Raw genomic sequence first — 144,179 nt, 5'->3', positions numbered from 1 at the left:
TGAGGGGGAGGTGCGGGCAGCCTTGACACATTCTGCAAAATGTGTTGCTTGATCCGAAGGTTCCTACTGGTTGCAAGGAGCAGACATCACCTGGAAGGATTTTAGTGTTTTTCTAGATATCAGGAGATGCAAGACTTGAGCACATAAAATCTCTTAAAAATATCTGACTATCTGAAGACCTGTTCTTCCAGTTCTCCCAGAGCATAGAGGGCTTCACTCCTGATCTTCACCCTGAGCATCGCTCAGGGGGTGCAGGGTGGGCAGGTGCAGCGGCTCATGTTTTAATCCATGTAGGTAGGGGCTGATGACAAGTGCCAAACTTCAGTTCACATAAATATAGATTATATATATATATATCATATACAGTATATATTTTATGTATAAATTATGTGTATATCTCCATATATCAATGCTTCAGTTCACATAAATATAGATTATATATATCATATACATTATATATTTTACATATAAATTCTATATATATAGCTCCATATATCAATGCTGCATTGAATAGTCAAAGACTAAGGCATTGCTACACTTCCCATTGTGGAAAATGGTTTGATAGAGACACAGAGTGAGGTGAGAACTGGTAACACGGAGGTCCAACCCACCTAAGGGTTGGAAAATCATCTCTAAGGGGACAAAGGGGGAATGGAGTGTTCTCAGCAGGGGAAGAGCATGTAAAAAATCCTGGGACAGCACAGGGCCAGGCACAGTCAAGAACGGAAGGAAGGCCAGTGCCGATGGAGATGAGAGAGCAAAGGGGAGAAGAACACGATGCTCCTGGTGAGAAATAGATTTGTTAAGATAGGATGCTTGTGAGAGATGCAAGCGGGCAGGCACGGAAGCTCTGCCCCAAGGATCCAGTGGGCTATAGTTTTAGCCTCCAAGGGGAGTGGGGATTGGAAAAACCCGCCTCTTCCTTTCTGGCAGTGGTAGCTCCTCCTTGGTATCTGGTAAGGTGTGTATTCAAGTCAGCAGAAGGGCGGTCCTCAAACTCCTGCCCTTGGTCTGAATCTGAAGGCAGGCCTCACCCCACCCCCTACCCAATGCCCTGAAGCAATTCTCATGCCTCCACTAGTCAAGCAAGCCTGCCCTGTGCTGATGGCTTTCTTGAGCAGTTATTAACTTACAGTGATCTCCCAATGTCCCCGAAGTTTCCCTCTTTATCTGTGGTCCCTTATTGGGACTTCTGCAACTGCCTGTGCCTACTCCATCCCTATCAGGTGTATGAGTTAGGAAACTATGACAGTCATTCAGGGCAGAAGTCATGTGTCTTGCATTAGCTGGAGACAATGGGCATGGGATACGTGGACATATTTAAGAGATATTTCGTTGGTAGAATCCCTGGAGCTTGGTTGGGTTCCGTCAAAAGAGAAAGGTATTTTAACATTGACTCCAGAGTTCCCCTGTGGCTCAGTGGTTAATGAATCCGACTAGAAACCGTGAGGTTGTGGGTTCGACCCCTGGTCTCGCTCAGTGGGTTGAGGATCTGGTGTTGTGGTGAGCTGTGGTGAAGGTTGCCATCACGGCTTGGATCCCCTGTTGCTGTGGCTGTGGTATAGACCAGCAGCTACAGCTCCGATTCGACCCCTAGCCTGGGAACTCCATATGCTGCAGGTGCGGTCCTAAAAAGACAAATACATAAATAATAAATAAATAAATAAACTTGATTTCAAAGTTTGTTCCTCAGAGAAAACATGACTGTTGACTGAGTTGGGGTAGACAAGAAGAATGCATCATGAGTTCAACTTTGGACACGGTGAATTTGTGATTCTCCTGAGTCCCCATGCAGAGCTGCTGAACAGACAGACGATGTGTGGCATGCATCCAGGAGGCTCCTGCCAAAAGCTCCCAGGCCGGTATTATCCAGAGCAGCCACAGAAGGTAGTCTCTAAGCTCTGTTCTCTACCTTCAGGTATCCACAATTCCATGGCCATTACTAAAACTTTTTTATTTTTATTTTTTTTAAATGGCCACACCTGCAGCATACAGAAGTTCCTGGGCCAGGGCTCAAATGGGACCTGCAGCTTCAGCCTACATCATAGCCATGGCAATGCCAGATGCAAGCTGCATTTGCGACTTAACTCTGCAGCTTGCATCCATGCCAGCTCCTCAGCCCACTGAGGCCAGGGATCACACAGAGACAATGTTGGGTCCTTCACCCGCTCATCCATTTTTGAAAAGTAATTCTCTATAGAATTCCTTCGAGGAAGGTCATGCTTTTGGCCTGTGACTTTGATGTCAGGTGTTAATGGTACCCAGACTGCAAGGGAGACATAAAAAAACCAAATCAAAGGAAAAGGAGGAAAGGTTTCCTTCCCCTTGGGACATCCTTAAGTTCTTATTTCAGGAAGAAAAGAGGGGTATGTGTTAATGTTTCTCAATGTTCAATAAGTCTTTAAAATTCCATCGACAGTTTAGCAACAAGGAGAGACTTTCTCACATTTTTCTAGCACATTTCAGAAGGTGATGATCAACCAGACTTCTCAGAAGTCAAGAAAGGCCTCTTTCATTTTTTGAAACGCCTGGTATACCAAAAATAAATACCAAAACAGAGATACAAAAATTATGCCATAATTTAAATGTTTACATTAAAGAATTTAACGCCCTTAAAGAACACATAATGCATATAATCAAGTCATTCATGAGGCAATTGAGAGATTTATAAACAGCGTTAGCATAGTTCAATACAGGCATTGTGAGCTGATAACAGGTATGAAAATACAACTTTTTAAAAAACTTGAGGAGTTCCCATCATGGCTCAGTGGTTAACCAATCTGACTAGGAACTATGAGGTTGTGGGTTTGATCCCTGGCCTCGCTCAGCGGGTTAAGGATCCGGCATTGCCTTGAGCTGTTGTGTAGGCTGCAGACGAGGCTCAGATCCCGCGTTGCTGTGGCTCTGGCGAAGGCTGGAGCCTACAGCTCTGATTCGACCCCTAGCCTGGGAACCTCCATATGCTGAGGGTGCCAGCCCTAGAAAAGGTAAAAAGGCAAAAATACAAAAAAAAAAAAAAACCTTGAAAACAGTTTTGCACAATGTATAGTGAACAAGTGCCAGATATAATATATAAATATAAAAATTTCACGTATAATATTTGACACATTAGTGGAGAAACAGAAGGATTTGTAACCCCGGTGTGAAAGGAGACTATGCAAATTTGGGATGTTTGTGGGAAATCCAGGAAGGCTGGCATAAGATTAGTAAATTACACACTAATTGGTGAATATGCCAGAGGGCCATGAAATGATCATCTTTCCCTGTCTTATCTTCAGAGTCAGGGAGGAAATTCATCACACCTCATCAGTTTCACGGGATTATAAATGTCTGGACTTCCATCAATTGTCCAAACCAGGTTACATTCCCCTAGAAGACAGGTGTCTTTTTAGCAGGCTTCACAGGCTATGTTTCGCCAGGACACTAAAGGAAGCATAGTCCTCCTTTTGCCATGTTTCTAAATTGTGGATACTTTTTCTTAGCAGGATACAAGTTTTGAATTGCACCATGGACATCTTCTGCCTCCAGTCCTATCCCCACGCATCTGTGATGGGTTATCCTTTGTGCCTGGGAGGCAAACAGCCCATCCTGCTCCCCTGCAGCTGCATCCTAGTTTTGACATTCAACCCCACAGAGACCAGTCAGCTGGGCCAAGCTCCGTACTGAAAAAAAAATATCCTCACACAGTTGAATTGTGCACGCCAAGTTGCGAACTGCAGACTCAGCAAGAAGAGTTTTTGTTTAAAAGCCCTGTTGTATAGAGTTCCCGTTGTGACTCAGCAGTAACAAACCCAACTGGTATCCATGAGTATGCAGGTTCAATCCCTGCCCTTGCTCAGTGGGTTAAGGATCCAGCACGGCCTTGAACTGTGGTGTAGGTTGCAGACACGGCCCAGATCCCGCACTGCTGTGGCTGTGGTGTAGGCCAGCAGCTGCAGCTCCCATTCAACCCCTAGCCTGGGAACCTCCATATGCTGCGGGTGCGACCCTAAAAAATATAAAACGTAAAAAATAAATAAAATTCCTCATTTTCCCGAGTTCTGTTGACTCTGAAAAATGTATGCTAGCATAGTTGTAGTATATATATCCTTAATTTTTTAACATTTAATTTTATCGGAGTATAGTCAATTTACAATGCTGTATTAGTTTCAGGGGTACAGCAAAGCGAATCAGTCACATATGAATGTATCCATTCTTTTTGCCCATGTGGGTTACTACAAACTCGTTTCTGTGCTCTACAGCAGGCTCCCGTTAATCATCTATTTTATACAGTCATATGCCTATGTTCTTTGCTCTCTCCCAATTCTGACTTTTCAAATCAATTCTAAATTGACTTCAAAAACAAATTGTGGGAAAATTACAAGGAAAGTTGAGAACATGACATTGAAAACTTATAAATACTCACTCCCCATCAATCACTAATCTCTTCCAATTCAGCCTCCATCCCCCAAAATACCCAAGGATCCAGAAACTGATGTATCCCAGAGTTCTATGCAGATACTATTTTGAACTCTAGTTTAGTAAACAAAAAAGTGCTGAGAACCAAGATCTGTCACCTGCATTTTCGGAGGAAGGCTGATTAAGGCAGCAAGACAACTGTACCTGCCATACCAACAGTGGTCACCAGCCTCACCTGGAAGGACTGGGACATTCTGGTGGGATTTGTCATTGGACCTAAGTTTTATGTTTCAGTTTAATTCCTATTTGATTGGACTTCGAGATAATCCCGGGAATTTAGTCAAGTGCTTGTGGAACTGTAACTGGGTAATAATAATAGTCTATGGGTGCCACGGAGCTTTATTTTCCCTTTCCCTTTCTCTCAAGACGGTCCTCACCTTGTTTTATTCATCCTTACATCTCCAGCACTTGTCCAAGTGAATGTCACGCACAGGGAAGATACTCAAAAAATGCTTGTTAAGCGACGGGCTGCGAACACTGGGTGCAGTGTCTGGCATGGCGCCTCCTTTGCCACCAGCGCCAACTGCAAACTGTGCACACTGAGTGCAGGAGTGAGGAGAACAGCTACGTGGTGCCTGGAACCAACATCCAGTACCTTTTCTTAGAAAACCTCAGAGTACGTAAACGAGTCAGAGTGACAGAAAGCCAGGAAAGCGTGTATCTTCTTGTGTATTTCATTTCCTAATGTTAGTGCTCTAAGGGTAGAGGTGGTGTGGACCGAACCGTTTGTGCCCAGTCCTCCAAATTCATACGTTGAAGTTTAATGGTATCTGGATGACCTTGGGAGGCAGTTAGGTCACAAGGCCAGAGCCTTCAAGAAGGGGATTGGTGGAGAGTTCCCGTCGTGGTTCAGTGGTAACGAGCCTAACTAGTATCCATGAGGATGCGGGTTTGATCTCTCGCCTCACTCTGTGGGTTAAGGATCTGGCATTGCCGTGAGCTGTGGTGTAGGTCACAGACGTGGCTCAGATCCTGCGTTGCTGTGGCTGTGGTGTAGGCCTGCAGCTACAGCTCCAATTTGACCCCTAATCTGGAAAGTTCCATATGCCTCAGGTGCAGCCCTAAAAAGCAAAAAAAAAAAAAGAAAAAAAAGAAAAGAAAAAAAATAGAATGGGATTAGTGCCCCTTTAAGAGATACCAGAGAATTGATCTCTCTCCTATAAGGACATAGGCGGACACAGTAAGAAGGCGACCGTTAGCAGATGAGGAGCTGGGCCCTTACTAGTCACCAAATCTGCTCACATCTTGATCTTGGACCTCCCAGCCTCCAAATTGTAAGAAATAAACCTCTGTTGTTTAAGCCACCCCAGTACATGGTATTCCTGTTACAGCAACCTGAACAGACTAAAATAAGAGACCACGCTTACAGATTTGGAAGACTTTGTCAATCATGAAATAATCTCCCTTCTCCCTTAAAAAGGAAAAACTTGAAATTCCTGTGGTGGCTCAGTGGGTTAAGAACCTGACACAGTATCCATGAGGATGTGGCTTGTATCCCTGGCCTCTCTCAGGGTTAAGGATCTGATGTGGCTGCAAGCTGCAGTGTAGGTTGCAGAAGCAGCTCAGATCCTGAGTTGTTGTTGAAACTGACAGCACGAATGGCCTCAACCTAGCCAGAACACAAACTGGGACTTGAACCAAGGCATAACCCAAATCGGGACTTGAACACACGTCAGGACTCGAACCCAGCCTAAACCCAGATTGGGACTTGAACCAACGGTTTTAAATTAGAATCACTCACCCAGTGTCTGGACTCACTGAGATTCAGTTTCTTTCTTTCTTTTTTTTTTTTTTGGGTCTTTTTGCCTTTTCTAGGGCCGCTCCCCCGCCTCCCCCAGCACATGGAGGTTCCCAGGCTAGGGGTCTAATTGGAGCTGTAGCCGCCGGCCTTCCCCACAGCCACAGCAACGTGGGACCCAAGCCGCGTCTGCGACCTACACCACAGCTCATGGCAACGCCGGATCCTTAACCTACTGAGCAAGGCCAGGGATTGAACCCGCAACCTCATGGTTCCTAGTTGGATTCGTTAACCACTGTGCCACGACAGGAACTCCCAGGTTCAGGTTCTTTATGCCTCTGCGCAGAAGGAATTCAGTGAGAGACAAAGTGACAGGCAAGAAACAGATTTATTAAGATAGGATGCTTGTGAGAGATGCAAGCGGGCAGGCACGGAAGCTCTGCCCCAAGGATCCAGTGGGCTATAGTTTTAGCCTCCAAGGGGAGTGGGGATTGGAAAAACCCGCCTCTTCCTTTCTGGCAGTGGTAGCTCCTCCTTGGTATCTGGTAAGGTGTGTATTCAAGTCAGCAGAAGGGCGGTCCTCAAACTCCTGCCCTTGGTCTGAATCTGAAGGCAGGCCTCACCCCACCCCCTACCCAATGCCCTGAAGCAATTCTCATGCCTCCACTAGTCAAGCAAGCCTGCCCTGTGCTGATGGCTTTCTTGAGCAGTTATTAACTTACAGTGATCTCCCAATGTCCCCGAAGTTTCCCTCTTTATCTGTGGTCCCTTATTGGGTCTTCTACAACTGCCTGTGCCTACTCCATCCCTATCATGTGGCTGTGGTGGTGGCTGGCAGGTGAAGCTCCCATTTGACCCCTAGCCTGGGAACTTCCATATGCTGCAGGTGCGGCTCTAAAAAGACAAAAAGAAAGAAGGAAGGAGGTAAGGGAGGAAGGAAGAAGGAACGAAAGAAAGAAAAGGAGAAAAAAAAGGGAGAAAGGCCATTGAAGGCCTTTGCTGAAGGCTCACCCAGGAGGCTTGAGAGAGAGGTGCCTCTCGCTTAGCAGTTTGGTGCCTTAGGTAGGATTTAATATCCTTGTCAAGTTCTGATCCTAAGACCGAGGCCTTCGTTTTACTTCTTTAGAAACTTTGGTGGCTGGGGAGGAGAGGTAGCCACGTCCCCAACTTTCACCCAAGCCCAAACGTTAGCTGCAGGCACTTAAAAATTGAAAAGTGAACAAGACGACCTGGTTGCCATTTAATTGAACTGCAGTTGATGGACAATGTTGTGTCAGTTGCAGGTGTACAGCAAAGGGATAGACATACAGGTATGTTCTTTTTCAGATTCTTTCCCCTTATAGATAATTACTAAATCCTGAGTACAGTTCCTGCTGGTTTCTATTCTTGTATTTTTTTCCTATCAGCTCTTCATGAACCCTGAAAATAAGAAGGATCAATAAGAAAGGGAAAAAACCTGCAATGAACTCAAAGCTTTTTTGTTTTTTGCTGAAGAAATACAATCAGTAGGTATCATTTTTTGCGCTCTGAGCAGAGCTAGCACGGAGGGCCCTGATGGAGGGAGAAAAGCATTAAGAGACTCAGCATAATTAACCATTAGAATTCACGAATGAAAACTATCAGGGTGCTTGGCTAATTCTGAAGATTTAAAATTAGGCTTCATTCCTAGAACCAGACACACAGGGGTGGTTTTTTTGAAAAGGCATTTAGGGGTGTCTGAACCTCTCCTTTTGTCTACAGGATGATCTTCGGGTTCTGGTATGTTCTCTGTAAACCTTTCTCTCTCCACGGCTGACAGGGATCCCATCCTAGTTCCCATGACTAGTACTTTTTGGAGAAAGGAGCTTGGAAAGTCAGAGATTCCTAACACTCAGAGTTTCCTTTGTTTATTTGCTCATTCGTTCAACAAATACTGACTGAGAACCTAAGATGTGCCAGGCACTATTGTCAGTGCTGGAAGTAGAAATGTAGACAAGGTGGAAAAAACTCTCTGCTCTTAGGAACTCACATTCTAGAGCAGGAGTATAGGCAAAAAATATATGTGTGTGTGTATATATATATATATATATATATATATATTTTTTTTTGTGAAAGGGCCAGAGAGTAAATATTTTAGGGTTTGCCAGCCACATGATTTCTATCTCAACTACTCAGCTCTGCTGGGTTTTGTTTTTTGTTTTTTTTTTTTTTCTTTTTTGGCTGCCCTGAAGCATATGGAACTCCTGGGCCAGGGATCAGCTCTCAGCCACAGTTGGGAGCCACGCTGCCCTGAAGCATATGGAGCTCCTGGGCCAGGGGTCAGCTCTCAACTACAGTTGGGAGCCACGCTGCACCTGCAGCAACACCAGATCCTTTAGCCCACTGAGCCGGGCCAGGGATCGAACCTGTGTTCTGGTGCTGCAGAGCTGTCACCGAGCCCAGTGTGCCACAACAGGAACTCCTCAGCTCTGCTGTTAGAGCATGAAAGCACACATAGGCAAGACACAAATGAATCCTGTAGCTGTGTTTCAAAATAACTTTATTTACAAAAATAGCGGGTTGGATTGGCCCATGGGCGGTCGTGTGCTGACCTCTTTTCCAGACATTCCTAGTCAAGCTGACCTTCCCTTTGGGTTTGTTTTTTTTTTTTTACCCCATTTTCAGTTTTAGTAGCCCATGATGCTCCCCACTCATTTTCTTTTCTTTCTTTATTTCTAGGGCCGCAACCTCAGCACATGGAGGTTCTCAGACTAGGGGTCTAATTGGAGCTGCAGCTGCCAGCCTACACCACAGCCACAGCAAAGCAGGATCCAAGCCGTGTCTGCAACCTGTAACACAGCTCATGGAAACGCTGGATCCTTAACCCACTGAGCAAGGCCAGGGATCGAACCCACAACCTCATGGTTCCTAGTCGGATTCGTTAACCACTGAGCCATGGTGGGAACTCCCCCACTCATTTTCTCCACTGCCTTTACCTTGTTTCCAGGAGTCACCATTCTCTGCATTGGAACAGAGCAGAGGTCTGCTCCCTGCTGTGAGAATTCACGGATGCTCCCCACGTTCCTACAGTTGAGAACACCAGGCAAATCCATCCATGTGTGATTAGAGGCTGGGTTCTCTGTCATCAGCCCCTGCCCCCTGCTAGACATTGTGACACTGAGTTTATGGAGCCCCCTGGGGCCAGTGGAAGTATTTGACTATCCCTTTTATCTCTTGCCTTTTGTCTACCAGTCTGAACTTTGTCCTAGGACTTCAAATTTTTCAGGGGCCACTAAGCCCACTAAGTGTCTGCAGTTCCACTTTCGGGATCTAGTCTAGATCCCATCTATCTAATCTATTGCACTGCAATGAACCAGAACAAAAAAAATCAGCCTTGTCTCCAAGACTATCAATTCTTTTAATTCGCTTGGCTTTCCTATTGGTTGTTTGGTTGCTTTGCAATGGATAAAGAGAGGCAACAAGAAAAGTTTGTGCCTGTTGTGTTGGGTGTCCGAGTGTGATGGGAGACAGCAGTAACAGACTTGTTAAGATGTCATGTAGGAATACCCATTGTGGCACAGCAAAGACGAATCCAACTGGTATCCATGGGGACACAGGTTTGATCCCTGACCTCACTCAGTGGGTTAAGGATCAGGTGATATTTAGGGAACAGGAGGAGGAAAAGTCATGGTCAGAGACAGAAAAGAAAATAAGAACTGAACCTAAGGAAATGACAATGTGGAAAGGAGGCGGGTCAGCAATATTCAACCCAATCAAGATGTCAAGGAGGATGAGGTCTGGAAGAAAAAGCAATGTCCACAGTTAGAGCTGCTTCTGACTCCTCCACCCATGAGAAGGAAGGGAAAACTATGTTTCCATAAGCTGATAACACAGGATGCAAAGGCAAAAATCCAAGCAAATCATCTTTTTTTTTTTTTGACCTTAATGTAGCATAGTTGACATGCAATGTTGTGTTAGTTCCAGGAGTACAGCAAAGTGAATCAGTTATATGTATACATATAGCCCCTCTTTTTCCCTATAGGTTATTACAGAATATTGGGTAGAGTACCCTCTGCTGTACAGTAGGTCCCTGTTACTTATTTATTTTCTACATAGTGGTGTGTACATATGACTCCCAACCTCCTAACTTATCCCTTCACCCCACATTTCCCATTTGGGAACCATGAATTTGCCCAACCATCTTTTTTGGCACTCTGCAGAAGAGAAAAATAAGAGGCAAAGTTATTGAATGCAAACTTCAAAGTTATTTAATTCAAACGAGCACAGCAGGCACACGTTTCTTCAGTCAACAAACACAGGTGTGGAAAACAAATGTAATTTTTCTTTGTTTTCCTACAACTGAACGAGGCTTCTGTCTTGAGTTTCCTTTCTATTTAAAAGCATTGTCTAAAATAGTCCATGTGAAATGATGCAGCCGCCATGGAGAACAATAAAGTGGCTCCTTGAAAGATTAAAGATAGCATCACCATATGATCCAGCAATTCCACTTCTGGGTAGGTACCCAAAAGAATGGAAAGCAAGAACTCAAAGGAGGTATTTGTACACCCAAGTTTATGGCAGCCTTTATTCACAATAACCAAGATGTGGAAGAAATTCAAGTTTTCATGGGGGAATGAATAAACAAAATGTGATATGCCCATGTAGTACAATAGTATTCAGCATTAAAAAAAAAGAAGGAACTCCTAACACATTCTACGACATCAAGGATGAATCTTGATGACATCATGCTGGGTGAAATGAGCCAGACACGAAAGAACAAATACTATGTGTACCATTTACATGAGCCACCTAATCCGACTTCTAGAGACATAAAGTTGAGGGGCTGGAGAGAGGGAGGAATGGGGATTTAATGTTTAATGACTATAAGGCTTCTGCTTTGCAAGATGAAAAGTGATTTTGTGGTTAAAAAAAAAAAGACAAAAAGACTTCTTGGGATGATAACACAACATGAATGCATTTAATGCTTCCGAACTATACACTTAAAAGTGGTTAAGACGGTAAATATTGTGTATTTGACCTCAATTTTTAAAAAGAGGCAATAGGCAGGAAAATAATTTTTGTAAGCTTAATTTAAAATCTTCCCCAAAAAGACAGCCCCCTAGTGTTATTCTCACTATTAATTTTTTATTTATTTTTAATTTTATCATTATTATTTACTAATTTTTTGCTTTTCATGGTGTACCATGGCATATGGAAGTTTCCAGGCTAGGGGTCGAATAGGAGCTACAGCTGCCGGCCTACACCACAGCCACAGCAACTCGGGATCCGAGCCATGTCTTCAACCTACGCCACAGCTCACGACCACACAGGATCCTTAACCACTGAGCGAGGCCAGGGATTGAACCCGCCTCCTGATGGATATTAGTGGAATTTGTTTCCTCTGCGCCACAACAGGAACTCTGTTATTTTCACCTTTTTAGACTTAAGCTCAGGCAATAGAGGACTTTCTTGTCCTTCTCTATGGGCTCACTGGACAGCATGGGATGGGAAGGGGGAAAGGATGCAGAAGTGGTCTGTGATAAACTGTGCTCTTTGGGCATCTGCTGAGAGGTATCACCCAATGACCTTGTCCCTCTCAGACCACCAAGGGTCGCCAGCCAGAGGGTCCCTGCCAGCTTCTGCTGTAGGACGGCTTGCTGTGACCAAGATTTCCCTTTAGGTCCGTCAGTGTTTAATGGACACTCGTCCCTCTCAGACCACCAAGGGTCGCCAGCCAGAGGGTCCCTGCCAGCTTCTGCTGTAGGACGGCTTGCTGTGACCAAGATTTCCCTTTAGGTCCGTCAGTGTTTAATGGACACTCTGGTTGTTTCCAGTATTGAAGATCATGAGTAGTATTTGTATGAACATCTTCATATGTGTTTGTGGTGAACATATGATTGCATTCCTGTTGGGCATATACCTAAAACAGAAGCTATTCAGCCATGGGGTTTGCATATGTGCAGATTTAGCAAATACTGCTACACAGTCTTCCAACCGGTTTACAAGAGCGATGATTGTTCCACCAGCTCTTGATGGGTTTTGTGCTTTTCCTTTTAATCATTCTGGTGGGTGTGTTGAAGTAGTGCATTGTGGGATTATTTTTGCCTTTTCCCGATGGCGAATGAAGTTGAGTATCTTTTCATGTGTGTGTTCACCACTTGGATACCTTCTGCTGTGAATGTCTGTTCAAGTCTTTTGTCCTTCTTTCTATTGGTATTCTTGCTTTTTTATTGATTAGTAGGATTGGCATATAAATATTATATACAGTAATACATAATTATAGTTTATGTTATATAAGTGCACATAAAATATATATGTATATAGTTGACCCTTGAACAGCACAAGGATTACGGACGCTGATCCTCTAAGTAATCAAAAATCCTATATGATTTATAATTCGCCCTCTGCTTCCATGGCTCCTCTGTATTTGTGTTTCCACATTCACCAATTTAACCAAGGATCTACCACTGAAAAAAATCTACTTATGAGTGAACCAAAGCAGCTAAAACCAGTGTTGTTCAAGGGTCAACTGTGTATATATGAGTGATTATACACACATATATGTGTATAATCCCTCTATTATGCACAGGAATCCCTTGACATATGTGCTATATAATTCCATTCCATAATTTGCTTTTGTTTTTGTTGAGGGCCACACCCATGGCATATGGAGAGTCCCAGGCTAAGGGGTCCAATTGGAGCTACAGCTGCCAGCCTATGCCACAGCCACAGCAACACCAGATCCGAGCCGCATCTGCAACCTACACCACAGCTCAGGGCAATGCCAGATCCTTAACCCACTGAGCAAGGCCAGGGATCAAACCCGCAACTTCATGATTCCCAATCGGATTCATTTCCCCTGTGCCACAATGGGAACTCCTGTAACTTGCTTTTTCACTCTATTAACAGTATCTTTTCAAACCCAAAAGTACATATTATTAATGTGATCCATTATATCTTTTTTTTCTTTATGACTAGTGCATTTTGTTCTATGTTTAAGAAATATTTGCCTGTATTCTAAAATCTTTATTGTTTTACCATTCATGTTTTCTCAGTCCATCTGGAATTGATTTTTGCGTGTGGAGTGCAACAGAAGTCAAGATTTATTTATTTTTTCCATGTGGATAGTCAATTGACTCAACATAATTAATTAAAAGATTATCCTTTCCTCAATGTATTGCAATGTCAATGTCATGAGCCAGGAGACTGTGAATGTGTAGGCCTGTTTTATGAGTCCTCTCTTTCGTTATATTGGTCAGTATGTCTATCCTTGAGTCTATAGCATGCTGTCTTAATTATTACAGTTTTATAGTAGTTCTTGGTGTTTGCTAATGGAGGTCCTCCAGTTTGTTGTTGCTCTTGTTAAAAAATACACACACCCAGAATTCCCTGGTAACCAATGGTTAAAGATTTAGTGTTTTCATCACTTTAGCTTGGGTTCATTGGTGTGGCTCAGGTTCGATCTCTGGCCTGGGAACTTCTACATGCCACCGTCACGGCCAAAAAAAAGATACATGTACCCTAGCGTTCACAGCAGCATTTTTTACGATAGCCAAGACATGGAAGCAACATAAATGTCCATCAACAGAGGAGCAGATAAAGAAGATGGAGTATAAGTATATACAATGGAATATTACTCAACCTTAAAAAAGAATGTAATAGGAGTTCCTCTTGTGATGCAGTGGAAATAAATCTGGCTAGGAACCATGAGGTTGCGAGTTCAATCCCTGGCCTCACTCAGTGGGTAAGGATCTGGTGTTGCCATGAGCTGTGGTGTATGTCACAGACACGGCTCAGATCCCGAGTGGCTGTGGCTGTGGCTGTGGTATAGGCCAGCAGCTACAGCTCCGATTCGACCCCTAGGCTGGGAACCTCTGTACGCTGCTGGTGTAGCCCTAAAAAAAAAAAAGACAAAAGACCAAAAACAAAAAAAAAAAGAATGAAATAACGCTATTTGCACCAATATGGATGAACCTTGAGATTATCATATTAAGTAAGCCAGAGAAAGACAAATATCATGACATCGCTTATATGTGGAATCTAAAAAAAATATACAAGTAAACTTATTTCCAAAGCAGAAAAAGACTCACACACATTGAAAACAAATTTGAGGTTATCAAGGGGAAAGGAAGGTGGGGGTGAAGGGACAAATCAGGAGTTTGGAATTAACATATACTCAGTACTATATATAAAATAGATAATCAGCAATAGATAGAGAGTACTGTATAGTATGTGGAACTATACTCAATATTTTGAGTAACCTATAAGGGAAAATAACCTGAAAAACAATATGTGTGTGTGTGTGTGTATATGAATCTCTGTACTGTACACATGAATCTAACATGATATTTAAATTAACTATAATTAAAAAAACTACCAATTTAAAAAAGAGTGCTTTGATTATTCTTGCCCTTCTGCATTTCCATATTCATTTTTGAATCAGTTTTTTAATTTACACATGCAAACGCACACACACACACACACACACACACGAACACACTCTCCTGGGGTTTTTGACAGGGATTGTATTGAATCTGTAGATAAATTAGGGAGAAATTGTCATGTTTACAATAATGAGTCTTCCAATACATGGAATATTAATTCCATTTATTAGATCTTTAATTTCCCTCAATAATGTTTTGTAATTTACAGACAATTCTTCACTAAATTATTATATATATTCTTAAGCATTTTTATGCTTTCATAATTTTCTACTTTATAATTATCTTGCTAAATGCAACCATTAATTTTAATAGTATGTAGATTGTTTCGTCTTAATTTTTTATTTGCTTCTTTTTAGTTTACAGATTTCTTAAAAAATATTGACCTTGTATTCAGTCATCTTGCTAAGTTCCATTGTTAATTCTAATTATTTGCAAATTCTTTTGAATTTTCTATGTCTACAATAACAATATCTTTGAATGATGGCAGTAGTTTTTCTCTCTAATTCTTACATATTTTATTTAATTTTCTTGCCTTATTGTACTTGCTAGAATCACCAATATAAGTTGAATTGAAGCTTAAAGTGCATGCACATCTGTGTCTCATTCGCAATCTCAGGGGCAAAGTTTTTAACATTTCACCATAACTGTGTTGATTTTGTAAGAAAAAAAAAACAAAACTTTTTTTTGGTTAAAGAAATAGTCTCCTAGGGAGTTCCTATTGTGGCTCAGCAGTAACAGACCCAACTATTATCCATGAAGATGCGGGTTCCATCCCTGGCCTCGCTTTGAGCTGTGGTGTAAGTCAAAGACAGGGTTCTGATCCTGTGTTCCTGTGGCTGTGGCATAGGTCTGCAATTGCAGCCCTGATTCAACTCCCTAGCCTGGGAACTTCCATATACTGCAGGAGATGCGGCCCCAGAAAGAAAGACAGAAAGACAGGATGGAAGGAAGGAAGGAAGGAAGGAATAGTTTCCTAATTCTAGTTTGCTAAGAGAACTTTTTAAATAATGGATGTTGGATTTTCTTCAATGCTTTGTATTTCTCAATAAGAAATGTGAAATAATTTTTCCTATTTCTGTTAATGTGAAAATTACATTAACTGATTTTTTTGGATGCTAAGTTCCACCTATGTATTAATATAGTTGATTTGCAAGTATTTCATGTACTTTATATCTAGATCATGAGGAATATTGACTGGTAATATTCCTTTGTATTGTGTCCTTAAAGTTTGGTATCAAAATTAAGCTGTCCTCTGAAAACAAGTTTGGATGTGTTCCATTTTTTCTTTACTCTGAAAGAGTTGATGTAATACTTATATTATTTCTTCATTAAATATTGGGAAAATTTACTGGTGAATAACCTGGGGCTGGAGTTTTCTTTCTGGGTTAACTCAGTTTATGCAACAACTGAAAACATTCAGATTTTCTGTTTCCTCTTAATTCATATTTGGCAACTGTAGTTTTTTGCCATGGTCCATGGCATCTAAATTTTCAAATTTATTGGTATAAAATTGTTTATAATGTCTTATGATCTTTTTATTTTTTTTATTATTATTTATTTATTTATTTATTTTTTGTCTTTTTGTCTTTGTTGTTGTTGTTGTTGCTATTTCTTGGGCCGCTCCCGCAGCATATAGAGGTTCCCAGGCTAGGGGTCGAATCGGAGCTGTAGCCGCCGGCCTACGCCAGAGCCACAGCAACGCGGGATCCGAGCCGCGTCTGCAACCTACACCACAGCTCACGGCAACGCCGGATCGTTAACCCACTGAGCAAGGGCAGGGACCGAACCCGCAACCTCATGGTTCCTAGTCGGATTCGTTAACCACTGCGTCACGATGGGGAATACTTATGATCTTTTTAATATCTGTTGGACAAATACTGATATCCTCATTTTATTGCTGTTAGTATCAATTTGTTTTTCCTTTTTTCTTTTATCAATGTTGCTAGGAGTTTACCAATTTTATCAGTCTTTTCAAAGAACCAGCTTTGGCTCTGTTGATTTTCTTTATTGAATGTTTGATAACCATTTCGTGATTTCTGTTTTTAATTATTTCTTTCCTTCTAGTTTCTTTGAGTTTCTTTTGCTATTCTTTTCATAGCTTTTTGAAGTGAAGACTTGCATTATATATTTTAAACCTTTATGCATTTATTGTTTTCTTAGAAATGTTGGTAAATATTTCATGCAACTTGAAAACAAAATGTGTATTGTTGCCATCAGGTCCAGGATTCTGTATGTATCAATTAAGTCATATTTGTTAGTTATGTGGTTAAGATCTTCTGTATCATTATTGACTTTTTTTTGTATGCTTGTTTTCTGAGAATGTATGAGAAGAATTTGTTAAAATCTCCTAGCATCATTATAGATTTGTCTAATCTCTCATTTTAACTGTGTCAATTTTTGCTCTTTATGTCTCAAAGCCATATTATTGAGTGCTTACAAAGTTAGAATTATTTTATTTTTCCAATGGATTGACCTATTTATCATTGTGAAATAACTTGCTTTGTTTCTAGAAATGCCTCTTGCCTTAAATCCTCCATACCATTCAGTTTATCAGTCTTACCTGTCTGCATCTAATATCCTTTTAAACATATTTATTGAATTCTTAATTTCAGATGTTGAATTTTTCAGTTCAAGAGTTTTAATTTGGTTCTTTTTTAAGGATACTAAATCTCTGGTGAAGTTTCATTTGTTTCCTTTAATTTCTTTGAAGACTTTAATTATAATTATTTTAAAGTCCTTGTCTGCTAAGTTCAGTATCTAAATTACTCAGGAGACTATTTGTAATTTCTTTATGTTTACTCCTTGGTATTTTATTTTATTTTGTTGCTTTGTGCATTGAGGGTTTTCTTTGTCTTTTTGTCGTTTTAGGGCTGCACCCACGGCATATGGAGGTTCCCAGGCTGGGGGTCTAATCAGTGTTATCATTTTTGCTTCAATTATTACGTGTGATTCAAGAAACTTATAAAAAGTAGAATAGTCCCTATTTTTACCCATTCTGATGTTCTTCCATGCTTTCTTAAGTTCCAAATCTTCTATTATCATCCTTCCCTTTTTATTTAGAGAAATTTCTTTATCCACTTTCTTTCTGCATCTGCAGAATATTGTACCCATTTTTCTGGTCTCTACTGTATCAAATGAGAAACTGCTATTCTTCAAATCAGTATTTCCCTAGAAGTAATGTGACATTTCTCTCTGGTTGCTTTCAAGTTTTCTTTCCTTTCTTTCTCTCTTTCTTTCTTTCCTCTCTTTCTTTCTTTCTCTCTCTTTCTTTCCTTTCTTTCTCTTTCTCTCTTTCTTTCTTTGTTCCTATGTCTGCAAGTGGTGCCAGGTTGGAGGTGTCTATAGTGTCCTATCAAGGATACATGGGGCACAAGAAGGAAATCCAAGGAAGTCACCACTACATTTCTCCTTATATCCCAAGGATCTCAGGCACTCCACTGCCTTCCTTCACCTTTTAGAAACTTTGTATCCTTGTTTGTTGTTTTACATGCAGAGTCTTTTAGTTGTAAGGGAAAGGACAAGGGAGGAGTGGGGGAAGTGAGTACTGTAAATCAGTGCAACAGGGAGCTGGGGATCCTAGGTGAGTCCTGTACAGGGAGGGGCAGAGGCTGCTGACCTCCAGCCATGTGCCTATTGAGGATGTGGCCCCAGCTTATCCAGAGCATCTCATTTTTCAAGAAAAAGACAGAGATCTCCATTTATATAAAATCTGATTTATTTTCTGACAACCTTAGTTTATATCATATGAAAGTTGCTTTTATAGATCAAAAACAGTCAAATAATAATTCTATATGGTGCGGTAGGATGACCTAATTCTAATTCCATACAATGTGGTAGGTATCACCCCTAAGATATCCCTGGAACCTGTGAGCACTATCTTATACAGATCTTTGCTAATGTGATGAAGTTAAGGACCTTGGCATGAGAGATGATCCTGGGTTGTGAGGTGGGCTCTAAGTGTCCCCATGAATGAATGTCCTTATGATGGGAGCGGTGGGGGAGAGAGATTTCACGTAGAAGGGGAAAGGGCAATGGAACTGCTGAGACTGGATGATGCAGCCACCAGTCAAGGAAGGCTGGTAACCACCAGAAGCTGGCACATTCGAGGAACATAACCGCAGCTAGAGCCTCTGGAATGAGCACAGTCCTACTGACATCTTGATGTCAGCCCAGTGAAACTGACTTGGGATTTCCAGCTCCCAGAAGTGTAAGAACCAAGTTTGTGCCACTTTGTTGCAGCAGGTGCAGGAGAAAAAAAACCTAATACATTAGTTAATGCAATACAATATGGGTTAATACAATGGGTAACTTTTTAAATCTACACACACACACACACATACACACACGTATGTGTGTATAAAAGCATTTTGTAGGTCAAATAAAGCACATCTACAAGGTAGGTCTGTTCCTCTGACAACTGATTTTGGTATACAGGAGACTGTTTTATTTATGCTCTGTTCTTTTTTTTTTTTTTTTTAATGGCTGCATCTGACACATATAGAAGTTTCTGGGCTAGAGGTCAAATCACAGCTTGCAGCAGCACTGGATCCTTAACCCACTTTGTGAGGCCAAGGATCAAACCCAAGTCCTCATGGATCCTACATCAAGTCTTTAATTCACTGAGCCACAAGGGGAATTCCTATGCTCTGTTTCTTATTCATCTTTTTCTTATTTATGGTGACTGGCATTGTGATCTATGCCATCACCAAATACTTTTTTTAATCACTGCCAATGGAAGGCAAAGGCTTTTTCAAATATATTCCTGGGGTTCCCCTCGTGGCACAGTGGTTAATGAACCCGACTAGGAACCATGAAGTTGCAGATTCGATCCCTGGCCTCGCTCAGTGGGTTAAGGATCTTGCATTGCTGTGAGCTATGATATAGGTCACAGATGCGGCTCGGATCCTGAGTTGCTGTGGCTCTGGTGTAGGAATATATATATATATTCTTTAAGACCTTTGTATTTTCTAGAATCCCCATGCAGGGATTTAATAGCTCTGAGTTTCCTTTTCCTTTAATGGAATTCATTGAGAGAAGAGTGACCTCAAATTGAATTGGATTCAATTCATTAAGTGCTGGCTACTAAGAGATATCGGATCAGGAGGGAGCGGAAATTGTAATATCATTCAAAGCAAGGCAGTGAAATATCTCCAAAGCCTGTTAACTGAACAGTGTAAGCATGTGAGTTGACAAGTTTTTGCGGCTGCTCTTGCTAGACTTTCGTTCTAGACCTGGTCTCTGGCACTAGCTTCTGGGAGTTTCAGCTCTATGAGCTCAGCTTTTGGATTGCATGAGGGTCCATGTTTGTATCCCTAAAAGGAATTCTTTTCCTGGGCTGGCTTGTGTACTGCTGTTGATTGCGACCAGAACTAGTTGAGTGGCTCCTACAGGAGACAGCTCAGTCGGTTTCTTTCCACTGTGGACTGCTACAGCACTACTCAAAGAGCCAGTCCAACTGGAGACAAAAAGCTTAGACCAGAACGTGAATCAAGACACTGCTTCCTTCATCAAGAAAGTCTCGTTGAGAATTTCAGCTGGACCCAGACTTCTGCTTAATGATGTAATGGCTGTACATTCCCTTGCAAGCTCTTTGTCTTATGAACAGCAACCAACAGTGTAAGGACTGGCAGCTGGTCCACAGACCTTGCTTAAGGTAGCATTGGCCTAGAGCTTCACCCAGGAGAGGAAATTCTAAGGGCATGATCTGCTCTTCTGCTTCCTCACAGAAGCCACAACAGAACTGGAGAAAGGAAAAGTTTTGCATCAGAACGATGCTTCCAGTCTGCAGCAAATATCCCATTTTCTTTTTAATCATAAGGGAGTAATTTTTCTCCACTTAACCATCAGTGTTGCCCTTTGAAGTCAGACCTTGTGCTAAGTCCAATTTGCATGGAATGATCCTCTAGGAAACTTTCTAAATCACTTACAGGATGGGCCTGTTTCTAATGCTGAACCGCCTTGGACACTGAAGTGAATTACATGCACTTATTTGGTACACTTGCCAGAGGAAAACTTTAAAAAATAATTGAAGATCAGATTAACAAGATGTGAAGCAGAAACATGACACGGCTTTGCTGTACTCCCTCCTCCTGGGATGGTGGGGGGGCCGTGGGGTGGTGAGGGGAACAAATATGTCTGGGAATAGTTCTAAAATTGGGACATTTCTTTAAGGTTAAAGGAAGGAGCCTTCAATCTGCTTGGCAACTCTGCTGAAGTCTTTTCACAACAGTGTGCTGTCAGGCGCCTCAAGGCATCTGCTAGAGACAGGAGGACTTTCTCTCTCTCTCTCTTTTTTTGGGGGGGATCCCAATGAAAACAGGGATGGAAATGGTAGGGAGTTAATTAAAAAGTGTGTAGGTGACACCTTCCAGGGTTCATAACACTGCATTGGGCATGTACATGTGAACAAAGAGATTAAATTCATTATAGAGATTAGAGGTAAGGAGAAAACGTAAATACCAGAAAAAGAAAACTAAACCACCAAATGAGACAGGAACTGTATCAATACCAAAAATATGTTTTCTTCCAACCCTGAAAATAGACGTGCCGACTCCTCTAGGAAACATGTATTTTAAACTGTTGGAAAACATAAAAGCAAACCTAAAAGTAATAAGGGGGCCATGTGTTAGAAATGAAGCCTTCTAATTGTAAGCATTTCGGTGTTATTATTGAGCAGCTCTGGGCTTCCAAATGTTTCATCAAAATCTCCATTATTAATTAAAGTGACATGTGTGCCATCAAGTAGGTTCAAGGGAAACATCCCAACTCTCAATGCAGACCCGAAAAGAGGGGAACCTTCTGTGTCCCCTGCCAGTTCTGATTCATGCCACACCGGGATTCCCTGTTCCCCATTTACCTACGTACATTTTTTCGTACGTAGAAAAAAAAAATGTACAACCCCCAAATCGAGAGTTATGTTTAATTCTGCAGGCATTCTGAGGCATTCAAGCCCCAGACGGGACTCTCAGATCACGGCGAAGGACTGCTCCAGAGAAGTAAAGAAGGGAGCCAGGATGTATAGGAGTTTTTGCAACAAAGGTCGGTTAGAATATCAAAAGATCACTGTTAATTAAGATCATAGGAGTTCTCATTGTGGTGCAGCAGAAACAAATCCGACTAGGAACCATGAGATTGCAGGTTCGATCCCTGGCCTTGCACAGTGGGTTAAGGATCTGGCGTTGCTGTGAGCTGTGGTGTAGGTCATAGATGCAGCTCGGATCCTTCGTTGCTGTGGCTGTGGTGTAGGCCAGCAGCTGTAGCTTTGATTAGACCCCTAGCCTGGGAACCTCCATATACCGCGGGTGTGGCCCTAAAAAGCAAAAAAAGAAAAGAAAAGGAAAAAAAAAGATCATGGACATGGACAGCAGACTTGTGTTTGCCAAGGGGGAGGGGGAGAGAAGGGGACAGACCAGGAGTTTGGGGTTGATAGATGCAAACCGTTACATTTAGAACAGATAAGCAATGGGGTCCTACTGTACAGCATAGAGAACAGTGTCCAGTCTCTTGGCTTAGAACGTGATGGAAGATAGTATGAAAAAAAATGAAAAAGAATGTATATGTATGCATGGCTAGGTCGCTTTGCTGTACAGTGGAAACTGAAGTGACTTTGTAAATCAACTATACTGTAATAAAAAAAAATTTTTTTTTGTCTTTTTTTTTGTCTTTTTGTCTTTTTTGTTGTTGTAGTTGTTTTTGTTGTTGCTGTTGCTATTTCTTGGGCCGCTCCCGCGGCATATGCAGGTTCCCAGGCTAGGGGTTGAATCGGAGCTGTAGCCACCGGCCTACTCCAGAGCCACAGCAACGCTGGATCCGAGCTGCGTCTGCAACCTACACCACAGCTCACGGCAACGCCGGATCCTTAACCCACTGAGCAAGGGCAGGGACCGGACCCGCAACCTCATGGTTCCTAGTCGGATTCATTAACATCTGCGCCACGACGGGAACTCCTTTTTTGTCTTTTTTTGCTATTTCTTGGGCCACTCCTGCGGTTCCCAGGCTAGGGGTCCAATCAGAGCTGTAGCCACCTGGCCTACGCCAGAGCCACAGCAACGTGGGATCCGAGCCGCGTCTGCGGCCTACACCACAGCTCACGGCAACGCCGGATCCTTAACCCACTGAGCAAGGGCAGGGACCGAACCCGCAACCTCATGGTTCCTAGTCGGATCCGTTAACCACTGCACCACGACGGGAACTCCAAAAAAATTTTTTTAAAAGATAAGTGTTAAGGGAGTTCCCGTTGAGGCACAGCTGAAACAAACCCGACTAGTATCCATGAGGATGCAAGTTCAATCCCTGACCTCGCCCAGTGGGTCGGGGATCTGGCATTGCTATTGTAGGAGAAACTGTCCTAATAAAATGTAGAAAGGAGAGACCCCAGCCATGATGACTAAGCAAAGTCTAGCCAACTGCCCCAACCAGTCCTCCCCCATGCATCTGCTTCCGCATCTACTACCTTGCCTGACGTCACTCCAGTCCAACTAGTCAGGCTTGGACCCGGAAGCAGTAGCCCATAAAAGCCTCGTGAAACCCTTCTTACGGGCTCAGACTCTGGAGATCAATCTCCTCTGAGCCCGCCGGCGTAATAAACCTGAGTTCTCCAACTCTCCGAGTGCTCGCTTGGTTTCTCGCCGGGTAAAAGAGCTGATCCCCTGCAGCCGCAAAGCTGCCGGAGCTGGTACGCTACAGCCACGGGGCTGTCGCCAGAGCTGATACGCTGCAGCGCAGGGCTGCTGGGTATCTGCCGTAACACTATGAGCTGCAGTGTAGGTCACAGACATGCCTCAGATCCTGTGTTGCTGTGGCTGTGGTGTAGGCCAGCAGCTGCAGCTTGGAGTCAACCCCTCGCCTGGTAACATCCATAGGCAGTGGGTGCAGCCCTAAAAGAGAAAAAAAGGATTACTGTTCAATAAAGAAAACCAGATATCTCAAGTTAAGGAATGTGGCATTTTGCTATGTATGGGAAGATGCAAGAGTCTGGGCTCATTGAAATCATTCATTTGATGTGCACCTCTGCTATCTGGGGCCTGTGTCCTGTGTTTTCTCATCCTGAATCTCCCCGGGGTGCACTGTCTGGGGTGGGGGTGTGGCTGCAGCAGGTGACTACTAGATGGCAGGCATCCTGTTTCCATCCTGAGTTCCCTCAGGGCTCCCCCATGAGGAGGCTGTAATATGATGGCTTGATGGATGCAACATCCTTTGCTTACTGATAAGGTAGGCGATATTTTTCATTCACACACGGTAGCTGTCTTCCTCAGAGGATGATAGGTGATGAGCCTCAAAAATAAAATATCCCTGTATTTATGCATTTAATACATTTTTACAAAGACTGATCTTTGCTACACAATATTTTGGATGCTGAAGATACTAGAGTAAACAGATGATGCAGGTCCAAGGTCAAGGGGCGCTTTCATTGTGGTGTGACTGTACTGGTGCCAAGTGGAAAAGAGGACACACCCTTCTAAGGAGGGCTGCTTCTCCCCTCTTTGACCAGCTCTGGGATTTTCAGACTCCTGATGTCATTGCAATCGGGGACCACCTGGTTCAGATTTGATTCTGTAATGTTACCTACAAATGTCACTTACCATCACTGCATTTTTTTTTTTTTCAGACATAATGCAATCATTCTCAGTGTGGCAGACCAGGCAGCAGAGTATCTGCCCAGGCTGTGCTTAAAGGGTTCTATCCAGAACTTGGGAGTACCCGATGTGGCTCAGCAGGTTAAGAACGTGGCTAGTATCCGTGAGGATGCAGATTTGATTCCTGGTGGGTTAGGGACCTGGCGTTGTCATAAGCTACAGCATAGGTCACAGAGGCAGCTCAGATCCCACGTTGCTGTGGCTGGAGTGCAGGCTACCAGCTGCAGCTATGATTCGACCCCTAGCCTGGGAACTTCCATATGCTGCGAGAATGGCCTTAAAAAAAAAAGAACTTGATATTACTCTGATACCCATTCCTTTGTTTGCAGTTTGCTTCTCTTCCTCCTTTTTTTTTTCTCTATATGCCTTTATCCTTGGTGTTCTGCAATATCAGAATGATGCTGCTCCTGAGTTTGAATTTTTTATCATTTTTTTGGGCCGGGTTGAATCTCTCTAACAAGACCTGTGTCTTTTTTTTTTTTAGGCCAACACCTGAGGTAAATGGAAGTTTCCAGTCTAGGGGTCCGATCAGTGCTGCAGCTGCTGGCCTACACCACAGCCACAGCAACTCAGGATCAGAACTGAGTCTGCAACCTACACCATAACTCTTGGTGACACTGAACCCTTAACTCACTGAGCGAGGCCAGGGATCGAACCCTCATCTTCATGGATACTAGTTGGGTTCATCACCACTGAGCCACAATGGGAAATTCTAGAATTCTGTCTTGGAGGTCAAGTTTTTTTTCTGTTATGACGTATTTAACAGATGTCTCCCCTCTGTGTGTGTTTTCTTCAACCTGTATAATTCCTAAGCGTCTAAAGTTAGACTTTGTTTTTTCTGGTCTGATTCTCTAAATTTACATTTTTTTCTCTCATATTTTTACATCATTGGCTTTGGATTGATCTTCTTGGAGAGGGTCCAAACTTGATATTTCAAGATTTTCACTAAGTTTTTAATTAAATTTAATTTGATTTTAGAGAGCATCTTGTTCTTTGTTCCATTCTGCTAGCATCCCATTTGCTGTATTGGCAAATATGAGGGCAAGCGAGTTTGCAGGAACAAATGGGCAATGAGCCAGGATTAAGGCAAAGTGAATGAGGCAAGAAATGCTCTCCTCCAGGACCCAGCTTAAGGTGACACCAAAATCTCAGCCATCAAGACAAATAATTTCCTAATTTAGTATTTTCTCAAAATCAGTGTAAAAATGCATGACCAACAAAATACAAACTTTTAAAATACAGTGCCAACCACAGTGATATGCCAAGACACGTGGCAACTAATGTCAAAGGGAAGCACCAATAATACTGATCCTCTATTTAAAGTTTCGACATTGGGTCCATCAGGGGTTTTTTGCATTAATTTTTATTTTTTAATTCTCACATTATTTAACACCATGACCACCTGGTTTTTCAGCATCTTTTAAGGCTTACGATAATTACTTCTCTTGGCTCATTTGCTTCACCCTGACCCCAGCCCTGTGTGAATGCAAATGGATAATGAAAGCTCCCCTTTCACACACCAGCTGATTTGGAATATGATTCAGTAGAAACTGACAGCTCCAATGGCCTGAACCTATAGCTGGAACCCAGACTGGGGCTTGAACCCACAATTTTAAAATTAGAATCACTCACCCAGTGTCTGGACTTAGTGAGGTTCAGGTTCTTTATGCCTCTGCACCGAAGGAATTTAGCAAGAGACAAAGTCATAGGCAAGAAATAGATTTATGAAGCTAAGACACATGTGAGAGATGCAAGCAGGCAGGCAAAGAGGCTCTGTCCCCAGGATCTGGTGGGCTACAGTTTTATCACCCAAGGAAGTCGGGATGGGAAAAGGTCCCCTCTTCCTCTTTCTTCCAATAGTAGCCCCTCTTTGGTATCCGGGCTACTACTATACCAAGTAGGATATAGAGGCTACTACTACTCTAAGTCCTAGTGCTTATTCAAATCAGCAGCAGGGCGGTCCTCAAACTCCTGCCCTTGGTCTGAACCTGAACACAGACCTCACCCCAGGCCCCACCCAACACCCGGAGGCGATTCTCACGCCTCCACCAGTCAAGCAAGCCTGCCTCGCTCTGATGGCTTCATCTTGAGTAGTTGTTAACTTACAGTGATCTCCCAAAGTCCCCCAGGTTTCCCTCTCTATCTACGGTCCTTTACTGGGACTCCTGCAACTACCTGTGCTTACTCCAGCCCTATCACAGCCGTAAAAAGGGATGATGTACTGACACACTTTCCTACATGAATGAACTTTGATAACATTCTTATAAGTAAATCAGATCTAAAGGCCACATGTTATGATTCCATTTATCTTTTTTTTTTTTTTTTTAGGGCCACACCCACAGCATATGAAAGTTCCCAGGCTAGGGGTCAAATCAGAGCTGTAGCTGCTGGCTTACACCACAGCCACCGCAAAGTGGGATCCAAGCCGCATCTCTGACCTACACCACAGCTCATGGCAGTGATGGATCGTGAACCCACTGATTGAACCCAGGAATGGAACCTGCGTCCTCATGGATACTAGTCAGGCTCATTACCGCTGAGCCATGACAGGAACTCCCTATGATGCCACTTATATGAAACACGCAGAACAAGCAAATCCATGGAGATAGAAAGTGGACTAGTGGTTGCCTGGGACTAAGGAGAGGAGGAATGGAGAGTAAACTACTTGTGGGTACAAGGTTTCCTTTAAAGGTAGTTAGAATGCTATCTTGCTAGCATTCTAGAAAGATAGTTATGGTTGCACAATAGTGTCGATGTACTAAATATCACTAGTAGTAAATTTGATGTTATTTGCATTTTGTAACAAAAAGAGAAAGAGCAAAGAGAGGTAAGTGGAAACAAGCTTTCTACATTTCAATTGAAGTGCTTAAATACCTATACGGTATATGTGTATATTGTAAAACACAGGAAAATTACCAAGAGAACTATACAGAATAAGATACTCAAAACAGTATAGTGTTCAGTATAAAGACAATTTAAAAACAAGAATTTCAGTATAAAGACATAATCAAATAACCGCACTGTATTTAATCACTCCATACCCCATAGGATAACCTGGAATAAATTCTAAATGTATCCAAAATAAAATGGACTACATGTACTGTCTTTGAGAGTTCCGTATGGACTTTTCGGGGCTGTTTTTCCATTCCTGTGATTCTGGGATTTGCCATTTCATAGCGTGGTCTTCCCATAAAACTGTGGGCCTTTTGGCTTCTACCTAAGAAGGTAAATCTAAGGAAAACTCATCTCCATAAATTCAACTATTCTCCCCATTGTATGGACAGTTTCCTTTTTGCAATTAAACAAGTCCCATCGCCTCTTACATGGCTTTGATGGGACTAATTTCCTCTAATGCCCCTTAGAAATTTACCACCCGGAATAGCCTATGGATCAACAGAATCACTATCCCCTGGGAGCCTGCCGGAAATGCAACATCTTGGGCCCCTCCTCCGTCTTGGGGAATTGGAATTTGCAGTTTAACCAGACCTCCAGGCCATTTGCATGCGTGCTGCTGATTGAGAAGTCTGCCCTATGGAGACAATTCCTATACTTGAGGTACCCCTGGGGGGGACAGCCAGGTGGCAGAGGGAAGGGAAATCTGTTCATGGGTCTATTTCCATGAAATTCTTTTACGCTCTCAAAGATGAGAGTTACACATGGATGCCTTGATATGCTTGTGGTGAAAGGTGAGCAGGCCGTGGGAATTCATCCACCAGCCGTCCATATGGCATGTTCAGGAGAAAGCATGACTCTGAGCCCATCCAAGGGAGACTGACAGGAATTTGGCTTGGGAAAGCTCCAGACCAAAAGGAGATGGGCACAGTTGGAAGAAAACATGTTTCCTTTAGAGAAGAAATATCCAGGTATCCAGGTACAACCACAGGAGAGGGGGAACCTGGGCTGCATACTGCCGTACTTGACAAAAAGGACAAATTAGAAAAACAATCAGCATCTTCCCCTTAAAAAACCCCTGGAGGAAAGGGGAGTTGATGTGCATTTCTGGGAATAAGACACTAAGAGAAGAAGAAGAGATATATGTAGATAGGACTGAGTCACTATGCAGGACAGCAGAGATGGATCTAACACCGTAAATCAACTATACCCTAATCAAAACCAATTTTGATTAAAAAAAAAAAAAAAAGACGCTATTGGGGCTGAAACTTTTTCTGAGTGTTTGGAGGTAGACCCAGAGAACCAGCCCTGGAACCTCTTTCAGGAAGGGAAAGAAACAAGAGATGCTCTCTAAGGATGAGAGTGGTTGAAAGAATGAGAAAGAAAATCCCAGTGGTTAAATCTGTCTTATCCCTTTCCTTTGTGTTTAGAAAGGAAGGGGTAAACTGGATCAAGCTGAGAAAGTTGTTTGTTAGTTTGTTGGGCTGGTTGGTTTGTGTCTGCTTACAAAATATTCATTGTAAAAATTTGGAAGCGATAACTCAGGAAACTAAAAATTATCTCTCCTTCCATTACTCAGGTTATATTTTAGTATGTATCTATTTAGTCCTTTTCTTTTCATTTTTTTCATTATTTGAAAGTTTCATTTTTTTTTTAAGAGTTCCCTGGTGGCCTAGAAGTTAAGGCTCTGGCATTGTCACTGCTGTGGCATGGGTTCAATCCCTGGCCCAGGAACTTCTGCCTGCTTCAGGTGTGGCCGAAAAAAAAAAAGTTTGTTTTTATTTTTGTTTTTGGTAATTGCACAATATAGAGATGCAAACATGAAAAAGTTCTAACAGTGTACAACTAGGTAGGATAAAAAAATAAGAGCCCTTCTTCCCTCTCCTTCTCCCCACCCCATCTCCATCCCAGTTCCCCTAACAAAGGAGAGCTATTTTTTTTTTTTTTTTTTTGCCATTTCTTGAGCATATGGAGGTTCCCAGGTTAGGGGTCTAATCAGAGCTGTAGCTGCCAGCCTATGCCAGAGCCACAGCAACGCAGGATCCGAGCCGCGTCTGCGACCTACACCACAGCTCACGGCAACGCCGGATCTTTAACCCACTGAGCAAGGCCAGGGGTCGAACCCGCAACCTCATGGTTCCTAGTCGGATTTGTTAACCACTGAGCCACGACGGAAACTCCTGTTTTTTTAAAAAGTTCTTGGGAATTCCTGTCATGGCTCAGTAATGAACCCAACTAGTATCCATGAGGATGTGGGTTCGATCCCTGGCCTTGTTCACTGGGTTAAGCATTCGGCAATGCCGTGAACTGTGGTGGTGTTTGCAGACGCGGCTCAGATCTTGTGTTGCTGTGGCTGTGGTGTAGACTGGCAGCTACAGTTCCAATTTGACCCCTCGTCTGGGAACTTCTATATGCGGCAAGTGCTGACCTTAAAAATTCAAAAAACAAAAAAGTTTTTCTCCCTGTATTTGCATTCTTATAGACACATACACTAAAACATATTGTCTGCAGTAGTTTGTTTGCTGCATATGTGGACTCATACTCTTTTCATATTGTTCTGCATCTTGCTTTCATTCTTGGAACCATATGTTTTGAAGAGTGTTTTCACGCTGGCATACAGAGAGCTCTCCCACTCATTAAACTGCTGCATGGTCTGCCATTATATGGGATATATTCATATCATGATTATTTAATCATTCTCCTACTGATGGCTAGTTTAATTATCCCCCTTTTTCTATATTATAACTAATATGGAGATGCCATGCACACACATGCTTCTCTACACATGTGCCAGTATTCGAGTAGAATTAAGTCCCTAAAAGAAGAATTCCTGGTACAGTCTCTGCATTTACATTTTTAATAATTCTTGGCAACTTGCCCTCAGTCTAGGACAATTAATAATCGCATCAACAGTGATTAAGAGTATTCATTTCCCACACCCTTTCCTACATTTCCGAAAATATTGCCAATCTAGTGGGCTAAAACCAATCTTTCACTGGTTCTATAATTTGCCTGTGCTCTGTTATGAATGAGGTTGCCCAGAATTTTCTCATACATGTGTGGTCTTTTTCAGTTCTACAAATTGCTCCTTTGTTCCAATGCTCTTTTTCTAGTGAGCTCTTTGTCTTTTGTGTGCGGATCTGTAGGTGCTCTTTATATATTATAAATTATCTTGTCCTGATTTTTTTTTTTTTGATTCTTAGGGCGGCACCCACGCATATGGAGGTTCCCAGGCTAAGGGTCGAATCGGAGCTACAACCGCTGGCCTCCACCACAGCTCACAGCCACGCCAGATCCCTACTCCACGGAACGAGGCCAGGAATGGAACCCGCATCCTCATAGATACTAGTTGGATTCGTTTCCATTGCACCACAATGTAAACTCCTTATCCAGACATTTTTTTAACCTTAATATATAATATTTCTACAAGCCCAAATAGTAGAAATTGGTGGAATCATAGCCTCTTGGAGGTCCACACTGGAAAGGCCATTTCATTCCCTGGAGTTCGGTAAAGCAATGAATGCAAAAGAGTACCTTGACTCCATGCGAATTCATTGCTGACCATTGATGTTCCTGTGATGCATTTATTAGGCTGCTGCTGGACACAGATTTCTTTTGCTGAGACCTGGCTAGCACACAGATGCCATGGTAGGCTGTATATAAAGGTCAGGAAGACTATGCCTTCCTATGATAATGTGTTTGTTGTTACCTTAGCTCCTTTTTCAAAGATGATCAGAAAGAGTTTACAGAAATGTTTTAAATAAAATAGAATTTAAGAAGAGATAAAGGGAAGAAATTGAAGACTCATAAATGAGTCCCCAAAGGGTCTGCACAAATGCTAGAAGTTTAGTCTAAAAAACCTTGAACCATTGTAAAGAGAAACATGATCAGAGGGAGATTTATGTACTTGTACAATAAAAACAAACTGTTTCCTCAGGTAAAGCATGTTTTTTCCTAACACTGAAGGCTCCTAAGAAAATACTTTGGGATGGGAAGTATACTATCTTTAACATAAATTCCTAAGAGAGTTTTGCTTTTCTTTTTTTAATTTATTTTTATTTTTTTAGGGCCGCACCCACGCATATGGAATTTCCCAGGTTAGGGGTCCAATCGGAGCTACAGCTGCTGGCCTGCACCACAGCCACAGCAAAGTGGGATCCAAACTGTGTCTGTGACCTACACCACAGCTCACGGAAACCCCAGGATCCCTGACCCACTGAGCGATGCCAAGGATTGGACTCGAATCCTCACGGATACTAGTCAGAATGGTTCCCACTGCACCACAACTGGAACTCCAAGAGAGTTTTGTTTTTGCTTTTTAGGGCCGTACCTGAAGCATATGGAAGTTCCCAGGCTAGGGGTCAAATGGGAGCCATAGCTGCCTCCCTACACCACAGCTACAGCAATGACAACCTGAGCCACGTCTGCGCCCTACACCACAGCCCCCAACAACGCCGGATCCTTTAACCCACTGAGCGATGCCAGGGATCCAACCTGCATCCTCATGGATACTAGTCGGATTCATCTCCACTGAGGCATGACAGGAACTCCCTCCAAGAGAGTTTTGTATTTTCTCTCCACACCAGATAAAGTTGAAACAACAGAAAAGTCAAAAGTCAGGTAAAACTTAAAAAAAAAGACTGTCCTTTTAAAAAATTGAAAAGACAAAAAGCATGTTTGAAATTTTCTGCAGTAAAACATGAACAGCAGAATAAGTAACAGGCAGGTGAGTGCAGATATACAGGTCTCACAGCAGACTGTACCCCCTGAGAGTAGGAATAAATAAAATGGATGATTTAGGGGAGAAAAGACATTATTTACAAAAATATTCATTATTGGATGACTCTCAAGGATATTTTCTGCAAACCCTTTTTTTTAGGGCACATCCATGGCATTGGGAGGTTCCCAGGTTAGGGGTGGAATCGGAGCTGCAGCTGCCAGCCTACACCACAGACACAGCAATGCCAGATCCAAGCCATGTCTGTGACCTACACCACAGCTCACGGCAAGGCCAGCTCCATTAACCCACTGAGTGAGGCTAGGGATTGAACCTGCATCCCCATGGATACCAGTTGTGTTCGTAGACTCCTGAGCCACAATGGGAACTCCTTCTGCAAACACATTATGTTTTCAAACATAATTGTGCACTTATGTTGTTGAGATGGAGACACTCATGCAAAGATGAGCCATGGGTACCAGTTGGTGGTGAGATACACAGAGGTTACCACCTGATGTGGTTTATCAAACAGGCTCACTAGTGGGGAAAGACACTGGAATACAGTTTCTTTTTCTTGCATGTTGAACGCGCAGGGAGGGGCACTGAGCTGACTGGTCAGCTCCCATCATACTGATCCATGGGCCTTAGTGTAAAGACCAGAGCTTCTCAACATCAATCAGGAGCAGTAGATGAGGGGGTGATACTAGCCTCTCTCTCTTCTTCCATCCAGGGGCCCAGAGTGACTTTTTCTCATCCATCAGGCAGGCTGGGATCCTCTGAAATGCAATGAGATGCCCCAGAAACTGGGCTGGGGCCACCTCAGTGCCAGGAACTGAGGCGGGCTTTCCTGCCATCCTAGCGGTAAGATCAAAAACTTGGATGCTGGCTTGGAGGGACCATAAGCCAGTCGGACCCCATGCTTTACTTCATCTTGAGGTGATAAGGGTCTTGCTGAGTGGGTCTCAAAGTGGGGTCCCTGGAGCAGTAGCAGGAATGTCACCTGGGTACATGTGAGAAATGCAAATTCTCAGGCTCCACCCTAGACATATGACATCAGGAAACTCTGGGGATGGGGCCACCCCAGGGATCTGTATTTTAACCAGACTTCCAGGTGATTCTGCCTCACGCTCAAGTTTGAGCACCTTGGGTGTAACTTGGGGAAGGAAAAGTTGCTTTCCTGTGACCCAGTCCCCCTCACTTAAGTTTTTCGTGGGGATAGGCATGAGCTAAAAATAGTGTTCCTCTGTCTCTGTGTAGTTCATCACCTGTGGTTACATCTGCTTCTCAGGCATAATCCACAGACAAGTGAGTTCTCTAGAAACATGATGTGGGGACCATAATATTATCTAATAGTGATCTTACCCTGCTTTTCCACAAAATTCGTACATCATCTGTCTCTAACACAGTCAAGTTGGAATATTTATAGCCTAAAGAAGCTAGCCACAGCATAGTTCTAAAAAAAAAATCTGAAATTTGCATCAGTAAATGGTGTAAAAAGCTTGTATGTTGCTGGGGGGAAGGGGGGAAGGAAAAAGAAAAGACAGAAGAAAAGGGCAGAGAACTTTCAAAATGAGATGTTGGATTTAGTCAAGCTTGTGAAAGACAGAAATCCAGGCTGCTCGTTCAGCTCAAAATAGTAAGACTGCTCCCATCCAGCAAGGACTGAAGGAAGCATTTCAATCCGTGTTTTACATATGTAGATGAATCATGAGAGCACGCGTCTCCTAGGTACCTGGAATTGGTACTTAACTAGACAGGGCTGTGGCCAAGTTCTCAGCAGACCAGGGTCAATCAAGCAATGACAGACAAAATTCCTCTCTTTGATGTTCAAGGGTCTGACCCCATGGATGAATCTGCCATGTCAAAGCAAATGCTTCAGAAAACAGCTGCAAGTAGCATTATTTCATTCTTTTTCTCCTTCCTCCTCCTCCTCATCCTTCTTCTTTTGCAGCCATTTGCAGCAACATGGATGGACCCAGAGATTATTAAACTAAGTGAGGTCAGACAGAGAAAGACAATTATCCCTTATATGTGGAATCTAAAAAAAAAAAAAAAAGATACAAATGAACTTATATACAAATAAATAGAAATAGACCTATAGACATAGAAAACAAGCTTATGGTTACCAAAGGGAAAACTGTGGCGAGGGGGTGAAATAAATTAGGAGTTTGGAATTAACATAGACATACTCCTATATATATAAAATAGATAACCAACAAGAACCCACGGCATAGCACAGGGAACTATACTCAATACGTTGTAATAACCATAAGGGAAAAGAATCTGAAAGAGAATATATATGTGGTTATATAACGGAATAACCTTGCTATACCCCTGAAAACAATACGCCATTGTAAATCAACTCTAATAAAAACAAGTAAAGAAAGCAAGCAAGCAGCTACAAAAAGCTCCCAGCATAATGCTTCTACCAACTAAAAGAGTGACTGGTTGCCTCAGGATCTTTATCGCTAAAGAGAAAGCCGGTGGTGGATGGAGTCAGGAAGTCACATAAAAGAAAATTCAGGCTCGTGATTTATTTATTTCTATCATGCAGTTGCCAGTGCTATTAAAATAATGTCAAGGACATAATGATGAATTTAATAAGATATTGATGGTGAATCTGACAATGGGTTGGTGCCTAAAGTAATGAAACATCAGGGTAAAAAGTGCATCATGTGCTTCACTGCGTCGTTAAAGGGACTCCAGGCGAACAGAGAAGCTGCCCTGAGACTTCCCTCAATGCACTAAATGGCTACTCTTCAACTAAAAGCTCTCCAGCTCTCATCTCGGGATGATAGGTCAGGATAGAAACTTGTGTGTCCAACAGAAAAGAGAGAGAGCGCCCCAACAGGTCTAAACTAAATCAAGCCTGTTACCTCCAAAGCTGACACATCTTTAACCAAGTCAGGCTTGTTATTTGCACTCTCTTTTTTTTTTTTCAGGGCAGCACTCTGACGCATATGGATGTTCCCTAGACTAGGGGTTGCATCAGAGCTGCAGCTGCCAGCCTGCACCACAGCCACAGCAACACCAGATCCGACCTGCGTCTGTAACCTACACCACAGCTCATAGCAACGCGGGATCTTAACCCACTGACCCAGGCCAGGGATGGACCTTGAATCCTCATGGACAGGGGATGGATTCATTTCCATTGCACCACAATGGGAACTCCCTAATCGTGAATCTTTGGTAATAATCTATATGTGAAAAGAATCTGAAAACAAATGGATGTGTGTGCCTGTATTGCTGAATCACGTTGGTGTACAGCAGAAATGATTGCAACCATGCCAATCAATTCTACATGAATAAAACTTTAAAAAATGAAAAAAATAAACTCGTAATTCACAAACCAAGCAGCTATTTCATGACGGGCCATTAAATCCCCCAATTTACTCAATTCCTAACTAAATCTCCAAGTGAGGTTTTGTCATTTATTTCCAGGCTTTGCTCAATGTCGTCAACGGCTAATCAGATTTTTTAAAGTCATTTTTGACATCTGAGTTACCTCTAAGTTCAGGGCAACTCTCAGGGATTTCTCTACAATGTAATTCCGTTATTTTTCATTCCTTCACCCTGAGCTATGAGAAAAAACAAATTGGAGTTTAAAACGTTGTCCCGAAACACAGCTTCTTTCAAGTTGCCTTTTGATCTTTGCTTTTTGAGAGATCTCAGAGTGGATTTGATAGACTGGTTCTCTGTAGTCAGAAAATTACATGAGCAATCATCAAGTTGCTGTATTTCTTTGGGCTGTGCACCCAAGAGAGAAGTGTGATGACATCAGAAAAGAGAAATGAGCCAGAAGAGAGAAGAGAAAGAAGGAATGAGGCAGGGAGAAAGAAAGAAAAAAAGATATTAAAATGAAAGGAAAAGAGAGACAAGGAAGAAAAGAAAGAAGGCAAGAAAAGAAAAACAGAAAGATAGACTGATTTGCATAACTTATTTATTTATGTATTTATGTATTTATTTATTTATTTGCTTTTTAGGGATGCACCCGGGGCATATGGAGGTTCCCAGGCTAGGGGTTGAAATCGGAGCTACAGCTGCCGGCCTATACCACAGTCACAGCAATGCCAGATCCAAGCTGCATCTGTGACCTACACCAGAGCTCAAAGCAATGCCAGATCCTTAACCCACTGAGGCAGACCGGGGATGGAACCCGAATCCCCATGGATCCTAGTCGGGTTTGTTACCACGATGAGAACTCCTGTGTAACTACTTTAAATGGAGATAAGAAATCTAAATGTTCCACAATTTATTATCCCATTGACCTACCCCACCAATCATTCAGCTTATAGCTTATTTTGATCATGAGGTCAAAATGAATGAAATACATTTCATTCTGAGTTTAGAATCTAGATCTTGAATTTAGGATCATGCCATAGTTCAAATGGAGGCTGGGGTGACCTATAACTTTCCATTATTTCCAAAGGTAGCTGATAATGCCAGTGGCACATCAAGAAGATCCACTACCATGACACAGAGCTTCTCATCGTTTCCATCACTATACTTGAAGGGGGCTCGAAATGAAAACAATCTTGTTAAAGCTTTTGAATTATGATGAAGGGTTTGCACTGGGCAATATACTTGATTTTCATTAGTCACAGTAATTATGTCCTATGAAGTTGCCTCAAATATATAATTAGCTGATACTGAACCATTGTCTCTCAAGGGAAACATAAGAGTTAAGTTCCAGCAAGCTTATGGCCACACCATTTTGATCAACCTATCAATACATGATCTTATTTTATGTCTCTTTATTTAAAGCACCTTACCATATATGTCTCTGTGTGTGTGTGTGTGTGTGTGTGTGTGTGTGTGTGTGAGACAGAGAGAGAGAGATTCATTAACATTGAACTTATGGTCAATGGCAACATAACTCACTCCTGAATGAAATTATCAACACATGTACTTTCTCCATAAGGCACATCAAACATGTCTTGTGCTAGACAGCATGGCACACTGTTTGGGGACCATTTTAAAGAATGAAAAACACCAACAAGAGGCATAACAATGCCAAAATTTCAAAAAGAGACACAGGTTTATGGTAGGAAACCAGAAAGAAGAAAGAAGTGCCACCCCATTCAAACCCAGCTAGAAATACGTGTTGCTGGGTGACTCAAATCTTTCACTGCTCTGCACATGTCTGCACATGACTCCAGGAGAATTGATTTTAAAATTACAAATAGGAGTTCCTGTTGTGGCTCAGTAGTAATGAACCTGACTAGCATCCATGAGCACAGGGGTTCTATCCCTGGCCCCGCTCATTGGGTGAAGGATTCTGTGTTGCTGTGGCTGTGACATACCCAGCAGCTCTAGCTCCGATTTGACCCCTAGCCTCGGAAATTCCATATGTCGTCCGTGGGCCCTAAACAGACAATAAATAAAATAAAATAAAATAAAATAAAATAAAATAAAATAAAATAAAATAAAATAAAATAAAATCACAGAAAAAATTTAAAGAGTAGGCAAATTTGAAAATCAGTTGTATTTGGTCTTTCATTCAATTTTGCCACAACCTTTCAACTTTTATTCTGCCTTGGCTGTTTGATTTGAATAAGTCTATTTGCTGGTCAATTTCTTTGGCTATTAAAGGAGAAAATCATTCTTCTATCTTCTAGATATCTAGAATTGTGCTTTGGTTCTTGCATTATTTTTCTTGAGTAAAATAAAATAAAGTAAAATATGGAGGAGACTGCATTAGCAAAAAATGAAAACACATGGAAAGCAGCAAAATTTGGAAGATAACTAGGTTGGAAACTGAATAGGCATTGCATCTTACAATGGCTTCCCAAACTTTGCCTCACTTAATCTTCATGTTCTCCTTAGTACTGAGTATTTTATGAAAGTTGCAGGAGGCCAAGAGTTGCATCCATGGGCAGACAGCTCACAAGTCATAGGACCAAGACTTCAACCTAGGTCTTTAGATTGTTGCTTCCATCCACCCCTTCTATGGATAGAATTAAAAGAGGAGGCATGGCCGTTCATAAAGTTTTCATTAAAATGTGCAAAATGATATTTCTTATGCTTACTTACAAAGCCCATGCTAGATCTTTGAATGACACCCCCACAGGGATATACTAAGGTCATTCTCACAAGGCAAAGTGTGTGGCAGTGTAGAGTCATTGAGGACAGTCTAAGGCACTGCATTTAGGGAGGAATGATTCTAGCTCCAGTTATAAAGTGGATTGCATTGGCTTGAGAGGAACATAACTTGAGAAAAGCTTCCTGAAATCATTCTAAACTATATTCTGACACTACCAGGCCCCAAAGATGGGGAGTTAAAGGGTGAACAAGACACACTGGAAACCAATTACTCTGACCAAAGTGGGTAGTTGAGAAGCACCAGTGGATCTTGCTCAGTAAAATGTGAGCTGAGTTTGCTGCATCTGATTTTCTAAGATGGAAGTTCTTGTTTTTATGTGAAGTCTCCATGTCAGAGACAGTTGGTGCTCATCACAAATGCATGAGCTCGGAGTTCCCATCATGGCTCAGTGGTTAACAAATCCGACTAGGAACCATGAGGTTGTGGGTTCGATCCCTGGCCTCACTCAGTGGGTTAAGGATCTGGCGTTGCCGTGAGCTGTGGTGTGGGTCCCAGACGTGGCTCAGATCCCACATTGCTGTGGCTCTGGCGTAGGCCAGCAGCAACTCCAATTAGACCCCTAGCCTGGGAACCTCCATATGCCACAGGAGCGGCCCTAGAAAAGGCAAAAAGACAAAGAGACAAAAAAAAGAAAAGTCCATGAGCTCTTCTATACTTTCCAGCCTCTATCATAGTCCAATTAGAGTCATGTGACTGATTCCAGCCAATGGTCCATGAATTGTTGGTGTCTTTACAGGTCTCTCTCCATTTCCCTCTCTGTCTCTCTCTCTCTATCTATCTCTCCTATTTGTTTCTCTCTCCAGGAATATGGCTTGTGCCTTAGACTGATATTATTCTTGATAAATTCCCTCCAGGATATCCCAGATGCCTTTACATTAAAAGTACCATACTTTTTTCCTTCTGAAATTTAGATTGGCCATTAGGATATACAGTAAAGATGGAGCCTTGTGCCTCAGCATCCATTCTTGCCTTCTTCTACACTTCTTTGGTACTAGACTTTATTCATGCACCTAGATGTTCAGAATAAAAGATTGCTATGCATGGCTCTGTGACTAAGCCATTTTGGAGGTGTGCCTGGTGTTGCCCCATTTCTCTTCATCCTTCCAGGTGGAAGAGACATCATGAAGAACCACATTGGACCCTGTAGATGTGCAGGAGGAAGTGCCTACCTGACACTGTGGAGCTACCACATCAGTCTTGGATGGCTTTTATTCAGGCTGAGAAAAATTAAACTTCTAATTTGTATAAGATGCACTCTTATCTTGGGTCTTTGTTACAGTAATCATCCTATATCCTAGACAATCTGGACCTTTAGATGCTACATCTACTGCTGCAACTCCTATCAAAACCCTTGGGAAGCAACGTTAAAGATGGAATGCCAAAGCCATGAAGAGTGATGGACTTTGAAGACAGAGAGAAACAACACAGAATCCCATCTGGCCACTCCCTAGCTGTGTCTCAAAGGCCGAGATCATCAATATCTCTGAGCCTCGTGTGCTTTGCTTCAAATTTGAGGAGGGATAATACATCATTGGGTTGTTGTAAAGGTTAAGTGAGACAATGTATATAAAGTTCTTGGCAGTCCATGAATATTCAACTAATGGCTCTTGAACAAGGGCACACTAAGAAATTAGGATAGCAGGATGGTGGGAAAGAGAGTGGGAATGGCTTCCTCTGTCTGCCTTGCTGGAAACCTGGATGAACTGTGAATGCCATGAAGAGGCCACAGGCTGCCAGGGGGAAGGGAAGCAGCCAGTTTGTTCTGCAAATCCCTAATCACATCCCATCATTCACTGCTATCCCTCTGAACCTAAAACACCATCCATGGCTGACAGGCATCTGGACCTGCTACACTGTGCTTGTTCATCCAACCTCATCACAACCTCACTCTTCTCTGCCTTGGGCTGCAGCTGTTGACGGGGCAAGAAGCTCCTGGAAAGATGGGCTGTAACTCCCTCAAGCTGAGTCACTGCTGACAGCCCCCTAACCCTGCCAAACTCCAGAGTCTACTGGAACATTCTGAATCCAGCTGCAGGTCCAGATGTGCACATTGACCAGAAGCCAGGCTATTCCAAAAGCTCGGGGGATGCTCAGCTCCCAGGCCTGGTGGATGGCGGTGGGGGAGCGGGGGGGGGGGGGCAAGGCTTGGGATGCCATTCTGAGGATCAAGCAGCTGGGCACATGAGACAGGGAGTCCCACTGGAAAAAGAAACCCTTCTCTTTATGGCTTCCCTCTTAGCCAATAACATTTCACCTTCAGACTAGCTGCCTCACCTGGGGATTGTGTGGGCTGCCACGGTGACATGTGGACAGTCAGCAGCCACCTTGATGATGAGAATCAGGTGCCTTCAGAAGGACTCTCACATCATAGGCTTCCCTTGGTTGCCATGTGCCTGAAACTGGCCAGGAGAGGCTTGAACCTTCTTGGTTGAGCCATTGGCCTGGGAAGAGTCAGAGAGCCTTTTATTTTATTTATTTATTTATTTATTATTTTTTTATTTTTTTATTTTTTTTGCTTTTAACCCAGTCTATCCTTTTTTTTTTTTTTTTTTAATTTTCCCACTGTACAGCAAGGGGATCAAGTTATCCTTACATGTATACTTTACAATTACATTTTTTTCCCCACCCTTTGTTCTGTTGCAACATGAGTATCTAGACAAAGTTCTCAATGCTACTCAGCAGAATCTCCTTGTAAATCTATTCTAAGTTGTATCTGATAAGCCCAAGCTCCCGATCCCTCCCACTCCCTCCCCCTCCCATCAGGCAGCCACAAGTCTCTTCTCCAAGTCCATGATTTTCTTTTCTGAGGAGATGTTCGTTTGTGCTGGATATTAGATTCCAGTTAGAAGTGATATCATATGGTATTTGTCTTTGTCTTTCTGGCTCATTTCACTCAGGATGAGATTCTCTAGCTCCATCCATGTTGCTGCAAATGGCACTATGTCATTCTTTTTTATGGCTGAGTAGTATTCCATTGTGTATATATACCACATCTTCCGAATCCAATCATCTGTGGATGGACATTTGGGTTGTTTCCATGTCCTGGCTATTGTGAATAGTGCTGCAATGAACATGCAGGTGCATGCAGAGAGCCTTTTAGGAAGAAAATAAAACTGGTGGAGGAAAAAGTCACTTCAACTGCTACCCATCCCGATTAGCATAGACAAAGGGATCCTTCCCATGTTTACCTCTTCTCTTGAGCACTCTTTTAAGGTAAAGGACAGACCAAGGGAAAGAGTTTGGGTCCAGCATCCCTCAGGCCACCTCAGCTCCGCCGTCCAGGCCCCCTGCTACCCCTAACACACACCTTTCCCTTACCTCCCCGCTACAATGTTCTCTTCTCTCCATAACACTCAGCCCAGGAGCTCCTGTCATGGCTCAGCGGAAACGAATCTGACTAGCATCCATGAGGACACAGGTTTGATCCCTGGCCTCGCTCAGTGGGTTAAGGATCCAGCATTGCCATGAGCTGTGGTATAGGTCACAGACGTGGCTCGGATCCTGCATTGCTGTGGCTATCGTGCTGGTTGGCAGTTATAGCTCCAATTTGACCCATAGCCTGGGAACCTCCATGTGCCACAGGTGCAGCCCTAAAAAGACAACAACAACAACAAAACCTCAGCCTTGGTACTGCCTTAGCAAGTTGGAATCTGTGTTGATTCATGTACCAACACTCTCAGCCTCCTCGAGGGCTGGTCCTCGGATTCCAATGAGCTTGTCCTGGGAACCTGCCTCCAAACACAACCACGCCAGCTTCTAACACAAACCAGAAAGTGACCTTGGGAACAGAGTCATGCCACACGGGAGGCTGTCTGCTGGTGAAAATAGACAAACATCTACGACAGGGTGGGAAAAGCACTGAGCAGCACCGAGACGGCAAGGGGGGCGAAGTTAGCAAAGTTAAGGGACGGAGTCAAGACTTTTGAAAGATTGTATTTCTACCCCATAGCAGTGTCCCCTCTGCTAAGAAAAGAAGGAAGAATTCAGCAGGGTAAGCAGTGTCCCCTCTGCTAAGAAAAGAAGGAAGAATTCAGCAGGGTGAGTGAAGCGAAGAGAGGCGGCTCAGAGCAGACGGATTTCACCAGCGTGTTCGGGGCCATGGGCCTCACCCAGACTCGGTCATGCCCAGAAAACCAGAGGCGAGGCCATTTGATGAGGAAAGAGAGGAGCATCTGAGTCTGCAAGAGGGTGTTTCATTTCATGTGGCCGCCCAGGAGGAAGGGATGAAAAATCTAACTTTAAGTAAATGGTCATGCTTATTGTGTTTTTGATTAACGACCCACCTGGTCTCAAGTCTAGCTCTCGCCTAAGAAAAAGCACAAGGAAAAGTAAATCTTCAGGGGAAAGGACGTGACAGAAACCATGTGCGCAGAGTCTCCTGGTGGGTTCTTGGTTTTGAGACGCACAAAGCCCTCGTGGGCTCTCTGAGTTTCCTGCCTTTGGCCATCTCTGTGTGTCCAGAATGGCTTTCTCTCTGAGGTCCTCCACTGCATGTAGGCAGACATTCTGCGTGTCCTCTTTCCTGATGCACTTTTTGGGTGGTGTCAACAGTCTTGCGAAATTTCAGAGGGAGCTCTCTCTCTCTCTTTTTTTACGGCCGCATCTGCGGCATATGGAAGTTCCCAGGCTAGGGGTCGAATTGGAGCCACAAGTGCCGGCCTAAGCCGCAGCCACAGGAATGCCAGAGTCACATGTGTGACCCATGCCGCAGCTTGTGGCAATGCCAGATGCATAATCCACTGAGCGAGGCCAGGGATTGAACCTGCATCCTCATGAATACTAGTTGGGTTCTTAATCCACTGAGCCACAACGGAAACTCCTCAGAGGGAGCTCCTTTATGCACAGGTTTGTGGTGTATGAAATGCAGAAGTGAGCAGAGTTTCCTACGGAACCGTCAGTCTGCACAGACCACTTTGGATCTAGCTCGGGGTGAGGAAAGGGAAGGGGGGAGCCTCATGCACCCCCAGGAGGTAAGGGGAGGGTCCCTGCTGAGGTGGGATCATCCTGTCCACTGCTGGCTCCTCCCCTCTAAATCTCCAACCTCACTTCCACCCACAGGAGCAGTATTTGGGCTACAGGGAGCCCCCAGAGTGCCTCGTCCCTCTCACTCCCAACAGCCCTTCCCAGTCCTCCTACTTTCCATATGTAAGATGCCCCCCCCCCCCGCCCCAGATCAGCAGCACCTCTAATGTGAGCAGGAGGGAGAGAGGCTGGCTCGCCAAAGTGACACAAAGCACAGCAAGAGCTTCCGTCTCATCTGCCCCAGCAGGTCCCACATCCAGGCTGAGGGAAGGGGCTGGACCAAAGGCACATGCTTTGTTTCCAGGCTGTCTTGTGCACCAGGAAATACATTCAGGATCGCAGCACACTGTGTGTCCATTTCTAAAATGTCTATGCTGAGGATGCACGTTAGTAATTGAGATTTGATTGACATGCTGTTGACAGCTGAGTTATCTGCCAGGAAGGAGATACAGACAGCAGAGAGAAAGAAAGAGCATCGCCTTCAAAGGTTGCTCTCTGAAAGATGATCTCGGGTTGGGCAGGGATCAACCTACACATACTAGAACCATCAGCCCCTGAGGAGTTCTTAGATGCCCTTTATAAATAAATGCAAAGCCAAGTTTCAACATAAAGTTTCTCCCAGGCTCTCACGTATAAGGAAGCAGACCCTATTGAAAAGCAAAAGAGAGACTGTGTATTTCTTGCTGTACTGAAGGAAAGTCGATGACTGTCAGAGAACGTGGAGGAAATTTCAAGACCAAGGCCACTGTGGGGTCCTGGAATAGTCGATCGAAAGGCTTAAAATGGGAGTCTTAGCCTGAAATTCTTTGGATCCTCATACTTCCACTTATAAAAGGTGTCACTGGCTCAAGTCTACTTTTCCTCGTCTGTAAAGCACACACACTCCTATATATAAAATAATAACTAATGCTGGTAGAGCGCAGGGACCTCTGCTCAATATTCCGTTATAACCTATATGGGAAAAGAATCCGAAAAAAATATATATATATACTGGTTTTATATATATATAAATCAGTATATATCTGATTATATTTTGTAATAACCTTCATGGGAAAAGAATCTGAAAAATATATATATATTTATATACACTGATATTTATATGTATGTACATAGCTGATTCACTTTGTCGTACCTCTGAAACTAACACAACATTGTTAATCAAATATACTCCCTTAAAATGTATTTAAAAAAATAAAGTGAGGCTAATAATATGCATCTAAAAGATACTCTGGGGAAAAAAATGAGCTTTTCTAATGTTCTTAGTCCAGTGAATGCCAAGAGTTGGTGCTCGAGACATTGCAGTGCTCTGTCCTCTCTCGTCCCCACTCCCCCATCAACCTTGGGCCACTTAGTGCCCAGTTGTAGGTAGTCTCAGTAACAACCCATCACCTCTTGTTGCAAAGACACCACATGACACAATACAAATAAGTTTTTAAAGTAGAATCAGCCCCTAATCTTTAACAGCTTGTAATTTTATAAGTAAGAGGAGGTGTGTGCACTGACATACACCGATCCAGAGCGCAACTAGGTGATTCATGTTATGGGGAGTTCAGTTGCGCTCCAATCCCTTGGGCATTTGGGCAGAGGCTGGCTGGCAAAGGTATAAGCTGGGTAAATGAACATTAACAATGCAAGTTCAGGAGTTCTCATTGTGGCTCAGCAGGTGAAGAACCCAACATAGTGTCCACGAGGATGCACACTCGATCTCTGGCCTCACGCAGTGTATTAAGGATCTGGCGTTGGCGCACACCGTGGTGTAAGTCTCAGATATGGCTCAGATCCGCCGTTGCTGTGCCTGTGGCGTGGGCCGGCAGCTGCAGCTCCAATTGGACCCCTAGCCTGGGAACATCCATATGCCGCAGGTGCAGCCTTAGGAAGAAAAGAAAAAAAGAAAAAAAAATAATGGAAGTTGAAATGTTTCCTCAAAACATGCACAAATACAGTTGGTCACATCGATGCAACATCCTCCTGTGAAAACTGAAGCCTGGGGAAATAGAGTTTGCTTTTCCTGCACGAGAACCTACAGTGAGTTTTGGCACTTAAGCAGGAAAAAGAGAGGATTTAACTCAGGCATCTCAGCTCGTAGTTAAATGATGGTGCATAAACGAAGCATGGAAATAATTCATTCAGGGTTTTTTGTTGTGGTTGTTGTTGCTGTTTTTGTACATCGTGGCTTTCTACAATAAGGAGCAGTTAACATACGGACAGTGAGCAAGTATTCAGCTTAAGAGAATATCAAGAATCTCTCTCTCTCTCTCTCTCTCTCTCTCTCTCTCACACACACACACACACACACACACACACACACACACTTTCACTCTGGAACTATCCTACTTGCTTTGAACCATGGTCCACAACATTGGATTGCTCCAGGTTGAACCAGAACTTGCTGCTCCTCAAGTCTACCTGTCCCAGGACTGATAAAGAGCAAAGGTTCTGGTTCCGAGTTACTTCTCAGGTGAATGGCAGTGGGTGGAAACTTCTTTAGGCTGGAGCAAAAGATAGTTCTGGAAGCAATTTAAATTGCATTAAGGCTTGTGATTCTAATGTCTCCTCCCTCAAAGAAACGTCTGATCCTGGAGCTTACATCCCCAAAAGGAGAGCTTGGCTACCAGTTGGCATTGCTTGAGAGCTGAAATGAAACTCTAGCAGAGGAGATGCAAACTAGAAAGTTTTATGGTCAGCAATGTTCAGAATCTCAAAATGTGACCTTGGAAAATAAAAATAACTTATAAATGATGTCCACACTTTGTTTGCTTCTTCTTATTTTTGGCTTTGTCTTAAATTTTTGGATCAAGGGAATAATGTTAGTTCTCAGTACATATTTATTTGAGAATATTTGAAAAATATGGAAAGAACAAAAAGCCAGGTGGGAAAAACTATAAGTTAACTACACAAAGGAAATCACAGTTGATATTTGGTGTACTGCCTTCCCTTCTCTGTGCTATACACGTTTTATGTAATTCAGACAATACTTTACATTTACTTTTAGCTGTTGCTTTGAATACTTAGTAAGATAGCATAACCTTTTATCCAGGTTATTAAAACATTTTTACATGTTTGGGAGTTCCCATCGTGGCACAGTGGTTAACGAATCCTACTGGGAACCATGAGGTTGCAGGTTCAGTCCCTGGCCTTCCTCAGTGGGTTAAGGATCCGGTGTTGCTGTGAGCTGTGGTGTAGGTTGCAGGCGCGGCTCGGATCCTGTGTTGCTGTGGCTCTGGCGTAGGCCGGCAGCAACAGCTCCGATTAGATTCCTAGCCTGGGAACCTCCATATGCTGTGGGAGGCAAAAAAAAAGGCAAAAAAAACCCCCAAAAAACAAAAAACATTGTTATATGTTTGAAAGCACAAAGCAAGGGGGTCCTACTGTACAGCACAGGGAACTATGTCCTATCTTTTGGGTAGAACATGATCGAAGATTGTATGACAAAAAGAATATGTATAATATATGTATGACTGGGACACCATGCTGAAAGGCAAAAATTGACACAACACTGTAAATCAACTCTAATTTACATTAAAAAAGACTCTTGATTACAAGAAAGGGATGTGACACCACTTTGTGGCTCAGTGGGTTAAGGATCTGGCATTGTCAGTGCTGTGGCTCAGGTCACTGCTGTGGCACGGCGCGATTCCTGTCCTAGGAACGTCCACATGCTGCAGGCACGGCCGAAAAGAAGAAAAGACAAAAAGGGTGGACTTAGAAGACATGAATGGCCCTTCCTGGTTGCAGTAGCAGCCATTGCCATCGGAAGCAAAGGTGACTCTCTGGAGAGGACGAGAGCTCCATCTACAAGCATGGGAGTTGGAGAAAGAAGACGATTGACCCAAGCTGCCCTTTCTCAGAAAGAGAGTTGGACAATATGAGTTGAAAGAAACCACACTAGAGTTCACAGAACTGGACGTCCACAACCAATCCTGGAAGGTGAAGGACTTAAACATATCTAATACAAGTTCCACTTGTTAATTTTACCAACAAAGATAAACTGAATCCATAAAGGATAGTGTCTCGTGCAAGCCGCATAGAATGGAAGTCTACGGAGGACCAAAGCGTAGAAGACATTGATCCCAGTGTCTTTCATCTGCATCTCCCTGCCTTTTACTTACCTTCTCCCACATCCCCCACTAGTACAGAAGAAACACTTACCACTTATTATACCTGCCTCCCAGGGGGGTGAGGCTCAGGTGGTTAATGGCTACAAAAGTGCTTTGTACTCTGTCAAATGGTCCAAAAAAGGGGGGAAGTCTTTATTAATGATGGCGATTGTCTCCCACCTATTTAGGCTGGGAATGGACGCAGCCCCCTTTGCCTCACTTATTTATCCATTCAATGATATTACTGACTACGCCAGACACTGGTTCTAGGAACCAAGGCTGTGGCAGAGAACAACAGATAATACCCTTTCCGAGTTTACATTCTATGGGAGACACCAGCCATGAACAATAAAGAAGGGAGTTACCTGGCGTTCCATTGTGGCTCAGTGGTTAATGAGCCCAACTAGCATCCTACAGGGTACAGGTTCCATCCCTGGCCTTGCTCAGTGGGTTAAGGATCCGGCGTGGCCGTGAGCTCTGGTGTAGGTCTCAGACACAGGTCCGGTTCTGTGGGGTAAGCCATCAGCTTCAGCTCAGATGCAATCCCTAGCCTGGGAACCTCCATATGCTGTGGGTGTGGCCCTAAGACGACAAAAAAAAAAAAAAAAAAAAAAGAAGGAAGTTAGGGAGCATGCTAGTTAATGGTAACTGATAAGAAGGAAAAAATAGGTGAGAATAAGATATGTCATGTTCTGGGAGTGGGGTGAAGCGTAAGACGGCGTGGCCAGGGGAGGGAACTGTGTGCACATCTGAAGGAAGGGCATCCTGGGTGGAGGAAACAAATGCCCTGAGGTAGGAAAGCATCTGTGTTTTTGAGAAACAGGGAGAAGATCAGTATGGCTAGAATCCTGTGAGTAGAGGAAGAAATGATGTGAGCCAAAGCGTGACAGGTGAACAAAAGCAGATGACGTGGATTCACACAGGTTAGGTTACCAAAGGAAGGAAGTGGAGGATTCTGAGCAGAGGAGTGATGGTATCTGCCTTCCGTTTTTTTAATTTCATGCTTTCATTAAAAGATGTTGTATGATGTAATAGAACCATGTTTTGTTTTGTTTTTAGGGCCTCACCCAAGGCATATGGAGGTTCCCAGGCTAGGGGTAGAATCAGACCTACAGCTGTTGGCCTGCACCACAGCCACAGCAACAGAGGATCTGAGCCCACAGCTCACGGCAACACCAGATCCTTAACACACTGAGTGAGGCCAGGGATCAAACCTGCGTCCTCATGAATACTAATTGGGTTCTTAATCCACTGAGGCACAATGGCAACTCCCTGCCTTTAAACAGAATCTAACTTTTTTTTTTTTTTTTCTTTTTAGGGGCCACACCCATGGTATATGGAGTTTCCCAGGCTAGAGGTCCAATCGGAACTGCAGCTGCTGGCCTACTCCACAGCCACAGCAACACAGGATCCAAGCCACATCTGCTACCTACACCACAGCTCACGGCAATGTTGGATCCTTATGTGACTGAGGGAGGCCAAGAATCAAACCTGTGTCCTCATGGATACTAGTCAGATTCATTTCCGCTGAGCCATGATAGGCGTCCCTGTCTCTCTAACTTTAAACCATCATCTCTGCAGAGAATAGGCTCAAGGGAAGTCAGAATTAACTCAGCAGGCCTGGGTTGCTCAAACCCTACACATTCAACAGAAAAGGCCTGGCTTCAGGAGGGGCCTTTGTGGGGCTCCCAGGAGATCACTTCTGAGCCCTTGGAATACTCAGCTTGATAAGAATTTTGTTGCACATGAGACCTTAGGCCAGGCCCTACCAATTTTACCAGATAAGAGGGCTGCTGTCCACTATTCACAATAGCCAGGACATGGAAACAACCCAAATGTCCATCAACAGATGATTGAATTCGGAAGATGTGGTATATATACACAATGGAATACTACTCAGCCATAAAAAAGAATAACATAATGCCATTTGCAGCAATATGGATGGAACTAGAGACTCTCATACTGAGTGAAATGAGCCAGAAAGACAAAGTCAAATACCATATGATATCACTTCTAACTGGAATCTAATATCCAGCACAAACGAACATCTCCTCAGAAAAGAAAATCATGGGAGTTCCCGTCGTGGCGCAGTGGTTAACGAATCCGACTAGGAACCATGACGTTGCGGGTTCGGTCCCTGCCCTTGCTCAGTGGGTTAACGATCCGGCGTTGCCCGTGAGCTGTGGTGTAGGTTGCAGACACGGCTCGGATCCCTAGTTGCTGTGGCTCTGGCGTAGGCCGGTGGCTACAGCTCCGATTCAACCCCTAGCCTGGGAACCTCCATATGCCACGGGAGCGGCCCAAGAAATAGCAACAACAACAACAACAACAATAACAACAACAAAAAGACAAAAAAAAAAAGAAAGAAAAGAAAATCATGGACTTGAAGAAAAGACTTATGGCTGCCTGATGGGAGGGGGAGGGAGTGGGAGGGATCGGGAGCTTGGGTTTATCAGACACAGCTTAGAATAGATATACAAGGAGATCCTGCTGAATAGCATTGAGAACTTTGTCTAGATACTCAGGTTGCAACAGAACAAAGGGTGGGGGAAAAAAATGTAATTGTAATATATACATGTAAGGATAACCTGACCCCCTTGCTGTACAGTGGGAAAATAAAAAAATTAAAAAAAAAAAAGAGGGCTGCTGTCTAAGCAGAGGGTCCATCCCAAAGATGCTGTATGCCTACAGGACTGACCACTCCACCCCCCAGTAAAAACCTTGGACTCGGAGTTCCCGTGGTGGTGCATCAGAGACGAACCTGACTAGGAACCATGAGGTTTCAGGTCCTGGCCTCGCACAGTGGGTTAAGGATCCAGTGTTGCCGTGAGCTGTGGTGTGGGTCACAGACGCGGCTCAGATCCCACATTGCTCTGGCTGTGGTGTAGGCCGGTGGCTGCAGCTCCGATTGGACTCCTGGCCTCAGAACTTCCATATGCTATGAGTGCGGCCCTAAAATGACCAAAAAGAAAAAACAACCTGGACATGAGGCCTCCCTGGTTGAAACAATTTTGTCACACAATGGTTGTCACACATCATTGCTGAAAAAATTATGTGGGTCCTGTGCAACTCCACCGGAAGAGCACTCCTGGAAACTTGTGCTTATTTTTCCTGGACCCCACCCCACGTGCCTTTGCTGATTTCCATCTTCATGCCTTTGCTGTAATGACATGTACCACAAGTATAACAACTTTTCTGAGTCCTGTTAGTCCTAGTAAATCATGGAGTCTTGCGGCCCCCAACACACCATGGGGTTATATTCATCCATAGAGAGACGATAGTGGGCTGGTCCACCATGATTTTTTTCTCAGCAGTGTCCTGGGGGATTTTTGTCCAAACTTTGGAAGCTGGGAAAAGATTCCTTTTGTTAAGGGCAATTGACCCAATCCAGGATCTCTTGATTAAAAGGTTCATTCTGGTCTAATCCGTCAGTGAATCCTTTCTGCTTTCCCCTGGGGGAAGAAGTGCTTGAAAAACTTCATAAGAGCCAAGAAAAAAAATACCAAGCTTTCTGGTTTCTCTCTGAGCTAGCAGGTCTGCATCTGCCAGCAGATACAATCATAATTGCAAGAGTTCATGAATAAGGAGAGGAGAGGGCTGTGCTGCTCAGAACCATTTCTGATTTCCACCTTCCCAACATGGTCATTAGCCAAGCCATCATTACCCTACATGAGTGAATGAGACAATGACCTTGGGAGGGTCATTGTAAGAACATGACAAAAGGGATTCCTCAACATTTACTTGAGGGAGGAAATAAGAACACGTCTATGTTTTAGGTTATTTCATGTATTGGAATTCCTCACCTAGAATATTACTCACAACGATGGGGCATATTAATAAATTGTGCCAATAGGTGTTTGCAATAAAATACGGTGGGTATTTATGAATAAAACCTAAGCCCTTCTGCAAAGTAAACATTCTGCAGCAAGGCTGTTGGGGTGGAGGGAAGGGCAGAGTGTGTTTCAGCAACTGTGAAGCTTTGGGAGAACTTAAGGTTTTTATAGACTGGAGAGCAAACTTTTTCTCTAAGGAGTTCAGTATATGTTTAGAAGGCAGAAGGCAGGAGCTTTTGGGAGCCATCTGCTTCCTAGGTTCTTTGGCTGCCTGGATTATGATCTTTGTCTCTTTGAAAGGCAAGGGAGTAGGACCAGAAGCTATTCTAGGAGACTCACTCTTGGGTGTGCAGGGAGAAGTGTCGGACCGAGGAATCAGCCAAGCATTGGAGCAAATCCCATCTCTTACCCCTTCCCAGGAGTGTGACCTCGGACAAGTTTCTTAGCATCTTAGAGCCTCTGAGCCTCCCCTTTTCCCTTATTAAAGGTGGATTATGTTACCTGCCTCCAAGTGTCAGTGGATGAGACTTAAATCATATATGTCTGGCTCCCAGGCCACAGCAGGCATCTAGTTTAAATGTTCATTTTCTATGTCTAGATAGTCCATGTACTAATAAATAATATCAAAAATATCAGTGTAGTTGGGAGGAAAAGAAAAATCAAAGGACTTTCCCTGGCCTGTGGGAGCGTACATCTCTAAACTACGCCTCTGGTGTTTGCAAAGTTAATTCCATAGTTCCGGTTCATACGTTTTGTTCCATGGTTGAGTTTTAATGGTGCACGTGGTCTCGCCATGTGGTGCTCTATGGCTGGCACTCTGATAAATAAGGGCCATGCTATACCAGTTGTTAATTTTTTTTTTCTTCTTCTCTCTCTCTCTCTTTTTTTTTTGTCTTTTTGCCTTTTCTAGGGCCACACCCACGGCACGTGGAGGTTCCCAGGCTAGGGGTCTAATCAGAGCTGTAGCCGCCGGCCTTCGCCAGAGCCACAGCAACAAGGGATCTGAGCCTCATCTTCAACCTACACCAGAGCTCACAGCAACGCCGGATCCTTAACCCACTGAGCAAGGCCAGGGATCGAACCCACAACCTCATGGTTCCTAGTTGGATTCGTTAACCACTGAGCCATGACGGGAACTCCAAACTTCTGGGTTCTTTTGAATAGAGTCTTTTATTTTCTTAAGAGCATTTGGTAAAAAAATAATAAAATCATTTGCAAATGCTCTTTTTTGCATCTGCCTGTGGGAGCGAATGAGCTGTACCTGCTCCCAGACTCTGAAGAGAATATTGTGACAACCCAGGAGCTTCACAGGCCAGAAGGCCACCTGGATCCATGCCCTGGGGCCCCTTTGGGGCTTCTGAGGACTGAAGTAAGGAAAGCATCTCTTTAGTGTGCAGGCAAAGGGCACATCTTCTCTGCTTATTTATGAAGAGCTTGGTGAGAGGTTTAAAAAGCAGTGGCTGCTGAGTCCACTAGCAGAGTCTGCAGACTCTTGAAGTCCTTCCATGCCCAAGCCACTGGGTCCTATTTCTGGATTTGCCTTCAACTCCAAGTGAAAAATTTTAACCCAGGCTTTCATGTCCTGCCCCTGAATTTCCTGCATCAGAATCCAGGAAAGTGTTTCACATAGAAATGTCAGTTAACCAGTGGGAAAGCAAAGCATTCAAGGCAAAGGGTGAGGTTTGGTGGTTTTAGAACCAGTGAAAGAGGCATTTTCAAGAACTTCCAGAGCTGGAATTCCCATCATAGCTCAGCGAAAATGCATCTGCCTAGCATCCATGAGGACACAGGTTCAATCCCTGGCCTTGCTCAGGGGGTTAAGGATCCAGCGTTGCCATGAGCTGTGGTGTAGGTCGCAGAGGCACCTTGCATTCTGCGTTGCTATGGTTGTGGGGTAGGCCTGCAGCTACAGCTCTGATTCCACCCCTAGACTGGGAACCTCCATATGCCACGGGCATGGCCCTAAAAAGACAAAAAAAAGAACTTCCACAGCTGATACCGAGGCAGAAGGTTTTTTGCCCATCGTGATTCTGTATTTGGCAGCTGGAATCCAATTGGTAGACGCTTTGTCTTCAAGAGCTCCTCACGATATATGCTGCTTAAATAAAGAAAAACATGCGATCATTAAAGGTAAAATAAGAAAAGATTCTTGACTTCATGAATTCCTGTCTGAAACTTCACTGGCACATGTATGAGATCTAGGTGTCAGGAGTATTTTTGAATTTTTCTTTGGCTCGTTCTCGTCACTAACATACAAATTGCTCTGAAGGAAGTACCATATTTTGCTCAAACGCCATAGCCTTCTGTTCCGGGGGGAGGAAATTTAGAAGGATATAAACCAAGCAGCAGTTTCTATTTGAGCCTTTTGGGCAGGGAAATAATGGGCAAAGAAGCTAGGAAATAGATTCCCTTGCTTGGACCAGGGGCAGAAGAAGGATTCCTTAATAAAACATGTACTGCTGAATCCTGCCTGGAAACAAAGGATGATATAAACAAGCCATGGCTTATGGTTTCAAAATCCAGTAAATTATCTTTATGGTTGTGCATTTGTCAAGATAAGTAGCTAATGGTAATCCAATCAGCAGATAAGGGTAATAAAATGCACTGATGCAGGGCAGAAGTTAGTCTCAGTGATGGAGCTGCCCTTCCACAGTTGTGGTCCTAAAAGACCTCATCAAATGTTTTCGGATAAGGATGATGGCCAGGCGGGGGGCAGGCGACTGGCAGAGAGTGGGGAGAAGAAAAGGTCATTTTCGTTTCTAGCCTTTGAATGATGACAGAGCACTTACCATTTTCTTGCTTTTTACCTTAGATGAAGTGCTCAGTTTTAGAAGAAATCTACAGCAGTATAGAGAAGAGAATTATTTCTGCCTTGAAGAGATTTTTTTTGGGAAAAAAAAAAAAAAAACAAAACTAGGGCAAGAACCAGCCTTCTTTAGGAGAAGACTGTACCTGGGTAACAGAACAAGCACTAAATACATTTTTCAGTGCTCTAGACTAAAATAGAAATCCCAGCAATTGTCAACCTCCTAAAATTTGCCCGGGACCGATTCTAACAGACTCCTTTAGAGCTACATCTGTTGTGTTGTGGCTGAGTAACGGGAATAGATTCAGCTCCACGCTAAGTTTTTGAGGCGTTCTCTTTCCCTCGTGGCCTCCTAATCCTTGCTTGGCAGAGTTTTACAGATGCAGCAAGATGAGGGAGAAAGGGTCACCGTGAGAGCAATGCTCAATAGGTTAGTCTTCAAGTCGCTGAATAGATATGAACAAACGATTCTGCTATAGTGGTAATGAACCTTCTATCAAGTCTGATCTTTGAATGTATGTTGGGCGGATGGGTTAGGAACAAATATATTCATGCCTTCATACCTAGACCTCAGGCTGAGACATACTGTCCTGTGGGGGAAAGCATTATTGTCCATATTTGACATAAAGAGGCTGGCTGCAGAGCAAGGTCAAGCCAGGGCTGCCTGCCCTCCCTGCCTGAGCCCAGTTGCTTATCCGTGCATGAAGGATTGTCAGGTTCTCAATGACAACACACAGCTCCAAGGAGGGGAGCAGGTGGCAGGATGCTTATTCAAAGACCTTTTTCAAAGAAACTTTCTCTAGTTTCTCAATTTTTCTCTTGCACAGACCAAGTTATTCTTCCAGAAAATTCTAAAAATATACAGAGTAAAAGTTCTCATTTGGGCTGATTTGTCAGAGACCATTCAGGGCAAGGAGAAACACATCAGGTTTGCTGTCAACCTGACCTGGGATCCCATTCTTTCTGTCACTGACACTGATTTTGCACACGTTTTTTAAATTCTTTGAGCAGCAGATTTTTCGTTTATGAAAAGTGATACTTATAGTGCAGGGTGGTTGCAGCGACTCAAAATCATGTGTAGCAACACTTGGCCTATAGAACACACTCATTTGACTGAAGGTATCATTAGGCTCTACTGTAACCAGACTGCAATTATTGAAGCAGGTAGGAATTATCCTACACCTAAACTTTCCCTGAAATGTTTGTTCAAAGCCCAATGTGGTGGACTTTATCATAAGTAATAGCTTAGAAAGAGCCAGCCCTACAGTTCACAAAGTATTTTGAGTTATCATCTCATATAATTCTCACCACTCTCAGAAAGTTTAGATTTATGATTATCTTCATTTTATAGATAAAGACACTGAGACTCGGAGTTCCCATTATGGCTCAGTGGTTAACGAATCCGACTAGGAACCACAGGATTGCGGGTTCAATCCCTGGCCTCGCTCAGTGGGTTGGGGATCCGTTGTTGCCGTGAGCTGAAGTGTAGGTCTCGGTCACGGTTCGGATCCCGCGTTGCTGTGGCTGTGGTGTAAGCCGGCAGCTACAGCTCTGATTGGACCCCTAGCCTGGAAACCTCCATATGCCTTGGGTGCGGCCCTAGAAAAAGACAAAAAAAAAAAAAAAACCTGAGACTTAGAATATGTAAATTACTTAAGGTCACCAAATAAGTAAATGGACACATATGGGTATCAATGTTGCCAGGGTGCTGCATTGTTTGTTGTTAGAGTAGCATTCAAGTTCAGGCACACACTCATTCTGTTATTAAACAAATATTTTTTGAATCACTACAGGCCCCGGGCTAGGTGCTGAGAATACAACAGTAGGAAAAAAGTCATAGCTTCAAAGACTTTATGTTACTGCGGGGAACACAGGCATTAAACAACTAGGCTGGAAAATGAACAACCTGATTTAAAGATGGGCAAAAGAGCTGAACAGACACCTCACCACAGAAGACCAACGGATGGCCAATAAGCATATGAAAAGAAACAGCATCTGTCATCAGGGGACTGCAAATTAAAACAATGAGATATTGCTACACACCCATCAGAATGACCAAATTCGAAACACACACACACTAGTAACTGGCAAAGATGTGGAGCAACACGAACTCTCATTCACTGCTGGTGAGAATACACAATGGTGCAGCCACTTTGGAAGACAGTTTGACAGCTTCCCCAAAAAATAAACAAATAAACATATTCTTACCGTAAGATCGAGGAGTTGTGTCCTTTGTATTTTGTTTATAGCAGCTCGATTCATAACTGACAAAACTCAGAGGCAAATAAGATGCCCTTCATTAGGGGAATGGGTAAATACACTGGCACATACAGACAATGAAATATCAAGTTCTAAAAAATGAGCTAAAAAGTCATGAAAAGACATGGAGGAGGAATTCTCGTCATGGCTCAGTGGTTAACAACAAATCCGACTAGGAACCATGAGGTTGCGGGATCGATCCCTGCCCTTGCTCAGTGGGTTAACGACCCCGTGTTGCCATGAGCTATGGTGTAGGTTGCAGACGCGGCTCGGATCCCATATTGCTGTGGCTCTGGCTTAGGACGGTGGCTACAGCTCTGATTTGATCTAACATAGCCTGGGAACCTCCATATGCCACAGGAGCAGCCCAAGAAATTGCAAAAAGACAATAAACAAATAAACAAACAAATAAATAAAAATCAGTGTTCACTGATTGTGGAAAAAACAATGAGAGAGAGAATTCAGGGACCTTAGCAGTGTCGTGTCGTTGTGTAGCATCAAGAAAGCCGTTCTTCACAAGTGATCTTTGAGCTGAAATAGGAAACAGAAATAGTGAAATGTATCAAGTGTGCATTTGCGATAACTTGACAAACGGAAGTCATCTTATGAACAGCAGGACCCTGATAAGGAACAATAAATAAAATCCACTTAAAATCGTCATCATAGGCAGCAAATGATACTTGTAAACGACTCCACTTGTGTCAAGTGTGCCTCAGATCCGGAAAAAGAAAGCATGGGAAGGGGCCAAACATTGTCAAAGAACCCATGCTAAAGGGTTTCCAATAAGCAAGAACAGACCACATTCAGTGAGTAGCCTTCCATGGAAGTTGACATCTGTTATTCATTTGTTGATCCTCAGTTTGAAGAAAAGCAGCATAATTGGAAATACTACTATGTTCTGGGAAAATATTGAGTGGAAGTGCTCTTAGTGCTTCTTAAATATTGGTCCATTACTTGTAACATTTAGTACAAACTTGCCCTCTCCATTTAAAGAGAAAGGGGCAATATCTAGGTTCAATTATTTCAAAGCTATGGAAGATCAAAGACGGTGTCTTGCTTACGCAAGGAGAAAGGAGCTCTCCCATCATTGAAAGGACATCTTTTGGGTCCTAGGGAAGAAATAAGGGAAAATGTATATTAAGGAGGAGGTAAAAGGTGCAGAATATCCAATATCCAGTAGAGAATTATAACTATATTGCTTTGGGAGAAATAGCAAGGGTAAAAATACCCATGAAGTTACCTATCTACATATATTTACACACACACACTATATAGATATACTATATAAATATATATACTTATATAGTTCAGAACAAGAATATTGACATCCAACAGACCTGGAATTAAGTCCCAGTTCTACCATGGACTAGCTCAAAGATTTCAAGCAAGTCTCTGAGTCTTTCTAGAACACAGGCTCCTCATCTGTAAATGGGAACATTACCAGACTTACCTCATGGGTTTTTGGAAGAATTAAATGCTTTGATGTACACACAGTTACCATCACAGTATCTAGCACATAATAACCACTCAGTGAGTATTTGTTGTGTTATTTTTTTTAATGGGCTGGAGTAGTCCCCCCTGTATAACTGTTGCTCCCTATAGCAATCCTGTTACTCTTTAATTCCCACTAGACTGCAAAAGTTTTAAGGAAGTTCTAGAGGAAAGTAAGAATCCCTTGGTGAGTTGCCTGGTAGCTGATGATACAAAGGCAAATGTCATACAGTAGTAGTTTCCTGTCTCTGAGGAGCTCCAGTTTGGCTTCTAGGTGATTATAGAACCTAGCTGATGTTATAATTCTAAGATAGGCATACCCCTGATAAGATCTCTTTGCAGCAGAAAGGGTGACTGGCCCATGGAAGCATCAGAACCACTGGCCAGCACACCACTCTTCTTACCTGGCTTCACACACTCACCTGAGTTATCATCTACCCCCTTTGAGAAAACTCAAGTCATAGCTGTGTATCTCAGTTCCTGCGATAGCTAATGATACTTTGTGTTCATAAAGGATGGAATAGAGTTTCACCAACTCCTCTTCATGTGACCTTGGCCAAGTTACTTGCACAATCTGAATTTCCTGACCCTTGTTTCAACAGAGGGGCACCAGGAGGGAATCAGATGACCCACTCAAGCTGAGTGATTGGGGTGATTTTAACAAAGGGATTATGCACAGGGAGGGGGCAAGGTTTGAAGAAATCTGTCCCACACTGACTACAGATCTCAACAGACACACTTGCACGTGCACATAATGCTTGTCCTAATGTCAGCCTTTCTAAGTTTCTGATTTTTAGGTTTGAGATTAGTGTTCATTCTCTCCGCATTCCTTTGCAGAGTTTTCAGCAACCAACCTTCAGCCTGTCTTCCTCAAATTTTACCTAGACCATGGGTTACTCTCCTCACCAAATAGATGAATGTCCTTTTTTTCTTTTTATGGCCTCACTTGTAGCATAAGGAAGTTCCCAGGCTAGGGGTTCAATCAGAGCTGCAGCTGCAGACTTATGCCACAGCCACAGCAATGCAGGATCCGAGCCATATCTGTGACCTATGCCACAGCTTGTGGCAACACAGGATCCTTAACCCACTGAGCGAGACCAGGAGCAAACCTGCATCCTTACAGACGCCATGTCCAGTTCTTAACCTGCTAAACCACGATGGGAACTTCTAGGTGATTAATTTCTAATTATGTGGTCTGCTTTAAGGGATGCCCATGCCACCATCAACTTCTCCACGATTACCAAAAGGGTGAAATATAGGGAAAAGAAGGGAAGACTCAGGGGCCATAGTCTCCAGAAGGCTTTGAGCATCACATATAATGGAGCAACTTTCCAAAGAACACAACTAGCTTGATTTTGTGGAGGAGGGCTTTCTGAGTTTGCCAACAGGCAGGTATTTGCTAGCTCAGCCCAGCAACAAACCTCTTCTCTGGTCAGCCAGTTTCATTAAATTAGCCTCAAAAATAGCCAATAAAAGGTGCCAATCATTCTACTTAACTATGTGGCTAACCATCTATTATTAATCAGAGCACATATTTCTGGAAGAGTAAATGGGGTCTCAAAGAGCTGAGCTCAATAAGTCCTATAATGCAGTCGCTCCTGTGCTTGGTACCATGTGATAAATGGAATGATTGATTGGAACTGCACACAAAAGATGGATGTTCTCGCTGCATTCTCTCAGACCTCTTTCCCTGTTCCCATGTTAGCATGTCTGAAAATGTTAAATGGGAATATATTTTGACATAAGAAATAAACACACAAATATATCTTTGTTTTATATGTTCATTGGTGAGAGGTTAAACCCTGGTAGCTTGCGACAATCAAGAGAAGAAAACTTGCTGTGCGTTTCCACTATGTCACTTTTCATCTATACATTCTTTAATAGGAAAAGATTTCTGGTAGGGCTAAGTGCTGCAATTAGATTGGAAATTTAGAGCCTTTTTACAATTATGTTCTGATGTGTCTGGAAAAGCATCTAATGGAACATGAGCTGTTTTGGTCATCAGCAGGCTTCAGAATGCAGGTAGGCAAACTTCTGGTTTCCCAGCATTGGCTAAGTCTCTGTGCCATCATGATGTGACACATAACAGGCTAATGTGACAGCAAGAGAGTGTGACCTGAGTGCACCCTTTAGGGAAACAGTGTTTTGTCCTCATTTCTCAAGAGCAAACCCCAGGGAGTCCCCTTTGCAGCTCAGCAGTAACAAATCTGACTAGTATTCATGAAGACACAGGTTCAATCCCTGGCCCCGCTCAGTGGGTTAAGGATCCAGCGTTGCCATGAGCTGTGGTGTAGGTCTCAGACCCAGCTCGGATCTTGAGTTGCTGTGGCTGTGGTGTATACCGGCAGCTGCAGCTCCAATTCGATCTGGCATTGTTGTGGCTGTGGCGTACGCTGGCAGTTGTAGCTCTGATTCGACCCCTAGCCTGGGAACTTCCATATGCTGAGGGTGTGGCTCTAAAAAGCACAAAAAAAAAAAAAAAAAAAAAGAGGGTACACTCCAAACGGCACAGCTTCGTCCATGTAATCTCTAGGTCACTTGGTCAAGGAACCTCAACACGCTTTACCAACGTTAGTCTGCTGATTTGAACAAGAGCTTGAGGACATCAACGGGCTGCCCACTCATGGCATTTCAGGCGAATTCACAGATCAGTGTAAATCTACTCACTGCTTCAGAGCTTGAGAAAGTGAAAGTGAGTTCTCCTCTCCCAACAGCAGGGAGGTGTGAAAGTTTATCACTGGGCATCAGTAATGCCCCTGACGGGTGTTCAGGGCCTGGACCAAACGGGGATCTGAGTGCTCACTTGTCTCTGAGTCCTGAGAAGGAAGAGGAGTGAGCTGGAGTAGGGACTGACTGTCCATGTAGCCCATAGACCAGGGTTCCCAGTCCTGGTTGCACACAGGGTCACCTGGGGCAATTCAGGAGGCCACGGCGCCTGGATCTCACCTGCAAGAACTCTGACTTAATGAGCCTGAGGTGTGGCTTGGGTCTGGGGGCTTTTCAGAGCACAGGAAACCATTGTAATAGAGAGCTAAGTTCGGGAACCACAACTGACATGAGGAATTCCACCAAGAACCACATTTTTCAAGGGGTTTTTGCTTAGGAAGGACATAGTTTGGCTAGTGAACAGCAGACTCTAGTCTGATGGGAATCTTTCTTTTTTTTTTTTTTTGTCTTTTTGCCATTTCTTGGGCCGCTCCCGCAGCATATGGAAGTTCCCAGGCTAGAGGTCAAATTGGAGCTGTAGCCGCTGGCCTACACCACAGCCACAGCAACGCAGGATCCTAGCCGTGTCTGCAACCTACACCACAGCTCACGGCAACGCCAGATCCTTAACCCACCAAGCAAGGCCAGGGATCGAACCTGCAACCTCATGGTTCCTAGTCGGATTCGTTAACCACTGAGCCACGACAGGAACTCCTAGTCTGATGGAATCTTAAAGTTATTTGATCCAAACTTTATGGTGGTCTCACCTATGCCTGATGACTCTATGCCTTGCACAAAGGGTTGTGTTCTAGTGCTTTTCAGATTGTGTGCAGTGGCTGACTAGTAGATGATAAGAGTTGCAAAGGGCATTTTTTTTTTTTTACAAATACATAAATGAAATAGAATTTAAAATGTCAGGGAGTTCCCGTTGTGGTTCAGCAGGGTGAGAACCCAACACAGTCTCCATGAGGATGCAGGTGCAAGCCCTGGCCTCTCTCAGTGGGTTAGGGATCTGACATTGCTGTAAGCTGCAGCATAGGTCACAGATGCAGCTCAGATCCAGTGTTGCCTGGTTATAGCATAGGCCTATGGCTATAGCTCCGTTCAACCCCTAGCCCAGGAACTTCCATATGTGGCAGGGCCAACTGTAAAAAGAAAAAAGAAAAGAAAACATCAGTCCACCACAAATAATCGGTATTATTTTGTAAAGTGTTTACTTTATATATTATATATATATATATATATATATATATATATATATATATATATATAAATATTGTGTTATGCATTCTGGCGTGTGTGTGTGTGTGTGTGTGTGTGTGTGTGTAAGCTTGTACTGGGTCCTGATATAAAATGTTAAAAGCTCATCTTAACAAAAATCTTGTTCAACAACAATGTGTAAAACATTTGACTTTTGTCTTTTTTTTTTTTTTTTTTTTTGCCATTTCTCCGGCCGCTCTCACGGCAATATGGAGATTCCCAGGCCAGGGGTCGAATCGGAGCTGCAGCCACAGGCCTACGCCAGAGCCACAGCAATGTGGGATCCAAGCCGCGTCTGCAACCTACACCACAGCTCACGGCAACGCTGGATCATCAACCCACTGAGCAAGGGCAGGGATTGAACTGGCAACCTCATGGTTCCTAGTCAGATTCGTTAACCACTGCACCACGACGGGAACTCCACATTTGACTTTTAATGCTAATAACTTGCCCCAAACATGAAATGTCTCTTTTTGTTTTATATGAGAAATCCAGGGTTCTGAAAGATTTCATAATTTTCTCCCAATTCACCCACATACACCAAGTGACAGCTGTTCAGGGTTCAAGTTCAGGCCTGTCTGCCAGGTCCAAGCTCCCTCTGTTATACTAGGTATCATCCACCACCCAGGCTTACGCCAATGTGTCACTGCTGTATCTTCAAGTTTCCTCTCGCCTTGATGCACAGACAAGACACTAGCTACCAGAGTAAAGTGAAAAAATCTAAAGTCCTTTCCCTTTCAACTTCTGCCAAGTGAAGAAGGATCTTCTGCTTGGACTCCAGGGCTTCTCAGCCTTGGACCAGGGATGCCTTGTCTGCTGGAGCCTGGTTCCTCCTTCTCTGATAAACAGGGAGTTGAAAAGCACTTTATATTGTCTGCCTGTTATAACCCCACGTGCTCTTACAGTTGATATGTGGGGTATATACACTCAAGAACAGTTTCACAACATACTAAAATGATAACAGTTCATTCCCTCTAAAGAAGCACACGTTCCTTTAAAACAGATTCAAACCCAACTAGTTGTGAGCTCTGAGGACACTAAGAAGGACTGAGGGGGTTTTTTGTTTGATTGTTTAAGTTAACTTGTTAGTGAAGCAGAAGATACATAGAGAAAGGGGTTTAAATCACAAGGGCAGAGGGCAAGGACTTCTAACCAACGGAACATGCCCATATAACCATCGCCCCCATCAAGAAAGAACCGAGTGGGGTTCTTGCTGTGGCTCAGCAGAAACGAATCTAACTAGCATCCATGAGGATGCAAGTTTGATCCCTGGCCTCGTGCAGTGGGTGAAGGATCCAGCGTTGCCGTGAGCTGTGGTGTAGGTCGCAGACATGGCTCGGATCTAGTGTTGCTGTGGCTGTGGTATAGGCTGGCAGCTGTAGATCCGGTTTGATCCCTAGCCGGGGAACTTGCATATGCTGTGGGTGCAGCCCTAAAAAGCAAAAAAAGAGAAAGAAAGGAGTAGAAGACCCAAAAGCCCTTCCTATTACTACCCCCACACAAGAATAACCATTAACTTGACTTCTAATTTTAATTTGTTGCCTATTATGAATTTTTAATAAATGGAATAATCATAATCTTTCATTCTTTTGTGTTTGTCTCATATTCAATGTATTTGTAAACTCCACCCAGCTCATGGTTATAGTTGATTTATTGTCATTGACATTCAATATTCTATTATATTAATACCTAATGATTGATTACCGCATTCATTTATTATGAACCATTTGGATATTCTCTAATTTGAAGCTTTGAACAACATTTCAGTGCTGCTATGAATATTCTGTTAGACAAGTTTCGGTGAACATATGTTTGCATTTCTGTTTTGTATTAGGAGTGAAATTGTTGGAGCAAAGGTATGCATATGTTCCTTTCAATAGTTCTTGCAAAAGGGTTTCCCGAAACTGTACATTTTTCTTTTTTTTTCTTTTTTTTTTTTTTTGGTCTTTTTGCCATTTCTTGGGCCGCTCCTGCGGCATATGGAGGTTCCCAAGCTAGGGGTCGAATCGGAGCTGTAGCTACCAGCCTACGCCAGAGCCACAGCAACACGGGATCCGAGCCACGTCTGCAACCTATAGCACAGCTCACGGCAACACCGGATCGTTAACTCACTGAGCAAGGGCAGGGATCGAACCCGCAACCTCATGGTTCCTAGTCAGATTCATTAACCACTGCGCCACGACGGGAACTCCCGAAGCTGTACATTTTTCTTTCTCACCAATAGTTTTAGGCAAGTTCCAGTTGCTTCACATCTTCACCAAAACTTGGTATTTGGTCTTTTTCATTTTAGCATCCTGAGGTAGGGGTGAGTGTGCGTGTGTGTGTGTGTGTGTGTGTGTGTGTTTGTGCATGCATGTGTGTCTGTCTATTTAGAGTTTACCATACATTTCTTTTTCAAAATCAGTTTCACTGAGGCATAATTTACATACAAGGAACTACATCCATTTAGAATATACAATTCAACGAGCTCTGACAGATGTTTACACCCATAAAACCACCGCCACAATCAACACAGGATATTTCTGTATCCCAAGTTGCCTCTGGACTCTTCAGCATTTTTTAGGAGAGAGACTGGAAGAGGGAAGGGCCTCCATTCCTGGTTCTGGGGTAACTTGCTCACCAGTCTCAGGAAGAGCATGTTTTTTCTCTTCACTGCTGGACAAATGCAGTTTCAACAGTGCTGGCTTCCTGCAGGGCACCAACTGAGCCCTTGACTCAGGTAGCATTGGCAAGACACCCAGTGAGCATAGCGTCAATCACATTAATCGGGGGAGGGATGGGCTGGGTGTTTGGGGTTAGCAGAGACAAACTGTTATATATCGAATGGATAAACAGTAAGGTCCTACCACAGAGTGCTGGGAATTATATCCAATATCCTGGGATAAACGCTATGGAAAAGAATATAAAATGAACATATAGATGTGTAAAACTGAGTCACACTGCTGTACAGCAGAAATCAACCCAGCATTGTAAATCAACTCTACTTCAATAGAACATTTTTAATTGTATTTAATTTCAGTTGATTTAAACTTAAATGTCAATATTTGCATAGAGCTAATGGCTATCATATTGTACAATGCAAATGTGGGCTTAGATTTGACTAAAAGTTTACTTCAGAATTATTGCATGTTATACAAATCTCTCTCCCTGTTATACAAATGAATTTCATAGATGTATTAAGGGCAGATTCTTGACTTATTCAGGACATTTCTCTCATTTTTTAATCAGGAAAGCAAAAATCACACTATGCATTCAAATAATCTTCTCCCTACCAATTTTTGGTAGTAATATACCTGTGCTGAGTCCCTGATTTTTTCTGCGATTTGTGTTAAAGCTTCAAACTTTGGGAATCAAACAGATATCCCTTTTTAAAAAAAATGAAGTACAGTTGATTTACAATGTCGTGATAGTTCCTGGTGAACAGCACACTAATTCACAGTAATTTTTTTATATATTCAATAATACATAGATATTCTTTTTCAGACTCTTCTGTTAGTTTATTAAAGATATTGACTATGGTTCCCTGTGCTATATACTAGGACCTTGTTGTTTATTTTCTATATGCTAATTTGAATCTGCTAATCCCAAACTCTTAGTTTATTCCTTCCCCACCGCCTTTTCCCTTTGGTAAGCAGAAGTCGGTTTTCTATGCAAACAGACCCTTTGTTGACTTTCATCTCGGGATCTAACCATCTGTGTGGCAGTGAGCAAGCCCCCCAGTCTCCCTGAGCTTTAGCTTCCTCATCCATATAACTGGCTAAGGGATGGCTTTCATGAGTATCTGACACATTGTAGACCCTCCATAAATGTAGGTTGATGCCCACACCCCTTTGATCTGTTGAATGCTGCTCATAAACACCCTTGTTCCATAGATTTTATTGTCATAAGAACCCTCTGGAAAACGCAAAGCCTTATGAAAAATGTGAAGCGTTGTTTCCTGTGTTAGTAGGAATAGGAGAAGAAATACTAATATCCATGAGCTGAGGCTTTTCCAATAAGATGTCATGCATCTCGGGGAGAAAGTGTCTGAGAGCTGTGGCTACTGTAAACAGTAGGTCCTACCTGGGGGCAGAAGGAGGAGGCTGCTGGCAGGTCCCAAGAGGTGAGAAGAGGAGGAGGTGGAAACCAGATGCACAGAGCATCAGCCCTGGGCCAGGAGCTAGTTGTCCACTTTATTGACAGAACTCTTCACTGCTATTTATTGATTGCTTGATGGAACTCAGGCCACAAACCTCTAAAGCATTTAATCGTCACAACAATACATAGCACTGTTGTCCCCATTTTACAGAAGAGAAATCTAAAGTTTAGAAGGAAAAATAGGAGTTCCCATTGTGGCACAGCGGACACGAATCCAACTAGGAACCATGAGGTTGCAGGTTCCATCCCTGGCCTCACTCATTGGGTTAAGGATCCGGTGTTGCCAAGAGTTGTGCTGTAGGTAGCAGATGTGGCTTGGATCTGGCGTTGCCGTGGCTGTGGCGTAAGCCAGCAGCTGTGGCTCCAATTTGCCCCCTAGCCTGGGAACTTCCATATGCCAGTGAATTAGGCAGGAAAAGAAAAAAAAAAAAAAGGAAAAATAACTTCCCTGGGCCACAGAGCCAGTGGAGACATGGGCCCAATTCAGTGTGGCTCCCTAATGTGTGCCCATGCCCACTATGTAATTTATTCCTGCTCCCATGTGCTTTCCCACTTAATCCTCTCCACTTCCATAAAGAGACGTTGCCATCTTTTACAGATGGGAAACAGAATTTGGAAATAACGTTTCCCAAGTTCATAGATCTGGAATTCCATTAGTAGCACTAGGATTTGGACCCAGCTGTGGATTTTGACTCCACATCCAGGACACTCTCCATCATACTATGTGGTATTAGTGACAATGTTAAGAACTCACACTATTAAGACCTTCGAAGTGCCAGGCACTATTTTACACATTCTACATGTAGAATTCACATTATCTTCATTAGAAAATTCAAATTCTTGGGGTTCTGGTCGTGGCACAGTGGTTAACGAATCCGACTAAGAACCATGAGGTTGCGGGTTCAATCCCTGGCCTTTCTCAGTGGGTTAAGGATCTGGTGTTGCCGTGAGCTGTGGTGTAGGTTGCAGATGCGGCTCAGATCCCGTGTTGCTGTGGCTCTGGCATAGGCCAGCGCTGTAGCTCCAAATTTGACCCCTAGCCTGGGAACCTCCATATGCCGAAGGTGCGGCCCTAGAAAAAGACAAAAAAAAGAAAGAAAATTCAAATTCTTTGCCACTTCATCCCTATTTACAAGACAATATAACAGAAGCACAGAATGGTTCAGGAGTTTGCAAGGGGGATAGTAAATACAGAAGTTGGGGACTTGAACTTGAGAAATGTGGCTCCAGAACCACTTTTTTTTTTCTTTTTTTTGGTCTTTTTGCCTTTTCTAGGGCCTCTCCCACGGCATATGGAGGTTCCCAGGCTAGGGGTCCAATCGGAGCTGTGGCCACCGGCCTACGCCAGAGCCACAGCAACGTGGGATCCGAGCCACATCTGCAACCTACACCACAGCTCACGGCAATACCAGATCCTTAACCCACTGAGCGAGACCAGGGATCGAACCCGAAACCTCATGGTTCCTAGTCGGATTCATTAACCACTGCGCCATGATGGGAACTCCCAGAGCCACTTTTTAATCACTATGTCAGCACCAATGCCCATATCAGAATGTCTCTGCCCTAAGCGGGCTATCCTCTGGGACGATGCAAATTCTTCTAAGCAAGGGTTGAAAGCCACGGGGTGAGATGAACATCTACAGAGAGGAATAATAACAATAAAAAGGGCAATTGCAGGTGACAGAGCTTCCAGAAGAGCAGCAGTTTCGTTAACCAAGGAGGAATGTCATGATTTTTTATGGGCCACAGAATTGCTTTGCTTTCATTCTAACACACAAGGTTGGCCTGGCCTTATCAACAGTGGAAATCACCCACATCTAGAATTGACACAAGAAGCTGATTTATTTTCATTGTTCATTACGGCAATTCAGTGCACTTTATTTAGGGCCACTGTCTCTCACTCGGATGGAAACTCATAACGCAAACACATTAATCTTGGGAGACAGTATCTTGGATACAGGCGGTTTGGATAATTAGGCCGTTACTCTCAGCATGTATGGTCTGTTCATAAGGAACAAAGAAGCTTATCAGATTCTAATAATCCTCAATGAATGTTAGACAAACTACTCCCCACAAAGACATTCACAACTGGCAAAGAAAATCCAATAACTTAGCCCCTTCTTTACCCCAATTCTTTGCCAAGGGGAGGTCCCACATATGTTTTCCTTTTGTAACTAAAAGGCCGTTTTCTCTCATGAGCAGCCTCGCTGGAACATTTTTATTGATTCCCTAAAGGTTCTTCATTAAAGAAACTTTGAAATTAAAAACCAGGAGCAGTGTGACCTTGAAATCAGTAGGGCTTAGGTTCAAAGACAAGATCCATCAAATATACTGCTAAGTTTCTATTGATTTGTGTAAGTTGAACCCTCAGACACCAAATGACTTTCAGCTCATAGTGTCCCTCGTCCAGTATCTCAGAAAAGAACAGTTCAGATCATGAAGAGGTCTTGGCTCAAACCATCAAAAGCTTAAACCACCTTCCTGGTTGGATATGATGAAACATTTGGGATTGATCACTTTTCTGCTACATTCCCTGGCCGACTACAAGATGTGAGTCTGTCTATGATCTGGATTGTAAGGTATGTGTTTAGACAGAGATGCTCAGAGCAAGAGACTAGGCCAGATGGTCAAGCTCTCCTGAGTATAAAAGGCACCAGAAGTCCACAAGCAGCTCTTGTACCTCAAAGATACTGGAAGCTACGCCTCTTTCTTCGGCGACTCCATCTCCTGATCTGTATTTTACACTGTTAAGTTCTGACCCAGATTTGTTTTTTTGTTTTGTTTTTGTTTTTGTTTTTGTTTTTGCTTTTTAAGGCCGCACCTGCAGCATATGGAAGTTCCCAGGCCAGGAGTTGAATAGGAGCTGTAGCTGCTGGCCTAGGGCCACAGCCACAGCAGTGCAGGATCCAAACCACATCTTTGACCTACTCTGCAGCTCCTGGCAACCCCAGATCCTTAGCCCACTGAGTGAGGCCAGGGACCAAACCCACGTCCTCATGGATACTAGTTGGGTTTGTAACCTGCTGAGCTGCTACGGAAACTCCCCAGATTAGTCATTCTTGTGGGTTACCTCACTCCTCCCCAGTGGCCTGAATCAGGGCCCTCACCACCACTGACACCACCTATCTCTAACTTCAGACAGCTGCCCACTAGGTGAAAAACTCCAGGTTGCTGAGATAGACCACTATTTCTATCTAACTCAGTTGTTTTTGCACAATGTTCTATGGGCCAAGAGTTATGGAAAACTTTGTAGCCCCAAAGATTTTCCCTAAGTTCTATCTTTTGGCAAGTGGAAGCAGAGAAGGCCAAGTGGGCAAGATTCTAAGCCCCATTTGGCTCCAGTCTTATTCAGAGGCCCATTTTTAACCAAACTACCTCAGAATGTGTTTGAACAAAAGGATCCTGATGCAACAGCGAATTTCCTCCCAGTGCTGATCCAAGGGAAAAGGCAGGGCTTGAAGGAGTTAAAACTGCTGATAACTCCATTCTCAGGCCTCTGCCCTTCTCCTTGCATGTTTGCACCCAAACATAAAGATATTATAAGTCTTTCCTCTTGTCTTGTCATTGTTACATGTGTCATTATCATTGCTTGTAGAACCTGCCTCTCACTTCCCATTTCCCATTTGCCTTTGTGCCTCCATCTAAGCCATTTTCCAACCTGGAAGGCTCTCTCCTGCAAAAATATTTATCTTGATAGGGGAGGGATTCCTCCTTCATGTTTCTCAGCAAAATGCACATACATCCTTGCTCTGAGATTAGGGCATATATTACAAACACTTATTTTTTCAACCCAAGATGGACCAAGATTTTAATCAACTCTACCGGCCTCCTTTTTCTGAACTTTAAGAAAAGTGTGATGATATTTAAGCCACAAGTTTATTATAAGAATTAGAAGAGATGATGCATCTAAAATGTGTCTAGTGGTGCCTTCACTTTATAGGCAAAGAAATCAGTGCCTCTTTCCGGTGCACAGCTCTCTTCCCTCTTGACTTTGAGCTATTCCTGGGCAAGAAATTGACCTCAGCAACAGTTTAATGGATATAAGTATGCTTTATTGAGAGTTTACTATATGATAGTAAACTTGCATGTAGTTACTATGCTTGTTAGCTCATTTAATCCTCACTAGAAATTCATGAGATAGGTTCTATTTATGGCCCCATTTGTAAAATGAGAAAACTGAGGTGTGGAAAGGTTATGCAACTGGCCCAAGATCATACAGAGAGTAAAGTTGAGATTCAATCAGGTTGAATGTCTCCTGAGCACAAGCGCTTATCTTGGTATGTTACTTTTCATGATTGGTCATTAAATACTTGTTGTGCGTGGAAGAGTCAGCTTAAAGTACCACTTCGTATCTCAGATTGTACCAGCCCCACAGTGATTTTTCCTGCTTCTGGACTTCCTTTTGCACTGTCAGTGTTTCTCATTAAGAGGCTAATCACATTCATATTCAGATGATTTTGTATCTCCCACCCAGCCCACCCCACTAAATTATAAGCTTCTGACCTGGCACACAGTAGCTTCTCAATAAATATTTATCACCTGGATAAATATTTGACATTTATTATGGAATATATAAGTCTGAATACTTATGATTAAAACCACAGCACTCATTCATTCTTTCACTCAACCATCAAAGTAACTACAATATCCTGGCCAAATCAAGAAAAATTATGAATCTTGAAATGAACAAAAAGTTTTGATTACTATATCTCCTCTCTAGCATCTCTTTTGGGGATTCTTCCTCTGCCTTTGTTTGACTTTGAGCTATTTCATAATTGTGTAAATTGCAGAAAATTGATAATAATGCAAATGATTCTTTTTGTGTGTGTGTCTTTTTGTCTCTTTAGGGCCACAACAGTGGCATGTGAAGGTTCCCATGCTAGGGGTGGAAGCAGAGCTGTAGCCACTGGCCTATATCACAGCTGGACTACATCACAGCTCACGGCAGCACCAGATCCTTAACCCACTGAGCAAGACCAGGGATCAAACCTGTGTCCTCATGGATGCTAGTCAGGTTCATTAACTGCTGAGCCACGACAGTAACTCTGTAAATGATTCTTGTCCATAGAAATGCAAATAAATTATGTCCTATGGGACACTATTGATTATTGTCCTGTGGATAATATAGTTTTATATTTATTTGAAGATTCATTTCGTTAGCTTTTGCTGCCCATATACTCCTCATTCTTTCAATTCCCCTTGATGCTGTTATTATATCTTACTAATTTCCTCTTAATTAATTCAAACCTCTAATATGGGTTCATTTTATATTTGTTTTAATTTTATGTATATATATTTGAAATTCATAATTTCATCCTGTCAAAAAAAGTATGTTTTTGGGAATTCCTATGGTGGCTCAGCAGTAACAAACCCACTAGTCCATGAAGACTACAGGTTCAATCCCTGGACTTGCTCAGTGGGATCTGGTGCTGCCATGAGCTGTGGTGTAGGTTGCAGACAAAGCTAGATCTGGCATTGCTGTGGCTGTAGTGTAGGCTAGTGGCTATAGCTCCGATTCAACCCCTAGCATGAGAAATTCTATGCCATGGGTGTGGCCCTAAAAAGACAAATATATTTATACATATATATATATATCTTTTTATGTATGTGCAATCATTTCCACTATCTAATCCAGATCAATTTCACCACCCCAAAAGAATTACCATACCCATTAGCAGTCACTTCCTATGCTCCTCCACCCTAATCCCAGGCAACCATGGATCTACTTTCTGTCTCTATAAAATTGCTTCATCTGAACGTTTCACTTAAATGGAATCATATGATATGTAGGCTTTGGTGTTTAGCTTCTCTATTACTTAGCATAATGTTTTCAATTTTCATCCGTGTCATAGCATGTATCAGTATTTCATTCCTTTTCATGGCTGAATAATATTCCATTATGTGGATATACCACATTTGTTTATCCATTCATCTGCTGATGGATGTGTGGATTATTTTTACTTCTTGGCTATTATGAACACTGTTGTTATGAGTCTTTGAATATAAATTTTTGTGTACATATATTTTCAATTCGATTGTGTGTATAGCTCAGATTGAAGTTGCTGGGTGATAAGGTAACTTTATGCTTAACTTTTTGAGGAACTGTCACATTTTTCCTAAAGTGGTTTCCCTGCTGCAATGTAAGAAGTTTCCAATTTCTCCACATCCTCACAGAGGGGATTTCTCTTTGCAAATCATAAAAGAAAAACACCTGAGAAGTAGCTAAGGTAAATCTTGTGGGGTTTCCATGAAATACATCTCACAGCACCTAGGAAAATGCTGCCTGCACCAAAGATGCTGGGTTCCACGGGCTCCTTCTTGGTGAGGAGTACTCTTGTCCTACATGCTGCAGCCCCATCTGTGACCATTTGCAGCTGAATATTAGCATTTTCTTTTTCTCATGGATGTCTTTGCCTGGCTCTTAGGAGGAGGCTGGGTGACTTTATGCCTGGTCCAACTTAGCACATCCAGACCTGGAGAATACTAGGAGCCGTGGGAGTTCGGAAAGGTGGCAATGGTCCTGTCTTTCTAGTTCCTTTGTGGCTGACCTGATTGGCTACTCTTATCCTCATTTTAGGTGATGGGAGTTTTAGGACTAAATTTTGCTTAAAGAACATAGCCCTTGAAGCCAGCACAGAGCTTACGCCCAGGCTGGGTATTGAGAAAATTGCTCTGAGAGCATACATGGGTCCTAATAGAATAAGAAACTCTCCAACCTGTGCCCAGACATTTCCCCAGGCAAACTGCCAGGACCTGTGCCATGGCTGCCAAGAGTAAGTATGGGGAATGGAGACAGGAGTGTGTTGTAGGCAGCTCGGAATTTGTGTGAGCTCAGAGGTCTTATTTTCTGGCTGCTTCTTCCAGGACTTAAGCTGTGAATGACATGAGTGATAGGGCATCCCAGGCTCCTCACACCCACCTTCTGGAGCTTTCCAGTTTGGAACATGTTTCAGCCAGCCCCTGGGGGACGGCAGTGGAGTTTGCTGCTGGAAGCATGGGCCTTGGTGTGGTTTCACACCAGGCCTCTCAATTGTGCTCTTTTAAAGTTTCATCACTCCCACCCAGCTGTTATTTCCCTGCCTGTGGTTTTCAGTCTAACAGTCTATAAGAAGATGAATAGTTCTACAGCTAATGGGATCATGATTTTAACACAAGATTGCAGCCAGCTCAGAGTGGGTACCAACAGAATTCTCTTGCAGGCTGAGGGGTCCCTAGGATCTTGGGACACCTAAACTAGCTTCCTCAGCAGGCGACGTCTGTTTTTTTTCCTGAGATGATAATAATAAGGGTAGCCGGGTGCCCTGTGTCAAGTGCAACAGTAAGTTCATACCACTTTTGGCAGATCAGCTCCCTCCAGGCCTTTTGAGTCTGTGTTTTTTGAGCTGAAGAAACAAAAGACTTTATTTGGAGCAGTGGTTTTTTGTGCTGTTTTGTTTTGTTTGTTTGTTTGCTTGCTTTTTAGGGTTGCACTCGCAGCATATGGAAGTTCCCAGGCTAGGGGTTGAATCAGAGCTACAGTTGCCAACCTACACCACAGTCACAGCAACACAGGATCCGAGCTGCGTCTGCAACCTACACCACAGCTCACGGCAATGTCAGATCCCTGACCCACTTAGCAAGGCCAAGGATCAAAACTGCGGCCTCATGGATACTAGTCAGATTCGGTTTCCACTGAGTCACAATGAAAACTCCCAGTTTTTGGGGGAGGGTTTTTTTTGCAGGGAGAGCAAAGGACAGGTCATTTTAGCTACACACATTCCCCAGGTACTTTATGCTTCTCAAGCACACTGTACCCCTTTGCAGTGGTACAACAGTCACTGCTACTGATGTTCCCATCTCTGGGTGGTGTCATCCGCTGAGCCCAGAGTCTGTTCTCTCTTCTGGAGTCCTGCGCTAACGTTCTCTCTCTCCACTGTTCTCTGCTGCCTGTCCCTGTGAACTCTTTCCTGTCTTAGGAACTTTTCTTTGGGGTCTTCAGTTCCTTCCTCGAGGGTCTCCAGGATCCTTAGTTTACTTACAACGAAATGTGATAAAGAAGCAAATATTCATCGGGTATCTATCTTTGTGCTTTTGATTTCATTTAACCTTGAGAAATGAGAATTGCAATTCCCAGGAGTTCCCATTTGGCTCTGTGGGTTAAGCATCTGACTAGTATCCATGAGGATGCGGGTTTGATCTCTGGCCTCAATCAGTGGATTAGGGATCTCTCGTTGCTGTGAGCTTTGGTGTAGGTCGCAGCCACGGTTTGGATCTGGTGTTGTGGTAGCTGCAGTGTAGGCCCATAGCTGCAGTTTCGTTTTGACCCCTAGCCTGGGAACTTCCATACGCCTCAGATGCAGCACTGAAAAGAAAAAAAAAAAATTATAATTCCCATTTTACAGATGACAAACCTGAGGCCTCATACTGTTACGGCAGATACCCAGCAGCCCTGTGTTGCAGCGTATCAGCTCTGGCGACAGCCCCGTGGCTGTAGCGTACCAGCTCCAGTATCTCTGTGGCCGTAATGGATCAGCTCTTTTACCCGGCGAGAAACCAAGCGAGCACTCGGAGAGTTGGAGAACTCAGGTTTATTACGCCGGCGGGCTCAGACGAGATCGCTCTCCAGAGTCTGAGCCCGGAAGAAGGGTTTCACGAGGCTTTTATGGGCTACGTCTTCCGGGTCCAAGCTTGACTAGTTGGACTGGAGTGACGTCAGGCAAGGTAGTAGATGCGGAAGCAGATGCATGGGGGAGGAGTGGTTGGGGCAGTTGGCTAGACTTTGCTTAGTCATCATGGCTGGGGTCTCTCCTTTCTACATTTTATTGGGACATTTTCTCCTACAATACAGCATAGGTCATTTGTCCCAAGTCATGCAGCTCATGGTCCAGATTCAAACCCTATGTTGGGTGATTCTGAATCTCAGCCTTGATCCACCAAACAGTATTTGGGGTAAACACTATAGATATGATCCGTCATGGGTCTGAGCTCTCTCACACCATAGCCCAGTATGTTGCTCTGTCAAATGCTCAAGGTTTCCATTACTGATGTGGGTTCTCTGACAGATATATGGACATATCCTTGGACCCTAGAAGCCATGCATAATATATCAGGTCATGTCAGGTCAATATGAGATCAGAACCACAAGATCATAAACAAAGACATATTTTTAAAGCCGAAACTAGCTTGTCATGAACACATATTTCCATTTCCAGCTAGATTCTAACCAAACCATATTAGGTTACATTAAGCCCTACATATATGGGAAAATCCATTTTCCCGTAAACCAATTAACTGGGTCATCTTTCACAATTATTGCTGTAATCAAGCTAATGTGTTATTAAGAAGACTGAAATAATTGTTTATGATCTGGTTACTTTGGTCAATAAATAATTGAATTGAGTGACCATTAAGGAAAATCTAATCCATTGCTCGGCCACTGCTCTGCACTGAGTCAGTCCACAAATACTCAGTGTGGTGGAACATAAAGTTATATGTACTGAATTTTATGGGTAACAGGAGCATTCTGATGTCATCTATTCAACTTTGCAAATAAGACCAAACCATGTGCAAACCCTATTTTCTTTATAGTTTCTGATATGCCTTAGCCTCAGTGGCCTTTTTCCTTTCCTGCACTGCCTCATGCTCCCTCTCAATTTTGCACATGCTAGTCCCTCTTAGCCTATGTATTTCCTACTCATCCTTTTGTTCCCAAAGGGAAGGTTCCTGTCTCATTGCAGAAGGAATTCAGAATCAAGTTGGAATTTGAGAAAGAAAACTGAAGATTTCTTTGAGTGAGAAATACCATCTTAAAGGGAGGTGAGCAGAGAGGCGAGCAGCTGCCCTGTGTTTCTCTGGCTCATCCTTTATAAGGGGCATCCAATTGCATGGACAGGATATTCACCAGGAAGGAGGGGTTTGGGGATTGGGTCCTATTCCCTAATTTTCCATTTCAGCTCCACGTTCAAGAAGGGAGGAGGGCTTTTTGTCCTCATTTAGCTTTGATTGGAAGTGTCATGGCATTGGTGCATGATGGGTACTTCTTATCTGCATGGCTAATTTTATTGTAATTTTATTGTAATGAGGGCATAGAGAGCAACAGGTTACATTAGGATGCTGGAGATTCCCATCTATTTCCACCTTTCTTTGTCTGTCTCCAGGGCACTTATCACCCCCAAAATGTGTGGTTTCCTGTCAGTCTGGAGGTTCCTGCTTTTCTTGAGCTATCCATGGCCCACCCCCCACCCCCCCTCCATTTACACGACACATGGTTTCCTGCCATCTGGCCTCATGCCCCCCTTTCTCTGCTCATACCTAGCTATTTCTCTGCTGTACCACTTTGTTTTTGTTTGTTTATTTGTTTTTGTCTTTTTATCTTTTCTAGGGCCACTCCCCACCCCCCTCCCTGGCACATGGAGGTTCCCAGGCTAGGGGTCTAACCGGAGCTGTAGCCACTGTCCTACGCCACAGCCACAACGCCAGATCCGAGCAGCGTCTGCGACCTACACCACAGCTCATGGCAACACCGGATCCTTAACCCACTGAGCAAGGCCAGGGATCGAACCCACAATCTCATGGTTCCTAGTTGGATTTGTTAACCACTGCTCCATGACAGGAACTCCCCTGCTGTAACACTTTGAATCTACATTCAGTTTTAATTTTCTCAAAGAAAACTTACCCAAAGCCCCCTACTTTGAATTCTTATAGCAACAAAATCTCCCCTTCAGATCAAGTATTCCCCCTCTAGTCTAATGTCTAATGTCTAATTAATGTCTGTCTCCTCTACCAGTGTAATAACCATAGAGGGTAAGAATCCTGGGGTTAAGTGGGGTTTCGGAAGAAGGCAGTGTGGTCCTCACTATATGTCTAACATCCACCAGAGTGCAATCACATAGTAGGTGCTCAATAAATCATTGCAGAATGAATGACTCCAAAGAGGCATAAATAAACGAAGGGGAAAGACAAATAACATTTACGGAGTGCCTGTTGGGTGTGCTTAGTCCTCACAACAATTTTGTCAGACAGGCATCCCTCCCATCCCTCTTTTCAAAAGAGGAAACACATTTCAAGGGGCTGACTTTCTTCTCTGGCAAAAACTGGAGCTCAAGTCAATCACAATATAAAACTATAAGAGTGTGAATCCAGGAGGTCCCGTTGTGGTGAAGCGGAAGTGAACTTGACCAGTAACGATGAGGTTGTAGGTTCAATCCCTGGATTCATTCAGTGGGTTAAGGATCCATTGTTGCCATGAGCTGGGGTTTGGTCGAAGATGCCACTTAGATGCGGCATAGCTGTGGCTGTAGCAGTAGGCTGGCAGCTATAGCTCTGATTCGACCCTGAGTTGGGAACCTCCCTATGCCTCAGGTACAGCCCTAAAAAGCAAAAAAAGAAAGAAGGAAAAAAAAAGGAAGGAAGGAAGGAAGAAAGAGAGAAAGAAAGAGGCCTGAATTCCCTGCTCTTTCCACCAAAGCCTTCCTTTTTATTTTTATTATTTATTTTTTAGGGCCACACCAGTGTCATATGGAGGTTCCCAGGCTAGGAGTCGAATTGGAACTATAGTTGCCTGCCACAACCACAGCTGCAGCCACAGCAACGCAGGATCCGAGCCTGTCTGTAACCCACACCACAGCTCATGGCAATGCTGGATCCTTAACCCACTGAGTGATGCTGGGGATCAAACACACATCCGCATGGATCCTAGTCGGGTTCATTAACCACTGAGCCACGAAGGGAACTCCCAGCAATAGCACTTCTTGGTATAAAATTAAAACAAGGGAAGAAAATGTAATTTTTTTTTTTTTTTGAGAGGCCATTAGGAGAAGCATTATAGAAAGAAAAGAAAACCCTAGAGAACATTTGTATGAATGAAGTTTACCTTCTAACCAGGGAATATGTTAATGGAAATGTTGCTGCTACTTAAGAAACACTAAAAATGCAACCCAGAGTCTCCTGGCTGCCTCCAGGGATGGGCCAGCCTTAAGTAGATCGATTACACACTCCTGTGGGCTCAAACTCCCTTCAGGGAAGCCTCTTCCAGGCCTCAACATGAGCTTTGCCTGCAGCTGGGAAGAGCCACACGTTATTTTTATGTAAACTGTGACTTTTAAAAAGTCTACAAAGTCATGAAAAATGTGTACAAGTACGTTGGTTGATTATGAAACCGAGCATGGCCCTGTGGGGGTCCTGGGAACAAAAGCCTTTCTGGGTCCCCCATTTCTTGTTCTTAGGAAACGGGCCTCTTTCAGCCTCCATGGGCTTCCCTGAGTTCCAAGGGGCAGGTTCCGACAGAAGCTGATCAGGGAAGGGAGGGGATGCAGAGACAAGGGAGGAAGAGTCCAGAAACAATAGCACAGCCTTGGGCAGGATCCTGGTTCCCTCTCACGGGATACACATAATAATATAGGCATCTTACACACCTAAGAGAAAAGTTCTATCCTTTTGCTTCTTTTAGAGATGAATACTTTAACATTGAACAGCTTAAACTCCTTCCTTGTCCCTCTCCCGGGCTTAATTGTACCCCAAACACAATCACCCATAAACTAAAGATTAGGCACCCTGACCACAATTGCCTCTGGGTTAAAGATTATTAGCACATGAGGTTTTTCAGGAACTTTCCTAGTTCGTTCTAATCTCTGATCAAAATGCCCTTTTCACAAGTATTGTTATTCTAGGCAATAACCCAGAAGATGTAGTGATCAGGCTGAGATCTCCAGACACCAGCTTCGACTAAGATTCCCCCAAAGAAAGAAGAATGCATGTTTGTCCTAATCCTGATTCCTATCTGAAAACCCATTTTTTTCCTTTTTACTATAAAACTCCGCAGTTCATTCTAGGATGGGAGGGGGGGGGTGGTTTACAGTCTTGAGAGCATTAGCCTGCTGTGATCCTCCTTTGCCTGACAAAGCGGAAAAAGCGATTTTTTTTTTCTCCTTTACCCAAAACTCTGTCTCTGAGTTTCGATTCGACACTGGCAGGCAGAGGGCAAATTCCAGCAACAATTACTTGCCTCTTTCTGGCTATTAGGCTATTGAGGCAGCGCTGTAAAGCCATCTTGAGTGATGGGATTTCTTCTCCTGTTGGACTACACATTTTCCAGGGTTCTAGGTCTACCCGAAGACACTGTATTTATCATGGATATTTTGCCTCTTATTTCATGATCTGTTTGTGTCAAAGATTGATTCCTAAGTAAATGAGATCGCTTAGGAGACCCTTGAGGTGACCTCTATTTAACTAGGACTGTCCGGTTAAGCAAATAAGAATATTGGATACCCAGGTAAATGTTAGTTGTTTTCAACTGTCCGGGCCTAGTAGATTGAGGCAGAAGAAAAATACTGTGTGGGATATATGATATACTAAAAAATTATGTGTTGTTTATCTGAAATATCTCGGGTATATACCTCTTTTTTAACACATACAACTAAAGCAAAAAAGCTTTGTAAAACATCTATGTTTAAGTATAAAATTTGTCATTCTAAGGAAGAAGTTGATAAAACTGGATTAAGGAAAAAACATGAGATATGTATTATTTTGGGTCAGCTTTTTGTTTGTTTGTTTTGCTTTTTAGGGCCACACCCCGGGTATGTGGAAATTCGCAGGCTACAGCAACGTGGGATCCGAGCCTCATCTTTGACCTACACCACAACTCACAACACCGGATCCTTAACCCACTGAGCAAGGCCAGGGATCGAACCTGCCCCCTTATGGATCCTAGTCAGGTTCATTAACTGCCGAGCCACAAAGGGAACTCCGTGGGTCAGTTTTTAAGTGGAAATAACCTTACAAACCCTTAAACCTCCTGTTGCGGCAACTCAGCTTCTGCCTGCCAATGGCGAATAGAAACACAGAGACAAGAATTTTGAGTGAAGGAGAAAAATACAGCTTTATTAAGCTTTGCCAGGCCACAGCAGGCTAATGCCTTAAAGACTGCCCCCGACCCCCCCCCCCCCCAACACCACCCCTTGGGAGAGATTAGGAGGTGGTTTTTATAGTTTGGGGAGTGGAAATAAGCCTGCAGATAAGGATCAGGGTAGAGGCAAGCTTGCATTGTTTTTCAAAGCTGGTGTATAGTGGCCCCAAGACTGGTCCTGGTGGTCCTCCTTTCTGGAATGAAGAATGCTACATCCTTTTGTTGGGGGTTTTAGTTCTGCAGAAGAGCTGGCAGATGGAGGAGGAACCAGGATCCTGCCCCAAGGCTGTCTTGACTGCTCCTGCCTGGTCTCTGCATCCCCTCCCTTCCCTGATTAGCAACTGTTTGAACCTACCCTTGGGAACTCAGGGAACAGTCAGGGAGGCTGGATGAGGCCTATTTCCTGAAAAGAAATGGGGGGACCCAGAAAGGCTTTTGTGCCCAGGAGCCCCACATGGCTTGCTTGTGTACTGGTTAAACTCCCAACCAGGAATTACAATGGTACTCACCTTGAACCATACTGAAGATTTTCCCCAAGAGGGGAAAAAAAAAAAAAAAAAGGATTTAAAGAAGTGTCCTTCTCTAATATTATGGCTAAAAATACTTCTTTTTTAAATACTATTTCTCTGCTGATTTGACTTTCCTGACCAGTTACTTATGTTGCAGAGTTTGCTTATGACATTTCTTGCAGTTATGGTCCAGATTTGCATCACACTGTAACATAGCTTCTCCAGTGGCCACATCAATTTGTTTTGTTCTTTTGTCCATTGACCCTTCATTCATTCATGAACATTCTTTAATGAGACGCTACCCTCACATTGGCGTTTGTGAAACCTAGCAGGGTCCCGTGGGGCTCCAGGGCACAAAAGCCTTTGTTCCCCCATAGCTTTTTAGGAAATAGGCCTCACTGAGGCTCCTTGACCTTCCAACAGTTCAAACAGTTGCTAATCAGGGAACAGAAGGGATGCAGAGACCGGGGAGGAGCAATCCAGAGACAATTGTGCAGCCTTGGGGCAGGTCCTGGGCCCTCCTCAAGAAATATACAGAACAATATCTTTGAGTTCTGCAGAACTAAACCTGTCAACACATGGAAGATGTTAATGAAGCATTTCTTCCTTCCTGAAAGAAGGACCCTCAGAACCCATCCAGGGACCACTTAACACCAACTTTGAAAAACCATGAAAGCTTGCATCTCCATGATCCTTATCTGTGACCCTGTTTTCTTTTCTTTCTTTCTTTCTTTTTTTTTTTGTCTTTTTGCCTTTTCTAGGGCCGCTTCCCTTGGCATATGGAGGCTCCCAGGCTAGGGGTCTAATCGGAGTGTAGCCACCAGCCTATGCCAGAGCCACAGCAACTCAGGATCCGAGCCACGTCTGCAACCTACACCACAGCTCACAGCAACGCCAGATCCTTAACCCACTGAGCAAGGCCAGGGATCGAACCCACAACCTCATGGTTCTTAGTAGGATTCGTTAACCACTGAGCCACGATGGGAACTCCCCTCTTTGTGACCCTATTTTCTACTCTCAAACTGTAAAACCGTCTCCTATTCTCTCCAAAGGGGGGCACAGTCTTTAGGGCATTAGGCTGCTGTGACCCTCTTTTGCCTGGCAAAGCAATAAAGCTGTTTTTTCCTCTTTACTCAAAAATCTGTGTTTCTATTCAGCACTGGTGGACAGAGGCTGAGTAGCTGCAGTGTGGAAAGTAACATAATGTCTTTTCTATCAAAGGAAATTTTGATTACTTCATTTTGCTCCGGTTTCAGCTGAAACACCTTCCTGTGATCCCCCTTCCTCTTTCCCTCTTCTCCCAGAAACAATCTGTTTCAAATTAGCCAACCAGGACAAATGTGCACCCTGACCTGACCAATGGGAAGGGAGCAGGTACATCACCTGCGTTAGGGTTAAATAGGGGAGGGTCCTTTGTTTGGGGCGCGCACTTTTTGGCGTACCCGCACCCTTCTGCAGAAGTAAAGAGCCTTGTCGAGATCTCCCCATGTTCATGTGTCTCATTTTTTGACACTGACGATCCGAGCCCTGTCCCCAACAGCAGCCACATTATGAGCCACTATACTAAACATGTACTTGCATAAAATTAAGAATTGCTCTTCAAGTTTGCAACGTGCGATGCCAGCTTCCATGGCACAGCTTGTTTTTCCGTTCTTCAGGATTACATTGAAACTCTTGATAGGCATGAATGTCCACTGACAAAAAAGGAAGAGCATTGTCATCAATTTTTAATAGACTCTTCAACACTACACATACTCTTAAGACTATTTAGAAACATCCACATAACATAATTGAATTCTTCAAGGGATAAAATCCATTTCCAAAGATAGTCATGGCTAGCATTGCAATAATGATCCACTTCAAGTCAGATTTTCTTTTTCTGTTCATAAGGAAGTTTGTCCTTTGAAGAACAGCCTTGACACTTAAAGAGAGAAATTTTGCTGTCATTTTTCTTTAGCACATTCAAGGAGTTTCTTTAACCAATGGTGTCTTCAATAATACTGTCTGCTATTCTTTTAATTTACATAAGCCTATAGCTAAAGAGATACTGAAAACGAAGTGCTAAGACATAAGCAGACTTTACTCAACAGATTACTTAAAAAGTCAATAAGAGCTTCCCTTTGGAGTTGAAATATGATGTTAGTGCTTCAAATAAACTGAGGATCTACTCAACTGCATTTGTAAAAGAGAGCCAATGGGCTTTTTGAATGTGAGGAGACTGAAGAATACTAAATGCCAACAAAATCAAAATAAATCCTTTAATTGCTCGATCCCAACAATGTAAATACCAAAGTACACAAAGAATTTCATGACAATGACCTGAATGTCAATAGAAAGGACATCCCATGCTGTTTGAGTCACAGAGGGCAGGTCAGCCAAACCTTCCAGCTGTGCTTTACTTCAACACTGACTGTATATTGGCCTCACTTTCTTTTTTTTTTTTGCTTTTTCTTTTTTTCTTTTTTTTTTTTTTGCTTTTTAGGGCTACACCAGTGGTAAATGGAAGTTCTCAGGCTGGGGGCCAAATTGGAGCTGCAGCTGCTGATCTACACCATAGCCACACAAATGCCAGATGCTAGCTGAGTCTGAGACTTAGACCATAGTTCATCGCAATACCAGATCCTTAACCCGCTGAGCTGGGTCAGGGATCTAGCCCATGTCCTCATGGATACTAGTGAGGTTCGTAATCAGCTGAGCCATAAAGGGAACTCCCTGTCCTCCCTTTTTTTTTTTTTTTTAAGTATTTTCTGCAAATACTAAAATTTTTATTTGCCTTATCTCCTCAAAAAGCAGTAAAAAAAAAAAATTCTTATTACCTTCTAACTTAACTTGAGAGTCTTTGCAAAAATTTTCTGTTTTTTTCAACTCTCATCTGGAAGGGATTTTATTCACAACAGCCTTACAAGCAAGTTTTTCTTATGATAATACATATTTTATATGTACTGTATAATATATACAGCATTACACAAGCAACGGAAAATGTTTCTGCATTGTGATTGCTTGGCATCCACGGCTAAGCCATAAAAAGATCTCCGATAATCTCTGTAATTGTAAATGGAGCTACAACATTTTCAACAATTAGGACCATAGATGTCATCTTGGCACTTGAAAATTTGCTTGCAATTTTAAAGCATTTGAAAAGACTTCTGGTAGCACTCTCCTCAAACTCTTTTGAGCTGAAAGACTAATAAGGTGTGGAAGGATCTGCTACTGTTACCGCAGCTGCCCAGCAGCCCTGCACCGCAACGTATCAGCTCTGGCGACAGCCCTGTGGCTGTCGTGTACCAGCTCCAGCAGCTCTGTGGCTTCAGTGTATCAGCTCTTTCACCCGGCGAGAAACCAAGCGAGCCCCTGGAGAGTTGGAGAACTCAGGTTTATTATACCAGTGGGCTCCGAGGAGATTGATCTCCAGAGTCTGAGCCCCGAAGAGGGGTTTCGCAAGACTTTTATGGGCTAGTTCTTCTGGGTCCATGCTTGGCGGACCAGAGTGAGAACTGGCGAAGTAATAAGATGCAGAAACAAGTTTGCAGAAGCAGATGTGTGGGGGACAGGTGGTTGGAGCAGTTGGCTGGACTTTGCTTAGTCATCATGGCCGGGGCTCTCCTTTCTACCTTTTTATCAGGACATTTTCTCCTCCACTAACAAGGTCATCTCACATCCTCTCTATCTTTCTGGGAGGCTGTCACCAGAAGGTTCTTCAGTGCCTCTGGATTCAGACGTGGTCTGAGGCTTTCTGTGTCATTCTCACATAGGGTAGAGCTGCTGGCTATAAAACAGGTTACCTGCAGCAAAGCATGGGTTCTTCAGCTCCAGGATGTTGCATCATTCATGTTGTAGCATCTAGCCCCTTTCATTCTGGTCTTGTCCTGTAGAACAAGGGACAGAAACAGAAAACTAAGCACATTGCTACTCTTGCCTTTGCTGTCTATATGAGTCATAAGCTATTTGAATTGAATAAGGGATCATTGTTTTTCTTTTTCTTTTTTTTCTTTTTAGGGCTGAACCCACAGCATATGGAAGTTCCCAGACCAGGGGTCGAATCGGAGCTACAGCTGCCAGCCTATACCATACCCACAGCAACCTGGGATCCCGACCTACACCACAGCTCACCGCAATGCCAGATCCCTAAGCCACTGAATGAGGCCAGGGATAGAACCCAAGTCCTCATGGATACCAGTCGGGTTCGTTACCACTAAGCCATGTCAGGAATTCCCAGGGATCATTGTTTCTTTACCAACCACATCGGTCAGCCTTGTCTGATACAATCCCCATACTCGAGGTCTCTTTCAAACACAGAACACAGTTCCAATCCACAGGAAACCCTTGAGTGTGTCTTTGAACACACTGGAATGGGGGCTGGTTCCCATGCAGCAAGCAGCAACTCTCTTTTTCTCTACCATCAAAGCAGCAAGACAAAAATATCAATCAGCTATGATCACAATGATGCCACATAGCAAACAACCCCAAATCTCAGTGGCTTAAAATAAAAGTCATTCATTCTTATACCTTGGTTGGAGCAGCAGGTCTGTTTCCACAAGTTTTTCCTTCTCCATGGACCAGGGGGCTAGGCAGGCATGTTCTTCTCATGACATAGGCAGAGGCACTTAGAGGTGGTATGGCCAATCCTGCAAGCCCATCCCAGGAACCCTGCCTGAATCCCAGCAGCAAACATTCCATTGACAGATCAGGTCACACGGTAAAGTGATGAACTAAGGGGCAGGTGAAGTACACTCCCCCTGTGGAGATGGAGAAGGAATGAGTATTTTTGAATGATAAGCTAATCTTCCACATCCAAGCATCACTATGTCCTCTAAGGTCAAGGGACACAAGAGAATCTCTCTGAGTAGTTCTGTTGCCATCTTTCTCTAAAGAGGAAGCACCCCTGGTGCCTCATCTTGGAGAAAAGATGGTAGATGAGACTCGGTATAGCTTTTTTCATAGAAATTCTTGCCGCAAATCCACCCCTCGCCTCTTCCTATTTAGACACCTGCAATGCTCATGACGATGGGGGGGGGTAATTGCCTTCTGAGTCCCTTCTTGGAAATCCTACAGGGTGATGCTTTGCAATTCACTCTACCATCTAATATTTAGTGCATAAGTGCCACTATGATACCTACCATTTTTAAAAATTTTTATTTATTTATTTATTGTCTTTTTGCCATTTCTTTGGGCCGCTCCCGCAGCATATGGAGGTTCCCAGGCTAGGGGTCGAATCGGAGCTGTAGCCACCGGCCTACGCCAGAGCTACAGCAAAGCTGGATCCGAGCCGCGTCTGCAACCTACACCACAGCTCACGGCAACGCCAGATCGTTAACCCACTGAGCAAGGGCAGGGACCGAACACACAACCTCATGGTTCCTAGTCGGATTCGTTAACCACTGCGCCACGATGGGAACTCCAGATACCTTCCATTTTAACATCCTTTTACGCAATAAAAACCTGGGAATAAAGACAGGGATGACCAACCGGAGAGCTTGAAAAAGAAAATTTAGCTTTAGCAAGACAGGGTACTGGCCATCTGTCTTCATCATCAATCTCGTGTTGGTTAGGTTTTTGAAAAAAGAGAAAGGTGCGTAGTCAGGAATTTTGGGAGAAGTCCTAGAGAGAATGAACATCCAGTGACCTAATTCCTCCATTAGTATCTTTCCCGGTTTTTCCACCAATGAGAGCTTATCTTCCCCCAGAAAGGAACTCTCATTGTGTGGGAAGTATACGGTTCCACCGAAGGAAATTCCACTCTTTTCTACGGCAAAGTTTCCTTCTAAGCGCTCTTGCATGTGTGTTAGAGCAAAAGTTTCCCTCTCCCTACGTCGGACGCTCTTTTCCACGTGAAGTTAAAAAAAGGGATGCATTGATAGGAATCAAAGGGAAGAAGAGACAGAAATAGTTTCAACAGAAGAAATATCAGTGTTTCCATCAACCATACTTGAGAGCATGAAGCAGGTCTGGTGAAAATAAGCCACACATTATAAAACCTGGCGTACAGTCTAAGCATATCATATGATTGCGTCGGCTAAAAAAAAAAAAAAAAAAAAAAGAAAAGAAAAAAGAATACAACCTGAAAGTTGAGAGTTCAGTTTTATTTGGGGCGAAATTAGGACTTAAGCCTGGGAAACAGCATCTCAGGTAACCCCGAGAAATCTCTCCGAGGAGGCGAGAGGGGGAGCTAGGATACATGAGTTTTTGCAATAATGGGGAGGTAGAAGGAACACAGATTTACAGATAAGACTGGAGATAACAGAAGATTTACAGAAAACCACTTCTAGTGTTCCTATAGTGGCGCAGCGGAAACGAATCCAACTAGGAACCATGAGGTTGCAGGTTCAATCCCTGGCCTCGCTCATTGGGTTAAGGATCCAGTGTTGCCATGAGCTGTGGTGTAGGTCACAGACACAGCTCGGATCCCGCGTTGCTGTGGCTCTGGTGTAGGCTGGTGGCTACAGCTCTGATTAGACTCCTAACTTGGGAACCTCCGTATGCTGCAGGTGTGGCCTTAGAAAAAGACCGAAAAAAAAAAAAAGAAGACAACAACAACAAAAAATAATAGATAGCAGAGCCATAACAGGTACATTTCCACAGATAAATGGTCCTTGTTGGGCTTGTTAAACCATACCCTAGGACATTTTTAGAAGGTCATTTTGTACTCTCTTGGTGCTATACAGGTTTTAGATAATTTTTCTTAATGAGCATTTCTGGGCATGTTTAGGCATTTGTGAATGAGGTTTTGTAACATTCTACTTGCATAAGGACTGAGGAGCCTCCTGGTAAATCATTTATGCTAGTCCTGCTGGTGAGCTGAGCTACATCTGGGCAGGTCTGGCAGCAGCATCTCGAGGGTAGGGCAGTGGAAGCAAATCTCCCTGGGTGCTGGCAATAAAGGGGTGCGTGGTCTGTAGAGATTTTAACAACAATCTTAAAACCAGCTAAAAGTGCATCTGCTTTTCATTATCACCTTGTACCAGCTGTTTTGGTTTTTTTTTAGGGCTGCACCTGAGGCTTATGGAGGTTCCTAGGCTAGGGGTCAAATGTGAATTGCAGCTGCCAGCCTACACCACAGCCACAGCAACACAGGATCCCAGCCTCATCTGCGACCTACACCACAGCTCACAGCAATGCCAGATCCTTAACAACCGAGTGGGGCCAAGGGTGGAACCTGCATCCTCACGGATACAAGTCAGGTTCTTAGCCCTCTGAGCCACAGTGGGAACTCCTACCCCCTGTTCTAAACAACCTGAGTGATAAAATACTCATCCCCCTGGAGCAGACCTCTCCCATTTCTCTCTGCCTCAGTACAGCATTGATGTCTGGGCACCAAAGGGAAGGGATCAGAGGAGTGTACTGGTAGTGGGCTAGAGGAAAGAGAACGTATCTCGAAGGAAGGTAAGCAGGATTAACCCAGAAAAAAATCTTTGTCTCAATAATATGATCTGGAAAGCATTCTGGGTACCCAATTGCTTTGGCTTGAATTGCGTCTCCCCCCAATTCATACTTTGTATGTTTCTTCCTTGTATTTTTTTTATTATAGTTGATTTACAGTGTTGTGTCAATTTCTGCTGTGACCCAGACAAACATATATATACATTCTTTTTCTCATATTATCTTCCCTCATGTTCTATTCATAAGAGACTAGATATAGTTTGCTGTGCTGTACCAAAATTCATATGTTGATGTCTTATCCTCCAGTACCTCAGAGTGCAAGCTTATTTAGAGATAGAGTCATTGCAGATGTAATCAGTTAAGTTCCAATGAGGTCGTCAGGATGGGTCCTAGTCCCTTATGTCTCGTGTCCTTGTAGAAAGGAGGTATTTGGACAAAAAGACACACTGGAAGAGCACCGTGTGATGATAAAGGCAGAAGTAAAGGGAATGCTTCTAAAACCAAGAAATGCCAAAGATTGCCAGAACCCCTCAGAAATTAGGAGGGAGGCCTGGATCAGTGCCTCCAGAAGCCCTCAGAAGGAACCAATACCTTGACCTCAGGCTTTAGTCCCCACAACTATGAGACCATACATGCCTGTTGTTTAAGCCATCTAGCTTGTGGTATTTTTTCACAGCAACCCTAGAAAACTAATTCAGTAGCTCAAGGTTTGTGGAAACACTTATCGCACCCACAATCATCAGTGTAACACACAGTAGCTCTCTGCTAAGACCACAGCCGTTGGGCCTAAAAGCCAGCGTAAATTTCACTTTAATATAGAAAGCTCTTTATAGCTTAGGAAGCCATTGTCCAGATGGTAAGTCATTTGGTTCTTAGGTCATCATTGTCTGATAAGTTGGCCAAACATGACCCTCATTTTTCAGAAGACAACATTGAGTTTCCGAAAAATTAATCCATTTGCTCAAGGACACAGAGCTTGTAGTATTTGAACCCAGACAGATCCTAGAGCCAATTTTCCATCCACTCCATGGTTCTTGGGAAAAGTCTCATGTTTTCTTAATCTCTCCTGGCATGATGACTGAGCAATTTCCTAGAGCTTCAGGGACTGGGATAGAATTATGATAACTTAAGTATTGTTTCTCTTATCTGATCAGAAAGCTACTGCATTTATCTCAAAGGCTGGGCAGATTTATGTTAACTGGACAGTGCATGCATTTGTAATGACTTTTTAGGATTCAGCTGCCAGATGAAGTTAAGTTCTCCAGTTCATATGCCCCCACATCCAGTGGGCCAGCCCAGGAGGCTCAAAGAGGAAGACCAAGGTACAAATACAGGTGAGGGTTTTTTTTTTTTTTTTTTTTTGTCTTTTGTCTTTTTAGGGCAGCACTGGTGGCATATGGAGGTTCCCAGGCCAGGGGTCTAATTGGAGCTGTTGCTGCCGGCTTATGCCACAGCCACAGCAACGCCAGATCCTTAATCCACTGAGCAAGGCCAAGGATCGAATCCGCAACCTCATGGTTCCTAGTCAGATTGATTTTCCACTTTGCAACCGACGGGAACTCCCCCAGGTGAGTTTAAAAGGACTTATTCTTATTTACAAAACTATTAGGTTGAAGCAGTGTAATAGAGATTGCCTTCACTAAAGCACATATTATCTCTCCTAACTATAGTAAATCAGTCACATGGCTTCTCTAGTTCAATTACTTCTTATTCATCAGGATCTGTCTTAAGGGATGTCAAAGAAGGGAAATAGTCTTATAAATTGTGCTGATTGAACAAATCTTTCTGGGAGCCCTTGAGAGTTAGGACTGGGAGTTGAAGATTAATTTGATTGAGAAACATGGAATTAGGATATTCCAGGGGACGGGGGGAGAAAAAAAAGTGGACAAATGCAAGTAGATAACCTGTAAGCTCTAGTTAGACTATAACATTGTACACTATTGTCCTTGTAACTCTTAGAATTTTATTCACTCATTCATTCTTCAAGTATTTATTGCATACCCACTAGGCACTAGGTGCTGTTCTGTAAACTGAAACTCAGCAGTGAATGAAGCAAAATCCACGCTCTTCTGAGTCTTTTTTTTTTGTCTTTTTGTCTTTTTATGACCACACCCACAGCATATGGAGATTCCCAGGCTAGGGGTCCAATCGGAGCCACAGCTGCTGGCCTACACCACGACCACAGCAACGTCAGATCCAAGCCGCATCTGCGACCTACACCACAGAACAGCAAGGCCGAATCCTTAACCCACGGATCAAGGCCAGGGATCAAACCTGAAACCTCATCATTCCTCGTCGGATTCCTTTCCACTGCGCTGTGACGGGAACTCCTCTTCTGAGTCTTATACTGGATGAGAAGACAAACAATACACCAAGAAGCTATCCCTCAGCATTCACAGGGAACTAGTCTAGGACACCCCACGTGTACCAAAATTGGTGGATGCTTAAAACCCTTATATAAAATGGTGTAGTATTTGCATATAACATAAGAACATCTCCCGTATACTTTAAATCATCTCTCGATTATTTATAATACCTAATTCAATGTAAATGCATGTAAATAGTTGTAAATACAATGTAAATGCTATGTAAATAGTTGCCAGTGCAACGACAGATTCAAGTTTTGCTTTTTGGAATTTTTTTAAAATTTTCTAGAATTAAAAAATTTTTTCCCTTTTTTTCTTTTTCTTTTTTTAGGGCCACACCTGCAGCGTATGGAAGTTACCAGGCTAGGGGTTGAATTGGAGCTGCAGCTGCCACAGCTACAGCAATGCCAGCTCTGAGCCACATCCATGACCTATACCACAGCTCATGGCAATGCCAGATCCTTAAACCCTGTGAGCATGACCAGGGAGCAAACCGCATCCTTAATGGATACTAGTCGGGTTCTTTACCCTTGAGCCACAATGGGAACTCCCCCCAAAATTTTTTTCGGTCCACCGTTGGTTGAATTTGTGGATGCAGAACCCAGGTAAGGATGGCTGACTGTATGCCTATGTACCAGAGAGTAATAAGGATTATGAAGAAAAGTAGAGCCAGGTGAAAGGAAGACCTCTATGAAAAGATTACATTTGGGTAGTAATCTGAACAAAGAGGGCCAGGATGGAAAGGCTCAACACATAATTAGTGACTGAGTGATCATGCCAAGCATGAGGGACACAGGAAGGACTAGCATAGTTTGAGGACAAGATTTATATTGTGTACTAAAGTGGGAAAGATTATCCACAGCATACGCAGGCTTAAGTTTTTGTATTGACTCCTTTTTTATTTTTTAAATTTTTTAATCTTTTTTTTAGAGCCTCACCAGCGGCATATGGAGGTTCCTAGGCTAGGGATCAAATCAGAGCTGCAGCTGCCAGCCTATGCCACATCCACAGCAATGCAGGATCCGAGCCACATCTGCATCACAGCTTACAGCAATACGGGATCCTTAACCCATTGAGCAAGGCCAGGGATCAAACCTGCATCCTCACGGATAGTAGTCAGATTCATTTCCACTGAGCCATGCTGGGAACTCCCTTGACTGCTTTTTCAGCTTTGTATATCTTTTGGGAAATCAAAATGTCTTACAGATAAACCACGAAATTCAAAAGTTTGCATCGGTTGAGCTCTGTCCCAGTGCCTTACCTGACACTAAAAGCTTTGCAAACATGATCTCATTAAACCTTTACAACAACACTTGAAAATAGCTATTGTTACTCCCATTTTACGGAATAGGAAACTGAGGCTATGAAAGTTTAAATGACTTCTTCAAGTTTGTAAAACTAGAAAGGGAGCACAAGGATTTAGTGAGGTCTGCCTGATTTCAAAGCATTGGTCTTTAAACACAAAACTTACCCTTCCAGGTCAAGTTTTGACCTAGAGGTTGAGTCTTATCTAAGGAGAATTAAAAAATATGCCCTTTTCTGAATTATCCCCAAGTTCCATAATATTGGAGATGGAGTACCTTACCTCTTAGGTTCATTTGAAATATACTTCTTTTTTTTTTCGTCTTCTTGCCTTTTCTAGGGCTGCTTCCCGAGGCATATGGAGGTTCCCAGGCTCGGGGTCTAGTCGGAGCTGTAGCTGCTGGCCTACACCACAGCCACAGCAACACACGATCCAAGCCATGTCTGCAACCTACACCACAGCTCATGGCAGTGGCAGATCCTTAACCCACTCAGCAAGGGCAGGGATCGAACCCGCAACCTCATGGTTCCTAGTCGGATTCTTTTCCACTGCACCACAATGGGAATGCCTCGAAATATCCTTCTTTATGGAATGGGTTTTCTCTCCCATCCTTGTTCCTTATTAGATGTTCTAATTCCACCTCCCTAAGTGTATATCTGCTCACATATTTATTACACTTGTATTGACTACTTACCTACAAGGCCAGACAGTCTGCCACCCTTGATAAGGTCACACACCCACTTCTCAGTGAATGGGTTTGGGGAAGACCACCAGGGACCCTACCGGCAAGAAAAAGATGATACTCTCAAATTACACAGTTTGATGAGAAATTATTAAAGTACCTATGGAGGTCCTTTACTCTTACTTGGGTGTAGGTAGGATATAGGGAGATTGCAAGGCATAGTGCAGGACCCTGGTGCACTAGGGAAGAGAAATCTTAACAAGTACAGGGGTTTCTCATTTCTGCTAGGATAGTCAAACCAGGTATGAATAAGCTTCTCTACGTTGAAAGTATTCTCTGCCAAATCTAGTGTGTGAATGCCCCAAAGATTCTTTTTGGTAAATATAAATGCCCTTGGAGTTCCCTTTGTGGCTCAGTGCTAACAAACCCAATGTGATTATGCAGGTTCGATCCCTGGCCTCACTCAGTGGGTTAAGGGTCCAGCGTTGCCACGGGCTGCAGTGTAGGCCACACATGCAGCTCAGATCTGGAGTTGCTGTGGCTGTGGCACAGGCTGGCAGCTGCAGCTCTGATCTGACCCCTAGCCTGGGAACCTCCACACGCCACATGCGTGGCCCTAAAAAGACAAAAAAAAAATGCCCTTATGAAAATGTGTCTCATTTTTCCCTTTGCTCCCTTTTCCATCAACATCAAAAACATTTTGTTAACAGTAGACTTCAGTGATTCTGGTTTCCTTGACTGGAAAATTCTCCAATGCTTTTTATAGCTATTTGCAGCATTCCCAGACTCTATTTTATACCAACTAATTCTCTTCTTAAAGTGGTTAAATCATCTCCTGCTTGCAGTGAACGTCTTTCTTCCATTTTATCACCACGAGCCGCGTGAATCTTCAACTCAACTTCAATGTATCTCCATTTCAGAGACACGCAGAAAGTATTACTTGATTCTGAAAGTATTGCTTGATATTTTTTATCTGTTGCTGCATAAAAAATTGCCCTCAAAATGTGAAGGCTCTTTAGCCATTATTATTTCAGTTTCTATGGGTAAAGATTTCATGACATAATGAATTGAGTAGTTCTGGCTAAGTTTCTCATGACGTTGAGGTCAGGGTGTCAGCTTGGGCTGCAATAACCTAAAGGTTTGATTGGAGCTGGAGGATCTGAAGCCAAGATGACTCACTTACGTGGCTGTTGATAGGAAGCCTCAGTTCCTTGCCATGTACATCTCTCCATGGACTGCTTGATGTGTCCTTATGCCATTATGCTGTCTTTCTTCAGGGTGAGTAGCTCAGGAGAGAATGGCTGAAGTTTCGTGGCTTTTGCAAAGTTACATACCATGCATCTAACATAGGCTCTTCATTGAAGTGAGTCACTAAAGCCCTTACACTCATGAGTAGGAGAATTCAATCCATTTCTTGAAGGAAAGAGTATAGAATTTGTAGACATCATTTAAAGTCATCACCAGCAGTATCTTGGTTCACTCTACATGCATCTATTAAATCAAAAGATTGACTGTCTTATAAGTTGGTTCATTATATGTTCTCATCTCTTAATTTCAACTGATTGCACTGGCCTTGTGCCAGTCTCCTCACCACCAGCCCTAGTGGTCTTTGGTCACTAGTAGAGGAATATCTTTCATAATGATAAAGCATATAAAAAGCAAAGAAGTAAAAAGAGAGCCATATTAAGGGGGGGCTATATTTATCAATGTTAAAGTCAAATGTTATTATCAACAAAGTAATTGACCAAGTGCTCTGCTAAATAAGAGTATAAATGCTTGTTTCTTTACAAGCAGCCTTTTGAATGGTTAACTGAGTTTGTCAATTTCTCTAGGTTAAGTTTAATAAAATACTTATCCATAGATGGGCGAAACAATATAAAGTGGTTGCTGAAAGTTTTAGAGAATTCACAAAATCATGCCACATATTTGCAAGATTCTAGAAAATACCAATGGAAAAAAATACTAATGTTAAGCAGCCCCTCCTGAGCATTGTAGCCCTTAAGTAAATGAAAATGGTCCTTTGCCAAGGGAAAAGATGATTTGATGAATGAAAGAGAAATATTCATGTTGACCAATGACCTACTAGGATGACGTGTGTCAGTTAGGCTCCTGTGTTTCATTTTGCATTCACAGCAAGTTATCCCGATTGTCTCACCCTCAACCAAAACCACCCCCTCCTTAGCATTACAGCCCTTAAATAATAGAAATGTGCCTCTGTTGACATGGAACGTAATGAGGTACAGGCTGGTGAAACAATGCATTGGTGGAATGAGACCAAAGCTTGATGTTAGTCTTTTTTTCCATTGGCATCTGCAGTGGAAAGAGCATCTCTGATTTACCCTTCTGTCTGTAAGATCATACCTAAAATAGTCCTTATATTTGGTTTTGGGGGGAATAAGAATAAGACTTACAGAAATGAGCCATGATTATAAAGACTTTATAGACTGTCCCATGGAACTTCAGTGCTGAAAGGAAAATTTAAATTAGCAACAAATGCAATTCTCTGTGATATCTAACAGATGTATGATCAACGACTGCCTTTCCCAATCCGTGTAGCCATTATTTGGACATAAAATCCTGGTTCTGTGTTTGCAGCTACAGAATGGAGAGTATCTAACATTTCTGAGCAGTGGGACCTTACCCAACCCCAACTTACACATTGAGGCCATTAGGGAAAATATCAGTTTACTAGCATAAAGGATTTTAGAGTAGAACTATTTCTGTCTTAACTTCTTTTCTCTTTTCTTTTTCTTTCTCTTTTTTTGGAAGGAGGGCTGCACCCATGGCACATGGATTTTCCTGGGCCAGGGATCCAATCTGAACTTCAGCTGTGATCTACACACATCTGTGGCAGGCAATGTTGGATCCTTTTCAACACCACATCCTTAACCCACTGAGTGAGACCAGGGATTGAACCTGTATCCTCATGGATGCTGGTCAGGTTTGTTTCCACTGAGCCACAATGGGAACTCCTGTCATGCTTTCTTATCTTTTATCTCGCCTGATTGTGAGAATGAACACGCTGCCTCCCCTGCCCTGCATAACTCAGTGTAGATGAGTTGGTTAGATCCTTTATTCAAAGGAGATTTTTAAAGGGGGAATGAAAATGATGATACCAGACTGAGAGAAAAAGCAAGGAGATAAGTGATAACTTAAGGGGGAAAAAAAAAAAAAGAAGAGGAAGAACCAGAGGATAAACTTTATTTGTTGAACAAAATTGTCTGGGCCTGAGAATGGGATCCAGTGCTTACTATCCCTGTGTCTTGTAGAGTTCCCACTGTGGCTCAGTGGAAATGAATCTGACTAGTACCCATGAGGATGCAGGTTCGATCCCTGGCCTCGCTCATTGGATTAAGGATCGTCATTGCTGTGAGCTCTGATGTAGACACCAAAGGCATCTCAGATCCTGTGTTGCTGTGGCTGTTGGGTAGGCTGGTGGCTATAGCTCTGATTTAACCTCTTGCCTGAGAACCTCCATATGCTGCCAGGGTGGCCTTAAAAAGACCAAAAAAAAAAAAAAATCCCTGTGTCTCTTTCTTCCTGGAGGTTACTATGATCCACCTCTTAAGCCACTAGATAATCACTCAGATGTGTAACCATTTAAATAAGACCAGGGCTACTGATTCCAATAATGCTTTTAATAGAATTTGATGTCAGGGGACTCTAGGCTTTTTCCCAACAGAGTGCCTCGTGAAAGGACTTGCCGGGTAGATAGAAATTTCTCTGAGAGGTTTAAAAGGAAAATAATTGCAAATGAGAACGGAAATGGAAGGAATCAAGATCTCTGTCTCCAAAATGATGGTAGACAGGATGACACGAGGTCTTGTGTCTAAAGCTGGACAAGATCACCCAGTATGTGGCATTCAAACACAAGTCCCTCTTCCTTTTGACACTTTCCCCAGGCTATAGTAAACTGTCAAAGGAATTAAGTGGCTCTTAAGGAACCTTCTAAAAGGCTAGTGGTGGTATTCATACTCATCTCAAAGATGAGAAAATTAGGCTTCTCAGCGGGTATGTGCAAATCCTCTTATATTGCCTCTCGGGATGCTGGATGGAGCCCACTTAAAGAGTTTGAGGGACCTAATTTGGACACCCCCAAACTGACATTCTTCCATTGTTTTTTCTTAGAAATCAGAATTATTAGTCAATGAACTAACTGTAGAATGCCTGGAAAGTTTTTAAAACTCACCAAAACATTCCCTAATGCTACTTTCTGAATTTCTCTTGTCATCCTCCTGGCAATAATTTCAGTCTCTAACTTAGCAGTTGCTATGGCTGCAGTGGAAGGCTCATGTCATCTCACTGAAGCCTGTTGACCATCAATTAGGACCCCAGAACCAACTTCTTTAGCCTTTTGGCTCAAGATTCTGGCTTCCTTCCCCAAGCATAAGAATTGAGCCAATTTGGCACAGAGAAGAATCAAGTTCTCAAAGGATGATGTGCTTGAAACTGGAATGAGGGTACCCTGACATCGGAGTGTATCACTGGTTTCACAGCATTAACATACAGCACGTCTATCATTTCAATGCTTGGGGTTGAGAGTGTGCTTGACATTTCTATATGAATTATGTCTCACCAGCTGGGTATGTTTGTAACATAGGTGATGACAGTTCCTTACCTACAATCACTCACCTCAATTTGCACTTGGGCATCTGTTACACATTTGGTCTGTTCCTTTTATTATTGTTATTATGGCTCCCTGTCAGGAAGAGTATGTAGACAGAATATGGCCTTGCCAGTGATAATAGCTAAAACGTGTGGCTTCGCGCTAAGAGAGAAAGTGGTTTAGCACAAAACTCACAGTGTTGGAGACTAGTTTAGGAGTTCATTGAGCCAAGATGTGAGGCAAAGCCATCCTTCAGCTGCCTTAGAAAGAAAGGGATAAATTTGTCTGGGCTAGTTAAATTATCCTTCCTTGAGAAAACCAATCTAGCCAAGAGATGGCTTAATTGGAATTAGGCCACAGGGAATGGAAAGCAGAACGGAAAGCAATGTCTGTGCGACATTTCCTAAAGTTATTCAGAGGTCTCATGCGATCCACTAAAGAGAGAATTGGAAAATCTATGGTTGCTCACATGGAATTTGGGATGAGGTTGAAATGATTAAACTACAGACTCATGGAAGGTTACAGTGGAGGAAACCCTGGAGGTGATGCAATCTAGCTCCTCATTTTGCAGATAGATAAATGGAGACCACAGGGGTGAAGGGGCTGGCCTAAGGTCAAACTGAAATATTGGCTGAGCTGCCACAAGAATATTTCTCCCCACAAAAGAGCTTTACACAAAAGCTGCTTCACATAGAGAGATCAAGTTCAGTTGAGATTGAAACGCATATATTTTTGGCTTTTTTATTGGTGACGGTCCAATTAGAAAAGTAGAAACCATGCTAAGTATTTGAAAGAATGGATCTAATACAAAGACTGGATTATGAAATTCTTGGAAGGGTGAAGGACCCAAAAGATATTGATGGAGGAGTTCCCGTCGTGGCGCAGCAGAAACGAATCTGACTAGGACCATGAGGTTTCAGGTTCGATCCCTGGTCTCGCTCAGTGTTGCCAAGAGCTGTGGGGTAGGTTGCACAGGTGGCTCAGATCTGTCATTGCTGTGGCTGTGGTGTAGGCCAGCAGCTGTAGCTCCGATTAGACCCCTAGCATGGGAACTTCCATATGCCACAGGTGCAGCCCTAAAAAAGCAAAAAAAAAAAAAAAGAAAAAAGAAAAAAAAAGGATGTTGATGGAATAACTAGATGTTGGAAGCTTCTGGAAGCAGTTACCACCCCTAGGATTGAGAGAAGGAGAGGGAGGGAATGGGACATTCAAAAGTGAGGAGGTTGGAAGAAGGAACTCTGTCTCCCCATCTCAGGATTACAGAGCAGAGTAGAAATATCTGGGCATATGTCAATCTTCTAAGTACTTTATTCTGGAAATGCAGAAATGAAAAAGATAAAGGAAGATTTCACAGGAACTTTACAAACCCAGAGGAGGACTTCCTCAGCATCATTGTCAAGACCTGATTTAGAACAATGACTATCAGGCCCACCAACCCAACATAGAACCCAAACCCTAGGTATGACCTCAGCACAAAACAACAGGGAGTCCAACCCTTGAAAATACCACTGCTATGCCGGATCCAAAGGAAATAAATGACATGGTTCCTGCTCATAGAACGTAGTGCTCTGATTGTAAGGCATGTTCTGCCTTTTCTTACCTGTGCAATGACACCATTACTTAGGCAGTTTAGCCATGCAATGCAGGTCAAATGGAATGAAACAGAATCCATAAACAGGGACAGCCAGCTGCCTATAGAGCCTGGCCTCCCTTCTAGGAGATCTTGCATTCCTGGCCAAGATGAGCTGCAGCAGCCTAGTGGGGTGGGGTCTAATCTTGGTGGTAAGCATCCTGGGTGCTAGTAATCAGAGGCTATGGTGCCAGGTGCCAGGGATGTCTAGCGTGACTCTGGCTGGTTGAGTAGGGCCGATTAAGCAGATTGGAAATTCCTCTGAAAGTAGTACTTTAATTTCATCTAATTTAAATCTTCCCTCTCACAGGACTATGTGCTTTTCTATTGTTCTATTGTGCTGTTAGAAGGAGGATTGATTAATTATAGGTATTTTCTTCAACACATTTTAAAATTCCTGGTCCGGAGTTCCCCTCGTGGCACAATGGTTAACGAATCCGACTAGGAACCATGAGGTTGCGGGTTCAATTCCTGGCCTCGCTCATTGGGTTAAGAATCCAGCATTGCCATGAGCTGCGGTGTAGGTCACAGATGAGGCTTGGATCTGGAGTTGCTGTGGCTCTGGCATAGGCTGGCAGCTACAGCTCTGATTCAACCCCTAGCCTGGGAAGCTCCATATGCCCTGGGAAGCAGCCCTAGAAAAGGAAAAAAGACAATAAATAAATAAATAGATAAATAATAAAAATAAAGTAAAATAAAATTCCTGTGCCAGACACCATGATATTTCTGGTTTACTTCCGTATCCGTGGTGCTAAGCACAGTGTCTGACACATAGTAGGAACTCAACAAATGCTGAAAATTGTATTGTAACATGAGAGTTCCTAACCTGACTTGGATTTAATGGAATTCATTAACTAAGAAATACGTTTTTTTGTTGTTGTTTTTTTGTTTTTGTTTTTATTTTTGTTTTTGTTTGCTTTTTTGGGCCCCACTGCGATATATGGAGGTTCCCAGGCGAGGGGTTGAATCAGTTACAGCTGCCAGCCACAGCCACAGCAACTCAGGATCCAAACCATGACTTAGACCTATACCACAGCTCACGCCAATGCTGGATCCCTAACCCACTGAGCGAGGCCAGGTTTTGAACCCACAACCTCATGGTTCCTAGTTGGACTCATTTCCCCTGCGCTACAACAGGAACTCCAAGGTATACAGTTTGAATAGACAGTCCAAATAGGCCTACTACATTTTACCGTGCTTTGCTTTCTCACACTTCACAGATACTGCCTTTTTTTTTTTAACAAATTGAAGATTTGTGATAACCTATCACCACCATTTTTCCAAAAGCGTTTGTCCATTTCATATCTCTGTATCACTGTTTGGTAATTCGCACAATATTTTAAACATTTTCATGGTTATTATATTTGTTACAAAAATCTGTAATCAGTGATCTTTGATGTCATTACTACAACCCACTGAAGACTCAAATGATGGTTAGCATTTATGCAATAAATGATTTTTAATTAAGATATGTACAGTGGTTTCTTAGACATAATGCTATTGCACACTTAATAGACTATAGTGCAAATATAACTTTTATAGGTTCTGGGGAACCAAACAATTTGTGTGACTCACATTGCGATATTCACACTATTGTCATTGTCTAGAACAGAACTGCCAGTATCTCTGAGGTATGGCAATATCTATTAAAGACATTGAATCAATATCTAATAATCTTTCAAAGCAAAAGGCACTGGATTCAGATAGGTTTACTGGTGAATTCTACCAATTAAGGAAGAAATTATACCAACTGTCTTCAATCTCTTTCAGAGGCTAGGAGCAGAGAAACTATCCTACCTCATTCCACGAGGCCAGCATTACCTTAATACCAAAACCAAAGATATTACAAAGAGAAAACTATAGACCAGTATCTCTTATGAACATAGATTCAAAAATCTTCAACAGAATATTAGCAAAGTGAATTGAACAACGTATAAAGTGAATTACACACCATGGCCAAGTGGGGTTTATCTCAGGCATGCACGGCTAGTTCAACATTCAAAAACCAATTAATATAAACTTAATTATTATATTAATATATTAATTAATATATTGATATGTTAATATATCAATATGTTAATATATTAATTAATATTAACATGTTAATATATTAATTAATATTAACATGTTAATATATTAATTATTTAAATTTAATTAATATATTACTACATTATGTTTAATTAATTCAAAAGCCAATTAATATAAACATCAATAGGTTAAAAAAGAAAAATCATATGATCCTCACAAAAGATTCAGAAAGATTTGACACCCATTGGACACCCAAAATCCAACACGCATTCATTATAAAAACTCTCAGTAAGCTAGGACTAAATAGAAGGGAATTTCCTCAACTTAGCAACAAATAGCACAAGCAATATACATCTAACATTATACTTAATGATAAGAAACTTGAATCTTTTCCACTAAAACCAGGAACAAGGCAAGGGTGTCCCCTCTCACTACTTCTTTTCAACATCAACATCATTGGGAAGAAAGATACAAACCCGTCTTTGTTACGCACATGAAATGATGGTGTAGGTTGAAAATCCAAAAGAACTGGCAGAAACCTTCTGAAATTCATAAACAATTATAGCAAGTTTGCCAGATACAAAGTTAAAATACAAAAGTCGATCACTTTCTTAAATACCAGCAGTGAACAAGCGGAATTTAAAATGAAAATACTATTTTCATGAATACCCAAAAAAATGATTTGAGGAGTTCCCATTGTGACTCAGTGCTAGCGAACCCAACTAGTATCCATGAGAACAATGGTTCCATCTCTGGCCATGCTCAGTGGGTTGGGGATCCGGAGGTGCTGTGAGCTGTGGTGTAGCTCACAGATGTGGTTCAGGTCCCACAGCGTTGCTGTGGCTGTGGCGTAGGCTGGCAGCTGCAGTTCCAATTGGACCCCTAGCCAGGGAACTTCCATATGCTGTTGGTGTGGCCCTAAAAACAAAAAACAAACAAAAAAGATTTGAAATACATGAACTCCAGGCCACTAAGTACAGTTGCTCAGTTTGGGCACAACACAAATTACCCAGCAGTGGAGGCTAAGGATAGCTGAAATCCAGTTTATACTCCATGTGCCAATCTCTGTGCCCTTGCGCAAAGCAATTTTGCCCATAGGAAGTGAAACTTTTATCTTAGCTCAGAGGCAGGATCAGCCTACTATGCCATCCATCCTATCGCTGTGCCTGCTCAGAGGTGGCCCTTTTTCTAATTCATACATAGACACTGTATAGTGTCTATTTTATAAAACTATCTTGATTGTAAACCAAGACCCCCGACTCAGTCGTCCTCCAAGCATCATACTCAACTTCTTGGTTTGAAGATTTGCAGGTCAACTGTCACCATATTCTTCTGCTTCACCCTGGTGGTTGTGGCTTGAGCTGCAAGCAGAAATGGCCCATGAAGCAACATTTGAAAGAGGTAACAAAGATAGAAGTATTTGAGTGTATAAAATAAAGGACAGGGAAAGAAGCACTTAGGCTTGTTTTATCAGTTTTGATCAATAATTGTAATTTTTATAATTAATTTGTTTATTTAACAAATATTTACTTCAAGCTTTCTAAGGAATAGGTACTAGCTATGCTAGCCCTAGGAGTAGAGTGTGAACAAGACTGTGTTCCTAGAGCTTACATTCTTACGAGTATGTCAGCAGAGGATGGGGTATAGGGAGACAGGAAATTAAAAGCTAATTTATTTTATTTTATTTTTTTATTTTTTTAAATTTATTTTTGGCTTTTGTCTTTTCAGGACCACACCCATGGCATATGGAGGTTCCCAGGCTAGGGGCTGAATCGAAGTTGTAGCCACTGGCCTACACCACAGCCACAGCAACTCAGGATCAGAGCTGCGTCTGCGACCGACACCACAGCTCATGGCAACACCAGGTCCTTGACCCACTGAGCAAGGCCAGGGATTGAAGCTGAGTCCTCATGGTTGCTAGTCAGGTTCGTTCATCACTGAGCCATGACAGGAACTCCAAAAGCTCATTTCAAACACGGTAATTGCTAAGATACAAATATAAAAGCATTATCTAATAGAAAGTAATGGGAGGCAGGGAGGCTGGTCAGGGAAAGTCTGATCCAGCATTGCTGTGAGCTGCTGTGTTGGTTGCAGGTGTAGCTCAGATCTGGTGTGGCTGTGGTGCAGGCCAGCATCTACAGCTCTGATTCGAGCCCTGGCCTGAGATCACCCATATGCTGCCGGTGCAGCCCTAAAAAGACAATAACAACAAAAATAAGAAAATGGCAATGGGAAAAAAAAAAGTAAGTGCAAAGGCTCTGAGGCGGGAATGAGTTTAGTGGGTTCAGAGAACAGAAAAGAGGCCAGAATTACTGGAGAGTAGTCAGAAGGCAGGAAGGTTGTATAGTAGATTAAATTGTGTTTAGAAAATATGGATTTCCCCTACCCCATCTCCTGTCACTTAGTTTGGATCTTGGTCATGTGATGGGCTTTTGCCAATGGTATTTTGCGGACAGGACATGATCAAAGCTTTGAAATTTGCTCATCCAATTGGGCTTGTCTCTGATATGCCAGCATTTCACCACAACAATAACATGCCTAGGATGGCTGCTGGTCTAAGGGAGGATGAGTGACGTTGAGCAGATCTAGACACAATCAAGAATTTGGAGTCAAGCCTAGCCAAACCCAGTGTAATCAGCCTAGATCAGCAAGCTCTAGCCAAACTATATATGTTGAGTGGCTGCTTATTATCATATGTCACTGAAATGTAGTGTATATGACACAGCAGTAACTAACACATTGGTACAAAATAAAATTAGAGAGGAACTCAGAGACCTTGAAAGCCACAGTAATGAAATCAGTTTTTTGAGAATGTGAGTTTTCTTTTCTTTTCTTTTTTTTCTTTTAAGGGCCACATGTGTGACATATGGAAGTTTCCAGGCTAGTGGTCGAGTCGGAGCTACCGCTGCCGGCCTGTGCCACAGCCACAGCAACTCAGGATCCGAGCCATGTCTGCAACCTACACCACAGCTCATAGTAATGCTGGATCCTTAACCCACTGAGTGAGGCCAGGGATGGAGCCCACATCCTCATGGATGCTGGTCGGATTAATTTCTGCTGCATCACAACAGGAACGCCGAGAATTTGAGTGTTCTTAACATAATCGAGGACTCTAAAGCAAAACTGATTGTGTTTTGTTAAATGAATGAGCTGTATTTGTAGCCGAGTGATGTTGGCATTAGCTCCCAGATGTGTATCAGATTCTTTTTTTTTTGTCTTTTTGCCTTTTCTGGGGCCGCTCCCACAGCATATGGAGGTTCCCAGGCCTGGGGTCTAATCGGAGCTGCAGCCGCCGGCCTACACCACAGCCACAGCAACGCAGGATCTGAGGCACATCTGCAACCTACACCACAGTTCATGGCAACGCCAGATCTTTAACCCACTGAGCAAAGCCAGGGATTGAACCTGCATCCTCATGGATCCTAGTCGGGTTCATTAACCTCTGAGCCACGAAGGGAACTCCCGGGACTGTGTTTCTTCGACCATTAGTGCTCTCTAAGGCTGCACTCCTGAAAGGTGAATCTTGAAGGGCTCTTGTGGACCACCATCCTCCCTCGGAGACTATGACCTCTCTCTTCTCCCAGGAGTGTTGGGAGGGATCTTGAGAAGTGCTGCAGATGGAACCAGGAAGAAAAGGAAGGGCCCTCTCACCTGAGCTGCTGCATCTGTGGAACGGCAATGAAGAACTGTTGGGAGATTTTTCTTAGGTTTCCCAGCTGTCATATGGGCTAAAAAAAAATCAATTGATGGATGAGTGGTTTAGGCAGCTCTGTGGTTAAGCATTTGTAGTGGCACTCGCATAGCTGTTGCAGGCATTTTAACAAATAAATTGGATTGAATGCTTGGCAGTTGATCAATGGCTCGGTGCTCAGCCATCACCATGAACACCGCGCCTGAGATGCTATGGTCATCCATGCTTTCGAAGCAGGCTCTGCAGGAGGTTCTTACACCACCGATTCACCTTCACCAAGTTAGTAAGCAAGACTATTGCATTCCTTATAAATTACATGGAAAGTGCATTACTAGGATTGTGCAGGTATTTAAAAGTAAAAGATTGATAGATTTGTAAAAACTGAGGGACCATCAAGAAGAAATTACTTGACTTTTCAAATAAATAGGTTGTGCTAAGTCTTCTGTGAGAGCACAGCTCCAATTGCATTATTTTGCTGCTGAAAACCCTCCAATTATCTACCATTAGCCATCAATTTCAGTAGATATTCTTCTTGTTATTCATGATTTTTCTACAATATAATCTAAACCTGTCTTTCTAGCCTGGTACCCTTCTCAACTTGCAGTTCACTTATCTCCTCAAATTGCAGTCAAAATTGCGTTTACATGTGGATGTGCTTTTTTTTTATGCAGAAAGGGGAGGCAGAGAGATCTACAAATTGTATCAGATTCTAGGAGTGAAGAAACAGGGAGAGCTTAAAAACCCATTGCATGGGGCCAGGGTCTGTGAATCTGAATGGAGAAAAGTAAATCTTTATTTTTACTAATCTCTAACTGAAATTTAGCATTGATTTTTATTGTGAACGTAGGCAGCAAAGGACAGCAAGTGATCACAATACCTATGATCTTATTATCAGTAGAAATTACAGATCTCTTCCTGTTCACACGGTTGATACAGAAGATACCTCAAAATATTACACATGCTCAGCATTACTTCAAAATTATGGTAGTTCTTAGACCTGTCACTGGATTTACTCATTGAATGCATTAATCCAAAAGCACGTTTTTTTTTGTTTTGTTTTGTTTTGTTTTTATCGTATACCCTAACATTTTCAGATTTGTTGTTGTTGTTGCTGTTGACTATTTTTAAAGATATTTTCGGGGAGTTCCTGTCGTGGCTCAGTGGTTAACGAATCCGACTAGGAACCATGAGGTTGCGGGTTCGATCCCTGGCCTTGCTCAGTGGGTTAAGGATCCGGCATTGCCGTGAGCTGTGGTGTAAGTCGCAGAAGCGGCTCAGATCCCGAGTTGCTGTGGCTGTGGTATAGGCTGGCAGCTACAGCTCCAATTAGACCCCTAGCCTGGGAACCTCCTTATGCCGCGGGAGCAGCCCTAGAAATTGCAAAAAAAGACAAAAAGAAAAAAAAAGATATTTTTGGGGATTTATGCAATTAAAAGCAAAAATCTGAAAAGGAGTCCACAGGCTTGGCCATATTGCAGAAGCACATGGTACCAAAAAAAAAAAAAGATTAAGGAGCTTCGATCTTAACTTATTGCACCCCACACTCCATCCAGGCCAGAACGGCCAGAACCAGCTCCTGGCTTGTCAAGTTTACCCCACGCTTTCTTACAGTAGCACCCTTAGTCCAGCTGTTTGTGCTGTTTGAGAAGACTTCTCCCAAAGAAGCTCCCAAAGGATCTGCCCAAATCCTGCCCACCTTCAAGAACCATCTCAAGCATCTCTTCTTGTAGGGCCCTATTATTTTTTTCAACCATCAGAGAGGTGATTGTTCTATCCTTTGCTATCCTTTGAATCTCTACTGCCATGTGCTTGCGTCTTGGCTGTGTTGTACTTATATTAAAAGCTTGGCAGAGTTGCTCAGCAGTAACGAACCCTACTAGTATCCATGAGGATGCAGATTTGATCCCTGCAGTTGCTCAGTGGGTTAAGGATCCTGCGTTGCTGTGGCTGTGGGCTAAGCTGGCAGCTGCAGCTCCAATTGGATCCCTAGCCTAGGAACTTCCATATACCATGGGTGCAGACCTAAAAGACAAAAGACAAAAAAAAAAAAAAAAGGAAGGGCTTGGCAACATAGCCAAGCTCCACCTGGAAAGAGTGTGTATACTTACACCAGCCATTCTGGCCTGAATCCTGTCTGCATTCATTTCCTAGAGCTGCCATGACAAAGTTCCATAGACTGGGTAGCTTAAACAACAAAAATTGGTTTCTTGGAGTTCCCTTCCTGGCTCAGTGGAAACAAATCTGACTAGCATCCATGAGGATGCAGGTTCGATCCCTGGCCTTGATCAGTGGGTTAAGTGCCTGGTGATGCTGTGAGCTGTGGTGTAGGTCACAGATGTGGCTCAGATCTGGCACTGCTGTGGCTATGGCGTAGGCTGACAGCTATAGTTCCCATTCACCTCCTAGCCTGGCAACTTCCATATGCTGCGAGTGCAGCCCTAAAAACACACGCACGCACACACTCACACAAATTGATTTCTTTCTAGTCCTGGAGGCTCAAAATCTGAAATCAAGGTGTCAGTGCTGTTGGTTTCTTCAAGGCTCTCTCCTTGGCTGGTAAATGGCCATCTTCTCCCTACATCTTCACGCAGTCTTTCCTCTCTATCCGTCTATGTCCAAATTTCCTTCTTATAAGGACACAAGTCACATCAGGTTAGGCTCCACCTAATGACTTCATCTGAACTTAACTACCAAGACAGTGACATTCTGAAGTGCTGGAGGTCAGGACTTCAATATATGAATTTTGGAGGAACACAGTTCAGTCATAGCACTGTCTATACCACAGCCCAGGGGTTTTATCTTAGGAAAAGTTCTTAACATCTCTGTTAGCCTTGGTTACGTCGCCTACAAAATAAGGACAGTAATGGAACTTACTTCATAGAAATAACAACTGTTGGAAGAATTAAATGAGTTGTTTCCCACAAAGCACCAGGAACAGTGCCTGGGACATATATGAGCGTGTCCGCAAAGTTAGTGATGGTCATATCTGACACATTTTCTGGAAAGTTCCTAGAAGACAAACCTGGCTTCATATTCATCTCTTTCTTCTGTTGCTCCTAGCACTCTGCCTTTAACATGAGAAATATATTTTGGATAGAACACAATTAATTTTTTAAAAGCTGCTGAGTTGACTAGAGGCTAAATGAGCGAGCTTCGGAGATCCTGACAAAAGGCGACAAGCTGCATGCAACTCAGAGAAAAACTAGTCCCATTTCCTTTTTGCCTTTCAAGAACCAAAGCCCCTTTGGAAAATGCTAACTCTAGTGTGTTTAGCCTAACCAGCTACACAACAGTCCTGAAACCCCACCAAAAAAAAAAAAAAAAAATTCTTTCTACAGGAATTATAGGGGGGTTAGAAGAGAAGTCTTCAATAATCCTTGTTTCTGCAATAAATTTAAACAAGGGATGTTATCCAAATTTTGTAACCTAAGTAAAAGGAACAGTCTCAGATCACTGGGGATATCTTCGCATTGAACCTGGTTCCAATTTTATCCTATTAAACTTAAATGAATAGACTACTTTGGGAATACAGATGATGTTGTATGATGTAGAAAATACTCAGAACTCAATGTAAAAACCACTTAGTTCAATTCTTTCTACTCTATTTTTTTTTTTAATCTAATACATATATGCTTGCAAAGCCAGCCCCCACTTAATGGAAACTTTGGAAAGACGTTTTGTTTTGTGAGAATTTAAGTTGATAGGCTGCCATGGAATTAGCTTTATTTTTGTGAGATTGCCTTATAATTATTAGGAGTTGGCTCTGCATGGCTGCCTCAAATGAAGCTGTTCTGTGCCAATAATTGTCCTAATGTTTGCATCGCATCATTTAAAAAAAAAAAAAACAACCAACAACAGCAAAAATAAAAAGACCTTAAGATGGTTAAATGTATTTTATTTCATATTCTTATTTTAATGGTGCTTTTGGCTCAAAGCCCTTCATTACTACCATTTTATTTCCCTTTATATTTGGTCCCATTTTCCCCTACCATAAAACGCTCCGAACATGATTGGATTCAGAATTGAGCTGGCCTCTGGTGCAATAACATCCGTGACTCCTCTCTCTGTGAGCAGGGAGGGGATAGGCAAAAATGGACGGAAAGGGGTCATTGCTTTCTCTGTGGGAATGAACTCAGGGAATGCCTTTTTCAAAGAAGAATCCTTTCTGGATGATTTTTCTAGAACATATTCTCTTCCCCATCCCTGATTCAACCTTTTCATTTCTTTTCTTTCTTTCTTTTTTTTTTTGTCTTTTGTCTTTTGTCTTTTTAGGGCCACACCTGCAGCATATGGAAGTTCCCAGCTAGGGGTCCAGTTGGAGCCGTAGTTGCTGGCCTACGCCACAGCCACAGCCACGCCAGATCCGAGCCACATCTGTGACCTACGCCACAGCTCATGGCAACGCTGTATCCTTATCCCACTGATCGAGGCCAGGGATCGAACCGGCAACCTCATGGTTCCTAGTCGGATTCGTTTTGGCTGCGCCACGATGGGAACGCCTCAACTTTTTCATTTCTCTAAAGACACTTTGTTTGTAAAATGCCAAATAAAGTACCATTGCAATGTTTCTCTTTCAATTCTATCAGGCAGCTTTAGCAAGACTAAGAAGACCAGGGAGTCCATTCAGAAGCCTCTGAGTGAAACTCAGCAGAAACTCCAGGAGGAAGAGCCAGAGGGGGCTGCCAGGCAGGAGCCCCCTGGGCAGGCACCTCCAGACCTCACAGGGCCCTCCTGCCAGCTTAATTGCTGAATCCACTTTGCTAGGATTCTTTGCACCATCTCCATCTCATTGAAATGACCCTCATCTTGCTGAGGGAGGTTCAGACTTCACTCTCTCTTTGTAACTTTCATCAGCTTCCAAAATACAAATTGCAACCTCCAGGGTCAATGTCCTTCCGTAACCCTCTCTCCATGCTGGTGGGAAGAAGTAAGGATACAGTAAGCAGCCTCTACCCTGGACCCCAGTGATACCTGCCTCTTGGTTTTCGCATCCTTATGTGATCTCTCCCTGTGCATGTGGACTGGACTTAGTGACTCGGGACTAGAATGTGGTAGATGTAGTGGGATGTGTGCTGTCACTTCCCAGATCAGGTTATAGGATGACTGGCTTCCATACTGGATGTACTCTTTCTTATTCTTTGGTGGATGGCCATCCAGTCCTAGTTCAGTTGCCACGTTGTAAGACAGCATGGTGGAGAGATACGTGCTGAGGCCCACAGCCGGCTCACCACCAACCAACCATGGGAACATGTTTAGGAGCAGAATGTATTAGTTAGGGGTCTCCAGCAAAACAGGACCAAAAAATGTGTGTGTGTGTGTGTGGGGAGAGAGAGAGATTTATTATAACGTACTGACTTGTGTGGTTCTGGAGGCTGAGAGGTTCCAAGGTGCCATCAGCAAGGTGGAGATCCAGACCAACAGACGGTCTAGTCTTAGTTCAAGGCTGAAGGCCTGAGAACCAAAGAGAAAATGATGATAAGTTCTGATCTAAAAGCTGGCAGGCTGATCCAAGAAGAGCCAAGGTTTAAGTCTAAAGGCAAGAAAAGAAGGTTGCAGCTCAAGGCAATAAGGCAGGAGGAATATCCCTTACTCATGGGGGTCCTCCTTGGCAGAACTTCAACTGATTCAATGAGGCCCACCCACATGAGACTTCACTTGGACCACCTCGTCATCCAAAGCCATCCTCATAGGCATACCCAGGTATCTGGGCACCCCCATGCCCCAGTCAAACTGACATGTAAAATTAACCACTGCTCCCATCCCTGCGACAATACTTCTGGCTGACAACAGTAACAGCATGTCTGTAAATCTCCAGTGAGACCTAGACAGACTTGCAACAAATAACTTTTTTATGTTATGTCGGTCCCAAACATTGAATAGGACTGGAACTAAAAAATTATCCATTGTTCACCTAAAATTCAAATTTAACTGGCATCCTGTATTTTTATGCGCTAAATCTCACAACCCTAGACCTTGGCCAAGAAGCACCAGGAAACTAAACTGTATTAGCTTTTCCCACTCCTCCCACCCCTTCACCCCAGGAACTGCCAGATAACAAACTTTTGTGGTTTTCAGGCACTATATTCTGCCTTAATTTGGAATACAGTGATGATAACTGGCATTTGTAATAGAAGTAACAACACACAAGGCAGGGTAAAGTGGGAGTTCCCATCGTGGCACAGAGGAAACAAATCCGACCAGGAACCATGAGGTTGTCGGTTCGATCCCTGACCTTGTTCAGTGGGTCTAGGATCCAGCATTGCCATGCACTGTGGTGTAGGTAGCAGATGTGGCTCAGATCTGGCGTGGCTGAGGCTGTGGCATACGTAGACTGAGGGCTGCAACTCTGATTAGGCCTGGGAACCTCCATATGCTGTGGGTGTGGCCCTAAAAAGTCAAAAAAAAAAAAAGACAGACAAGTGTTGGTTGGAGTACCAGCAAAGCCGAACGTGGATCCAAATCATTCATTTTCATGTTCTGGACTTGGCTGCAAAATTGCCCATTCACAGGGTATGCTATGTATTTGGGGTATGAGCTTTAGTCAAGAATTCTTGGGCTCCCAATACCTGGGAGGAAAGAAACATCTTCAGGTTGAGAGGAAGCATAGAGAGCAGTTTCTCAAATTTTTTTTTTTTTGTCTTTTTAGGGCCGTACCTGCGGCATATGGAGGGTCCCAGGCTAGTGGTCAAATCACAGCTGTAGCCGCCGGCCTACACCACAGCCACAGCAATGCCAGATCCGAGCCACGTCTGTGACCTACCCCACAGCTCATGGCAATGCTGGGTCCTTAACCCACTGATCGAGGCCAGAGATAGAACCTGCATCCTCATAGATGCTAGTCAGATTCATTTCTGCGAGCCATGCAGGGAACTCCCTCAATTTTTTTAAAATTTAATTTTATTGGAGTATAGTTGACTTACAATATTATGTTAGTTTCAGGGGTACAGCAAAGTGAATCAGTCATACATATAAATATATCCATTCTTTTCCCCATATAGGTTATTTATTACAAATTATTGAGTAACTTTTCCTGTGCTATAGAGTAGGTTCTTACTGATCATTTATTTTTTACAGTAGTGTGTATATATTATTTCCATCCTCCCAATTCCTCCCTCCCCCCAACAGTTTCATCTATGGTAACCATAAGATTGGTTTTGAAATCTGTTAATTTGTTTCTGTTTTATAAATAAGTTCTTTTGTATCATTTTTATTAGGCTCCACATATAAGGGATGTCATATGATATTTGTCTTTCTCTGACTTCACTTGGTGTGATAATTAATCTACAGTTGCATGCATGTTGCCACAAATGGCATTATTTCATTCTTTTTTATGGCTGAGTAATATTCCATTGTATATATGTACCAGATCTTCTTAATCCATTCCTCTGTCGATAGACATCTAGCTTGCTTCTATGGTTTGGCTATTGTGAATTTCCTGGTGATCTTGCCAAAACTCAAGTTATGACTTAATAGGTTTAAGATGGGGCCCAAGTTTCTGCTTCCCCAACAGGCTTCGGAGTGACGCTGATGATACTGGTTCCCAGACAGTCCTTAAGAAGCCAGGTGGTAGGATGGTTCCCCTTATTAAGGATCCTGACTGTGAAAAGCCAAGTTGGTGGGAAGTGGGAGGCTTTAGAGGAAGAGCAAAATCACTGTCTTAAGCTGTTGTGCGGAGCAAGTGATGACAATTGACTAAAGAGCATCCGTGGCCATCATCTCCTTTGTTTTTTCCTTTCACATAGTGAAAAGTGAAATTAGGAATCAGAAATTCTGGGGTTGTGTGTGTACTGTGCAAAGAAAACAGAACTGTGCCTCACTGTTTTCATTTGTTTTTAGTCGCCAAAACTGATTAGGTTTGGAATTTTAACAGCATTAAGGAAGGACATTGACTTTTTCTTTCATAATTTAAGATAAATTTTTATTCTCACAAAAGCTGTGGATGTGCATGGCAAAATATTAAGCAAAAGAATCTTAGTGCCGTGGCTCTGGTGGTTGCAGAAGCACATGTTCAATTCCTGGCCCAGCACAGTGATTAAGGATCCAGCATTGCTTCAGCAGCTGTCACAGATGTGGCCCAGATTCAACCCCTGGCCTGGGAACGTCTATTAAAAAAGTGCACGCAGACACGGCTCGGATCCCACGTTGCTGTGGCTGTGGCATAGGCCAGCGGCTACAGCTCCAATGAGACCCCTAGCCTGGGAACCTCCATATGCTGTGGGTGCGGCCCAGAAAAGACAAAAAAAAAAAAAATTGAAAAGTGCAGACATTAAAAAAGAAAAGAAATGTATTTCTTTTTCTCTAATTTATTCCCATAAATCAGAGATTAATCCTACTGACTTAGTGTAATGATCAGATCTGTTAGTAATTGACCCTTTTCTGTGTCAGTTAATTTTCATAACATCAAATATCCAATCCACATTCAAATTTCCCTCTGTTGTACCCCAAAAAGGACTTTAACTTGTAATTTTAAATAATTTTGAGAAACCCTTTAAAGATGATCCCTAAATCAGTCATTGGTATTAGAAGCTCTATTTGTTTTGTTGTTGTTGTTTTGTTTTCTTTTTTTGTTTGTTTGTTTGGTTGGTTGTTTTTTTCTTTTTTTCTTTTTAGGGCCACACCTGTGGCATAGGGACGTTCCCAGGCAAGGGGTCAACTTGAAGTTGCAGTTGCTGATCACAGTGATGCTGGATCCTTGACCCACTGAGTGAGGCCAGGGATCAAACCTGCATCCTCACAGATACCAGTCCAGTTTGTAACCCCCTGAGCCACAAGGGGAACTCCCCAGAAGCCCTGTTTGTAAGCGACATTTCAAAGTGTGAGTCCAAGGAGGAGGTGGCAGGGAAGACGTGGGGAGGGCTGAGAGAAGGAAAACAGAGCTCAGCAGAACTCATAGACAGTCAGCCCTCCAAACCCTTGGTTCCTAGGGAGGTTGGATGTACTCCATCGTTTTATATAAGGAACTTGAGCATCCTTGGATTTCGGTATCTGCAGGGATCCTGGCACAAATCCCCCTCGATACTCAGGGAAGAATGTGGATGCTTTCCTCTGCTGCTGGCCTGACAATCAGATATCTGAATATAGAAAACTGTATCCTGAATGGGAACTTGGACAGGAAGCAAGGTACCAAGAGGGAGGGCTAAGTATATGAGAATGGAAAATTATTAACCCAAATGCTCTGAAGGTTGAGAGGCAGATGCACAGCCACAACCAAATAGGCTGTCATGACACTGTCAGTCACATGGCATAACTTTTGGTCAGTGATGCAACAGGGCCAAAATATCCTGTGTCCTAAATTCTGCCACGGTTGCCATGGCAACAATTGCCTGCATTTGGCCTAGGAAAAAAATGACAGTGAGATGCAGAGCCTACGTTTTATTTCTTGGAAACTAATGAAGGCTGGGACTCTAGGGGAGCATACCTCTGGTCCTGCCACCACCAGGAATCACGTGGAGAGAATGTTTGGGATCTTAGGAAGGCCCAGTTACTCTCTCACTGAAAAACAAACCAGATGTGGAATCAACTTTTTCATTCAGAGATACAAGGAGTGTTAGTTTAAGAGGCAAGGCAAGATTTCACAATAATTGAGGAGTTCCCATTGTGGCTTAGTGGATTAGGAACCCAACTAGTATCCATGAGGATGTGGATTTGCTACCTGGCCCTGCTCAGTGGGTTAAGGATCTGGCATTGCCGTGAGCCGTGGTGTAGGTCACAGATGAGGCTTGGATCTGGGCATTGCAGTGGCTGAAGTGTAGACGGGCAGCTGCAGCTCTGATTCAACTCCTAGCCTGGGAACTTCCATATGCCATAAGTGAGGCCATAAAAAGAAAACAGATAAAGAGATTTCATAACTATTAGGAAGCTACATATTTCTGGGAGTGCTACATAGCAGGCTTAGTCAAAATGTCCAACCAACCCCAGCATGTGCCTCATCTTGAGAAGGCCCCTCTCTGCCTGTGCTGGGCCTTCTTCTGGGTCTCAGTAAGAGTGTAGAAAGCAGGGTAAGTGTGTAAGCCTGGAGCCTGGGGGTGAGGAACCTTCTCTGCAGTGGACCCCTCATCTCAGGTTCAAGTTGCAGTGGTGGATGCAACACAGATGTCCTCATCCTATTTGCCTCAGGGAGGCACCAGTTGTGTGACCTTGGGAAGGTCACCCACTTCTTTTGCATCAGTTCCCATATTTATTGCCCCTCCCGCAATTCCAAGTGCCCCCATTTATTAAGTGGGGATATTAATGACTATACAGTGCACATCTTTGGGTAAAGATGAAAGCAGCTGCTCCACAAAAGCATCTAGAACAGTTCCTGCCATGAGGTAGGTATTCATCACTTCAATCTCTCGGTGTATCTCATGGCAGTATTGAGTATATCCAGGAATAATCAAACTCTAAATTTCATTTCTAAGTAAAACTTTTTTTTTCATCTTTTTGCCTTTTCTTGAGCCGCTCCCATGGCATCTGGATGACCCCAAGCTAGAGGTCTAATTGGAGATGTAGCTGCCAGCCTATGCCAGAGCCACAGCACCGTGGGGTCTGAGCCACATCTGCGACCTACAGCACAGCTCACGGCAACACCGGATCCTTAACCCACAGAGCAAGGCCAAGGATCAAACCTGCAACCTCATGGTTCCTAGTCGCATTCGGTAACCACTGCGCTACGACAGGAACTCCAAGTTAAACTATTCTCTTTGCCAGTTCTGACCTGCTTCAAGCAGGAATCTCCCCGTGAGGAAGGACGGTATGATTAACTTCTTTATTTTCCTCGCTTAGAGTTTATATATACGTATAATTTTTACTAACGTTTAGTTGACTTACAATGTTTCTTCAATTTCTGGTGTACAGCAAAGTGACCCAGTCCTACATATATATCCTTTTTTTTTTTTTTCGTACTATTTTCCATCATGTTCCAATCCAAGTGATTGGACATAGTTCCTTGTGCTCTACAGCAGAATCCCAATTGCTTATCCATTTCTCCCAACCTTCTGCCCACTGAGCTTCCCCTTTCCCTCTGGGGACTGGCCAGGTGGTGGGAGGAAGAGGATGGGGGAAGTGAAGGGCAGAAAACCCTGGCTGCACTGACACTGATTGTGAGGTGGGGTCCTCTGACTGCGGGAGCTTCCCTATCACGGTATGCTTTGCTGGAGTTTGGGGGGATACACTTCCACAGGGATCCCCCACCTGTGGGTCCCTGGCACAATGGTATCAGATTTTTCCCTGCCTGGCAGGTGCACACTCTCTCTCACTGTTGTCTCACGGCCACCTTTCAGTCCCTCTGTGATACAGACCATGTCAGCCCGCCTGGAGCCCTTTAGATTTCTCTCAAAGGGGTCAGACACCATCTCCCACGTATCAAGGGCTCCAGTGGTCTCTCGAAGAGGGAAGGAGAGACATCCTCATCCTGCATCCATGAGGGCTGGGAGTGGGAACCGGAACACAGCTCCCACCAAAGAAATCCTTGCCCTGATGTTCAGTTCCTTTCGTGGGTTCCCTGAACTCTTGCGGACCAGTATAGTGGTCAGCAAACGTCTCTAAATCAGAATTTCAATGGCAGCCTAGGAGGCTGAGGGAGCACCAGACTTTGGCATGTGGGAGGTGACACCTATAGTTGTAGGGCTTCACCAGCTCTAAGATGGAATTTCGTTCCTGCATCCTCTGACACAGACAGACACACACACACACACACACACCCCTTCATCTCCCAAGTAAGTTCAGCAAAAAGCAAAGGCAGGGAAGACCACTACCTTGTAGTTTGCTGAAATATTTATGAGGAAATTATTAACCAGCTCCCCCGCTTCCCCCACCCCACGCTTCTCTCACGTATGATCTTTCACAGCTGCCTTAACCTGAAGATGCCCTTCCTGTACGTGAGGCATAAGGGCAATGCTTTCTGAAAGGGAGAGGGCCTTAGGCAAGAAAAAGACCCAGAAGAAGAGAGCGAGGAAGCCAAGAGCGCAACTTTGCAATCATGCCCGACGCCAGAGAGTCCAGACAGGTCAGAGTTTTCATCAGATTACCTCTCCAATCACTCTGTCCTCAGCTGCCACATCATGAATTAAAATTCAGAACAATAAGCATTTCAGGACTGGAGTGGTTTCTGGAGAAGTTAGGAAAGAAGTTGGAAAAGTCATGTAGCCTAAGACACCAGACAGCTCTTCCAGATGGTAGGGCTACCAGGATGACTTGGGCACCCCCACACATGGAAGAGATTTCCCTCCCAGAAAGATTGCTGAAATAATCATCTTCAGTGAGTCATTAATAGTTAAAAGCATATGGCTCTCTCTTAGGCAGTTTTGAATTGTTTAGTCCTTTTTTTTTTTTCTTCTTCTTCTTTAAGAAACACAGGTGAGGAGTTCCTGTTGTGGCTCAGTGGTAACAAACCCAACGAATATCCGCGAAGATGCGGGTTCGATCCCCAGCCTTGCTCAGTGGGCTAAGGATCTGGCATTGCTGTGAGCTGTAGTGTAGGTCACAGACTTGGCTCGGATCTGGTGTTATTGTGGCTGTGGTGTAGGCTGGCACTTGCAGCTCCGATTCGACCCCTAGCCTGGGAACTTCCATATGCCTCGGGTGCGACCCTAAAAAGACAAAAACAAAAACAAAAAAGCACAGGGGTATCAATGGAGATAAAGACCTTGCTGATAGAGATCAATGGTGTCCTGTGTTGCTTGGCTGGTCCTCCAGGCGGCTAGCCCTGTGAAAGGGCAGCCTGAATGAAATTGAAGAAAAAGCAAGGAGGTGAAGAGAATGTGAAAGAAATAGATTAAAAAGGACAGAAAACAACAGTGGGAGAGAACCTGTCTCTCCTTGTTCATTTTGGTGTCATCTCGTCTCCAATAAACAGAATAATTAGCAAATGGGAGAAAAGGAGGCAGAGATGGGCACGTTATTGGCTCAAGGGATTCAAAGGAAGGAAGGGATTCAAAGTGAGACTCCCAACGTAGAAAGAGCTGAAGTGAGAAAGAAAAATTTGAGAATTAGCCCCAATTGGAAACCCAAATTTTGTAAATTAAAAAAAATATATATATATATGTATATATATAGTATTATTTTAAATGCTCTGCCAAGATTGAGCCCCCGCAGTATTTATTTTGGGATTGTTTATAATTACAACAAATTAGTAACAACCTGGAGTTCCCATGGTGGTGCAGCACGTTAAGGACCTGGTATTGTCTCTTCAGTGGCTCAGGTCGCTATTGAGGTGCAGGTTTGATCCCCGATCTGATGCAGCGAGTTAAAGATCCATCATTGCCTGTTGCCGCAGCTGTGCTGTAGGAATAGCTGTAGCTTGGATTGAACCCCTGGCCCAGAAACTTCCATATGCCATGGGTGCAGCCAAAAACAAAAAACAAAAAAACCCAACCTAAGTGACCCACACTATTTTGATGGTTAAATAAATGATAGTCATTAAGACAACGGCAAGGTACATAACTATTATAAATACACATGCAAGTGTTCATGTCATGGCTCAGCAGAAATGGATCTGACTAGCATCCATGAAGATGCAGGTTCAATCCCTGGCCTTGCTCAGTGGGGTAAGGATTCCATGTTGCCATGAGCTGTGGTGTAGGTCACAGACGTGGCTCGAATCCCATGTTGTTGTGGCTGTGGCTTAGACTGGCGGCTACAGCTCCAATTGGACCTGTAACCTGGGAACCTCTATATGCTAAGGGTGCAGCCCTAAGAAGACACACAAAAAAATGCAAATATGGTTAGTAACAAAGCAGGAAATTTATAATATATTATATTCATACTATATTATACTAAGAAAAAGGGCAGACTATAAAAAGTATGGGCAATTTAATCAAAATTGGGTTAAATAAGTTAATGTATGTATATTCAGATACATATGTGCAAAAAAAAATCTGGAAAGATGTACAAGTACTGATCGCTGAGTGATGGGATTATAAGAGATTTTCATTTTTTTTTCTTCTTTAATATTTTTACATATTATCCAATAACAAATCTACATATTTATCAGTACTTAAAATATGTAAAATTGTTATGAAGATAGGAATACTTAGGAAAGAAGGAAAAACTGCCAGTCTTTCAGTGAGAAGCCACGCCTACATACTGGATCCAAATGTGTTCCTTTTATTTTTTTAATTTTTTATTTTTTGCTTTTTGGGGGATAAACCTGTGGCATATGGCATTTCCCAGGCTAGGGATGGAGTCAGAGCTGCAGCTGCAGCTGCAGCTGCAGCCTACACCACAGCCATGGCAACACAGGATCTGAGCCACATCTGTGACCTACACTACAGCTCATGGCAACACGGGATCCTTAACCCACAGATCAGGGCCAGAGATCAAACCTGCAACCTCATGGATACTAATCGGGTTTATTACTGCTGAGCCACAATGGGATCTGCCCCCCAGGTGTGTTCTATGAAGACTGTCAGCCCTGCGGCCAGAGTTGGGTGCTCAGCACCCCTGAGGACCAGTGAGACCTGCGAGGCAAGAGGGCCTCTTACTCTAGGGGAGGGGAGAAGTGGGGAACCGGCTTTTCTGTCTCTTTTCTTGCCACTCACCTGAGTACTACAGCAAAAGGGAAGTCTAGGAAGGAAAGATTCCATGTCTTTACACTCCCACTTATGCCATTTGGAATGCACGTTATATATTACACTAGGCAATCATTCTTTTTTTTTTTTTGTCTTTTTTGTGCTGCTCCCATAGGATATGGAGGTTCCCAGGCTAGGGGTCAAATCAGAGCTGTAGCCAAACGGATCTGAGCCGCATCTGCGACCTACACCACAGCTCACTGCAATGCCAGATCCTTAACCCACTGAGCAAGGCCAGGGATCGAACCCTCAACCTCATGGTTCCTAGTCGGATTCGTTAACCACTGAGCCACAACGGGAACTCCTAGGCAATCATTCTTGATATCACAGTGATGCACTTTTGAGAGCTACTGGGATGTCATAGGAAGAGCGGTTACCTAGGATATAGGAGTAGTGGGTTCTGGTCCAACTCTGCCACTAAATTTGTTGAATCAGGCAATTTCAATTTGGGTCGTCAAACATTTATCAAGTATTTATTATATGTCAGGCACAGAGCTCAACACTAATAAGCATAGATGAATTTAATTCTATTCCTACATTTGAAGAGCCCCCAAGCCTAGCCATGGGAGAAAAGCAAACAAGTGGTTATCAAACAATTTGGTACACATTATAGTAGTGATGTGACTAAAATACTATGAGATTGCAGTTGGGGCAAGTCATAGCTTCTAGCAAGGTGGGCAAGGTTTGAGCATCAGAAGGAATATAACCTTCCTTCTTGGGGCCTCCAAAGACAAGTCTGCCTCTCTGGGCCACTGATTCCTCACCTTGAAATGAGGGCTCAACTGGAAAAATCCCTAGCACCTGCATTGTTCAGGGCAGAGTGACTGCCCGCCATGGTGATGCCAGCCTCAGCCTGGCTCATGCTGCTGAAGCAATCCTGAGCTCCTAACCAGTCTGTGTGCCAGAGAGGTCTTAGGTTGCTAACCTAGTTTCCCTACCTGGGGAATTTGGATGAAAGCAATCGCTTGTGTTAGAAAAATATATCCAAACCAGGGTCAAGACGATGACTGCAAACTCAATGACATCCCGAAACCTGGCTCTGCTGGCCCAATAGGGGTGAATTAATTCTCTAGAGAAGACACCTCTGTTGGAAGGCAAATGTCTGTTGACATTTCTGTTTACCATTGATTTGAGCCCAGATGCTGTGAAGCTCTTTGCTAACTTGTAGATTTTTGTCTGGTTGAAATGCAAAGTACTTCTGGTCAATAGAAGGGATGTCCCCACGTTTCCAGTTGCATTGCCCTGTAGGATAGTCACCAGATTTGTCTCTCACTTTACACACACACAACACAACACATTTCTGTGCATGTCCTCCCTCCTGAACTGTGTAAACTCCAGCTTCTTAAATATTCTTCACAGTTTATCATCTTCCTGGTAATCTTAGTGGACTTAATACATTCTGACCCTTGTTCATTCTATATTTGAATGAGTCATGTCTTTACACTTTTTTAAATTATGCTTTGCATGTGAAAAAAAGATTTTTCTCCTTCATTTTCTGAGAATCAATTGCATAGTTTTCCTCTTTCCAATATTCGATGCCGTTGGCTGCTTGTTTGGTACAGATTCCTTTCCACTGCCTGCATTTACTTCTTCCTGAACCGAGAGAGGACTTAGGGTTTGTTCTTGGGACACCTTCCTTGTGACATCGATCAGGGTGATGTTAGCAGTCCACACGTACACCCATGTGCATGTGTACACACACGAGCGAACACGCACACACATGGGGTGGTGGCTGATTTACTGTATCTTTGTTAGAAGAAAGATCCCTGAGACATCTTTATTCCTAAAATGATCCTCCCACTTTGAAGTTATAAATTTTGACACATGATCTTCAGATCTTCAGACTGCTTTCACTTGGCAGCGTTAATAATACAGTGTTTTGTGTTTCATAAAAACACTTTCATGGACGTCATCACTTATGCCTTAAAACATTCCTGTGTGACATGAAGAGGGGTGATGCTCCCAGCTTTGTCTTTCTTTTTTTTTTTTTTTGCCATTTCTTGGGCCACTCCCACGGCATATGGAGGTTCCCAGGCTAGGGGTTGAATTGGAGCTGCAGCTGCCAAGCCTATGCCAGAGCCACAGCAACTCAGGATCCGAGTCACATCTGCAACCTACACCACAGCTCACGGCAACACCGGATCCTTAACCCACTGAGCAAGGCCGGGGATCGAACCCGCAACCTCATGGTTCCTAGTTGGATTCGTTAACCCCTGCGCCACGATGGGAACTCCCAGCATTGTCTTTCTTTCTCGGAGATGTGCCCTATAAAAAGGGAGCCATAAATCCAAAGATATACCCTTGATGGGATGGAGCCACAGTTGCAGGCCTACGCCACAGTCACAGCAACACCAGATTGGAGCTGTGTCCGTGGGCTGTGCTATCCCTTATGGAAATGCCAGACCCTTAACCCACTGAGCGAGGCCTGAGATCGAACCCATATGCTCACGGACACTATGTCAGGTTCTTAAGAAACTATGTCAGTTTCTTAAACAGAAACTCCCCTTATGGGGTTGTAACATAAGTTAGAAAGTATAAATAAGAAAAAAAAATAGAATACAGAATTAAAAAAAGACTGCAGAGCAAATACAGACAAGGGAAGGTTAAAGTAAAATCAACCAGTGGTCTTAAGTCTTAGACCATGAATTCTTAGAAAATAGCAAATATGAGAGCATTAGATTACTGCCTGCTTTGACGGAATAGAGTTAATTATTCTGGGAAAGCTTTGTACACCAGGTAGGAAGTCAGAGTTATTAAGTCACGCACAGAAATGTATTGAGCAGCTTCCAGTGCCAGCATCTGTGTTAAAAATACTAATACATAATTTTTGATATTTTAAATTTTTAATGATTTTTATTTTTTCCATTAGAGCTGGTTTACAGTGTTCTGTCAATTTTCTACTGTACAGAAAAGGGACCCAGTCACACATACATATATACATTCTGATATTTTAAATTTTGAATTTATTTCAAAATTTTATAGATATATAGAAAGAGAGAGAGATGATTCTTGGCTTCATGGTACTTATAGTCTAATTGAAAGATGAATATGAATGAAGTCATCATAGATATGCATATAAAGTCATAATTAAGTGAAGGCGGGGGCAGGTGGATAAGACCAGGCAATGAGAGGACCTGATCTGGTTTAGGGGAGTCAAAAAAACTACAAGTGATTGACCTGGGACCTACAGCATTCATAGGATTGTGGCAAAGATGGAGAAAGATATTACAGGCAGAGACAAGAAAATGTGCAAAGGCCAGAAGGAAATAAATAGGGTGGGGCGGAGAGCCCAAAAGAAAGCCAATGTGACTGGAGATCAGGGAGAAGGGAGCTGGGGTTGGTTGAAGTTAGAGCAGGAGGTAGGCACACCATTGCACAAGCTCTTAGAGGTCATATTCCAAGGATTTGTTTAACTTCAAGGTGACAGGAGGCCACTGCAGTGTTTTCCATGGAGAAAGGAGGGGCGATGTCCACAGACTACCATTTCACACATACGGTCATTCTGAGATGTAGGGAACAGATTGAAGATGGAAATGTGGGAGAGACCACACAGGCCACTGCAGAAAGTCACACAAGGGACGATGTGGCTTAGGCCAGGATGGTGGTGGCAACAGAACAAAGAAATAAGTGTACTTGAGACACATGGGGAGGCTAGAACCAGTAGATCTTCCCCTTGGGTACTGCAGGTGAAGTTGAGTGAGGTACCAAAGATGACATCTCGCTTTTGGTCTGACACTGCCAAATGGATGTTGGTTCCATTCAGCAAGAAAAGAAACAACTGAAGTAAGGAAGAAAATAAATGATGAGTGTGATGAGTTCACTTAGAGACATCGTGACTTCCGTGATGAAACCAAGAGAAAAGTATTGGTAAACTCAAAAGTAAGTCCACTGGGCCAGTTTGAAACAATTTACTGTGACTCACTTCTTGGTACTGTCCATAGCCAGGCGGTTTGATCATTTTTCCAAATACACATCCACGCACCAAGTTCCAGTTTCCATTATGAAGTCCCAGGACATCTTCTGCCTCCAGTTTCTCCCTTTTCTCTCCTGAGACGGCGTTATAAATGGTAGGATCAGAACAATAATCAGCAGGTGAAACTGGCTCCTGGAGGGACAATTCAATGGTCTGGACATCGTTTCTCAACTTCTCATGTTTTGATGTATTTGAGAGACGTAGCGTATGTTCCCATTCCAGTGAAAAGTCTACGGGTGTTCCCAAATCACGGAAGAGGTTAAAGGTAGGCAGATGGTCAAGCATTGTGTAGGGAACAGAAAAAGTAATACCTTTATTAGGCAAAAATGTGGAAATAGGAACAATGTTTTTAAAAAGCACATTTTGCTATAAAATAAGGCAAAAACGAAATAAAACCAAAATCCTCCATCCAGGATTCTCTGACTTTTAACTGGTGGGTTGGAAGATACATTTGCTCCTTAGAGAACATAACTGTCAGCCTTTCTCAACATTAGAAACAAAGAGCAAGACTGCGGTTAAAAAAGAAGGAAGGAGAAGTAACTGGAAAACAACAATCTTTGGGACCGAGTTTAAAATGAAAGTGAATGGATGTGGGTGCAAATTTTATCGTTACCTGCCCATATTTAGTTTTCCATTCTCACATTTCTCCATTTCCATTCAGTGCCTTTTGGGCATAATGGGAACCTGGTTGCATAATGTAGATAATTCATGCTTCTTGGGAAATCTTTTTTTTTTTAAAGAAGCGGATCATCTAGCTCTGAAGAATTCAGCATTATCTGGTGGGATCCCTTGTGAAGCTGGGGCGGGGGGGAGCGGGGGAGGCAAATGTTTACAAGGACGTGGACAATAGAATGAAAGTACAGTTCCTCTCTGTGCTTGCTCCACATGAGACTATCCAGGGGCCAAAACTAATCACAATGCACTTGGGAAGCACCCCCTGCAATGCAACTGCTTCCCATTTAAGAGTTTTGTCAAGTGTCTCAGGCTAATATCACTCTCTGATCCAACTAACCAGAGTTGTCAGGAATTCTCTCACCTTTATCCTCTAATTAATTCATTTGGGGAACTAATTAAAGACATGATTTCAGGGAACTTAGGCCAAGTAAAGGGTATTTATTCATGAACAGCTGATAACCAACTTTTAACGATTATATTCCCCATGAATTGAGTGACATTTAATCAAATACAATACTTGCAAAATAGATGACTGCTTTTTCTGACGTCTTAGTGGAGTAGGTCAATATCATTGTTTTAATCTTCCAGATGAAAGAGAAACAGAAAAGTAACTTACTCTGCTTACTCTGTGAATCAAGACATCATTATTAGGGCTCTATTCTGACCTCATCCATAAGGCATCAATCTGTTCTGAGATTCCGCAAATACAGATCAAAGCCTTCCTTTGCCTTTCCAGGCGGAAAAATATTCCATTTTTGTTTTCCTTTAAAACTTAGAAAACACCTCAATTGAAATACATGTCATGCTGCATTATAATCAGTTATTGGCATGATCAATTGCTAGTTCAGCACTTCCCAACTTCATATCTTTTAGACCGTAATTCAAAAAGTGAATAAAAAGTGCAATAGTCAAATAAATTTGGTGAAAATCTAGGTTAAACATGTTTAAACAGAATTCTTAACGGCGAGGCTTCTCAGAGGCTTTAAGGCTTTAAAATATAATGTGGAGTTCCCGTTGTGGCTCAGTGGGTTAAGAACCCAGCTGGTAACCATGAGGATTCACGTTCAATCCTTGGCCTCGTTCAGTGCGTTAAGGGGTTAAGAATCCAGCATTGCTGCAAGCTGTGGTGAAGGCCAGCGGCTGCAGCTCTGATTCAACCCTTGGCCTGAGAACTTCCATATGCCACAGGCGTGACCCTAAAAATAAAAATAAAATAAGATAAAATAAAAAAGTAAAATAAAATAAAATGTTAATATGCATTGTGAATCCTTAGAGTGAAAGGCAACGTTTCTCCAATTTTTTGACCGTAAGCCATTTTTACTCAGAACACCCATGAATCTGCCTTGCTCAGAGAACCCCATTTGGGAACCACGAACTAGATCTTGAGTCCATCCTGTTCACTCTGTAGTCTCAGGACCCAGCATGGTGCCTGGCTCACAGTTGCGGCTCTCCGTGCCAACAGTTCCCCAATTTCTTTTCTTTCTTTTTATTTTTTTTTTGCATTTTATTTTATTTATTTATTTATTTATTTTTCCCGCTGTACAGCATGGGGATCAAGTTATTCTTGTATGTATACATTTTTCCCCCATCCTTTGTTCTGCTGCAATGTGAGTATCTAGACATACTTCTCAATGCTCCTCAGCAGGATCTCCTTGTAAATCTATTCTAAGTTGTGTCTGATAAGCCCAAGCTCCTAATCCCTCCCACTCCCTCCCTCTCCCATCAGGCAGCCACAAGTCTATTTTCCAAGTCCATGATTTTCTTTTCTGTGGAGATGTTCATTTGTGCTGGATATTAGATTCCAGTTATAAGTGATATCATCTGGTATTTGTCCCCAATTTCTACTTTCAGCACAGGTCTGTCTTTGAACCTCCAGACTCACATGTCTAACAGCCTATGTGGTAACAGCATTTGCCCCTGGCAACAGCATTTGCATTTGAACTCAGCATCTCCAAATGTGATCTTTAATTTTTTTTTTTTCTTTTTAGGGCCACATCTGTGGCATATGGATATTCCCAGGCTAGGGGTTGAATCGTAGCTACAGCTGCTGGTCACAGCCACACAGGACCCAAGCCACATCTGCCACCTACACCACAACTCACAGCAACGCCAGATCCTTAACCCACTGATCAAGGCCAGGGATCGAACCCATATCCTCATGGATCCTAGTTGGGTTCATTAACCGCTGAACCACAAAGGGGACTCCCAAATCTGATGTTTAGATCTTCCCCACAAAACCAGCTCCACTTACAGCCTTCCCGTTAATACCAACTCATCCTTTGGCTCAGGCCAAAAACCATGGAGTCATTCCTTTTTCTCATCCATCTACCAGAAAGCAGCCCTTTCTATCTTCAAAATACATCCCAAATCTGACCACTCTTCACACCACCACAGCCCCTAACGTGGGCCAAGCCACCACCATCTCTCACCTGCATTTTTGGGAGAGACACCTCTCTCACCTGTTTTTTTTTTTTTTTTTCTGTGACCCCTTGACCTCCACCCTCGAGTCTCAATAGGCCAGCTGGGTTGATTTTCTTTTAAAACAAAGTCTTGGAGTTCCCGTCGTGGCTCAGTGGTTAACGAATCCGACTAGGAACCATGAGGTTGCAGGTTTGATCCCTGGCCTTGCTCAGTGGGTTAGGGATCCAGCATTGCCGTGAGCTGTGGTGTAGGTCGCAGATGTGGCTCGGATCCCGTGTTGCTGAGGCTCTGGCGTAGGCCGGTGGCTACAGCTCCTATTAGACCCCTAGCCTGGGAACCTCCATATGCCGCAGGAGCAGCCCAAGAAATGGCAAAAAGACAAAATAAATAAATAAATAAATAAAAAGAAGAAAGAAAGAAAAAAGTCTTATCTCGTCCCTCCCCCGAGAAGCTTGCACTGGCGCTGCATTTTATTCAGAGTAAGAGCCAAAATCTTACAATATCATGGAAAGCCCCACACAATCTGGGTCTTTATTTCTCTCTCTCTCCCTTTCTCTTTCTCCACCACTCCCCCCCAAATGCACTGACCCCCAAAGCTAACAGTCACATATCCAGGAACTCTCCTATCTTAGGCCTTTGCAATGGTATAACCCCTGAAGGCTCTTATACTGTGTTCTTTTACTATTACATATCTTAAATTTTTTCATAATTAAAAGTATATTTTTAATGTAAAATTGGCTGAAAAGAAATGATCGAGGACACGATTTGGAATGTAGACGTACTAACACTTCTCTGTAGATACTTTTGGTGTCTTAAGAGATTAGCTAATGAAGGTGTAAAGGCTCGGCAGTAGCAACATTTTTCAGAAGTGTGTGTATTTCCTTTTTAGGGCATCATCTTTCATTTCTGTATTTCTAGGTATGTTCTATAACACACACAGCAGTACCCCAGTATGAGAGAACGAATTTCTAGGCATTTCTAGGTAAAGACAGGCACATGTCGAAGGGGTACAGGCTCCAACACTTTATTGATGAGATTATACAACCAAAAAAGTTTGGGTTCTGGCCCCTTAAATGATATGAGGAAAATATGTATAATAGGTAAATATGGAGAATACCAACAAAATATTAAGGCTCAAATTAGGGGGGAGAGAGGTAATAATATTAGGAAATAACTCAAGGTTAATGCACATCTGCATGACTTACATACGCACATTATTTGTAAAGTTGGCAAAGTTCTTTAAAATCCTCTGGGAGGAAATAAACATAAAACAATACATTATTAATGTTACTCCTAAATTGCATGCTCCTGTTTCTACATAGAGCTGCTGCCAGAATAGTCGTCTTCTTTTTTTTTTTGTTTTTTGTTTTTAGGGCCACACCCAGGGCATATGTAGGTTCCCAGGCTAGGGGTCCAATCGGAGCTGTAGCTGCCAGCCTACACCACAGCTGCAGCAACACAAGATCCTTAACCCACTGATTGGGGCCAGGGATTGAACCCATGTCCTCATGGACACTAGTCAGGTTCATGAACCACTGAGCCATGATGGGAAGTCCACAGAGGAATCTTTTAATGCTCTCGTTTTTTATGCAACTTATGCACTCATACCAGTCTCCACTGAAGGGACTTACATTAATCTAAATCATTGAGACGAATTTTAATGTGGTTGGACAATACTAAAGCTTGAGTAAGAAAAAAAATCAGTTGAAGAAAAGAGTAAGAAAAAATCAGTTGAGCACAAAGAAAAGTGAAATGGGAGTTCTCATCCTGGCTCAGTGGTGAACGTATCCGACTAGGAACCATGAGGTTGCGGGTTTGATCCCTGACCTTGCTCAGTGGGTTAAGGATTCAGCGTTGCCGTGAGCTGTGGTGTAGGTCGAAGATGCGCCCCGGATCCCGAGTTCTGTGGCTCTGGCATAGGCTGGCGGCTACAGCTCCGATTGGACCCCTAGCCTGGGAACCTCCATGTGCCGAGGGATCGGCCTTAGAAAAGGCATAAGACAAAAAAAAAAAAAAAGTGAAATGACCTGGGGCAAGGCATATTTTTGTACTCCTACACATTCATTCCATGAGTCGATGTGTGGCAGATGTCCTACAGCAAGGCACTCAAAGTGCAGTGGCAGGGCCAGTGCAGGGCTGAAAGAATCCCTTATTTTTATCTTTATGGGACAAGTGGTTATTTTTTTTTCAGGCATGATTAAATACTTTTACCTTGTAGCCTTAAATGAAAGCCAAGAAAATAGCTCCTTGCTTTCTCATCAAGAGCAGCATGATTTGTTTTGTTGATTTCAGTGTGGTGATTTGATTTTTTTTTTTTTTTTAATTAGCCAGCCGAGTGGAAACAGATGAATTAAGGGGTTGTTGTGCCCTGTGGAGGGTGTGCAGCCCAGAAAAGCAGGAGAACCATGGTTGTGAGAACTATACTCTTATGTTACATTTCTGCATTTATTCCACATTCATTAGTTTTGGACAAACTGCACAGATTCTTACAATGACAAGCCATATACTCTTGGCTCCTGAAGATAAAGACATCAGACTTATTAAAAGAGGTCATAGAGACCACAACCCATTCACAACTGGGTGCCTAGGACTTCTGAGCTGATATCCCCTACCTTCTCTTCTGATCCTACCCCACTTCCCAGTCCTACGCTATAGATATACACAGCTGGAAAATTGTCTCCTTCCAGACTGGGGTTGGGGGGATTGTGTTTCTCAATAAGCAGAATTTACTAACAAGCCCAATCCTGGGGACCACATGTCCAGAGGGTGTTGCTCTGACTTTAACACCATCTCATCTGGTGATCCAGGGCTTAAAATCTCCAAGCCACAAAATAGGCTTACTTATCCATGTGGCAAAGTAAAGTGGTATGTGACACAGGAGTCAGGAGAACCTGAGCTGCTTTTGAAATCTGCTGATGCTAACTCATAATTCCACCGAGAGCAAGTTGTATTAACTTGGGCACATTACATGACTTCTCAGTGTCAGTTTTCTCTCTGGAAATCAAGGATGCTGATGTATTCCCATGGTAGACTGGATATATATATTACATAAATGACTCTCTGTGAAGCACTGGAAGCCGTGTCTACATCTGCTGTGAGGACTCAGTGAACAGTAATCCTTACCAAGTGGCAACAACAATATTGTACTAAAAGCTGTCCACCTCCCAGGAACCCTACATAAAATTTGAAATAAAGCAACTGTACCCATTTTCTAATGTTGCTGTAACAAACTCCCATGAATTTCGTGACCCAAAACACCTTTGTTATCTTACAGTCATGTAGGTTAGACACCTAACCTGGGTCTCAGAGGTATAAACCAGTTTTGAGCTGTATTCCTTGCTGAAGGCTTGAAGAAACGTCCTTGGCTTTGCCTGCTTCTGGAAGCTGCCCAGGTCCCTTTGCTGTTAGATCCTTTCCTGCATCTCCAGTCATCCACAGAGGGTGAGACCTTCTCACATGGCATCACTCTGACTTCCTCTCCTGCCTCCCTCTTCCACTTTTAAGGACCTTGCCATTACATTGGACTCAACCAAATAATCCAGGACAATCTCCCTATTTTAAGGTCAGCTGATTGGAAAACTTAATTCTTCTTTGCCAGGTAACTTAACACAGTCACAAGCTCTAGCAATTATGGACATTTGGGGGTTGGGAGGACATTATTTTACCTAGCACAATTAAACAGAACCTCTCTGTCCCCAGAGGGAAACAAATAGACTTATTTTTATTCCCACTGTGTGGCCAGAAGGGAAGCTGGGATAAATAGGAAACCAACGGAAAGTAGATGGCTTCTCCTCAATGAGGGCTAGAAGTCCTTAGGTATCACTCAGCCCAAAAATTATCTTTTCACACAGAATCCTATAAAACTTTACTGCACTGACATTCACAGAGCGAATGAGCAGAGAATATTAGATCGGAGAAGAGTCACCACTTAAGCGCTTTATGGATTTACGGATAGGAAAGTTCAAAACCAAAAGAGCTGGCATGAGTGAACCATGGAAGATGAAGAAGCATTTCAAGTTTGAAGATTGAGTTACTGCAGATTCATGACCAAGAGCGCCTTAAGATTTACTGAAACAGGAGGAAGCAACTGGGGTTACAGTTCTACTATGGGATGTAGACTGCTTTGACCAACACAGAACCAACCAGGAGACCAAAGAGGAGGGATCAGACCATATCAGGACCAGCTGGGAGTTCCTCTAAGACCTTGGAAGTGGGGGGTATTGGTGGGGGGGAGGTCAGTGGTTAACACCAGAACATCATACACCCCTTTGCACTGCTATGTGTTCCACAAAGGCCAGCTATGTCAGGCAAACCCTTCCCAAGTCTGTCTCCAATAACTGTAATGATGCTTCTCATTTGCACCATGATTTTCAGTTTTACACGCATGTCGCAAATATGATTTCCAAATTAAATATTTTATCAGTACACTGGTACATCCAGAAAATAAAAGTCTCCTCGGAGCACTCCCTTTATGCCAAAAGAAACAAATGCAGAAGTAATTAAGATTTTGGTTTAGACATTACCAGGGATTATGTCATTGGTAAAGAGTGAAATGTTTCGGAGCATGAAGTCAATTTAGCAGGTTGTCAGCGGTTAACTTGCTTAACTAATAACGGCCCCATCTTTTATATCTGACTTCTGAAAAGATTACACAAAGCCTAGTCTGGAAAAGCCCTTTCTCCCTGAAGCTCTTAATCGCACCCATGACCATTATAAATCCATGGAGTAAAACAACTTCTAGAGTTTTCTTTTTGCAATAGGCCTTGCTTTTTTCTTCTACAAATTAACAGTAGTCATCATCTTTAGCAAGATAAGAAAGATTTCTAATGTTACAGTTCAAGAGGTTTTTTTGTTTTGTTTTGTTTTGTTTTCCCAGAACACAAAAATGCCTCTCCAAGGAGAATCGAGGTGAGGTTTCTCCAAGAGGTAAGAAAACAAGAGTTTGTTTTTCCTCTTCCCAGTGTCGTAAATCAAGGGTCAATTCTGCCATTTTAATTTGTATCAGCCTAAAGGTCAAGCAGAAGCCCAAAGTAAATTCTGTTTCTAACTCAGGTGGATTGCAAGTCCCACAGACTCCTTCCATTATAAGAACCTTAATTCCCGAGTTCCCACTGTGGCTCAGCAGAAACGAACCTGAGGACACAACAAGGTCGATGGACCCATGGCCCCGCTCAGTGGGTTAAGGATCCACCGTTGCCATGAGCTGTGGTGTAGGTCACAGATGAGGCTTGAATCTGGTGCTGCTGTGGCTGTGGCGTAGGCAGGCACCTGCAGCTCAGATTCGACCCCAAGCCTGGGAACTTCCATATGCCAAGGGTGTGGCCCTCAAAAGTGGGGAAAAAAAAAGAAGGAGGAAGAGGAGGAGTTCCTGTCGTGGCACAGTGGTTAATGAATCCGACTAGGAGCCATGAGGTTGCGGGTTCGATCCCTGGCCTTGCTTAGTGGGTTAAGGATCCGGCGTTGCTGTGAGGTGTGGTGTGGGTCACAGATGCAGCTCGGATCCCGCGTTGCTGTGGCTGTGGCTGTGGCTGGCAGCTGTATCTCCGATTAGACCCCTAGCCTGGGAACCTCCATATGCTGTGGGAGTGGCTCAAAAAAAGGCAAAAAGACAAAAAAAAAAGAAAGAAGAAGAAGAAAGAAAAAAACCTCAGTTCTAATCTCTACTACCCAAGAATGTCTTCCCCCACCATTAATAGATTGTGGTTCTGGATGGAAGGTTTGCCTCTGCTCAATAGGATCCCAGTGGGAGGTAAGAAAGTCTAGAGGTTATTTATTCCATCCAAAATTCTGGCTCTATCCATACATCCTCAACTAGTTAATACTGAAGACGTTGTTCAAATTCTCCGTGTGGGGAGTTCTTGTTGTAGCTCAGTAGAAATGAATCCAATTAGTATCCGTGAGGATGTGGGTTCGATCTCTGGCCCCACTCAGTGGGCTAAGGATTTGGTGTTGCTGTGAGCTGTAGTGTAGGTCGCAGATGCGGCCCAGATCCTGCGTTGCTGTGGCATAGGCAGCTGTGGCTCCAATTTCGACCCCTAGGCTGGGAACTTTCATAAACCATGGGTGCAGCCCTAAAAAGCAATACATAAACAAATAAGTAACAAATTCTCCATGTGGCATCTCGTGTAAAGCAGCAACCACCCACTTGGGGACACATCATGAAACCCTTTGAGAATGAGATAAAGATATTTTTACTTTATTACAACACATTAAGGCTGAGGAAATGCCATGAGGTACAACGTGTTAGCCCCAGTCATAAGAGACACAGCCACCTGACATGTTTCTGTTTCATCTCTCCAACTTGCAAGCTTGGCTTAATCAAAATCATCTTAAGGGGAAGGGAGAGGATGGGAAAAAACATTTAATCATTGTCAGATATTCCCAACGTTACATGAGATGTGTCTTCAATGTACTAAACCACAATCAGAGGAAAAAATTTAAATAGCCATTAAGCACTCAAACCATGATGGGAAAGGGAAATATCAGGGGTGCGGTTCTTTCCCACCCTGCTCCCTTGCAGCTGCTAACGCACCCCAGTCCCAGATCCTGCAGGCTCCTCTCGGCCCCATTCTCAGGAAATCGATGACCTCAGGCAATGACTGAATGCAGAGGGGTTACAAACTCCCGACCCTGGGCCTCCAGGTGAGACCAACTCATCAATGTTTTTCTTTGTATGGGTCCTTAACCCATTTTCACAAATTCCTGCTCCGAATGCAGCGGGCTTCTCAGAAAGGGATTAAATGCATGTACATAGGTACGCATTATTTTCTTTTTGACAAGAAACATTGCCAGCCACTCTCCAGAAGAGGTGGGGATAACGCATAAGCTGGAGACTGAGGGTGTGGGCTGCCTCACAGGAAGTGGTAGACACTCTCCAAATCCCTCCCACAGCCCCTCAGCCCTTCTGCAATCCACCTGCAAGCTTCTCCCTCACAGGGCTCCCTGCATCTCTCCTTGAGGGTGTCTCCCCCCATAGATGGGTGCTCTGTCACAGGCAAGGCTGGCCAGAGGACCAGGGCTTTGGCCTGACCCCTAATAAGGAATGCTGTGTTGGGTGGGTCTCCCCGCTTCCTTGTGTCCCAGCACAACAGTCATGATGTGGCTCAGCAGGGTCTTTCAGACGGTCCTCAGGCAGGTTGAGTCCCAGTTGCCCTTATTGTTTACCTTCTGATAACACATCTTTTCTCATCTTTCTTCTCTTCTCCAACTCACTTCCCAACTGTGTTTCCCTGAACACTCTCCCACATGAGCCACTCACACCCACGTTCTTATCTCATGGTCCTGGGGGGTGGGGATCTGGATTAGGACAGAAGGGTGGGTGCACAGGCTATGGCCTAATGACCTTGAAGAAGGGATGGTCCTTCCCAGAGAGGTGTGCGTTGGCTGTGGTTGGAGTGGAACATAGTGCTGGTCCCAATCTTGGATCCTGGAACTGCTCTTAACTCCATACTCTTCATGCCCACTGGCTTCCTGCCAAGTGTCTGTATGAGAGAACTGAAGAGGTGATGGTTCTTAATTTTTCAATTGTGGGTGTGCAATAAATAGGCAGCTACCCCAGCTCTGCTTCACCTACTGAAGAATCTGATGTCCACCCATAGACAGCCTTCACTGCCATCATTCAGCTTCACTGAGAAGCTTCTGGTCGACCTCATGGGATAGGCTCTCCAAGGCCACATTCCTCGGACATCGCCTGTCTTCCTAGGCTCTTAGGTTCCTCTTAGGAGGTGCTGGCCCTGCCTCCTGGATCTCCACAGCCTCACACCAGCAAGGAACCAAGGTTTGGAAGGTCTGAATCCAAAGATTCCTGGCAATTCAGCCAAGAACCCCTCCACAGAGAAAGTCTGGAGAAATGGGAAGTGATTGGTAAGGATTACTTTCCAGGAAGCTGAGGCCTTCTGAGTACTGGACCCTCTGGGAAGTCAAGGACGTTGCCTGCTTGTTGGGCCAGCTTGCTTGGCACAGCAATATAGGGCCATGTGTCCCCTCTCAAGACGCTCATATATCCCCAGCTTTACTGCAACAAACAAGGGTGCCATGGGAGCCTGAAGGGAATCAGCGATCCTGACCTTCCCTTTGGGGTAGGCAATACTTTATGGGAAGGACTGGGGTTGGCACCATTTGTACCATCATAACCTGGGAACTGTGCACCTGCTACATTATTTTTTCCTTCTCCCCGTGATACTTGGAGTCCCATAAAACCTACCAAACAGACTTTGAAACTTCTGACTAAGAATCATAGTAAATACATGGAGGCAAATAGGCAATGACTTAATATGACTGAGAAAACATTCATATTTTGAAGGAAACTACAGTCTAATAAATTTTAGATATTAGAAACTGTGATTCTTTCCATGACATATTTGCAAAACACTTGTCTGAGACTCAAACCACAGAGGAAATAAGATATGACCAAAGCGTCCAGAAAAAGAAAGGATGAAGCAAAGGGAGCAGCTGAGAGTGGACGAGCTCATCTCTGTCAAGTCAATTAAGAGCATTTAACTACATGCACGGCAAAGTGCTCTGAGCAATACTTATTGAGCTGTCTGTATTAGGACCAAAAACAATCAACAAGGCTGTAAACAACCATCATTAAACGGCTCCACCGAGGCCACACAGTCATCTTCAGAAAACGGGGATGATCTTTTCCATTTTCCAGTTAGTCACTAAGTTACTACATGCTATGGAACACGAAAGGCACATTGACCGACCCGTCAACTTCCTAAAATGACCAATCCAGGCCAATACAGAATTTCCTTTGAAGGGTACCGGAAAGCAACTTTACCACAGCAAGGGTGCCATGTGTCATCCTGAGCCTTTATTCCTAAAGGACATTCAAGTGCTAACTTCAGCTTGTATCCATGAAAAGTTCTACTTCTGAACAAAGCTCTGAAATTCTTCTTTTTTATTGTTTTGCTTTTTTAGGGCCACACCTGCAGCATATGGAAGTTCCCAGGTTAAGGTTTCAAATGAGAGCTACAGCTGCCAACCTACATACACCAAAGCTATAGCAATGTAGGATCTGAGCTCCATCTGTGACCTACACCACAGCTCATGGCAACGCCAGATCCCCCACCCACTAAGCGAGAACAAGGATTGCATATCTGCCCCCCTCCTCTCACTGTCAGGTAACAAAGCCATGGATAAGTGCTGTCTCTTTCAGGTCTCCTGAGGCCCAGGCTGGTGCAAGACTCATGGGGAAAGGCACTGTGCCCCTTGTCCAGAAGAGCTGCAAAGCCACATAGAAAAGGGAAGGAATGCCCTATGCGTGGAGTGTGGACATTCAGGATTTCTCAGTCCAGGGGAAAGTTTCTCTCTCCTGAGACTTGACCCCATTATGGTCTCAAGAATGAGGGCAATTTCCTTCATCTTCTTATGCCTAAGGGTTAAAGCAAATGACAGTAACCTTCCAAAAAATGGTACTTCAGATCTGTTACCCTGTGATGCAGAGGAGTTCAGGTTTGGAGAAGGGGGGCCACAGTAGCAGGAGGGGAGAGAAGAGCCACAAGTGTGCCCATTGCTAACACTGGCCACATCTCGTCTGTGTGCTCAGAGCACTGTGCTTCATTTGGCTCTCGAAGCTGGCTGAGGTCAAGATAACTTGTGGAAGGAGGGTCACTGTCATCCTATGTCCCTCTCCCCTTCCAGCTCAGGTACTCTCTGCGAAAAGAGAATGCATGACTGTGATGGAAAGGGAAAGAGAGGGACAGGGGAACAAGAAACCCCTACTCCCTTTACTCTCTAACTCCAATCTTCATCGACCCATGTTTGATAATATAACTGCATCCCAATTCTTCCCAGATTCTGAGCAATCAACCACCACCATCCTCCCCCTTACCCAGTCCTGGGAACTAGAGCTTCCACATAGATGGCCATGCTCCCACATGCATGTTCCCATAGCCAGAGATGAGAATAACAGGCTACACTTCATACATGACAGTGAGATTGTTGGCTAGATATGCACTTGAATTTCTAGTATCAAGGAGGCTGTGGTACCCTAAGCCATCTTTATTTGGTACCCCATTTCTACTGTAACTGAGACATTTCTTCTAAATGCCTGAGTATTGTTCCAGATGTGATTACTTTTAGAACAACTTTTTTTTTTCTGTTTTGTCAAAAGAGCATACATTGGTCTCATTAATTTATTCATTCATTCCACAATATTTTTGAGCACCTGCTATGTGTCAGGCACTGTATTAGGAATTGGAGATACAGTAGTTAGGGGCACTCGAAGTCTCTGCCTTATAAGAACTTTTGTTTTGGCAGGTGAGAGAGACAATAAAAACAGGTTCAGGGAGTTCCTGTTGTGGCTCAGTGGGTTATGAACACAACTAGTATCCATGAGGATGCAAGCTTGATCCCTGGTCTCCCTCAGTGGGTTAAGGTTCCAGCATTGCCATGAACTGTGGTGTAGGTCACAGACATGGCTTGGATCTGGTGTTGCTATCACTGGGGTGTAGGCTGGCAGCTGCAGCTCTGATTTGACCCCTAACCTGAGAACTTCTATACACCTAGGGTGTGACCCTAAAAAGTGGAAAAAAAAAATAGTTCGTAGCAAAAGTATCAGATAACTGCTTTGAAGAAACATAAAGCAGATACAGAACAGAATGTGAGGGAGGGCAGGCTCACAGCTCGGGTGTTTGCAGACAGCTGCCCTGAGGAATCAGCACTTGAACAAAGACCTAAAGGAAGTGAGAGAGCAAGTCACGTGACCACCGGCAGGAAGAGAATTCCAGGGAGAGGAAAAGTCACCATTACTTAGGACCTGCAAAATCACTCAGGAAGAAAAAGAAATGATGTCTTTATAGCCCACATTTCTTCTGCTCTTCAAAAATTGAAAGGATAATTTAAAATTGTTTTTAAAACTTCTTGAGGTTGACACTTTTGCTAATTAAACATGGGCAAAAACGTGATACGACTAGAAAATGTGTGAAGTTTCGGGGAGGGCCTGCCACCCCAGCACATTCCCTTTCTAAATGTTTCCCAGCCAACATAGACAAGGTCCTACTTGTAGTCCTTCATGAATAAATGTCTTTGGAATTGAATTCAAAACAAAAATATCAAAGCCATATTATCCGTGTGCACTCTCTCTCTCTCTCCACAGCTGTAATCCACCGGGATCTAAGGTGATGGGAGGGCAGCCCCAGAGACCAATCTCAACAGTCAAGTCTTCTCCCAAACACCTGCCCAGGGAAAGGCCAAAGGCAAGGGCAGGAAAGGAGGGAGGAAGCCCCCAGATCCACAGCCAGCCCTCCTAAGAATTCCTACCTCCATGCCCAGCTGGCCAAGAGCAAGGTCACAAGCACCACCTGCAGATAGGAGCCATGAAGAAACGCAAAGGCCCTGGTGGAATGAGTCTTTAAGAAAAACGCAGACCATCGGGTAGTGCCCAGAGCCTGGAAGAAGGATGGAAATTTCCAAACCTGACGCTCCCAGAATCTCTCAGGCCCTTGTGAGAGATTAGGCTGACAACATCCAGACACCAAAGGGTTCCAGCAGGCAGCTTGACTCTTTTGCTGCAATTGTACGCTTATGCCGTGTTCTTCCCATCACTCCTCTTCCCATCATAGCTCTCCATGATGATCTCTCCTTTTCTTCTCCTTCCCCTTTTCTCTGACCCCATCACCTATCCATTGCTTTTCTTTCTGACCCCCTTCAGCCTCCTCTCTCTGCTTATGATTTAGGAAGTAAACATAAAAGAAACAAAAGTCAGAGTGACACAGAAATTTCAATGGATCAAATGGTATTTTACTATCTACGACAGTGGTTTCTTTCTTTTTTTTTTTTTCCTGTTCCACATTTGAGGTGACAGTGGCGCCCTCATTTCCTGCTGGCCCCATCTTCCATCAGTATGGGTCCTCAAAGTGCAGCCTTGTAGTCCAGAGAAAATGCCACAATGTGTTCCTGCTCTATGAACAAGTAATTACCCTCCCAGGAATATGTGCTTCGGAAATAATTCAATAGAAGCCAAAAAAAGTCACACGCATGCCAATGCCCTTTGTAGTGTCATCTATAATGACGGAAAGTAGAAAACAATGTAAGCGCTCCACAATAGTCTAATGCATTAGCAAACTCTGTTAAAGTGACTCAATGGGATACTATGTCTATTAAAAACCATAATTATAAACACTGTGTGGAAACATGGAAAGCTATGTGTTATGTGAAAAGAGCAGCACCCAGAATCCTATTACCCTCTAAGTACAATTATGGGAAGCCAGATTGGAAAAGAATATACAAAAATAAGATTAGTGTTTCTCTTACATGGGAAGGGTAAAAATAAAGACTTCTCCTTGAAAAAAAAAATCTTCTAATATTGTTGTACTCTTTTTAATAAGAAACATGTAAAGACCAATAAAAGATATTATGGAAACTTTCTTAGGAAGCCCAACACAAACCAATCAGAATTCCCCACTAGCAATACCACCAGATATTTCTTTCAATGGTTTTGCCATTAGTGATATATTTCCCCATCCTTCCCATGTCATCTCCCACCGAGATCAAGCTAGGGGTGTGAAACAGTCTTGATTTAACTCCAGCCATTCTGTTTTACATGGGATAGACCTGATACATATCTTCCATATTGTGGTCCTACATTGCCTAGACAAGTTTACCCGTCATCATAGCTAAATGGCATCTGCGACAGCACAGCCCATGTCTTCTATCCCATCAGCCACTTTCCTCATCTGCTAGTTCCCATCTCCATCTCTTTCTCTTTCCGTGAACACTTGGATAACATCTTTCTTCTCCATCTTCAAATCCTGCCCTTCTTCTGAGTCCATAGCCCCTCTTCTGACCTCCTCAGCCCTCCACCATCTCTTTAGACTTCAAATCCCTCCAACACAGATCATCTTCACCATGTAATTCATATGACATGCTTGTTTCACAACTTATTCTTATCTGTCCAAAACCTTGAAGGCAGGAACTGTGTCTACACCTAACCTTCAAGCCAAGCTCCTCATGGGGCTTAGCCCGGGGTTATTGAGTGATACTGTTTATCAAGTGATCAATAATGGAAGCATATGGGAACCAGGGAAGAGAGTTCCATACCTGTTCTGCATCTCATCATGTGTCAGATACCTTCAAGGGCCCGAAACTCATTCTCATTAACTGTTGGGAAATGCGTGCGGACATCCATAAACATGAAGCCTTCTGCAGTTTGTTTTCAAACCTATTAACCAGCGCAGATGAATATGTATTACTGATGGGATCAGCACTGATTTGTATGATGTTCTAAAGTAGATTAAAAGCCATAGGCAATATTATTAATGACTTAATTTATCTGTGGAGTAAATTTGTAGGCTTAATGTTGTGGTTATAAAGAACAGCATGAAGAGTTTTTTGAAAATGGATGCTTTGAGTAATTTTATCAGAGATATTAAACCATGAAAAGATCTGAGTTAGAATTGCTTATTAGAACACTTAAGCATGCCTATGAAATGAATCATATGTGTGAATGTGACTTTTCAAAAAGCAGAGTGTTGCATATTCCTAAATGGGGAATTTATGCTGGAGAATTAATAGTATATGTTACAGGTTCATAAATCACTGACTATGGGAAAATGATCTGGTTAAGAGAAATTAAGCTGTAGAGTTAGAAAGGTTAGAGTTCAAAATTCAGGCTTCCATGCGACCCTTGAGGAAGTAACTTAACCTGCTGTGTTTAAAATGCCTCATCTGAAAGTAGCCTGAGATTTTACACTATGACTTTGAAGATTAACTAGTATATGCAAAACACTTAGCACAGGTCCTAGTACATGGAAAGCAGTCAATAAAAAGTATGTAAGGAGTTCCCACTGTGGCTCAGTGGTTTAAGAACCCAAAATAGTGTCCATGAGGATTCAGGTTCCAGCCCTGGCCCCACTTATTAGGTTAAGGATCTGGCATTGCTGTAAGCCACTACATCGGTCACAGATGTGGCTCAGCTCTGGTATTGCTGTGGCTGTGGACTAGGCCTGCAGCTGCAGCTCCGATTCAACTCCTGGCCCAGAAACTTCTATATGCTACAGGTGTGGCCATAAAAAGAAAATAAAGATATATAATATTATTGCTCTTATCCTTTTAAATTATTATTTTATGGAGTTCCCTTCGTGGCACAGCAGAAACAAATCCAACTAGGAACCATGAGGTTGCGGGTTCGATCCCTGGCCTCACTCAGTGGGTTAAGGATCCGTTGTTGCTGCGAGCTGTGGAATAGGTTGCAGACGTGGCTCAGATCTGGTGCTTCTGTGGTTGTGGTTTAGGCTGGCAGCAGTAGCTCTGATTCGACCCCTAGCCTGGGAACTTCCATATTCTGAGGGTGTGGCCCTAAAAGGAAAAAAGACAAAAATAAAATAAAATAAAATAATAAAATAAAATAAAAATGAAATTATTATTTTATAATAAAAGAATGCCATCAGAAAATTATCATTCTTATGTCAGACCAGCACCAAAGGTAACACGAAGTCTGTGAACATTTCTAGCTGGACATGGTAAAGACAATTTTTACAATCCTCTTGATATAATGAACTCTGGCTAATGTCACCCAATGCAGCTGATCCAACTCTATTAATAGCAAAGACCCTTAATGGAGCAATGCCTTAGTGAGGACCTCTCTTTTCAAGAAATCATAAGTATTATCGATCTATTTTTCTCTCCCTTCCTCAAGAAAGCTAACTGGAAGCATGTTCGATCTTAATGGACCAGTGGCAGAGTTGTTTTCTCTGAATCAGTTGGGGAAGGCTTATCTATACACGTCACCCGTAAATAGAATTTTACCTCCTTGTCCAGCAACCTCTTAAATGACTGGGCTCTGTCCCTCAGCGCAGTCTATTACATTGTCCTTAATACACCACCTGGAAAAATATTCAGCTTTAATTAAGCTTGACAGTCTCCAAATACAACGTTGTTTAAGCAGCAAAGATTGAGTTTGTTTTCAGTGTGAGAGAAAATGGCAATTAGATGAAAAAAGAAACTGTTCAAGAATGCAGTCTCCCGTGTGTGATGTTTTTGGAGGCAACTGACGAGGAAGAGAGACAGAGAGGAAAGCAGGGACGGGTTTATCCAAAATCCTCTTGGAAGCAGAGAAATCCTTTCTGGACCAGAGAACTCATGAGGGTAGAAGAAAATGATGTAGAACATTCTCTACAACTGTAATAATCATGGTAATGACTTTTTCACTGCACACAGCAGAGCAATTTTTAATCTTTTAATTTTCAAAGTACTGCTTTGCATCCCACTTTTATCACAAATATACAAGAAAAATATCTCAAAAGCCTTGTGTGACCCCAGAATGACCAAATCTAATGACTAACTCTAGGATCCTCTGGACCTCTCAGGACTTGCTGAGGCTCTCAAGACCCACTGGTGCTCATTTCATCCTTGGGTTGCAAGCTTTCCTTCTGTCTTCAGATATCTCTTGTCCTGCTCTTGCCTCCTAAAGGTGCAAATCCTCTCAAAGTGGGAACTTCTCAACTGGATTCCTTGTGGAAAGCATCCACACCTCCCCATGCCAGCGATCAGTGCTATGGAGAAAATTCCCAGGGCTACCTTCCAAGCCCCGTTCTCTTCCTGAGCGTCGATCTTGCTTCTGGGATGGCTTCAAGGTGAAGATAGGGTTTGAACTGGACTGGAAGGCTGAGCAGATTCAAAGAGTCAAAGAAGTGGTGTTTAGGAAGATGTATTCTAGGCAGAACAATGACAAGGGGCAGAGTGCAGGGATGCACCACAAAGGGTGTTTGGATGACAGCAAAGATTGTCAAGGAATTCTTTTCCTTTTTTTTTTTTTTGCCTTTTCTAGGGCCACTCCTATGGCATAGGGCATAGGGAGGTTCCCAGGCTAGGGGTCGAATTGGAGCTGTAGCTGCCAGCCTATGCCACAGCCACAGCAACGCGGGATCCAAGCTGCGTCTGCAACCTACACCACAGCTCACGGCAACTCCAGATCCTTAACCCACTGAGTGAGGCCAGGGATTGAACCTGCAACCTCATGGTTCCTAGTTGGATTCATTAACCACTGATCCATGATGGGAACTCCTTCTTCTCCTTTTTAAAAAGACTTTCGGGTCATCTTCTAGGACCTTCTCTATTTCAAAATGCCTGGGGGCACTTTCTAGTGCTTACAACCCAAATAAGGCAAAAGGCAAACACTTCCTTCACTCTTAATTTTAATAGCATCAAAAAGAATGTCCCAGGAGTTCTCATCATGGATCAGGGGTTAACGAACCCAACTAGTATCCATGAGGATGCCAGTTCAATCCCCCAGCCTCGATCAGTAGGTTAAGGATCTGGTGTTGCCGTGAGCTGTGGTGTAGGTCGAAGATGCAGCTCAGATCCAGCATTGCTGTGGCTGTGGTGTAGGCCAGCAGCTACAGCTCCAATTTGACCCCTAGCCTGGGAACCTCCATATGCCAAGGGTACAGCCCTAAAAAGAGAAGAAAAAAAAAAGTCCCAGATCCCCAGAGGGGGATCCTCATTTCCAAAAGTCTCATCCCCTCTAGATATTAACTTCCTCCCCTTATCCAACTGCACCAGAAAACTCCTGGGCACAGGTGGTATGAAGGGATTTGCTCTGCCCTTCAATTCTGAAGCAGTGGATTGACCCTGCTGAGTTCAACTGCTGCTCTTAGGATGTTTTCTTCAAAGGACGATCACCTCTTCAGTCTCAGAAATTTGATTCCTTGGCTTCCTTTTTTCACAGAAAAGAAGGCAAAGGCAGAACATAGAAGTTTGAATGAGCAGTCCAAAATACCATTCTTATCTGCTGATGCCTGTCCTATGACTTATTACATAATCTTTGATGCAGGGTCTGCAGAGACAGAGTGATTTTTAACATGTCAGTAAAGAAAGGGAAACCTCATTATGCATTTGATTAACTCCTTGTTCCACTATGTGATCCAATACATGGTCAGAACTCTTCTGAAACAGAAAATAACATAACAGTTGGACGAATTCTTCCACTGGGCCATCCTGATTTCAAAACTGGAAATAATCTAACCTTCCTAACCCATATCTTTTGCAAAAATAGCTTATTTTCAAGGAAAGACATACTTTAATACATGTTTTGCAGCACATGAGAAGTATTACACTATGCCATAAACCCATGTGCAAAACTATAAAAATCACCACTCTTGGCAGCACATAACTATGGTGTATTTTTCAAGGCTCAATGGCTTAGGGTCAGAAGTTTTGCTCTTCATCTCCTTATAAGACTATCTCTGAATGCATGAGCTCAAGCTAAACATACTTTAATCTACTTCTTGCTCCGGCCCCATCTATTCACTCAACAAAATATTTTTTAAAGGTATTTATAGATTTCTGGATCAGAGGATAGAACACAAGCATTGTTTGTCTACTCAAGATGCTATTTCCCCTAATTTGCTTTGAATTATATAGTTTGCACATCACAAAACTATTTCAAAAGCCCATTTTTCCACCTGCCTTTACAACTATCTTAGCATCTTTCTTTACCAAAAGATGTACGAATGCCCACAGTAAAAGTATAATCCATATGCTAGTTACAAATGTAAAAAAATAAATTTATGGACATCTGGTTTTGATTATGATGGTAATAGTTCCAAAACTCACTAGGAAATCAGATAAAATACTAAAACGTTTACTTGAAGGTATTGGAGAGCTGCCAAGGTAGCAAGGACTTAAGAGTGCAAGAGTCTAGAGAGAAGGAAAATGTAGGGAGGTGAGCTGACCTTCCGTGAGTTTCTTGTCCCCTCAGGACGTTTGCTGAGTCTTGTCTTTATGATGAGTTAGAATCTGAAAAAAACTCAGCAGAGGGCTATGGCTAACAGATAAGAAAGCCACTAGAACATTGGGAATCTCATAGGGATGGAGAGAAAAAACCACAGTTGGAAGGCAGTACAATAATGACTAAAAATCTAGAGAGCAGAACACAGAGACAAATTCTCAAGTTCCTCAGAGCAAGAGGCTGAAAAGTTTGGCAGAAAACTGCTGAAAATATACCAAAGTCTTTTAACGGTCTGACATGCTGATAAGACCAAATGTACAGTTGAGGAACAACTGCCACAAAGGTGGTCATAGTAAGCATCCCTAGAAGCATGGATGAGCAAGGGGGTGGATGGAGCCTAAGCAACCTGCAATCCAGCCTTTGAATCAGTCCTGTGCCTGATTAGATTAATAGAATTGGTACCCCACCTATCATAGAGTATGGTGAATCCTCTCTAGAAGAAGTTATCATTGTCCTGAGACCTCTGTAGTTTTCATGCACAATGTCTAGCATTCAACCAAAGATCACCAGGCATGCCAAAAAAGAAAAACAAGATTATAAAAACAGAAAATAGAAACAAATACACACATGGCCCAGTTATTGAAACTACCCAGACAGAGAGTTTTTAAATGACTATTATTAATATGCATTTTAAAAAAAATATGGGACAACATGAGAATTTTACCAGAGAACTGTAATATACTTTTTGAAAAGCATCAAAGGGAAATTCTAGAACAAAAAATTTAATAACTGAAACCATAAGCACAATATCACAGTAGAGTGAATGCAATAAAAGACAGGATTGATGAAATGGAAGACTAGTAAGTGTAAAATATGCAGGCTGAATCCCAGAGAGGAAAACAGATGGAAAATACAGAAAAGAGAGGACAAAATATGGTGGACTTTGAGAAGGTAGGACACATCTGTAACTGAATCCCAGAGGGAATGATGGAGCATGACAGAAAATATATTTGCATAGATAATAGCTGAGAATGTACTGAAACTTTTGAAATATAGTAACAGTTTCAAGAAGTCCTACAATCACCAAGTAGAATTAATATAATAAAAGTACAAAGAGGCACATCAGAGTAAACCTGATGAAAAACAAAGACATGTTATCCTTAAAGGAGTAAAAATTAAATCGATGATTGAGTTTTCAGTAGAAAAATGTAGATGCCAAAAAGCAATGGCACACTGCTTTTAAAGCAGTGACAAAAA

Source organism: Phacochoerus africanus, chromosome 12 (assembly GCF_016906955.1).
Source record: "Phacochoerus africanus isolate WHEZ1 chromosome 12, ROS_Pafr_v1, whole genome shotgun sequence".
In the NCBI taxonomy this organism is placed as follows: Eukaryota; Metazoa; Chordata; class Mammalia; order Artiodactyla; family Suidae; genus Phacochoerus; species Phacochoerus africanus.
Note: the sequence above shows the minus strand (reverse complement) of the source record.